Source organism: Oncorhynchus tshawytscha, linkage group LG29, assembly GCF_018296145.1.
Source record: "Oncorhynchus tshawytscha isolate Ot180627B linkage group LG29, Otsh_v2.0, whole genome shotgun sequence".
NCBI lineage: Eukaryota > Metazoa > Chordata > Actinopteri > Salmoniformes > Salmonidae > Oncorhynchus > Oncorhynchus tshawytscha.
In genome coordinates this window covers 371,550-515,728 of record NC_056457.1, presented here as the reverse complement: position 1 = coordinate 515,728, position 144,179 = coordinate 371,550, and positions in this window count along the sequence as shown.

Genomic DNA, 144,179 nt, shown 5'->3' with positions numbered 1-144,179 from the left:
TTAGCCTGACACGCTGTAGGCCACCAAACAGGACTGCACAGCAACAGATGACTCACCATGCAATACCCCTGGGCATCTGAAATACATGCAAAGTCATTCTAATTAAATCAAGTTCATAATCTTCTCAAGCTTTTTGTCCTCTGTTCTAATAAGACCATATCACATATTCATATTAGTACTCAGGCTGGGTACAATGCATTGTCGACTGGATTAACAAATAGAGTTTGTGTTTAGGTGGATATGATACTGCACATAATGAATAAAACATCCTCTCCTTATTAAAAATAATTTGCTTGAAATGTGCCAGAGGCCTGGCTGCCTGGCCGCCTGGCCAGTAACCCAGCAGGGTTTAAGGCGAGGGTCACCAACATTAATACCAATTGCAGTCAGAAAACACACTTTGTGTTCTGATTCCAGAATGCTCCAGAGTGCTCCAGTCATGCTCTGGAATGCTTACTGAATAAATTAACAGAAGAAGGGTTTTTGATGGGGTCTAGAGGGTAAAGAGTAGATGGTGGTGCGTTGAGCTTGTCCTTACCTGAACACATCTCCCAGGCCCTTCAGCAGCAACCCTTTCTTGGCTTTGTTTTCCCCTTTGTCTTTTCCTCCTTTTCTTTCTCCCTCTCAGGTTTCCTCTTGTCCCTCACGCTTTTCTCCCTTTTTTTAATCTTCTTTGGTGGCGGTGCCGTTACTATTCACCTGCCTCTTCCTGCTCTTTACTGCTTTACCGGGTGGTAGGGACCTGTGGTGGAAAATACTTTAGTAAAAATACTTTTAAGTACTGCTTAAGTAGTTTTTAGGGTATCTGTACTTTACTATTGACATTTTTGACAACGTTTACTTTTATTCCACTACATTCCGAATGAAAATAATGTACTTTTACTCCTTTCATTTTCCCTGACACCCAAAAGTACTCGTTATATTTTGAATGCTTAGCAGGACAGGAAAATTGTCTATTTCATGCACTTATCAAGAGAACATCCCTGGTCATCCCTACTGCCTCTGATATGGCGGACTCACTAAACACAAATGCTTCATTTGTGAATTTTGTCTGAGTGTTGAACTGTGACCCTGGCTATATGGAAATTGCTTAATGTAAGACATGTTTTATTATTTATACTTTTACTTTTAATACTTAAGTACATTTAAAACCAAATACTTTTAGACTTTCACTTTTGCTTGAGTAATTTTCTTTTATTCAAGTATGAAAATTGGGTACTTTTTCCACAACTGGCAGGGAAGTTCAGTAGGGGTGGATATACAGTGCCTTGGAAAAGTATTCATCCCCTTGGTGTTTTTCCTATTTTGTTGCATTACAACCTGTGATTTAAATGGATTTTTATTTGGATTTCATGTAATGGAAATACACAAAATAGTCAAAATTGGTGAAGTGAAATGAAACAAATAACATGTTTCAAAAAATTAAAAACAAAATGTACATGGAAAAGTGGTGCATGCATACGGTATGTATTCACCCCCTTTGCTATGAAGCCCCTAAATAAGATCTGGTGCAACCAATTACCTTCAGAAGTGACATAATAAATTAAATAAAGTCCAACATGTGTGCAATCTAAGTGTCACATGATCTGTCAGATGATCTCAGTACATGTACATCTGTTCTGAAAGGCCCCAAGAGTCTGCAAGACCACTAAGCAAGGGGTACCACCAAGCAAGCGGCACCATGAAGACCAAGGATATCTCCAAACAGGTCAGGGACACACTTGTGAAGAAGTAAAGATCAGGATTGGGTTTTAAGAAAATATCATAAAATTTGAACATCCCATGGAGCACCATTAAATCCATTATTTAAAAAAAATGAAGGAATATGGCACCACAACAAACCTGCCAAGAGAGGGCCACCCACCAAAACTCACAAGGAATGAGATTGGAGTATCTGTCCATAGGACCACTTTAAGCCGTACACTCCACAGAGCTGGGCTTTATGGAAGAGTGGCTAGAAAATTGCTTCAATAAAAAAATAAGCAAACACATTTGGTGTTCGCCAAAAGGCATTTGGGAGACTCCCCAAACACATGGAAGAAGGTACTCTGGTCAGATGAGACAAAAATGTAGCTTTTTGGCCGTCAAGGAAAACGCTATGTCTGTCGCAAACCCAACATCTCGCATCACCCCGAGGCCACCATCCCCCCAGTGAAGCATGGTGGTGGCAGCATCATGTTGTTGGGATGTTTTTCATCTGCAGGGACTGGGAAACTGGTTAGAATTGAAGGAATGATGGATGGCGCTAAATACAGGGAAATTCTTGAGGGAAACCTTTAACAGTCTTCCCGAGATTTGAGACTGGGACGGAGGTTCACCTTCCAGCAGGACAATGACCCTAAGAACTTCTAAAGCAACACTCGAGTGGTTTAAGGGGAAACATTTAAATGTGTTGGAATGGCCTAGTCAAAGCCCAGACCTCAATCCAATTGAGAATCTGTGGTATGATTTAAAGATTGATGTACACCAGCGGAACCCATCCAACTTGCAGGAGCTGGTGCAGTTTGCTTTGAAGAATGGGCAAAACTCCTTGTGGCTAGATGTGCCAAGCTTATAGAGACATACCCCAAGAGATTTGCAGCTGTAATTGCTGCAAAAAGTATCCGTTTTTAGTGTTATTTCTTGTTTGTTTCACAACAACAAATATTTTGCATCTTCAGTGGTAGGCATGTTGTGTAAATCAAATTATACAAACCCCCCAAAAATCTATTTTAATTCCAGGTTGTAATGCAGCAAAATAGAAAAAATGCCAAGTGGGTGAATAGTTTCGCAAGCCACTGTAGAGTCCCAGCCAGGCTGCGACCTCCCTTCTGTGTCCTCCTCCACTGAGAAATGGAAAGAGGGAGAGGGAGGGAGGAAGATAGAAACGTATTAGTCTGGCCCTAATATATCAAGTGATAATTATACATGCATAATATAAAAAACAAAAACAACAAACATCTGACTGTCTGGAATTCCCATCATCGAAGAAGACATCCATAAATTAACATTTAAATTTAATTTTCTACACTCAAGGTTTCCACTACACTGTGGCATATCTTTAATTAATCTGTCACTAATTGTACATTTAAATAATATCTGAGAAGGCTTGGGATATTAATTGCAAATAGCCTGGGTTCGCCTCCAATAATTTGCATGCCTACAGTGGTGGATCTGTCACAATGAGGCGTGAGGTAGATATCCCTAGGATTAGGTCTTATTAAAAGAAAGAAAAGTTCTTATCGGGAAAAGAAAAAGGTGGAGTCCATTTGTAGCATAGCTAGAAGCGATGAGACTGACTGTGCAGCAGTGAAAGAGGGAAATGTTCTGGGGAGCGTCCTAAATGGCACCTTATTCCCCATGTTGTGTACTATGTTTGACCAGGGCCCATAGTGTTCGGGTCAAAAGTTGTGCACTATATAGGGAATAGGGTGCCATTTGATATGCAGACTTGGTTCAAATACAAAGGATGGTGTGCCCGGATTTGTTTTCTCCTCTTCCATCGAGTTATCAGCAGTTCCTTTCTGCATCCATCTCAAAGGAAATTACTGACATGGTGTATGACTAGAATAGCAAGCTGAATCTAGTAGCTTAAGCCGTATTCAATAATGCAATGTTTTTCCCCAGTTTGGATATGATAAGACTAACAGGATCTGGACCGATATCGCTTCTATCACTCATGAGCTGTATCTTGTCAATTTAAATGGCTGGGATTAACAGTGCTAATTTCAGAGGTTCTTAATGATGCTGTCTCTGATAACACACTAAAGATTGTAATCCTACTGGCCCTCCTGGGGGACGGTATGCTGGTTATGTGCATGTGAGTGCATACGTGTGCACATACGTGTGTGTGTCAATGCAGGTGTGTGTGTGTTAGGCAAGTTCTTGGTTTGTTATGATCAAGCAGCCCTGTTTACATAGGACAGAAAAACAGATAAATCAGGTTTAAAGTCGAGTGAACACTTCATTTGACAAGATTCATTCATTAGCCACACAAAAACCGACAGGAAAGAATCGAGGGAAAACAGCAATAACAACAATCTATGGTGTTTCAATTAAACATCCTCTGACAATAAGAGTTTAGGTACTTCCCAAGCTGCAAAATATTTGAATAGGGGTAGTTAAATTTAGTTACGCCCGCTCGCTGCACACCTCAAATGTTTTGACACCGAAATCAAACTGTACCATTAAATCTCTCCATTTCAACAGTGAAAAGGGACATTAATCTCTCTGTGTGTATGAGTGAGTTCTGACTGATATGCAAAATTGCTATGCTCATTTCAACAGATTATAAAAATAGGGGGATTTTAACTCAGAATCCTGGTTTAGAAACATTAAACACAGTGCGATAGCTCGTAAGGATATCTTGTAGGGACACATTTTCCCAAGCCGATACCGCCTTCTCATTTTATGTCAAGTATTGGTTGTAGAGAAAACTAACGGCTTATCTGTCAAATTTGACTATTAACCCCTGTGATGAGTTCTGGGGTGTCTGGTTCCTTTTATCTAAATTGAAAAACAGAATTATTTTTATATCGTGGCATAGTCAGAGAATGCATTTTACCTCGGCAGTTGCAAGGAAGGAGGAAATCATGGAGTTTTTCCCATTTTTCTTCTTGGGCAAGATAAGACGTCATTTACTGGTTTGCGGACAGAGCTTATGAGAACAAAGCGATTCAGGCAAATAATTCCCCTCTTTTTCAAATTTCCCCGGGTTGCATTAATGGAATCCTTTAATGGAGAATAAAACATGTATCTTGTGATTACTATAGTGGTGTGGCAGAGTTATTACCTGCCCTGAAAAGTACCACGTCCGTGCCTCTACCTCCAGTTTCACGAAACACCTGCTACTGCTGTGGTCAGTCAAAGATAAGGGGGGACTGGGTAATAGTAAGGAGATTGTAAGGTATTTCTGGTCTCATTTCTAAAATCAAATCAAATTGTATTGATCCATACAAATATTTAGCAGATGTAATTGTAACGAAAAGCTTGTGTTCCTAGCTCCATCAGTGCAGTAATATCTGTAATATCCAACAACAATACACACAAAATTAAAACGTAAAATAATGGAATTAACAAATGTATAAATATTAGGACGAGCAATTATGTATATGATGGAATGTATAGACATTATGGACAGTATATGGATAGAATATCTGAATAATATGTAGAATAGAAGAGTATACTGTATGTACAGCAATAGTTAAATATAATAGGGTCTTGACTACAATACAGTATATGCATATGAAGTGGGTAAAACTATATGTAAACATTATTAAAGTGAGCAGTGTTCCATTATTACAGTGAGCAGTTTCCATGTTTATGTACATAGGCAACAGCCTCTAAGGTGCAGGGTTGAGTAACCAAGTGGTAGCCAGCTAGTGACAGTAACTAAAGTTCAGGGCAGGGTACTGTGCGGGGGCCGGCTAGTGGTGACTATTAACAGTCTGAGATAGAAGCTGTTTTTCAGTCTCTCAGTCCCAGCTTATATGCCCCTGTACTGGTCTTGCCTTCTGGATGGTAATGGGGTGAACATGCTGTGGCTTAGGTGGCTGAGGTCCTTGATGATCTTTCTTGGCCTTCCTGTGACACGGGGTGCAATAAATGTCCTGGAGGGCAGGCAGTGTGCCTCCGGTGATGCGTTGGGCAGACTGGACCACCCTCTGGAGAGCCCTGCGGTTGTGAATGGTGCAGTTGCCGTGCCATGTGGTGATACAGCCCGACAGAATGTTCTCAATGGTGTATCTGTAAAATGTTGTGAGGGTCTTTTCTTCAGCCTCCTGAGGTTGAAGTGGCACTGATGTGCCTTCTTCACCACACTGTCTGTGTGGATCTGAACACTGCCCTCTGCAACTGGGTCCTGGACTTCCTGACGGGCATTTCAGATTGTCAGTGATGTGTTACCCGAGGAACTTGAAGCTTTTAACATTCTCTACAGCATCCCAATCAATGTGCCTTGCACCACTCTTCCAGGGCCCTCATCTCCTCCCTGTAGGCTGTCAAGTCGTTGTTGGGAGTCGAGCCTACCCCTGTTGTGTCATCTGCAAACGTCATAATTGGGTTAGAGACGTACGTGGCCACACAGTCATCGCTGAACATGGAGTGCAGAAGGGGGCGAGCACACACCCTTGTGGGGTACCTGTGTTGATGATCAGTGTAGTGCAAAAGGGGGCGAGCACACACCCTTGTGGGGTACCTGTTTTGAGGATCAGCATAATGCAGGTGTTATTCCCTACCTTCACCACCTGGGGCAGCCCGTCAGGAAGTCCAGGACCCAGTTGCACGGGGCAGGGGTCAGACCCCCGGCCCCGAGCTTACTGATGAGCTTGGCGGGTACTAGGGTGTTAAAGGCTGAGCTGTAGTCAATAAACAGCATTCTTACATAGCTATTCCTCTTTTCCAGATGGGATAGGGCAGTGTGCAGTTCGATGGCAATTGAATCATCCGGGGATCTATTGGGGCGGTATGCAAATATCAGTGGGTCTAGGGTGTCAGGTAAGTTGGAGGTGATATGATCCTTAACTAGCCTCTCAAAACACTTTATGATGCCAGAAGTGATTGTTATGGGGCAATGGTAATATAGTTCAGTTAACTTCGCTTTCTTGGGTACAGTAACAATGGTGGACATCTTGAAGCAAGTGGGGACAGCAGACTGGTATAGGGAGGGATAAAATATGTTCATAAACACTCCAACCAGTCTGCACATGCTCTGAGGACACAGCTAGGGATGCAGTCTGGACTAGCAGCCTTGCGAGGGTGAGCATGTTTAAAAGTCTAACACAGTCGTTGGGGGTGGAGCTGGCCCGATTCGGATGGCACTGTGTTTTCCTCTAATCGGGCGAAGAAGGTTTTTAGCTTGTCATGTAGCAAGAAGTCAGTGTCTGTGGCATGACTGGTTCTCCCTTTATAGTCCATGATTATCTGGAGTCCCTGACACATACGTCTTGTTTCCGAGTCATTGAATTGTGACTACACTTTGACTCTGTACTGACTGACATTGTGCCTGTTTGATTGCCTTACGGAGGGCATAACTGGACTGTTTGTACTCAACCATATTCCATATTCCCAGCCACACTGCCATGGTTAAATGAGATGGTTTGTGCTTTCAGTTTTGCGCGAATGCTGCCATCTAGCCACAATTTTGGTTTGGATAGATTTTAATAGTCACAGTGGGAACAATATCCCCTATACACTTCCTGATGAACTCAGTCACCGTGTCAGTGTATATGTCAATATATTATCAGTGTAACATTTTCCTTTTCCTTTTCCTTCCTCCTCTGGCGCCTCTGGGCTGAGGGGCTCTGGCGCCTCTGGGCTGAGGGGCTCTGGCGCCTCTGGGCTGACTGGCGGCACTGGCGACCCCTGGCTGACTGGCGGCCCCTGGCTGATTGGCGGAACTGGCGGCCCCTGGCTGACTGGCGGCACTGGCGGCCCCTGGCTGACTGGCGGCACTGGCTGACGGACGGCACTGGCGGCCCCTGGCTGACTGGCGGCACTGTTGGTCCCTGGCTGACTGGCGACACTGGCGGCCCCTTGCTGACTGGCGGCACTGGCGGCCCCTGGCAGACTGGCGGCACTGGCGGCTCCTGGCAGACTGGCGGCACTGGCGGCTCCTGGCAGACTGGCGGCGCTGGGCAGACTGGCGGCACTGGCGGCGCTGGGCAGACGGGCGGCTCAGGCGGCGCTGGGCAGACTGGTGGCTCAGGCGGCGCTGGGCAGACGGGTGGCTCAGTTGGCGCTGGGCAGACGGGAAGCTCTGGCAACGCTGGAGAGGAAGGCTCTGGCAGGGCTGGACTAAGGAGCTCTGGCGCCTCTGGAATGAGGGGCTCTTGCGACCTCTGGACTGAGGGGCGGGAGCTCTGGTAGCGCCGAACAGGCGGCAGACTCGCTGGAGAGGAGGAAGGCTCCGGCAGCGCTGGACAGGAGGGAGCACCTGTAGGGGTGAGACAGCCTGGTGCGGGGGGCTGCCACCGGAGGGCTGGTGCGTGGAGGTGGTACCGGGTAGACCGGACCGTGCAGGCGCACTGGAGCTCTTGAGCACCGAGCCTGCCCAACCTTACCTGGTTGAATGCTCCCGGTCGCCCTGCCAGTGCGGCGAGGTGGAATAGCCCGCACTGGGCTATGCAGGCGAACCGGGGACACCGTGCGCAAGGCTGGTGCCATGTAAGCCGGCCCAAGGAGATGCACTGGGGACCAGATGCGTAGAGCCGGCTTCATGGCACTTGGCTCAATGCCCAGTCTAGCCCGGCCGATACGCGGAGCTAGTATGTACCGCACTGGGGACATCGTGCGCTCCACAGCATAACACGGTGCCTGCCCGGTCTCTCTCGGCCCCCGGTAAGCACAGGAAGTTGGCGCAGGTCTCCTACCTGGCTTCGCCACACTTCCTGTGTGCCCCCCCAATACATTTTTGGGGCTGCCTCTCGGGATTCCTTGCCAGCCGTGTTCCCTCATATCGCCGGCTCCTCTCTCCGGCTGCCTCTGTTCTCCTAGCTGCCTCCACCTGTTCCCATGGAAGGCGATCCTTTCCCGCCAGGATCTCCTCCCAGGTGTAGCAACCCTTGCCGTTCAATACATTGTCCCATGTCCATTCCTCTTTGCGCCGCTGTTGCTGTTGCCCGTTACCACGCCGCTTGGTCCTGTTGTGGTGGGTGATTCTGTAAGGGTTTTCCTGTGGTGAAGGAGAAGCGGACCATAATGCAGCGTGGTGGTCATTCATGTTCCTTAATAAAGGAACTAGACATTAAATAACTAACAAAACAATAAAAGTGCGAAAACCTAAACAGTCCTATCTGGTGCAAACACAGAGACAGGAACAATCACCCACAAACACACAGTGAAACCCAGGCTACCTAAGTATGATTCTCAATCAGAGACAACTAATGACACCTGCCTCTGATTGAGAACCATACTAGGCCGAAACATAGAAATACCCAAAACCTAGAAAAACAAACATAGACTGCCCACCCAACTCACGCCCTGACCATACTAAATAAATACAAAACAAAGGAAATAAGGGTCAGAACGTGACAATCAGAGTCAAACCGGAACATATCGCAGTCTGTGTGATCAAAACAATCTTAAAGCATGGATTACTTACCACGGGTACTTCCTATTTGAGCTTCTGCCTATGGGAAGGGAGGAGCAGAATGTAGGGATGATCTGATTTGCCGAAAGGAGGGCAGGGGAGGGCCTTGTAGCCATCCCGGAAGGGAGAGTAGCAGTGGTCGAGAGTTTTGATGCGCGAGTAGTACAGGCAATATGTTGGTAAAACTTCAGTAGCGTTTTCCTCAGATTTGCTTTACTAAAGTCTCGAGCTACAATAAATGTGGGAGATGCTATGGTATCGGCTTGAGGGGGAGATATACACGGCTGTGACGATGACAGAAGAGAATTCTCTCGGTAGGAATTTGGTCGGCATTTTTTGTGAGGTATTCTATGTTGATTGAACAGATAGACGTGAGTTCCTGTACGTTACCACAATCACCCCTGAGTAGTTAATCATGAAACATACACCTCAGCCTTTATTTTTCCCACTGAGTCCTTTATTCCTGTCTGCGTGATGTACTGAAAACACAGCTGACTGTATGCATGGGGACAGTATATCTGGAGGGAGCCATGATTCCATGAAAAAGAGTATGTTACAGTCTCTTATGTCTCTCTGGAAGGAGATCCACGCCCTGAGCTCATCTACTTTTTTGTCCAGTGACTGAACATTAATGAGTAATATTCTAAGGGAGTGGTGGATGCTATGGACGCCTCCTGAGCTAGACTAAAAGTCCACACCGAATACCTCTTCTCCGGCGGCGGCGTCTTGGAGCAGCATCTGGGATAAGTGGAATATCCTTGGAGGGTACGAACAAAAAATCGAATTATAGAAAGTCGTATTTCTGTAATAATGCAAAAGACTTCGTCATGACTGTCCTGTGAGGAGCCCAATGGATCAACTTGGCAATGGATGACAGTAACCAGACCAGACTCAGAAGAGGGGAGAAGAAAGCTGATGATGGGTTGACAGTTCACAACCTTGTTAATAAATTAGAGGAGAGGAGATCTAGGTTCTCCCTCTCCAAAATCCACAAAGGAATCTGCTTTGTCTCCAGAGACTTTCCCTGCTGAAACTTTAACAATTTCGAAATTGAATACTGGAACAATATTTCTAGCATAAGAATGTGGAGAATGGTCAGAGGTGATCTAAACAATAACAATGTCATATGGGATGTCATTTCGTGATGTCATTAAAAGTGTCATAAAGGAAAAACTGTAACTTGAGAAGTATATACACTACATGTAAGAAGTCTCCATCCTTAACGCTGTTTATGAAATATTATGAAAGTATTTTGTTAAGATAGGAATGTGATTTTAGGAGCCATAAGAGAATATGTTTCCTATAAACTTTGCAATGCAAGAAGCCAGGCCCTGAGTGAGGTCAGAGAGCATGTCAGCCTAACGGAGTGGTCCCTTTTGACCAGAGTGCATAAAATGATTGGTAAGAAGAACACCATCCCAACCGTGAAGCACGGAGGTGGCAGCATCTGCTTTGCTGCAGGAGGGACTGGTGCACTTCACAAAATAGATGGCTTCATGAGGAGGGAAATTATGTGGATATATTGAAACATCTCAAGACATCAGTCAGGAAGTTAAAGCTTGGTCACAAATGGGTCTACCACATGGACATTGACCCCAAGCATACTTCCAAAGTTGTGGCAAAAAGGCTTAAATCTTCTTGTGGGCCGGTGGCAGTTTTCGGTATTTCAGATGACTGACGTGCCCAAAGTAAACTGCCTGTTACTCAGGCCCAGAAGCTAGGATATGCATAAAATGGTTGTATTGGATAGAGAACACTCTGAAGTTTCCAAACTGTTCAAATAATGCCTCTGAGTATTACAGAACTGATATAGCAGGCAAAAACCCGAGGAGAATCCATCCAGGATTTTTTATTTTGAGCTCACCACTCATTATAACGGCTGTCTATGGGAATATGAATGGAATACCTCCCAGATTGTAGTCTCTAGGGCTTCCAGTAGATGTCAACAGTCTTTAGAAAGAGTTTCAGGCTTGTTTTCTTTAATGAGCTGGAATTTGTAGTTTTTTTAAGTGGCTCCCATTTTGGCTATAGTTTTGTGGCATGCGTCGGTAAGGGCGCGCACTTCGTTCTTTATCTCCGGTAATGAACATACTATTCTCCGTCTTAAAACCTTTTGTGACTCATTTTTGGAAAAATAACGTTCCCGTAGTAAACAGGATATTTTGTCAGGACAAGATGCTAGAATATGCATATAATTGACAGCTTATGATAGAAAACACTCTAAAGTTTCGAAAACTGTAAAAATATTGTCTGTGAGTATAACAGAACTGATGTTGCAGGCGAAAGCCTAAGAAAAATCCGGAAGTGACTCATGTTTTGAAAGCGCTGCATTCCAATGCGTCCCTATTGAGCAGTGAATGGGCTATCAACCATATTACTCTTTCTCCGTATTCCCGAAGGTGTCTACAGCATTGTGGCGTAGTTTTACGCATTTATGTTGAAAAATACCTGTAAGCGGCAACATTGCGCAAGTGGTCAGCTGATGGCTCCCAGAGTGACTCTCGCATAAAATACAGAGGTAGCCATTATTCCAATCGGTCCAACTGAAAGACTAATTGTCCCGGCGGATAGATATTTGAAAAACACCTTGAGGTTTGATTATAAACAACGTTTGCCATGTTTCTGTCGATATTATGGAGATTATTTGGAATATTTTTTGGCGTTTTCGTGACTGCAATTTCCGGGCGATTTCTCAGCCAAACGTGAAGAACAAACCAAGCTATTTCGCCTACAAAGATAATCTTTTTGGAAAAAAAGGAACATTTGCTATCTAACTGGGAGTCTCGTGAGTGAAAACATCCGAAGCTCATCAAAGGTAAACAATTTAATTTGATTGCTTTTCTGATTTCCGTGACCAAGTTACCTGCTGCTAGCTGGACAGGGATGGGTAGTCGCTAGAGGTTAAATTTGATCATTTATTTACATAATAGGGTACCTGAGGATTGATTAGAAATGTTGTTTGACTTGTTTGGACGACATTTATTGGTAATCTTGGGGATTCATTTGTATGCATTTTGAACGAGGGAAACCGATGGATTACTGAATCAAGCTCGCCAACTAGAAGGACTTTATCGAACAAAAGGACCATTGTTATGTAGCTGGGACCCTTGGGATAGCAAAAAGAGGAAGATCTTCAAAGGTAAGTTATTTATTTTATCGCTATTTCTGACTTTCTGCTTGGTTGAAAAATGTTTGTAATGCTTTTGTATGCGGGGCACTGTCCTCAGATAATCGCATGGTATGCTTTAGCTGTTAAGCCTTTTATAAATCTGACAAATTGGCTGGATTAACAAGACGTTAAGCGTTTAAACGACGTAAGACACTTGTATTTCATGAATGTTTAATATTTCGATTTTGTGTTTTGAATTTGGCGCCCTCCGATTTCACCAGATGTGAGTGGCCATCACAAAGCCCTGACCTCAATCCTATAGAAAATTTGTGGGGAAAACTGAAAAAGCACGTGCGAGCAAGGAGGCCTACACACCTGACTCAGTTACACTAGCTCTGTCAGGAGGAATGGGCCAAAAGTCACCCAATTTATTGTGGGAAGCTTGTGGATGGATATTATATCGCTATTTCTGACTTTCGTGGCGCACCTGCATAGTTGAAATATGTTTTTCATGTTTTTTTATGCGGGGCGATGTCCTCAGATAATCACATGGTGTGCTTTCGCCATAAATCCTTTTCGAAATTTGACACAGCGGCTGGATTAACAAGAAGTTAAGCTTTATTTTGATGTATTACACTTGTGATATTATGAAAGTTAAATATTTATAATTCTGTAGTTTGAATTTTGTGCTCTGCAATTTCACCGGATGTTGGCCAGGTGGGACGTTATCATCCCACCTGCCCATTAGAAGTTAAAGGCAGTGCTATCAAATACAAATTGAGTGTATGTAAACTTCTGAATATGATGATTGAAATAAAAGCTGAAATAAATAATTCTCTCTACTATTATTCTGACATTTCACATTCTTAAAATAAAGTGGTTATCCTAACTGACCTAAAACAGGGAATTTTTACTAGGATTAAATGTCAGGGATTGTGAAACTGAGTTTAAATGTATTTGGCTAAGGTGTATGTAAACTTCCGACTTCAACTGTATGTATGTGTGTATGTATGTATGTATGTATGTATGTATATATGTATATATGTATGTATGTATGTACATTTACCCCAAAAACATATGGGGGATTGGATATCACGCAGACAATTACATTGATGGAAGCAACAATATGTCCGCAATATGGTCCACCACATAAATAAATAAAATAATTTAAAAAGCCAGGGGCTTTTGCATATAGAAGTAGGTAACGACTGTTCAGAATGATGATATGATTAGAGGGTATGATTAATACCTTGACTCTTTATAGAATTATAAACCCTAAACAACTTAATTGAGGGGTAAATCCATATTCAGGTTACTGACCAAATAATGGAAACATTTGAGTAAATTAGGCATATAAAGTCTATTGAAAGCAGGTGCTTCCACATAGGAATGGTTCCTGGGTTAATTTAGCAATTAACATCCCATTATACTTAGGGTCGTTTTGGACATTATTTTGGCTAACGTGGCTATGCCCCCATAGGATGAAAATGCCCCATCAAAGTGGTCACTGAATGGTTTGATGAGGATGAAAAATATATAAACCACATGCCATGGCTGTCTCAGTCACCAGATCTCAACCCAATTGAAAAATGATGGGAGATTCTGGAGCGGCTCCTGAGACAGCGTTCCCTTTATTTTTGTAGATCTACAGAATGTTATTCTATGGGTGGATCCTTCTTCTATATTCTAATAATTCTACTTGTCTCTAATTGTCTCGTGTGAACTATTGGAACTATTAACACTGAACATAAACTACAGAAACAAAATAGTTTGGGATTTATAAACTACAGAAATGAGTATTGCTTTATAAAACCAAGAGAGGAGCCTACTGCTTCTCCTGTTGAAGACCCCGATGAAGGAGCAAATGGCACCCTATTCCTTACGGGCCCAGGTCAAAAGTAGTGCACTATATAGGGAATAAGGTATTAATTCAGCCCCAGAAAATGTGGGCTGAAACTATATATTTGCTGATCTCTTATTGCTATAAATCATTTATGTTTTCCTAGTTTCCTAAGACAGAAATAAAATTACATTTTTGTAATATACTCCACTTCGTGTGTAATTCACTGTAAGCGAAGAGGGATGATCTAAAGTCATTGGGAATGTATTTGGAATAATTACGCCGTTGGATATCCAATGGAGTGTGTGGAACAGGATGAGGGCATCTATCCATCTTTGTAGGAGCAAGACAAAGAGAAAAAGGAGTAAACCCTTGTTCTCATTTTAGCCCTGTTTTGATTATTACACGTTTTTCAGACTGTGTAATGCGCATGAGATGTGTGCGTGTAAAGTGGCTACACTTTCAAACACAGCGAGTTTCTAAATCTCTATGTACTGTACTGAAGTGTGCACAGTGCTGTAGGTAGGAGTGAGCAGACACAGTTTACAGAGCAGAAAAGCCATTAGATGAACATAACATCACTGATCTAGAGCAGAACACAGAAAAGGTAGACTGCAAGCACACAGCAAATTATCTTCCTTAGATGGTCATGGTGTGGGAGTATGAGTAAGGATCGGGAGGAAAAGCAAAAGTCTTGTAGACTAAACACGAACAGCTGAACCCTCCATGGAATGGCCTCTCATGTCTAATCCGTTCATTTATTTTTAAGGATGTTTAAAGCCCTTCACAATGAGGCTTTTAAAGGACATAAAGGATACAAACTTCAAACGAGAAGATGAAGGGTGTGCAGATGACTAGATGGTAGATAATAATAGAATATGAGGGCAGGGTCCAACACCAAGCTATACCAACATACCACGCACGCACGCACGCACACGCACACACACGCACACACACACACACACACACACACAAAATACCCTGAAAAATAAAGAATGAAAAAGAGGTGAGTGTAATATGACATCACAGTCTACATAATTTAATCAGGTATGGCACAATACGCATGTCCCGTTCAATTCATGACATTGAAATATGCAACATAATGGATACCAATCATGCAAAGTAAATGCAATTAACATGCAAATTACAAATAAACCACCATTGCAGAAGACGGGCAGTCTGTTATAAGCAATTCTAAAAGGGGATTGTATGTTTGGCAAACTATTAAAACCTTTTGTTTGCTGTTCTTGTCAGGTATAACCACCACTTACAAGACATATGTTGACATTAGCACTAGGCTTTACTGATAAATATGCTCTCACCACATCTGATTTCCAGATAGATAGCAGACTGATTGTTGGACAGCATTTACCTCTGGAGTAAAGCTTCAGACAGCTGTAATTATTTCCCAATGGCTTCTGTGTGTTTGTCTAGGGTATGGAAGTGGAGTGAGACTGAGGGTATTGGTATTTCATTTTGTCAGGTGGCGTCAGTCAGGTCCCCATAGCTCTGACCTCACCAGATAGCCATGCTAAACAAGCAGACATTTAGATTTTCTGTCCAGATCCGTTCACTTATTCTTCATTGTAAAACCTTCCACAAGTCAGGATGTTTAGATCTCCTTCGTTCTAACCAATCGTGTTACGCAGAACCTTTTGAACAAGGAAAGTGTTAATAGATTGATCAAGTTGATAAACTGTTGATTGAATTACTCCGGCATTGGTTTTGATCACTGTTCACTGGATGCTGAGTACTCTCTGAGGACTTTGCATATGGGAATGAGGCCTACAGACCAGCATAGTCTGTTTAGACCCCTGAAGTCCAGAACACACATAACATGTGCTTCAATGTTCCATATGGCCTCATTCACTCTCAATCTCCCTCTTTTCCACCATTCCCCTCTCTCTCTCTCTCTCTCTCCACCTCTTTTCAACCCCCCTCTCTCTCCCTCTTTTCAACCCCCTCTCTCTCCCTCTTTTCCATTATCCCCCTCTCTCCCTCTTTTCCACCATCCCCTCTCTCTCCCTCCCTCCCTCTTTTCCAACATCCCTCTCTCTCCCCCTCCCTCTTTTCCAACATCCCCCCTCTCTCTCTCTATCCTATGGATGCATGTAGCTACCATATCGTCTCATTTCTGCCTTCTACCCCCCACGTTCACCCTCAGTCATCAACACCCCTGACTGGTTTAGTGGGCTCTAAATGGAGTGTGGCCTATTGTTGCTTAGCTCACACACCGGATCTGTGGATGGACAGACAAGAAACCAAACAGATTAGGGCTAAGAAAATAAATCCCCATCACCGAAAGAAAACCTTTTTCAAATCTATTACCTTCTCCCTCTTTTTGAATGAATGGAATGAATATACCCCTCTGAAAAGCATGTTTGTAAGTGAGAAAGGACAAGAGTGGTGGGTTGTGAAGTAATTACAGGTGATTTGAGTGGGGAGATTGGGATGAGAGGAAGTCTAACGGACTCCAGGCGATATACAAGGCAACACGCCAGCCCAGTAAAGTAATCCATATGTGTTGTCTGCTACTGTTATCATAATTTCACAAGCAGTGACATTTTCTGACACCAGTCTTATAACTTTCCGAAACTGTCAGGCTGCTAATCTCTCCTTGATCCTTCAGCCAAGCAAGCCTGCATCTGCTACATTTGTGATTAGTCGAGAACTGTGCCAAATGCTTCTAAATCAAAGTGACATCACAATCGGCTTCTTACAGAAGTAGAACGACTGTGGAGAACAGAATTATGTTGGTCAATGATGACTCACTTCTCAGCAGTCTAATGGGTATGTACCAAATTGAAACCTATTCCCTATTTAGTGCACTACTTAGATTTTCCACTTTTCCGATTGGCCCAGGTCCAAGTTAGTGCACTATATATAAGGAATAGGCAGCATCCTAGAACATGTTCTTTAGACTATCGGGTGAAATTTTACACGAACACAGGTGGCCTGGTGATTCAAACCACTAATGTCTGGCCTTACTGTGACAGAGATGTGCGTTTCCTGTCTCTCATCACTGCTTGGATACTTTGGTCCATTTGTGACAGGGCAGGGGTCAATGCTCCTCAGCCAGGCTGTACCGAGGTCAGCTGTTAGCTGGCAATATTGGATTTCCTAGGTGGAAAACTGAGGCCTGCACATACATTACAGGTCAAAGTTTGGACACACCTACTAATTCAAGGGTTTCTCTGTATTTTTTAAAACTATTTTTTACATTGTACAATAATAGTGAATACATCAAAAGTATGAAATTGCACATATGGAATCATGTAGTAACTAAAAAACAGTTAAGAAATCTTAATATATTTTATATTTGAGATTATTCTAAGTAGCCAAGCTTTGCCTTGATGACAGCTTTGCACAATCTTGACATTCTCTCAACCAGATTCACGAGGCAGTCACCTGGAATGCATTTCAATTAAAATGTGTGCCTTGTTAAAAGTTCATTTGTGGAGGAGGTATGATGGTATGGGGGTGATTCGCTGGTAATTTATTTAGAATTCAAGGCACTGTCACGGCCATCGAAAGAAGTGGACCAAAGTGCAGCGTGGTTAGCGTACATTTTCCTTTTATTTGTAAAATGTCACCAACAAAACAACAAATAAAGAAACAACCGTGAAGCTTACAGAGCTATAGTGCCAATAACAAAAGTCACTACCCACACTGAAAGGAGGGAAAAAGGGCGACCTAAGTATGATTCCCAATCCGAGATTCCCAAAACGATAGACAGCTGTCCCTGATTGAGAACCATACCCGGCCAAAACATAGAAATAAAGAAACTTAGAAAACAAAACATAGAATGCCCACCCCACATCATACCCTGACCTAACCAAATAGAGAAATAAAACGTCTCTCTAAGGTCAGGGCGTGACAGGCACACATAACCATCATGGCTACCACAGCATTCTGCAGCATTATGCTATCCCATCTGGTGAAACTATGATTTGTTTTTCAACAGGACACCTCCGGGCTTTGTAAGGGTTATTTGACCAAGGATTTAGATGGAGTGCTGCATCAGATGATCTGGCCTCCACAATTACCCGACCTCAAATGAAGTAAGATGTTTTGGGATGAGTTGGACTGCAGCGTGAAGGAAAAGCAGCCAACAAGTGCTCAGCACATGTGGGAACTCCTTCAAGAGTGTTGGAAAAGCATTTCTCATGAAGGTGGTTGAGAGAATGCCAAGAGTTTGCAAAGCTGTCATCAAATCAAAGGCTGGCTACTTTGAAGAATCTCAAATATAAAACATATTTTGTTGAACAGTTTTTTGGTTATTACATTATTCCATATGTGTTATTTCATAGTGTTGATGTCTTCACTATTATTCTACAATGTAGAAACTAGCAAAAATAAAGAAAAATCCTTGAATGAGAAGGTGTGTCCAAACTTTTGACTGGTATTGTGGCTCTCCATCCTGACCCTTTCACAGCTAAAATAGTTTCCTGTTCCCAGAAGGCCCCAGAGGACCACACTACCAACAACTCAGATACATGGGATGTATCCAAAATGGCACCATACAGTGCCTTGCGAAAGTATTCGGCCCCCTTGAACTTTCCAACCTTTTGCCACATTTCAGGCTTCAAACATAAAGATATAAAACTGTATTTTTTTTGTGAAGAATCAACAACAAGTGGGACACAATCATGAAGTGGAACGACATTTATTGGATATTTCAAACTTTTTTAACAAATCAAAAACTGAAAAATTAGGCGTGCAAAATTATTATTATGATTGTGTCCCACTTGTTGTTGATTCTTCACAAAAAACTACAGTTTTATATCTTTATGTTTGAAGCCTGAAATGTGGCAAAAGGTCGCAAAGTTCAAGGGGGCCGAATACTTTCGCAAGGCACTGTATTTCTCCTACAGTGCACTACTTTTGACCAGGGCTCATGGGTTATCCAGAAGACCATGCTCCCAACAACTCAGATACATGGGATGTGTCCCAAATGGCACCATATTTCCCATACTGTGCACTACTTTTGACCAGGGACCATAGGTTCTCCAGAGGACATTGATACTAACCACTTAGATACATGGGATGCGTCCAAAATGGCACCATACTTCTCATATAGTGCACTACTTTTGACCAGGGCCCATGGGTTCTCCAGAGGGACACGCTACTAACTACTTAGATATGCAATCTCACCAGTAAGTGGATCCATATTACTATCTTAAGGCTGAGGGACACAGTAAAACAGATCTTTACAGTGTTTTTCAAATGTCGTCAAGGCCAGGCACCCTTGTAGAATACCACCGCGAAAAGGACAGCCATTTAACTGGGTTGTTGCTCAGGAAAGCACATCTCTGCAGGGATACAAATGAGTCACCTTTTGGTGAAATTCACCGTTTTGAATCCAAAGTAGGTGACCTACGTCATTTGTGTAGATTCGATGAGAAAAGTTTTGGGGGGAGCTTTGGATCAGACTGGTTGTAAGTGGTTGTAAGTGATTGAGTGATGCAAGTTTTGAACAATACTGGCTATATCCAAGAAGTTTGCGAGGGAGGGGGGGGCTTTGGATCAGACTGTAAGCGAATGAGTGATGCACGTTTGGAACAATACTGACTGTATCCAAGGCTCAGCCAATCATAACAGTAGAATGCAGCACGCGACTGAAGAGAGAAGAGACAACCAATTTGCTAGTTACAGCATCAGCGCGTGCTCTGGAAAGACAACAGAGAGTAGAAAGGCAGTTTTCCATTTACAGCAGCGCGTCCCCTGAACGATAATGAAGAGGTAAGTGAGAAGCCTGACCACGGAGACGGGGGTGAGAAGGTGATGAAAAGTAACGTTATCTTGCTAGCTGGATCAACTTCTCTGTTAGCTAAGTTAGCCAGAGAAACTTGTAGAAGTGAAAGGAACACAGCACACTTTCCCTCTTTCTCACTTTTTCAATGTAGTGGATAAAAATGGGTATGCCAGGTGTACTCTGCCTGAAAGAGATCATATATGCCAACAAAGCGTCTCATACTCTGCTGCTGGCACATTGTAGAACAGATGTCCACAGGCAGAAAATGCACAATGTAATAACCTGTAGTGTAGACCAAAGATATTGCTTTTGTTGTGTTGAACTTGACATTAACACTTGTGTGTGAGTGAGGAGGGATTATTACATGTTTTACCTGGTGAACGTTATTTCAGCACACAAAATCAATGTCTACTATAATGGCCACTATAAATAGAGCAAAAATAGAATGCCTGATTGTTTCATTCTATTTCTACTTTAGAAGTGTTTTTCCCAAGTGCAATATTTAGATGTGTGTGTGGTCACAAGCATTCAATTATAAAGGCTGTCATGCCTAACTGCAACTCAAGTATTGTTTTTTCTCAATACTTGAGTGTCATTTTCACTAAAGTCTAGGCACCAAATAACATTGGATTGCTTTCTTTACATTTTTTAGCTGTGAGTTAGGTTCACATTAACCACTTTTTATTTTACACACATAGACTGAGCATGTAGATCATATGATTTGTTGTTTAATTAGTTCAAATCTGCATTTCCCCCAGCAGGGAATTTTTGCATGTGTCGGTGCAACAAAAAAAAGTTTTTTTATATGGCAATGAAGAATATTTGCTTTTGTTATCGGGCTACCTGGGTGCAAGTGGAAATCATCTACAGTATATTAATGTCTCAAAAGGAGAAATGTGTCCACAAACATGAATCATGTTTGTGGACTACAGGAAGAGGAGGACCGAGCACACCACCATTCTCATAAACGGGGCTTTAGTGGAGCAGGTTAAGAGCTTCAAGTTCCTTGGCATCCACACTACTAACAAACTAACATGTTCCAAGCACACCAAAACAGTTGTGAAGAGGGCATGACAAAACCTATTCCCCCTCAGGAGACTGAAAAAATTTGGCATGGGTCCTCAGTTCCTCAAAATGTTCTACAGCTGCACCGTCGAGAGCATCCTGATGGGTTACACCACTGCCTGGTATGGAAACTTGTGGCCTCCGACCACAAGGCACTACAGAGGGTAGTGCGTACGGCCCAGTACATCACTGGGGCCAAGCTTCCAGCCATTCAGGATCTCTATACCTGGTGGTGTCAGAGGAAGGACCTAAAAATTGTCAGACTCCCGCCACCCTAGTCATAGACTGTTCTCTCTGCTACCACATGGTAAGCAGTACCGGAGCACCAAGTTGAGGTCCAAGAGGCTTCTAAACAGCTTCTACCCCCAAGCCATAAGACTCCTGAACATCTAATCAAATGGCTACCTAGACTATTTTCATTGCCCCCCGCAACCTTTACGCTGCTGCTACTCTCTGTTATTGTCTATGCATAGTCACTTTAATAAGTCTACCTAGATGTACATATTACCTCAATCACCTCGACTAACCGGTGTCCCCGTACATTGACACTGTACCGGTACCCCCTGTGTATAGCCTCGCTACTGTTATTTTACTGCTGCTCTTTAATTATTTGTTACTTACATTTTTTAGGGTATTTTTCTTAAAACTGCATTGTTGGTTAAGGGCTTGTATGTAAACATTTCACTGTACGGTGTACACCTGTTGTATTCGGTGCATGTGACAAATACAATTTGATTTGATTTGTTAGATGAAGGACATTAAAAAGATGAATACCATGAAATTCCAGACTCTGGTAGGGACATGGAATCATTTTATTATGCTGGGGGATGTGCCTTAATCAACATACTCCAAATGCCATGTTAATGCAAGGATTATGAAGTTTATGCATAAATCCTGACCAACAGAACACACACCAAAGACAAGTGGGTGCATGTCTGTGGAATAAACCCACGGGTATAACAGTTCAACATATACTTTGATATGTGTCGGACGGATATAACAGTTCAAGGAAACACAAATGGCAACCACTGCTCTCTTTCTCAGATTTTTTCTCTTTCTTTCTCACGCGCCCTTTTCCTCTCTCGCTCATCTGCATGTGCAGCCAGATCCGTATTCCCGAAAAATGCACCTCCGCCATTATCTATGGTCCGGGGAGGTGTGTCTTTCTTTACATCTGAATCTCTTAGAACTTCTCCAGGAAGGCTTTGACAGACAGCTCTCAATATGCCAAGTCTATGTGATTCCTATCACACACCCAACCCAAGCTGCCATGCCCTCTTCCCCTCATTCCCCTTTCTTTTGGGAAGGAATATTCCCCATTGCAAACACAGGTTTGATCCTCAAAGCACTTTCAGAGGAGAAACAGGGGAAGGCATAAAGATGCGAAACACACACATAAAAACAGCCACAACGCCCCTGAATTTTTTGTGACTAAGACGAATGTGCTATATATTCTTACAATAATAATATGAAACCAAAGGCAACCAGGAGGACACTTAATTGGAGAAGAGTGATGTTGACGTTGAGATTGGTGTTTTGCAGGTACTATTTAATAAGGCTGCCAGTTGAGGACTTGTGAGGCATCTGTTTTTCAAAATGTACACTCTAGTTTACTTGTCCTCTTGCTCAGTTGTGCACCGGGGCACAAATCACTCTTTCTATTCTGGTTAGGGCCAATTTGATCTGTTCTGTGAAGGGAGTAGTACACAGCGTTGTACGAAATCTTCAGTTTCTTGGCTATTTCTCGCATGGAACGGCCTTCATTTCTCCGAACAAGAATAGACTGATGAGTTTCAGAAGAAAGTAATTTGTGTCTGGCCAGTTTTATTGCTTCTTTAATCAGAACAAAGGTTTTCAGCTGTGAACGTAATTGCATAAGGAGTAATGATTGCTGATAATGGGCCTGTACGCCTATGTAGATATTCCATTAGAAATCTGCTGTAGTGTGTCCCTCTAAAAAGTCCAGCTACAATAGTCATTTACTACATTAACAATGTCTACACTGTATTTCTGATCAATTTGATGTTATTTTAATGTACAAAAAATGTAGATGTTCTTTCAAAAATAAGGACATTTCTAAGTGACGCCAAACGTGGGAACGGTAGTGTATATACAGTATTCCTAAACCTCTTGCTCTGTGCTAGACTTTATGTACAATTCTTATAATACTATTTTAAACTGCAGTATTTAACATAGGCAACACTATTGGATACGCTGCTCATTTAAATTCAGGTGGTGGAATTTACAGCCTTAGGATGCGACTTTGATTGTTGTTGCCCTTTGGTTGCCCTTTGGGTTCTCTACCCCCCTCTATATTTCTAACTTTCACGTTCTTTAGTTTCTGCATGGCTCAGCAGAGAATGCAGTGTCCCTGGAGTCAGAACAAAAATGTTTTAGGTAAAACATTTCTTTCTCATGACCACATTAAAGACTTTTGGAAACACTCGTCTTTCTTTCAATTCTGTAAATATAATTTGGGGGAAGAAACATCTACACTGGCCTATTCTATTCAAACTACCTGAATGATGCATTGTGGGTAATCGGTAGGGTATACCCCACACTCTGTAAGCTGGGTCATGTTGAGTAAGTACAAAATGGGAGAAATATCAAATTTTGGAGGTACTCACTGAACTTGACCCATAACACATTGCATTGCATTCATAATGGAAGACCATATTGCATCTTTATATACCAAATGCACCCTGTACAAAGCATTGGTAACCTACATAACACGTCCCTTTCATTGAACATTGCTGAGGTTTGTAATACAAGACGAGAAAACAAATTAGTAGGAGATCAAAGGCTATGAGGGGCTTCACTTACTGGTCAAGAGCAGCCCGGTCCACTGGGAAGCACGGTGCCATCATCTATCTGGTAATGGAAGGATTCAGATGCCTTCTGCATTATAGATGAGCTACAGTACAGCAAGTATGCATCCCAAATGGCACCCTATATATAGAATAGGGTGCCATTTGGGACACATTCTTGCTGTACTGTACTTGCTGTACAATTTAACTTCTTTAGATAAGCAGCCCTAATGTTGGAAAGAAACATCATTGATTTGAAATCCAGAGTCAAATATATTTATTGTCCAAGCTATATTTATTGTCCAAGCTTTTACATACAGGAGTTATTTAAAAGACCAAAGAGTTTGGTCTGCTTCTTGTTTTTTATTTTTGGCCATGGGAAAAAATCTTGTGATACTGGTATCGTCACAGCCCTACTATATAGGGAATAGGTTGCCATTTGGAATGCAGCCCCATTACATCAAGGTGGGATGGTTTGAGGGGCCTGGAGAGGAATCAAAGTACAGACCTAGCTTCTCCTATCCTGTTTCTGCACGTCATATATTATGAAGGATAAAGAACAGAATACCTGCTAAAGTCGCCCCCTCCCACCTTCACCCTTTTGTTGTGTATTATAGATTCAGAATATAATACATTGGGCTTACATTGAAGAGGGGAGCTAATGGAAAAAAGGCCCTTACGTAACAGCACACAAACTGTTCCTTCCTGCATAGCAATGACTGATTTACCAATGAGATTCAGCATGGGAACGTTGATGTGAGTTGCCTGTGGGAAGGAAGTGGCTTGACTAACAAAATAACCATGGCTCTGTAGACAAGAGGAGAGTAGTCCTGATCAATAGGGCCTTGAGAGAGCTATCAATCAGTCTGAATCAGCCTGGCCCGGTAAATTATGGTTTTATTAGTATTGAGCTGACTGTCCGTCCATCCGCTATAGATTGGGATGGGACACATGCATTTAAATGCGTTCCCCAAAGAAAAGAGAGGGGGCGGGGGAGGGGGAGAGAGATTTTCCTCTGACCTTTCCCTGAATGCTGTAATATAATGTTAATGATGGAGTGTTTGAGGCCCCATTAGATCATGACATGATGGGGGATCAAGACGTCACACCTCGCGTGCGCTCTCCTCGTCTCCTTCTCAAAACCCATTGGAGGAGTCACAGGGGAGGGACCTCTGGCTTTCTTATCCAATGGGTTTTGAGAAAGAGACGAGGAGAGAGCACGCGAGGAGTATGCATTTGAGATTTTCTCATGGTAGATCAGAATGATTCATGACAGAGGATTAGAGAGGAAACTGAGTAAAAGTGGAAAAGTAAATAGTGGAACTACAGAACCACAACTCTCCACTCCACTGCAGGGCCACAAAACCGCAGCTGGTTTCAGCAGACTAACTCACTTAGGAGGAAGCAAAGGGTACTGAATTCGTACAATTCAGAGCATATTTTTTCAGTCAGGTGGTTGTGTGCAACGGTGGATTGCAAGGGTAGAGTGTTATATTAGCTCTTAATTCAGCTCATTTCAGTTACTCTGTTCAGTGTGAACTCAAAATGGGTTATTCTATTAATTATTACTCATGATCACTCTGAACACGGACACACACATCAACATGTATTTTAGTTTGTAGATATGTATACTTTCAATCCCCCTGACCACAGTATATTTTCCTTACACTATTTCCCTTACACAGCTATTTCCCTTGCCCAGCTATAGTCACATACGGGTCTGACCGACGACACACCAACAGACTCCCTGCACCTTACCACACATTCACTCACTCACACACATGCTCACACAAAGGCTCAAACACACACACAAACACACTCCCACACACACACCACACACAAACATCGCACCAGACACATTCGGCTGCTACTGGACTCCTATTTATTATTACATTCCTATTGTTGTTGCATTGTTGAGAGGTGAACCGGCAAGTAAGCATTTTGTTGCACTTTGTATTCCACGGACATCATGTGTATATGGCAAATAAACAAACTTGAACTTCATACAATCAAATGTGTCTTGCACTGGGCTAGTACAGACAGGGGAATGAGAGATGAGGGGAAGTTAATGAGAAGAGCTATCCACTGGAGAGGTCTGAAAGATTGTTTGGTCGGTGAGTCAGTTGATCGGTCCAACCGTGGAAAGGATGTGGAATGTATTTACTAACAGCACTATGGGTAAAATTGTCTGGATTACGGTCATATAAATAGACTGAAGGGGGGACTGTAAGGCCCAGAAAGCAAACACACTGCCTGGTCATTAAGGTGCAACTTTTCTTGTGTGTGTACGGCATATGTGTGCGTCATCCGGTGGAAATTTGAGGAACTCCTGATGAGACTTTCTGAAGGTGAATCAGTAGGCCTTCATTCACTCAGCAGAATAATCCAGTCTGAAAATAATTAGACTAAGAGAGATTAAGAAATAATGAGAGCTGCTGTTAATAGCACTGAAAAGCACTCTCACTCAAATCTCTCACACACACAGTATGTAAACACACATATGCATAGATGCACATATAAGTGTGTATGTAAGCGCAAGTTTATGCACACACACACACAAACACAAACACACACTAACTAATGAACCATGCACTTAAGAACTATTTCTCTAACCAGATACTCTGGAGGCTGTTGAATTCTTTGTCATTCTTTGTCTCCTCCATCTAAGATCTGTCCATATGTTCACCATTTATTCTGAGAAGTCAACCCTTTTCTCAGCCTGTGACAGTGTTTTTATTAGCCTCCCCAGCCCCCAGTTCAGCAGATAAAAAAAACAATAAAAGAAATCCTTTGTTTTACAATTTGAACCTCATTCAGCCCAAATCACCCTGGACCAGCCTTTATTAGAACTCAGACACTGAACGTGGCTCTGATTGTAATTGTGTTGACCCCTTAATTCGTGCCCATCACCAATCCCTCCCTTCACTCTGTTCTTATCAAACCTGGCTAGATAAAGTCCTCAGCTTCAACTTCATTAAACCCAACTTCATTAAACCTCTCATTTATATTGAACTGACAGACCATGTCAAGTCTGTCCCCCGGCTGCCCCAGCCATCACTGTAGACCCAGCACAGCTGTATTACCATAGCAGACTACAAAACCGACACAACAGCACCAGTCTGGTCCTACAGACAACATGGATCTTTCCTCCTCCACAATCCTCTCAAGTTTGTTTCACTATTTGTTTTCCTGAGGAACTTGCCTCTCTTTCTTACTCCTCTCCTTCTCGTCTCTCCTGTCCTCTACTGTCCGTGTTATTTGTTTAGCTCTGGTTTCAATTGCTATTGGCTGGCGGCCAGGTCTGAGTTTTTGAGACGTCAGTCTCTCTCCAGGTCTGGGTTCAAGCGCTCTCTCTTTCTAGCTGGGAGGAATATTCTGTAACGTATCTGATGGAGGGGTAACTCCTCCTATATTTCCGTGGCGTAAAGAAGTAATGTGTGTGTGTGTGTGTGTGTGTGTATGTGCGCGTGAAACTGGGCCATGCCCCTCTATTTGGACAATAGTCTGTTCTCTAACCAGTGGCACTTCTCTTGCAGGTGACTGCCAAACAATGCTGTTTGATCCTTTCTCTTTCTCTCATCTGGGAGTGGGAAATGTTCTGTTATTCTCTGGATGCCATAATGCTCTTTCATCAGAGCCTGTACACTGTTAGCCTGTACACTGTTACTGTGTCCCAAAAAGCACCCTATTCCCTAGATAGTGCACTACTTTTGACCAAAGCCCTATGGGTCCATACAAAAATGTACTGTATGTAAAAGGGACACATTTGGAACACAAGCTGTTGATAAAGACAGAACGTTTGTACCATTGATGACATTTCCTCATTAGGTCCAAGGTAAATCCCTATAATGCCATTTCTTCACTGCCACACAGTGATGGTGTTGTGTTAAAAGTGACACATGCATCAAGTAGCCAGTTCATCCAATAGTGTTGCAATACATTGACCACTGAGAACACATCACCTGGTCATTTACTGAGGCTTATTGTATGAGGCAGTGTTTTTTTTCTGACTGGGAGCATTAGCCTTGTCTGTTGACTGAATTATGAAATCACTTTTGGTATTGGTGTTGCTACGTGCTACTCGCTTCTATTAAAATACAAGTCAGTCAAAGATTGTGTTTGAATTGGTCAGTATTGACAGACTGAGACATGTTTTGCCATCACTAGCACTGTGCATGGATTTGAAATCACTGGCCACTTTAATGATGGAACACTGCTCACTTTAATAATGTTTACATATTTTGCATTACTCATCTCATACTGTATGTATATAATGTATTCTATTCTATACAAATGTATTTTAGTCTATGCCCTCTGACATTGCTCGTCTAAATATGTATATGTTCTTAATTCCATTCCTTTACCTTAGATTTGTGTGTATTGTGAAATTGTTAGATATTACTGCACAGATGGAGCTAGAAATACAAGCATTTCACTACACTCGCAATAACATCTGCTAAACATGTGTATGTGACCAATAAAGTTTGATTTGATTTGTTTGAGACTTGAGACTTGGTTTGCATCAAGGGTTTGACTCTGTACTCATGTAAATGTATGTCCTACCATGACATTTCCCTCTCTGCTCTTTCCCCTCCACTGACAGTCCTTTGTCCCCTCTCTCTGTCCCCTCAGGAGGCTTATGGAAACCCCCCAGTGCAGGAGCAGCCATTGACAAACCCTCTGAACAACCACAAGCGTTGCATCTCCCGCTCAATTTATGGGACCATTGAGGGCCTGGACAACCAGCCCTTCACGCTGCCACGAAACGCCATGATGGGTGAGTCAGCTCAACTGATGAAGGCTTTGACCAAAACATTTTGGTTTAAATTCAATTGTAAAATATAGTTTTTTGAAGAATACTGCCATTGCCCTGTACCAAAAGTTGCTGAAAATCTTCTTGTCTTCAGTTTGACCCATTGTGCTTGATTTGAAAGTGAGGTAGTGAGAGGCATTTATTCTTCTCAGAGTCAGTTGACCTAACACCTCTTCCAACTTCCTCACCTGTCCTTCATCCCCTCCCCCTGTCTTGGATCCATAATCAGGGGGGATAATGTCATCCCCAAATCATACCTCCTTCACTCTCTCCCTGCATGACTTCACTTTGGTCAATTCCAATTCCATTCCAAGTTCCAGTTTCGCCCATTGGAATTGGAATCGGCAATTCAAACCTTAGTCAGTTACTTTCTGTCAGAAACAGTTGGAGGAGCCTGAGACCCCCACCCCAACCCATCATACTCCCCACGATACCCCCCTCTCTCTCTCGTTCTCCTCTTTCCTTTCCTTTGCACAGAGCAGAATTACACTGGCTTGTGAAAGTCCTCACCCCCCCTTGGCATTTGTCCTATTTTGTTGCCTTACAACCTGGAATTAAAATTGATTCGATTTTTTTTTTAAATAGACTTTTTTTAATCATTTGATTTAAACAACATGCCTACCACTTTGAAGATGCAAAATATTTTTATTGTGAAACAACAAATAACACTAAAACACGGAAAACTTGAGCGTGCATAAATATTCACCCCCGCAAAGACAATACTTTGTAGAGACACCTTTTGCAGCAATTACAGCTGCAAGTCTCTAGGGGTATGTCTCTATAAGCTTGGCACATCTAGCCACTGAGAACTTTGCCCATTCTTCAAGGCAAAACTGTTCCAGCTCCTTCAAGTTGGATGGGTTCCGCTGGTGTACAGCGATCTTAAGTCATACCACATATTCTCAATTGGATTGAGGTCTGGGCTTTGACTAGGCCATTCCAAGACATTTAAAGGTTTCTCCTTAAACCACTCGAGTGTTGCTTTAGCAGTATGCTTAGGGTCATTGTCCTGCTGGAAGGTGAACCTCCATCCCAGTAACAAATCTCTGGAAGACTGAAACAGGTTTCCCTCAAGAATTTCCCTGTATTTAGAGCCATCCATCATTCCTTCAATTCGGACCAGTTTCCCAGCCCCTGCCAATAAAAAACTTCCCCACAGCATGATGCTGACACCACCATGCTTCACTATGGGCATGGTATTCTCGGGGTGATGAGAGATGTTGGGTTTGTGCCAGACATAGCGTTATTCTTGGTGGCCAAAAGCTCAATTTTGGTCTCATCTAACCACAGTAGCTTCTTCCATATGTTTGAGTCTCCGACGATGCCTTTTGGCTAACAACAAACATGTTTACTTATTTTCTTATTAAAGCAATGGCTTTTTTTCTAGCCACTATTCCGTAAAGCCCAGCTCTGTGGACTGTATGTCTTAAAGTGGTCCTACAGATACTCCAATCTTCACTGTGGAGCTTTGCAGCTCATTCAGGGTTAGCTACGGTCTCTTTGTTGACTCTCTGATTAATGGCCTCCTTGTCTGGTCTGTGAATGTTGGTGGGTGGCCCTCTCTTGGCAGGTTTGTTGGGGTGCCATATTCTTAAAAAAATATTGAATAATAATAATATTGTTTTTAATGGTGCTCCATGGGATGTTCAGAGTTTTGGATATATTGTTTTATAACCCAACCCTGATCTGTACTTCTCCACAACTTTGTCCCTGACCTGTTTGGAGAGGTCCTTGGTCTTCATAGCGCCCTTGCTTAGTGGTCTTGCAGACTCTGAGGCCTTTCAGAACAGGTGTATACAGTGGGGAGAACAAGTATTTGATACACTGCCGAATTTGCAGGTTTTCCTACTTACAAAGCATGTAGAGGTCTGTAATTTTTATCATAGGTACACTTAAACTGTAAGAGATGGAATCTATAACAAAAATCCAGAAAATCACATTGTATGATTTTTAAGTAATTAATTTGCATTTTATTGCATGATATACGAATTTGAAACATCAGAAAAGCAGAACTTAATATTTGGTGCAGAAACCTTTGTTTGCAATTACAGAGATCATACGTTTCCTTTAGTTCTTGACCAGGTTTGCACACACTGCAGCAGGGATTTTGGCCCACTCCTCCATACAGACCTTCTCCAGATCCTTCAGGTTTTGGGGCTGTTGCTGGGCAATACGGACTTTCAGCTCCCTCCAAAGATTTTCTATTGGGTTCAGGTCTGGAGACTGGCTAGGCCACTCCAGGACCTTGAGTTGCTTCTTACGGAGCCAGTCCTTAGTTGCCCTGGGTGTGTGTTTCGGGTCATTGTCATGCTGGAAGACCCAGCCACGACCCATCTTCAATGCTCTTACTGAGGGAAGGAGGTTGTTGGCCAAGATCTTGCGATACATGGCCCCATCCATCCTCCCCTCAATACGGTGCAGTGGTCCTGTCTCCTTTGCAGAAAAGCATCCCCAAAGAACGATGTTTCCACCTCCATGCTTCACGGTTGGGATGCTGTTCTTGGGGTTGTACTCATCCTTCTCTTCCTCCAAACACGGCGAGTGGAGTTTAGACCAAAAAGCTCTATTTTTGTCTCATCAGACCACATGACCTTCTCCCATTCCTCCTCTGGATCATCCAGATGGTCATTGGCAAACTTCAGATGGGCCTGGACATGCGTTGGCTTGAGCAGGGGGACCTTGCGTGCACTGCAGGATTTTAATCCATGACGGCATAGTGTGTTACTAATGGTTTTCTTTGAGACTGTGGTCCCAGCTCTCTTCAGGTCATCGACCAGGTCCTGCCGTGTAGTTCTGGGCTGATCCCTCACCTTCCTCATGATCATTGATGCCCCACGAGGTGAGATCTTGCATGGAGCCCCAGACCGAGGGTGATTGACTGTCATCTTGAACTTCTTCCCTTTTCTAATAATTGCGCCAACAGTTGTTGCCTTCTCACCAAGCTGCTTGCCTCTTGTCCTGTAGCCCATCCCATTCTTGTGCAGGTCTGCAATTTAACCCTGATGTCCTTACACAGCTATCTGGGTTTGGCCTTTGTGGAGAGGTTGGAGTCTTTTTGATTGAGTGTGTGGACAGGTGTCTTTTATACAGGTTTTATACGAGTTCAAACAGGTGCAGTTAACTTTTTATGGCTGCAGGGGCAGTATTGAGTAGCTTGGATGAAAAGGTGTCCATTGTAAACAGCCAGCTCCTCAGTCTCAGTTGCTAACATATGCATAGTATTATTAGTATTGGATAGAAAACACTCTAACGTTTCCAAAACTGTCAAAATATTGTCTGTGAGTATAACAGAACTGATATTGCAGGCGAAACCCTGAGGAAAATCAAAGCAGGAAGTGGCTTCTATTTTGAAAACTGCATGTTCCATAGCCTCCCTTTGCTCCATTTAAAGGGATATGAACCAGCTTCCTTTTCCTATCGCTTCCTCAATGTGTCAACAGTCTTCAGACATAGTTTCAGGCTTTTATTTTGAAAAATGAGCCAGAACGATAACATCGCGTCAAGTGGTCACATGAGTTTTGCTCACGCAACAGAGTTTGGATAGGTATTGCTTTGCCCTCTCCTACGGTGATAGACATTTGCGGTTGATATACTATCTATTGTATATTTTAAAAACAACCTGAGGATTGATTATAAAAAATGGTTGACATGTTTCTGTGGACATTATGGAAACTGTTTGGAATTTGTCTGCGTTATCATGACCGCTCTTTCCTGTGGATTTCTGAACATAACACGACAAACAAACAGGTATTTTGGATCTAAAAATAATCTTTATGGAACAAAAGGAACATTTGTTGTGTAACTGGGAGTCTCGTGAGTGAAAACATCCGAAGATCATCAAAGGTATACGATTAATTTGATTGCTTTTCTGATTTTTGTGACTGAGCTACCTGATGCTAAGTGTACTTAATGTACAGATAATGAGTGGAGAACAGAAGGGATTCTTGAAGAAAAACTAACAGGTCTGTGAGAGCTGGAATTCTTACTGGTTGGTAGGTGATCAAATACTTATGTCATGCAATAAAATGCAAATTAATTACTTAAAAATCATACAATATGATTTTCTGGATATTTGTTTTAGATTCCATCTCTCACAGTTGAAGTGTAACTATGATAACAATTACAGACCTCTACATGCATTGTAAGTAGCAAAACTTGCAAAATCGTCAGTGTGTCAAATACTTGTTCTCCCCACTGTATATACTGAGATCATGTGACAGATCATGTGACACTTAGAATGCAGACAGGTGGACTTTAATGAACTAATTATGTGACTTCTGAAGGTAATTGGTTGCACCAGAACTTATTTTGGGACTTCATAGCAAAGGGGTGAATACATATGCACGCAGAACTTTTCAGTTATTTATTTTTTTAGACGTTTTTTTATTTGATTTCACTTAACCAATTTGGACTATTTTGTGTATGTCCATTACATGTAATCCAAATAAAAATCTATTTAACTTCTCTGGGATATGTGGGACGGTAGCGTCCCACCACGCCAAGATCCAGTGAAATTGCAGGGAAATCTCATAATTAAAAATCCTCAATATTATATTATATTTGATATTATATTTATATTTATATTATATTGTTACACAGTATTACACACCATTTTAAATATCATCTTCTTGTTAATCCAGCCACAGTGTCTGATTTCAAAAAGGCTTTACGGTGAAAGCACAACCTTCGATTATGTTAGGTCAGGGCCTAGCCACAGAAAAACATACAGCCATCTTCCAAAGAAGGAGAGGTGTCACAAAAGACAGAAATAGCGTTAAAATTAATCAATAACCTTTGATGATCTTCACCGGATGGCACCCCAAAACTCCATGTTAGACAATAAATGTGTCTTTTGTTCTATAAAGTTCATCTTTATGTCCAATAACCTCATTTGAAATTGGTGCGTTATGTTCAGAAATGCATTCTCTCAAACAAACATCCGGTGAAAGTGCAGGGAGCCACATCAAATTACAGAAATACTCATCATAAACATTGATGAAAGATACAAGTGTTAACTTCTTGGTGACTGGGGGGCAGTATTGAGTAGCTTGGATGAATAAGGTGCCCAGAGTAAACTGCCTGCTACTCAGCCTTAAAAGCTAGAATATGCATGTAATTAGTATATTTGGATAGAAAACACACTGAAGTTTCTAAAACTGTTTGAATGATGTCTGTGAGTATAACAGAACTCATATGGCAGGCGAAAACCTGAGAAAAATCCAACCAGGAAGTTGGAAATCTGAGGCTTGTAGGTTTTCAACTCATAGCCTATCGAAGATACAGTGAGATATTGGTCAGGTTGCACTTCCCAAGGCTTACACTAGATGTCAACAGTCTTTGGAACCTTGTTTAATGCTTCTACTGTAAAGTGGGGCCGAATGAGAGGGGATTGAGCCAGGTGTATGGCAGACTGCCACGAGCTCGTGATGCACGGTCATGTGAAAGTTAGCTTGCATTCCATTGCTTTTCTACAGACAAAGGAATTCTCCGGTTGGAACATTATTGAAGATTTATGATAAAAACATCCTAACGATTGATTCTATACTTCGTTTGACATGTTTCTATGACCTGTAATATAACTTTTTGGACTTTTCGGCCGACCTTTCGGCTGGACTTGCAAGCGAGTTTGGATTTGTTTACCAAAAAAAAGGAGATATTTGAACATAAATTATTAACTTTTATCGAACAAATCAAACAATTATTGTGGAACTGGGATTCCTGGGAGTGCATTCTGATGAAGATCATCAAAGGTAAGTGAATATTTACAATGCTATTTCTGAGTTTTGTGACACCTCTCCTTGGTTGGAAAATGGCTGTATGTTTTTCTGTGTCTAGGTGCACATAATTGCTTTTACCGTAAAAAATTTTTGAAATCTGACACAGCGGTTGCATTAAGAAGTTTATCTTTAATTGTGTGTTTAACCTCTCTGGCATATTCGGGACGGTAAGCGTCCCACCCCGCCAACAGCCAGTGAAAGTGCAGGGCACCAAATTCAAAACAACCAAAATCTCATAATTAAAATCCCAGATATCCCTTAGATCCCATATCTCCATGTTGTCTAGCACTAGCAGGGCTTAGATCCCATATCTCCACATTGTGTAGCAGTAGCAGGGCTTAGATCCCATATCTCCATGTTGTCTAACAGTAGCTGTAATGTGTTCCCATATCTCCATGCTATCTAGTTGTAGCAGTGCTGAGCCACTACCAATGATCTCCTTCTCACTGGAGATCACAGAAGGTGTCAAAGTGATCTGATGGCTAATTAAACCTCCACATCCTCTCTCCTCTTCCATCTCTCATTCCTCCCTCTCTTCCTCTCCCCCACTTGTTTCTCCCCCCTGCCTATGCTCATTTCGGTTGCCACAGATGCCTTATGATCAGACAGGCACTCACAGCACTTTCAGTATGCCATTGTGATCACAAACAACTCTAAAAACATCCACCGTAACTAAAACTTCAAGGGGTGGCTTTGCCTCCTGCGAATGTGAGTGAGAGTGTGAGTCAGTCAAATGAGGGAATTAGAAAAGTTAAAGATGGGGTGATTTGTGGCTTGACAAACCTTCAGATCTCAATCTTGACTTATTTCTCAGGGAGATGTGCAAGATACTTATTTATTTATTTTCTTTCTTTGTTTGTTTCCAGACAGTGTTTCTATTGTAGTGTTCTTAATCGACTGTTCTTAGTCCGTGAATTACTGCTGCAGTCATTGCAGAAAACACCTTCAGAATAAAGATACTTAATGACGCAGATGAATGTGAAGCACCTCTTACTGCAGTCAGACATACCTGTTGCTAATGTACTTTGCTTGTATTTTACTCCTTTGCTTGGATTCAAACTTAGATCGATAACAAACAGTGTCTGAAACTATGTATAGACAGACACATGGTTATGTTCATTAGGAACCAAAAGGAAGAAAACTGACTGAAACTGGGAGGGACTAACTGGACTTGTCCAAAATCAAACATACGTTGTATACTGTTTTAAAATGTTTTCCTTTGTGTGCCCTAATGAACAGGACCCAGGAATTCCTGACATCAACTGTTGAGGACATTTTTAAGAGCAACTTAACTTCCTGATTTGGCCTTGTTTTAACGCTTGATCATTATGAAATGCTAGCGTCAATGACTGTAGCCAAACAGGAGTTGTCTTGGGGGTGTGGTTTGATATGGGTGTTTCTTGGGTGTGTATTTGCTATTCAATCATAACAAACAAGGGCAGTAGTGAGTGCAGTGAGGTAAACTATGGAGTGAACTTTGCTATGGAGTGAACAAAGTTTTGAAGTTGAGGACTTCTCCCCTCCTGACTGAATCCCCATCTGTCCCCATCAGCTAATTCAGGTCTATGTGTACGCATAATCTGGTGCTGACCTTGTGTCTAGCCAGGCTGACAGCAGCTAGCAAGCATAATTTGGGTATAGTTGCAGCTGGATAGCCTATGTAGCTGATATTTCTCTGTAAAACCAGTTATGGCAAGATAGCAAGATGGGAAGAGCCAGTGTCTGGAATGTGTTTCATAAGACACTTGTTCTTCAACACCTTACTATGAAAGTAGCCTGCAACTTAGTTTAAAAGTTTCATCATGTAATGTAAAGACATGTTGCCATGGAAATGAGAGAAAAAAATTGAATCGAATGCCTGGTCTTGAGTCAGCTGTCCTAGTTTTGTCTCGTCAATCCTTAAAATAGACAAATAGAAAATCAATTGCTGAATTTATGTAGATAATCAAACAAAGTGTTTTGATAACTTTCAAGTGTAACATTTCCTTGTAGAATAAACCACACTTCACCTAATAATGTCGAAGTCGTGTTCTGTTAATTAGGGCTGCAATCCCATTAACGGGATTGATATGACAAAAGCCAGTAAAAGTGCAGAGTGCCAAATTCAAAACAACAAAATCTCATAATTAAAATTCCTCAAACATAGATGTATCTTATACTGTTGTGAAGATAATCTTGTTGTTAATTCCACCACAGTGTCTGATTTCAAATATGCTTTACAGTGAAAGCACCACAAACGATTATGTTAGGTCACCACCAACTCACAGAAAAACAGCGATTTTTCCAGCCAAAGAGTGGAGTCACAAAATGCACAAATATAGATAAAATTAATCACTAACCTTTGATGATCTTCATCAGATGATACTCATAGGACACAATACATGTGATATTGCAGAGGGCCACATCATTTTACAGAAATACCCATTATAAATGTTGATGAAAATACAATTGTTAAACATGGAAATATAGATATACCTCCGCTTAATGCAACCGCTGTGTCAGATTTCCCAAAAACTTTACGGAAAAAGTAAACCATGCAATAATCTGAGAACGGTGCTCAGAAAAAAATGTATCCGCCATGTTGAAGTCAACAGAAATCAGAAATAACGTTATAAATATTCCCTTACCTTTGATGATTGTCATCAGAATACACTCCCAGGAATCCTAGTTCCACAATAAATGTTTGATTTTTCAATAATGTCCATTATTTACTTCCAAGTAGCTACTTTTTTTTAGGGCGTTTAGTACACAAATCCAAACGCTCGTGCAGGTCCAGCCGAATGTCAGACGAAAACTTCAAAATGTCAAAAAAGTTAAACCTGTTGGGGCTAGGGGGCAGCATTTTCACTTTTGGATGAAAGGCGTGCCCAGAGTAAACTGCCTCCCTCCTACTCTTTTCCAGATGGGAATATATGCATATTATTATTACTGGTGGATAGAAAACACTCTGAAGTTTCTAAAACTGTTTTAATTATATCTGTTAGTATAACAGAACTCATATGGCAGACAAAAACCTGAGAAGAAATCCAAACAGGAAGTGAGAACTCAATTTTGAAAACAGTGCCATTTGATGTCCATCTTAGATATGGATGAGCATGCACTTCCTAGGGCTAGATTCTGGTTGTATGACTCTACTATAAAGGAGGGGCTCATAATATCTCTTTGAGTGTGTGGTCTGGCAGAAAGCCTCGGTCTCATTGCGTGCGGTCACGAGAGAGTGTTCTTGCGTTCCGATGCGTTTCTTCAGACAATGAAATTCTCCGGTTGGAACCTTATTGCTCATTAATGTTTAAAACATCCTACATATAGATTGCATACATCATTTGACTTTTTTCTACGACCTGTAACGGAACTTTTTGAGTTTTTGTCTGGAGGAATTGCTCGTGCTTTTTGAGGATTGAATGCTGGGCTGAACAGGCTAAAAACAAGTGGCTAAATGATGGGCTTTTTGGAACTTTATGGAACAAATCAGTCATTTATTGTCCAACTGGGATTCCTGGAACTGCCTTCTGATGAAGATATTCAAAGGTAAGTGAATATTTATTGTGTTTTTTGTAGCTTCTGTTGACGCCAAAATGGCGGCTATTTCTTTCTCCGTAAATTTTTTTTTAAAATCTGACACAGCGGTTGCATAGAGGATACGTTTATCTTTAATTCTGTGAATAACACTTGCATCTTTTATCAATGTTTATTGTGAGTATTTCTGCAAAATCATAAGATGTTTTGGAATCAAAACATTACTGCACGTAACACGCCAATGTAAACTGAGATTTTATATATATATATATATGCACGTTATCGAACAAAACACACAATACATGTATAACATGATGTCCTATGAGTGTCATTTGATGGAGATAATCAAAGGTTAGTGATTCATTTTATCTATATTTATGCTTTTGTGACTGTAAAAAAATTGCTGTGTGTTTTTGAATTTGGTGGTCATCTAACACAAATATATGTTCTGTAAAACATTTTTCGGACACGATGGGTAGATTAACTGTTTAAAACTTGTGTGAAAGTTAAATATTTCTAAAGAATATATTTTTAGCTGAATGGGATCCGGAACTCCTTGTACCCCTAGCCACACCAGGTTTTAAAGGTCTTAGAAAAATTTCAAACTAAGTATGGAATCAATCTTTAGGATTATTGCGCATGACCAAGACCTGGCTCTCTGCCAGACCACTAACTCAAAGAGCACTCATCCGGCCCCACAACACAGTAGAAGCCTCATTCAAGTTTCTAAAGACATTTTGACATCTAGTGGTAGCTTTAGGAAGTGCAACATTAACCCAATGAAAATCAAACAACCTCAGCAAATTATTTCTAGGTTTTTGCCTGCCATATGAGTTCCTGTTTATTATTTCTCAGGTTTTTGCCTGCCATATGATCATTCAAACAGTTTCAGAAACTTCAGAGTGTTTTCTATCCAATACTAATAATAATATGCATATATTAGCAACTGGGACTGAGGAGCAGGCCGTTTCCTCTGGGCACCTCTGGGCACCTTTCATCCAAGCTAACCAATACTGCCCCTGCAGCCATAAGAAGTTAATTTAACAATGTGCAAATATTGTACCTTCCTGCATTATGTCGAATATAGGATAGGAGTTCACTGACATGTTTGAAAAATACACAGCCCCCCCCCCCGTATTGATAGTACCATTTGATTCAATGATACAAGGTATTTTTAAAAAAGGTATAAGTTTAATGCTGAGTGCAAGGTCTGTCCCAATTCAGATATCATTATCTGTCTTTCATTCAGAGGACTTTATTTCAAGAGTCTTTTCTGTCCTCCATCTGTAGAAAAATTAGGAAGAGTTGATGAGTGACACTGTCAGGTTCGTCGTAACGATGAGACCAAGGCGCAGCGTGATTTGAATACATTCTTCTTTTTTTAACAAAGAACACTAAACAATGTTGACCTAAATGACTAATGATGATACATACAATCCACCTGTGTGTAATCAAGTCTCTGTATAAATGCACCTGCACTGTGATAGTCTCAGAGGTTCGTTAAAAGCGCAGAGAGCATCATGAAGAACAAGGAACACACCAGGCAGGTCCGAGATACTATTGTGAAGAAGTTTAAAGCCGGATTTGGATACAAAAAGATTTCCCAAGCTTTAAACATCCCAAGGAGCACTGTGCAAGCGATAAAATTGAAATGGAAGGAGTATCAGACCACTGCAAATCTACCGAGACCTGGCCGTCCCTCTAAACTTTCAGCTGATACAAGGAGAAGACTGATCAGAGATGCAGCCAAGAGGCCCATGATCACTCTGGATGAACTGCAGAGATCTACAGCTGAGGTGGGAGACTCTGTCCATAGGACAACAATCAGTCGTATATTGCACAAATCTGGCCTTTATGGAAGAGTGGCAAGAAGAAAGCCATTTCTTAAAGATATCCATAAAAAGTGTTGTTTAAAGTTTGCCACAAGCCACCTGGGAGACACACCAAACATGTGGAAGAAGGTGCTCTGGTCAGATGAAACCAAAATTGAACTTTTTGGCAACAATGCAAAACGTTATGTTTGGCGTAAAAGCAACACAGCTCATCACCCTGAACACACCATCCCCACTGTCAAACATGGTGGTGGCAGCATCATGGTTTGGGCCTGCTTTTCTTCAGCAGGGACAGGGAAGATGGTTAAAATTGATGGGAAGATGGATGGAGCCAAATACAGGACCATTCTGGAAGAAAACCTGATGGAGTCTGCAAAAGACCTGAGACTGGGACGGAGATTTGTCTTCCAACAAGACAATGATCCAAAACATAAAGCAAAATCTACAATGGAATGGTTCAAAAATAAACATATCCAGGTGTTAGAATGGCCAAGTCAAAGTCCAGACCTGAATCCAATCGAGAATCTGTGGAAAGAACTGAAAACTGCTGTTCACAAATGCTCTCCATCCAACCTCACTGAGCTCGAGCTGTTTTGCAAGGAGGAATGGGAAAAATGTCAGTCTCTCGATGTGCAAAACTAATAGAGACATACCCCAAGCGACTTACAGCTGTAATCGCAGCAAAAGGTGGCGCTACAAAGTATTAACTGAAGGGGGCTGAATAATTTTGCACGCCCAATTTTTCAGTTTTTGATTTGTTAAAAAAGTTTGAAATATCCAATAAATGTCGTTCCACTTCATGATTGTGTCCCACTTGTTGTTGATTCTTCACAAAAAATACAGTTTTATATCTTTATGTTTGAAGCCTGAAATGTGGCAAAAGGTCGCAAAGTTCAAGGGGGCCGAATACTTTTGCAAGGCACTGTACATAGCCCTTCGTACATCAGCTGATATCTCAAAGTGCTGGCCAGAAACCCAGCCTAAAACCCCAAACAGCAAGCAATGCAGGTGTAGAAGCACGGTGGCAAGGAAAAAATCCCATGAAAGGCCAAAACCTAGGAAGAAACCTAGAGAAGAACCAGGCTATGTGGAGTGGCCAGTCCTCTTCTGGCTGTCCCGGGTGGAGATTATAACAGAACATGGCCAAGATGTTCAAACGTTCATAAATGACCAGCATGGTCAAATAATAATAATCACAGGCAGAACAGTTGAAACTGGAGCAGCAGCACGGCCAGGTGGACTGGGGACAGCAAGGAGTCATCATGCCCGGTAGTCCTGAGGCATGGTCCTAGGGCTCAGGTGAGAGAGAGAGAGAGAAAGAAAGAGAGAATTAGAGAGAGCATACTTAAATTCACACAGGACACCAGATAGGACAGGAGAAGTACTCCAGATATTTACCTTTATTTTACTAGGCAAGTCAGTTAAGAACAAATTCTTATTTTCAATGACAGCCTAGGAACAGTGGGTTAACTGCCTGTTCAGGGGCAGAACGACAGATTTTGTATCTTGTCAGCTCAGGGATTTGAACTTGCAACCTTCCGGTTACTAGTCCAATGCTCTAACCACTAGGCTACCCTGCCGCGTCAATATAACAAACTGACCCTAGCCCCCCGACACACAAACTACTGCAGCATAAATACTGGAGGCTGAGACAGGAGGGGTCAGGAGACACTGTGGGCCCATCCGATGACACCCCCGGACATGGCCAAACAGGAAGGATATAACCCCACCCACTTTGCCAAAGCACAGCCGCCACACCACTAAAGGGATATCTTCAACCACCAACTTACCATCATGAGACAAGGCCGAGTATAGCCCACAAAGATCTCCGCCACGGCACAACCCAAGGGAGGGCGCCAACCCATTACGCTTTAACTTGAAATGAAAACGACTTTCTGACAAAATTAGAAACTTGTAATAATTGAAAATGTAGCTAACTGGACTATCTTACCCCTTATAAATAGTGGATGCTTCTCCCTCTCTGTCACAGATGCCATGATTGCCCCTTAGTTTGAAGATGTAATCCGGAGACAGGTGTATTATACAACAGCCTTCTGTGTGGTTCTCTTTTCAACTCTCCTTGCATATTTGCAATCAATTACCAGAGTTTTTCGCCATCTCCTTGGATATCATACTCTAATTCCACTGTGCATTACATTGATTTCAAATCTCGGTCCTCCAGAAAGTGGAGAGCAACACTTTTGCAGTTCTGCTATGTGATATCGTTAAAAAAAGCAGTGTTACAAAGAATCAGCTCATGTTATAGACAGAAGCATGCTGTGCTACATGGCAGACCAATCCGAGCTCATGTCTTGGCATGTCCAGCCCTTCAATATCTCAGCCAATCATGGCTAGCAGGAAGGTTCCTCACTTTTTCCGTGGCTAAACCAACTAGGCTAGTAATTTAACAATTTTATTCACATTTACAGATGGCATACAAGTTTGTTATTAAGGCACAAGAAAGTGCACATGTTCCAGAAGGCATTTCTGCACAAAAACGCATTTTGATAAAAAATAAAGTTTACTTTCTATTTGCTCTCCTGTGAAGTAGTGATGCGCGACATATGCCTAGGTTCCTGAAATCATTCACAATGTGCATGCGTTGCACCCTATGCAGACTGTGAGTCCATTTTTGCATGGCCATGGGTGGATTTTTCACATTTTAGACCACACACACACTGTTCCATCCCTTTTCTTTAGTGCAGGGAGGGTATACAGTTAACGGGAACAGGTCCATAAATGGAAACAACCATTTTCAATAAACAAATCAAATGATTACTGACAAACCTCACCCATTCCAGGACCTAAAGTACCTCAGAGGAGAATCTTGTAACTGAATCAGCCCTCTAAGTTAGTGCCTACTTAAGCTGTTACTGCACTACTGCTTTTCTCTGTGTATCTTTTATTCTCCCTATGCTGCAATAGATAGTGCCAGACTGAGGTAAATGGAATACAATTGTTCTTCTGGGGATTTAAGAGCTGACTTTGGTTCCAATTTACTACAGACAGCAGCAAATCAATAGAGCAAATTGGAGCTCATGTAACAGCTCATGTGTTTTGGTCAGCCATCATGGGTAAATACTCCACCTGTGTTTGAACTGTCTTCTCATCCAAACATTCATTTGAATGTGGTTTGTCCCTCAGACACACCAACATCATCCAGGTACTGGTTTACCTCTTTAGGGCCAAGCAGCACACTTCTGAGGTTAAATAAATATCCATACACGTTTCCTCAACAAAGAAGTTATCAATATAGTCTGAGCTAGAAGCCCCCCCACAAACTTACCATGCCTGCTACATGATTAAAATGTAAATAATCAAGTGCAAATGTTGGTTCAGAAAATGGAAGGTGAGAGGGGGAGGGATAGAGTAGAGCTAGGCAGCAGTAACTCCAGGGCTGTCTGCTTCACTAAATCATTGGTGCTGTGACATTGTCAGCTACCTTCACACATCCACACATTCTCTGTCCTACTTACAGTCTTAGGTTTCAGCCCAAATGGCACCATATCCTTATATAGTGCACTACATTTGACCAGGGCTCTGTTCAAAAGTAGTACACTATATACAGTAGGGAAGAAGGTGTAATTTGGGACACAGATTTACAGTAGCATGGCTACAAGACACAGAACAAAATAACAGGTGGGGTGACATAGAGCTGTTGCCTGCCTGAGAAAAATAAATCTTCCCCTCCCATCTGCCCTTGAGGGTGAAAGGTGGAGTGTTCCAATAGATGCTTCAAGACTGGTGAGATGGAAAGAAGAAAATAAAAAAGGAAAGTGAAAGGACAGAATAGAACACTGCAAGTCTGCTTCTTGCCCCTTGCCTTGCATTACCATAATGAAGGTGGAGTATTGCAAAAGATGCTCTTACACTGGTGAGATAGAAAGCAATAAGAGGAAAGTAAAGGAACAGAAAACTAGAGAGTCAGTCAGCTTCTTTCCTCTTGCATGACATTATAATAATAAAGGGGCCTGGTTGAATCTGAGGTCATTAGCCTCCTTTCTATGTGTTCTGATCTCCTAATTGAAAAATCCAGCTAGGAGCAGGAAGTCACACTACTGTGGAGAAAAGAAATGAGGTAGTGGAGTGAGGTGTGTGTGCACATGTGTGTGTCTGTGTGTGTGTGCGTTTGTGTGTGCCATCAGCATCCCCCCATGTTCATCACTACAAGATCTCATGGTTTTACCAATTTCACTTCAGATTCCAAAGGTTATCCACATTTGTCCAAATGTTGAAGTTTCCCCATATGTCCAATTTCAAAGTTTGGGATGTGGTTACGGTTACAGAAGCGGCTCAACAGAAGCGGCTCGGTGGTAAGGTTTAGGCATTCATTCTGAATAGTTAAATGAAGGGTTAAGGTTTGGGATAGGGTTAATACAAACCCAAAACAAGCGCCTAGCACTCAACACACGACCCTCGGAACCGGAGCTCACAGCTTACACTCATACGCTGTCCCCATCCATAACGCCCTAGCAAATCGCAAGCCTACTTGATGGTAATGGCGCTTACCGTTGCCCCTAGAGGCTGGTGAGCACTATTTTGCCTTGGATTTTGAGAGACCTGGCTGGTTTAACAAGGCATTAAGTTAGAACAGAAGGACCCAGAGGATATGAGATCACAGTCTTGATGATGTCACACCCACAGAATTAGAATGAACCTTTTCATGTGTGAGTTTCAAATATATCTAACCATCGCCCCTGCGTGAGTTTTCTCATGCGCATTATGTCAGAATGCTCTCACTGTTCCAAAATGTGATTTGTTACGCAACAGGACAGTTACCCGCACTGCCCTCAAACCAAGGCACGCTTCCTGCTAATTTATCTAAAGGCTATGTTTCAACTTGTCAATTTCAAAGTTTTATTTTCTAACAACAGTTTGAATTGAGGTGTGTTCCATCTCCTCGTTAATTCAAATTTCACTGTTGTGAACAATTTAAGTTGTTCACTGAGCGGAGAAGCTTTTCTCTTCAAAGAGAGCCCAAGCACTTCCCTAGCTTTTTCCCCAGATCAAGTATGACGACATTGCACATCCCTAGTCAGAAAAGGCCTTGCACAAATGTTTTCACCCAGGCACATTTTCTGGCTGGCGCCCGCATTGCCTTCATGGTTCTTTTCTTTGGACATGTGTGCATTCCTATCAAAGTAAGTGGCTTATTTTCTGTATATCGTGTTGTCGTTTCTGCTGTAGCACACCATATGTATTTATGGATCATAATGTATTTACTGTTTTATTCACGTTTTCGGGTACTGGTGACAAATCATGCATTCCGATTCTTGCATAGATTGTAATGGACACGTGTTTACATTTTTATGATTTTATTTTGTACTGATGATGTATGATGAGCTAATGCTAAGCTATTTGCCGGCTATGTGTGGCACCATGTTTGTTGACATCATACAATGCATTCTGTCAGACCAAAGATGTTATAACAAAGGATAGTTCACTCGACTGACTTACGGTGCTTTCAAGATAACTGTGAAATCAGAAAAATACGAGGTAAAATCATGACGTTAATGATCTTCAGGTCGGAAAGTCAGAGTTCAAGAAAGAGGCCCGAGTTCCCGGGTTGGAATTCTGAGTTGGATGCCTGATCCAAACAATTTTTCCCAGTCGAAGCTCGTTTTTTCCCCCCGAGTTCCCAATTGTCTTGAATGCACTGAAGTCGGACATTTCCCAGTTCCCAGTTATTTTGAATTCGGCATCAGATTGTAACTTTGGTACCTCAGGGTTGCCAGGTCAGACCCCTCTTTCTAGGGCTTTTATTATTTTTTTGCCTCCATTTTTGATAAATCCCCCATCATAGTAATATTTCCTGCATCATATCCCCCCACGATACCTTCCCAATTTCTACACCCATGGACTTGAAAACCCCCCACAAATTAAATGAACCCCCCACAAACCTCCCTAAAATGGTTTCATCCATGTTTAGCTTTCACACCACGGTTAGGCTAGGCAGTAGGCTTGTATTTATTGTGATGATCTGTGAGGCAAAAACATTTTATTTGCTTTGTAATTTGTCCAAAGCGGTAAACGACTTGTCAAGTCATGTGCTCCAGTTCTTGTATACACTGTAACAAGAACATCAACAATTTGTAATATGCTGAAAAGTGGCTAAACTAGGTTCATATTTTTCAAGCAATGAGCGCAGCCATCTTTTACTTTGTTTATTTGCTTCTTATAGTGAATGGCATTCTGGGATTAGTGAGTTTTTGCCAAACATAAACAAACATGGCTGCCATGATAAAGAAGTCAGCTACTACAGTGACCGAAATGACTGTGACACTCAACAAAGAGCTACAGTTAGTTTTAGAGTGCTTGGCAAGGAATAAGTTAGCCCTAAATATTTCTATAACTAAAAGCATTGTATTTGGAACAAAACACTCACTGAACCCTAAACCTCAGCTAAATATTGTAATAAATAATGTGGAAATTGAGCTGTGTTGAGATGATCTGTGAGGTGAAAATATTAGTTTGTAAACTGTCATGGTCAAAACATATTGATGCAGTAGTATCTAAGATGGGAGAAGTATGTCTATAAGAAAGTGATGCTCTGCCTTCTAAACAACACTATCAACAGGGCAGGTCCTATAGGATCTAGTTTTGTCGCACCTTGACTACTGTTCAGTAATTTGGTCAGGTGCCACAAAAATGGACTAAGGAAAATTGCAATTAGTTCAGAACAGGGCAGCACGGCTGGCCCTTGGATTTACAGAGATAGTTCATGTTAATAATATGCATGTCAATCTCTCCTGGCTGAAATTGGAGGAGAGATTGACTACATCACTACTTTTATTTATGAGAGATATTGACATGTTGAATGCACCGAGCTGTCTGTCTAAACTACTGGCACACAGCTCGGTCACCCATGCATACCCCACAAGACATGCCATAAGAGGTCTCGTCACAGTCCCCAGGTCCAGAACAGACTATGGGAGGCACACAGTACTACATAGAGCCATGACTACATGGTACTCTCTTCCACATCAAGTAACTGACGCAAGCAGTAAAATTTGATTTTAAAAAACAGATTAAAAGAACACCTTATGGAACAGCGGGGACTGTGAAGCAACAGAAATATGTGGTAGTGGTAGAGTAGGGGCCTGAGGACAAACAATGTGTTGTGAAATCTGTGAATGTATTGTAATGTTTTTAAAGATGTCTAAACTGCCTTAACGTTGAAAGAGTAGCTGCTGCTTTGGCAGCAGCTAATGGGGATCCATAATATATACAAATACAAAAAAGGATATTGTGGGAGCTGGGTGTTTGAGCAGAGGGGCGTAGGTGAAACGGCCCTTGAGTATACGGAAGGCCTCATTGGCTGCTGGACTCCACACCTACCTACGAGACCACCCTTGAGGAGAGAGGAGAGAGGAGCGACGATGGAGTGGAAGTTCCTAATGAAATGGAGGTAGAAGTTGGCATCTACCTTGTAGACGTTTATCTTCAGTCCTCGCAGGCCGATTTGGTAGGACTTCTCAGCTTTGACAAACAGGTGGATAGCCAGGAGGCGTTCCAGGACTACTCGGACGTGAGCGATGTGATACTCCAAGGTAGCCGTGTAGACCAGGTTGTCATCGATATACACGGTCACCTGGTGTCCGAGCATGTCCCGGAACACCTCGTTGACAAATGCCTGCTTCACTAACGGAGCATTGGCTAAGCCAAATGGCATCACCAAGTACTTGTAGACTCATACTTGTAGACAAGACCAGACTCTTGTAGTGACCTCTCTCCTCAATCGTGCTAAAAGCTGTCTTCCATTCATCCCTTTCCTCCTCTTCTCTCTCCCAGACGGCTGTGGCCCATTCTAACGCCCGACCAGTCAGCAGAGAAATAACCGTGGCAATCTTGGAACTCTCTGTGGTCGAAGATCCCATCTGGTGAAAAAAGTAGAGGGAGCGCTGTAGTAGGAAGCCACGTCATTTAGATGGGGTGCTGTCATATACATCTGGGAAGGACAAATGGGCGTCGCTGACCTGGGAAGGTTGCTGAATGGGCTGGTGTTCTGGCTTGCCTGGTGGTAGAGTATCCTCCTCCAGTTGAAAGCAACACCTCTTCAGTGTGTTCAAGACATTGAACACTGCGAAGAACCTCTTCCATAGCCAACCCCAGTTGTGCCAGCTGGTCGTTGTGTTGACAACGAAGATCTGGGAGATGTTCTGATTTCCTGCTGCTTCCATTTTGCGAGGCAATATTCTGTAATGCAGACGCTGGGAGTCGAGAAGCAGGTGCAGGTGGTAAGTTTAATATAACAAGAAACGATACAATGTAGGAGTAGCGTCTAGACATGAACAACAGAAAACAACACTGCCTGGGGAAAGAACCTAAGGGAGTGCCAGATAAAGGGGAGGTAATGAGTGAGGTAATGGAGTCCAGGTGTGCCTAATTATGAAGCGCAGATGTGCGTAATGATGAATGCCAGGTGCGCGTGATGATGGTTCCCAGGACCAGTGGTTAGCAAACTGGCGACGGCGAAAGCAGGAAAGTAGGAGCGGGAGTAGATGTGACATTTCTTTTCTAAACAACATTACATTAGTCTCTTGTGCTCACCAGAGATGTGGTACATTGTAAACAAATCTAGCTGTTAGGTCGCTAATTTATGTTTTCTTTTTGTAAGCGCAGTGTGATGCTTGGATGATGACATTTATCTTAAGTTCACATTTATCTTTTACAATAATGAGGAATATATTTTATGAAAACATTTATTTTCCATCAGTACAAAAAAATATTTACGTAGATGCTTTTCATACAACAATGCTGTTTAGAAGTGTTTGTTGCGCCATACGTTCTGTTGCTACTTTTCCAATCACATATTTCAGATTGTATGTTGCAGGGACCACTCAACAATGATCACAAATACGTGATTGTACGCGTCAAAGCGTTAACATTCAATTTCTATGGTCAACCACCAGAAGTCCTGTGGAGGTCCTGTGGTATCGTGTCACCAGTCCTCTAGTCCTGCAGACCCGGTTGAGTAATGGAGTCTGACAGAGAGCATCTTCCCAGGGCTCCTCACACGCACACACACACACACACACACACACACACACACACACACACACACACACACACACACACACACACACACACACACACAAACACACACGGCATCTTCCCAGGGCTAAGCCCCATTTGACTCACACTGCGCTGGGGCTTTTTATACCTGTCCTGTCATCCCCTTCATCCCCTCTGTGCAAATTCATCAAGCCAGAAAATGATATAGGATGACCTTCCTTCTGTGATTAATAGAGCCATGCTATTAAATACAGTACAGTACCCGAGAGGAGGAAAAGTGACTCATCTGTGTCCCAAATGGCACTCTATTCCTTATTTAGTGTACTAATTTTGACCTCAGCCCTATGGGCCCTGGTCGAAAGTAGTGCACTCCATAGGGAATAGGGTGCGATCTGATACACAACCTATGATTCAAACAGTACATAGTATAGTTGCATTTATAGTAGCTACATATAGTCACTTACTTCAGCTGTTTCTCCATGAGCTACAGCTCTAAGGATCACAGGTTCAATCCCAGTGCTAGGCACTAGTTTTTATTTTTTATGTTTTAAACCTATCCCAAACCTTAACCCTTACGTTACCCATTTGGAATGAATGCGTAAATTTAACCATCGAGTTGAGTTTTGAGTTTAACTTTCCGTTTAACAAGTGCAGTTGCGACATAGCAAGCCTACTTTCACTTCACCTACAGAAGAATAACAAATAATTAAAGAGCAGCAGTAAATAACAATAGTGGGGGGCGTACAGGGCGTACTGGTACAGAGTCAATGTATCAAGGTGTGGGGGGCACCGGTGTCGAGGTAATTATGTACATGTAGGTAGAGTTGCATATACAGTAGTTGCATTTAGTCACTCAGTCCATTTGTTCCTCCAAGTAATTACATTACAATGTGAATATACTTTATTTGATGAGTTGCGTGTGTCTACCCACGATTATCAGTACAGTGGATGGTGATGTAATAATGTTAATGTCTTGGGGCGTGTCAGCAAGAAGATGGATGCGTGATGAGAGATAATAGAAATAATGGAGGGACCATCGTCTGAGGTGAGAGTGTGAATCTACTGTATCACCAAGTGTGTCCCAAATTACACCCTATTCCCTTCAAAGTGCACTACCCATAGGGCCCTGGTCAAAATTAGTGCACTATAGTTTAGTTCATTAGGATCCCCCTTAGCTACTGGGGTCCACATTAAACGTACAAATACATGTACCGAACAGTAAAATATGAGTTATTTATAGGAAAGACACCAAGAGACAACAAAAATACCACACTTCATATATACATATTCCTATTCCTATATACAGTACAGTTCAAGTATCTGTTTTTGTATCTGCTTTTTAAAGCTAAACTTGCTTTTTACCTGAGTAACCTCTGGTGGTAGTGCATTCCACACATTCCAGAAATAGGTTTATCTGAAACCATTCTTGTGATTATTGTGTTTTTACTATACATTGTAAATAATATTTGTTGGCCTATGTAGCCAAATTGTATCTATGATCGTATGGAATCCATTCATTCTTTTTTATACAGTATGTTCTATTTATATCTGTAAATCGGCCAATGAAATCAAGCCTCAGCCAGCCATGATTACAAACACCTGTGTGTGTCCTTTCAAACTCTATATAAACTAGTGACATGCAGTGTTTGTCATTATACCCTGATGAAGACAGCTTGGCTGTCGAAACGATGGTATTCAATTATTGCACCTGACTTCCTAGAGTGTGTTGGCACTCCTTTTCTTGTTCAAGTGTTCTACTCCGCTAGCCAGCACCATGCCTATTAAAGTGTGTGCTTCTTCCGCCTTCAGATAGAGCATTCCATGATGACATGGGTCTATACATAACAATCTGTTTTATTAAATCGTATTTTGGTTTGGGTACCATATAGAAACCTAGAAAGTAACATCAGTTGTATAACTATAAAGTGAATAGGGTGCCATTTGGGACTCATTAGGGTGCTAGGTCCCTGACCTGGCTAGCAGATGAGTCCTAGCTGTGAGACAGACATGTTTTATCTAAGTCATTATTATTTTTCTCTTTTCTTGAGCTTCACTTGATGGTGTGATGAGTGTAGGAATGTGACACACACCTATACACATGGCGACGTACTGGAACACTCTCTCACACACACACACACACACACACACACACACACACACACACACACACACACACACACACACACACACACACACACACACACACACACACACACACACACACACACACACATACACACAGCGCTTATGTCCCCTGCCCTGGGTTATTCTGAATTATTAATATCTGAGAAGCTTAGTATGCACGCCGCACACATTATCACACACTGCCTCCAAAATCCCACATTCAGGCTAAATTATAGTATTTGGTAAAACAATTATTTCTGTCTACTGTGACCAACCTGTACTACTGAGAAAGTTGTGAGTATATTTAAATTATGTAAAAGTTCCACCTTTCCCTGTTTGGATGTACTGTTCACTGTACCTTGTTAGGACTCTCCATGGGTGTGGATGGTGTTAGCCAGAGCCATATCTTTAGAGAGTTAGGCCAAATTTTAGAATGGACACAATTGTTATGTTTTTGAGCATTCCATTCATATCAAGGCACAAGGAGAGACCCAGATGCAGACACAGGAGGCAGATGGTTGGAGTCTTACGAAGTTTATTAATCCAAAAAGTGTTAGGCAAGAGAATGGTCGTGTGCAGGCAAAAGGTCAAAACCAGTTCAGAGTCCAATAGGTACCGAAGGGCAGGCGGATTCAAGGTCAGGGCAGGCAGCATGATCAGGCAGGCAGGAAAGTAGTCCAGAGTCAGGCAGTGGTCAAAACCGGGAAGATTAGCAAAAGAGAATAGAAAAGGAGTACGGGGGAAAACACGCTGGTTAACTTGACTAAACATACAAGATGAACTGGCACAGTGAGACAGGAAACAGTGATAAATACACTCGGGAAAATAAGTGACACCTGGAGGGGGTGGAAACAATCACAGGGACAGGTGAAACAGATCTGGAAGTGACCATTCATTTTGCGAATTTAGAATTTTGTACATAGCATTGTTTTAAAATTCAGAAAATATTTGTCAATATTGCTAACATGGCTGCCATGGAATGTAATTGTCATGTAAATGCTTCATAATGCAGAAACCTCCAAATGTATTTGTCACATGCGCTGAAAACAACAGTGAAATGCTTACTTACAAGCCCTTAACCAACAATGCATTTTTAAGAAAAAAAGTGTCAAGAAAGTATTTACTAAAATAAACTGAAGTAAAAAATAAATTAATAAAATAAAAAATAAACTAGAACGGTTTCATCCAAACGTGAAAATGCTGCCCCCTAGCCCAAAAAGGTTCGAGACACATTAGCGCTGTAAGGTACTGGGTGTCTTGAGTGGGAAGTCAGGCGCAGGAAAACAGAGAGTTCAATATAATGCTCCTTTAATGCACACACGGTGAACCACGGCCACCCCACTAAACACTGGGTGCTCAAAACAAAATGCCCCAGACACGGGGAACAAAAAAGTCCAGGCCTATACACGAACATAAACCAACACGTTCAACATGTAACAAACACCAGGGTTACAATAATCAATCCCGCACAAAGAAACGGGCGGGCCGGCTGACTAATAAAGCCCAACTAATTACAACAAACTAAAACAGGTGATACCAATAAACACATAAGGAGGGGGAGGAAAGAAGTCCGTGGCAGCTAGTAGGCCGGTGACGACGACCGCAGAGCGCCACCCGAACGGGAAGGGGAGCCACCTTTGGTCGGACTCGTGACAAGTGCCTTGGGACCCAAAAGCATAATTAGTACTCTAACTCCCTCTTGCGCTGGTCTGGAGCAATGAAGCAGTGACGCAGGGTACCGTACTAAACCACAAATTACCTCTAAATCCCACAGCATAATCTCAAAACTTTTAGTTGAGCAACCACTGTATAGGGTTGAATACATTTACCATCAAAAGGTTGCAATAGTAAACTCAGGCAAAAAGAAAATAATTAGGTGTTTGGCCACAATTCCAGTTTTCATTCAGTTCCTCAAGCTAGAAACATCAAAGCAATGTTGTAATTACAGACCCACCAGTGTTTTCAAATCTGCGCTCCTGCGTATCATCACCTGTCGCGCACACAGGCAGACGCACAGGCAGACTGACAGCTAGGAGCCAACATTATTAACTATTATGACATGCATTTGTCAGCTAAATTACACGTTTATTCTGTATCACTCAACTCTCATGTATGAGTCTTGTTTGTATTGAGAGGGATAGCTAGATATGTAGTGTTGATTTGTTGTTGTAGTCATGGATGGATCAGAGGGACAGATAGAACATGCACAAGAAAATGTATCAGTAGGCCTACACGCCATAATTACCTGGAGAAATCTGCCCGGCAGTCCTGTTAACGGGACGATATGACAACAGCCAGTGAAAGTGCAGAGTGCCAAATTCAAAACAACAAAAATCCCATAATTATAATAATGACATACCGTTTTTATAGGTAATCTTGATGTTAATCCCACCACAGTGTCCGATTTCAAATAGGCTTTTACAGCGAAAGCACCACAAACGATTATGTTAGGTCACCATCAAGCCACAGAAAAACACAGCTTTTTTTCCGGCCAAAGAGTGGAGTCACAAAAAGTGCAAATAGTGATAAATTTAATCACTAACCTTTGAGGATCTTCATCAGATGACACTCATAGGACTTCATGTCTGAGTTTACATTGGCACATTACGTTCCCTAGTTCCAAAAACATCCAGTGATTTTGCATAGCCACGTCGATTCAACAGAAATACTCATTATTAATATCGATGAATATACAATTCTTAGACATGGAAATATAGATATACCTCTCCTTAATGCAACCGCTATGTCAGATTTCCAAAAAACTTTACGGAAAAAGCAAACCATGCAATAATCTGAGACGGTGCTCAGAAAAATAATACAATTATCCACCATGTTGGAGTCAACAGAAAACAGAAATCACTTCATAAATATTCCCTTACCTTTTATGATCTTCATCAGAATGCACTCCCAGGTTCCACAATAAATGCTTGATTTGTTCGATAATGTCCATTATTTATGTCCAAGTAGCTACTTTGCTAGGGTTTAGGTATACAAATCCAAACGCTCGTGCAGGTCCCGCATAACTTCAGCCAAAAACTTCAAAAAGTTATATTACAGGTCTTAGAAACATTTCAAACTAAGTATAGAATCAAATTTTAGGATGTTTTTATCATAAATCTTCAATAAAGATTTAGAGAATTCCTTTGTGTATAGAGAAGCCATGGAACGCAGGTTGATATCATGTGAAATGCGTGTGACCAGGAAATGGCTCTCTGCCAGTAACCTGACTCATTCAGCTCTTATTCAGCCCCACAACAGAGTAGAAGCCTCATTCAAGTTTCTAAAGACGGTTGACATCTAGTGGAAGCCATAGGAAGTTCAACTTCATCCATATCCCACTGTCAATTCAATAGGGGCTGGGTTGAAAATCAACCAACCTCAGATTTCTCACTTCCTGTTTGGATTTCTTCTCAGGATTTTGCCTGCCATATGAGTTCTGCTATACTCACAGACATCATTCAAACAGTTTTAGAAACTTTAGAGTGTTTTCTATCCAATACTAATAATAATATGTATATATTAGCAACTGGGACTGAGGAGCAGGCTGTTTACACTGGGCACCTCTGGGCACCTTTCATACAAGCTACTGAAATACTGCCCCTGCAACCATAAGAAGTTAACACATCTGCTGTACTTATAATTCATAAAACCTTCATTTGTATCACTTTGAAGTGATCCCAATGGCAAATTCATCTTTCATCTGTACGTTTCGAGATATATTAAACCAGAAAAAAATTGACATTTTATTTGGAACTTACTAAGACTGGCTTTAACATGTTCTTAACCAGGTGCTTACTGTATATTCAGAAACAACATTGATTTAAAATAAATAAATGTAAACACCTTAATAATGATGTCAGGAAAGGTTACATGCTTTTACCTTATGAAGAAATACATACCAAATGTTCACATTTAAACTAAGACATGACTGTGCAAGCCACTGCGATACATGTGCCATAGCTTTAGTTAGCTTGTACAGTTGCCAGTCAATGAGACTTTCTAATTGATTCTAATTCATCAATTTTAATTAACTGAAGGAGTAATTCAACTTTGCTGGTTTAAAAAGTACAATTCTATGATTTGTATTATCAAATGGTTTTTGCAAATATAAAAATGCAGCTCCTTACCACTCCCCCTTTGTCAAGTTTCAATGTAACCTTCTTCTTGTTCTTAAAAAAAAAAGAAAAAAAGTATATTACTTTAAAACATAAATACCGCTGCCATGGATATGAGAGAGACTGCCTACCCAATTTTAATAGCCTGACCTCTCTGATACAGAAATATTTTGGTTTACATGATAAGATTTTTTTGGTGCTCCATTTCCCTGCATCTGTGTCAATTCCAAGCTGTGCCCATCTCTTAGTGTAAAATTGTCGGCTAACTATATTATTATATGTGTGAAATAAGTTTTGATATAGTTTAGGTTTAGGTTCGATGGGCTATCAGCTGTACAGGCTGACTGGCGGTGATGAGGGCAGGGGAAAATGCCATGTCCTCTTAGAACTGCTTATAACACATCATGTTTGTGTTATTAAGATTCTAAGAACAACAGTGTGTTATATACATGACTTTAAAAATGGCAGAGTAATTACCATTTTTTTTTCTTTTTTTCATCTACATGGCGCTCTCAGATTTTTTATGTTAAACATTAACCTTGCCTGCTTGGTCAGTTTTTACAATTAAAACGCTTGTACTAACAGTATTTTAGTCAATACCAAACACATCAGACATGGGCAGAAACTGACAGAAAACAGAGTGGCAGGGATCAAACGACAACATCAACCTCATCCATCCAATCAAGCCAAACGCTCCAATCAACTTAAGGTGATTACCTTGTATATACCAGTCTGTATATTGGTGTGTATTGGCCCCAATATCGTTAGCTGGTATTGATCTGTTAATGATCCCCAGCCCAATAAATAGGGCCAGTGTATCAGATAAGTCTTTTGATGGGGTGATGCTCTGAAACAAGAGGATGAGGACCTCAGACTCAGTGATCTGGGGCTAAAAGTGAGCACTCCTCCTCTTCTCTGCTCTCAGATGGATGTGTCCAGGTGGCCTCTTAGCTCTCAGAGCGTCACTTTCTCCTTCTCAGCACTCTGCTCTGGCTCTGACCATGGGCCGTGTCTCTGGAAATGGCTCCATATCTCTCTCTGGGTGTGTGCACATGCTTGTGTGCGTGTCCCATCTCAAAAACGTAAGTATCACCTGTTTCCCACCGGCAAGGCCAACGGTCACGTTGCCAGCCAGACTATATCACATAACTACTAGCTCAATACAACCACAACGCATCCATGGCAAATGGATTTCAATGTATTACTACTGAGGACTTCAAGTTCACAGCCGTATCCTGCTGTGTTACCTGAAACATGCACTGTTGTTGAGTTCTCAGAAGCCCTTGCTCCCTCTTAGGTTATTTATCTGATGTCCTTAGAGGTGGTGTGTAGCAGCAGAACACAACATGGAGTCTAGCACCACGGTGTCCACAACACACAGCCTGGGTACCATGTGCTACTGCTTACTGCTCTGCCCCATGCATCTAGGTTCTGTTTGCTATTGTACTGTATGGTGGAATTGGGGGTAGTAGTCCTAGGCCCTGATGGTGCCACTGCTCACCACATGCACCTAGGCAGTGTTTGTTATTGTATGGGGGCAGTGGAAGGGTATGGCCTTGGCCTGATTACTGCTCCCTGTCTGACAAAGTTTACAGTACCGTAGTTGAGGGATCGGATCACACTGCCAGCAAAATCTGAAGGAAACGACTTTGTGAGTGTGTCATGTTGGGCCATTACACAAAATGGGCAGTTTCTAATTCAAACAAGCCCTTGTTACTAATAAAAATAACCACAGTCTGGGAAACATTAACCAAAATATATTTATTTTATTCCCAAGTGATCTTGATTAAATGTCTCTAGGATATGAGTGTGACTGACTGGACTTTTCCAGTCAGGTCATTTTTAGGCAGCTTGATTTGTGATATTATAAACAATTGTCCTCTTCCTGAACTCCTTAAACAAAAGCATTCTCTTTGGCTAGCAAGCGGAGGTTGTTTGTTGTGTGGGTCTCATGCACCTTGTTTTGGCCTGGATCGAGATATGGAGTCTGGAGTTTCTTGTCCAACTTCAATATTTTATGCATCAGTGGATCAGTAAGTATCATATAATTGCGGTAAGGAAGGAACCCTGGCAATTAATAACAGGATAACCAAAATCCCATTCTAGTAACAATGTCTTATCCAAGTAGGTTAAAAGGCAAACTTGAACTTTTTCAAATATCTCTAACGGTCCCCCCAATGTGAGTTTTCTTATGCGTGTGATGTCAGAATGTGATTGTTACACAACAAGACAGTTAATCCACTCTGCCCTCAAACCAAAGCCTGCCAATTATCTATAGGGCTTTCCCCAGTCTCTCTTTCCTCGCTCTCCTGGTTTTGACCATTGCCTGTCCTGACTCTGAGCCCGCCTACCTGATCACTCTGCTTGCCCTGACCCTGAGCCTGCCTGCCGTCCTGTGCCTTTTCCCCTACTCTGGATTACCGACCTCTGCCTGACCTGACCCTGAGCCTGCCCTGACCCTGAGTCTTCCTGCCGTCCTAGAACTTTGCCAATACTCTAGATTATTGACCCTGCCTGCCTTGACCTGTCATTTACCTGCCTCTGTTGCTGTAATAAACATTGTTACTTCAACGCAGTCTGCATTTGGGTCTTACCTGAAACGTGATACTGGCCTCATCATGACCATTGCATTGGCCTGTGTATTTATTTGGCCTGTTTAGCATAGCTCTGCCCTCTTCAGTTATCATGTTAATTCATTGTTATATTATTTTATTTCCATATACTGATATTGTATTGTAATTACTAATAATTCCTCTTTATTCTGTATTTCAGAAACTACACACACAGTATTGAACATAACTTGCCAACATCATAACTGGAACTGAACATCTTTTGTGCTGAAGATTGAGGACAGCGTTGTATGCTAGCAACATACTGTTTGAAGAGGGAGTAGGGAGGATGAGGGAGTGGATACCATGATGAGAGAGTGGGGAGGTGGGTGAGATATTGTCAATATAATTGCATAATGGAACTGTATTTGATTTGTATGCCATTGAGGACAACAGTGTCGATGAGATGGAAAAATATATTCTTATACCACCTGGTTGTTCTCCGAGTAACTCCAAGGCATAGTGATAGGTCTCCTCGACTATGTCTCCCACCGGCTCCTCTGTCAGAAACAGCTTGAACCACTCTGTCTCAGAGTGAGATGGCAAGGGGCTTTGCACTCCAGACTGGAACTCATCAAAGCCAACAGCAGGGCCAAGAGGGCAGAAATGGCTGGAGGCCTTCCAGCTACCGCAGATCTATGTACTTCACCCACTGTTGGTCTGCCTCCATTGCCACCAGCATCTTCAGAGGGACCTGGGACTTCATTGGTGGGCAATGGGTCCTCAGATTCAGGGTTCTCAATGGCCACAAGGTTGGGGAACAGCTCATCAACTGTCACTGTCAGAATCTTATTTCTCACTGTCATACTCAGAATTGTCAGAATTTACAAAAATCTTCAGAATTTCCATATTTGTGAGTTGTCTCCTTTTGAAATACATTGCTAATGCTACAGCTTATCCCACTAGCAACACACATCAACAAAAAGAATGAATGGCTCCAAGTGAGTGTCAGGGGTGATGTGATTGACTGCCGGTCTGGTGATACTGATGATTTGTCTCCACATACGGTTTGTTTACATAGCAGGTTAGGGTAGTTAACATGGCAGGTTAGGAGAACTAATACAGCAAGTTAGGTGTATTAACAATGGAGGTTAAGATAATTAGTTTTAGGTTAGGAAAATAGTTATGGGTTAGGCTTAAATCAAATCAAATCAAATCAAATCAAATCAAATTTTATTTGTCACATACACATGGTTAGCAGATGTTAATGCGAGTGTAGCGAAATGCTTGTGCTTCTAGTTCCGACAATGCAGTAATAACGAGCAAGTAATCTAACTAACAATTCCAAAAAAACTACTGTCATACACAGTGTAAGGGGATAAAGAATATGTACATAAGGATATATGAATGAGTGATGGTACAGAGCAGCATAGGCAAGATACAGTAGATGATATCGAGTACAGTATATACATATGAGATAAGTATGTAAACCAAGTGGCATAGTTAAAGTGGCTAGTGATACATGTATTACATAAGGATGCAGTCGATGATATAGAGTACAGTATCAACGTATGCATATGAGATGAACAATGTAGGGTAAGTAACATTATATAAGGTAGCATTGTTTAAAGTGGCTAGTGATATATTTACATCATTTCCCATCGATTCCCATGATTAAAGTGGCTGGAGTAGAGTCAGTGTCATTGACAGTGTGTTGGCAGTAGCCACTCAATGTTAGTGGTGGCTGTTTAACAGTCTGATGGCCTTGAGATAGTAGCTGTTTTTCAGTCTCTCGGTCCCAGCTTTGATGCACCTGTACTGACCTCGCCTTCTGGATGGCAGCGGGGTGAACAGGCAGTGGCTCGGTGGTTGATGTCCTTGATGATCTTTATGGCCTTCCTGTAGCATCGGGTGGTGTAGGTGTCCTGGAGGGCAGGTAGTTTGCCCCCGGTGATGCGTTGTGCAGACCTCACTACCCTCTGGAGAGCCTTACGGTTGAGGGCGGTGCAGTTGCCATACCAGGCGGTGATACAGCCCGCCAGGATGCTCTCGATTGTGCATCTGTAGAAGTTTGTGAGTGCTTTTGGTGACAAGCCGAATTTCTTCAGCCTCCTGAGGTTGAAGAGGCGCTGCTGCGCCTTCCTCACGATGCTGTCTGTGTGAGTGGACCAATTCAGTTTGTCTGTGATGTGTATGCCGAGGAACTTAAAACTTGCTACCCTCTCCACTACTGTTCCATCGATGTGGATGGGGGTGTTCCCTCTGCTGTTTCCTGAAGTCCACAATCATCTCCTTAGTTTTGTTGACGTTGAGTGTGAGGTTATTTTCCTGACACCACACTCCGAGGGCCCTCACCTCCTCCCTGTAGGCCGTCTCGTCGTTGTTGGTAATCAAGCCTACCACTGTTGTGTCGTCCGCAAACTTGATGATTGAGTTGGAGGCGTGCATGGCCACGCAGTCGTGGGTGAACAGGGAGTACAGGAGAGGGCTCAGAACGCACCCTTGTGGGGCCCCAGTGTTGAGGATCAGCGGGGAGGAGATGTTGTTGCCTACCCTCACCACCTGGGGGCGGCCCGTCAGGAAGTCCAGTACCCAGTTGCACAGGGCGGGGTCGAGACCCAGGGTCTCGAGCTTGATGACGAGCTTGGAGGGTACTATGGTGTTGAATGCCGAGCTGTAGTCGATGAACAGCATTCTCACATAGGTATTCCTCTTGTCCAGATGGGTTAGGGCAGTGTGCAGTGTGGTTGAGATTGCATCGTCTGTGGACCTATTTGGGCGGTAAGCAAATTGGAGTGGGTCAAGGGTGTCAGGTAGGGTGGAGGTGATATGGTCCTTGACTAGTCTCTCAAAGCACTTCATGATGACGGATGTGAGTGCTACGGGCGGTAGTCGTTTAGCTCAGTTACCTTAGCTTTCTTGGGAACAGGAACAATGGTGGCCCTCTTGAAGCATGTGGGAACAGCAGACTGGTATAGGGATTGATTGAATATGTCCGTAAACACACCGGCCAGCTGGTCTGCGCATGCTCTGAGGGCGCGGCTGGGGATGCCGTCTGGGCCTGCAGCCTTGCGAGGGTTAACACGTTTAAATGTCTTACTCACTTCGGCTGCAGTGAAGGAGAGACTGCATGTTTCCGTTGCAGGCCGTGTCAGTGGCACTGTATTGTCCTCAAAGCGGGCAAAAAGTTATTTAGTCTGCCTGGGAGCAAGACATCCTGGTCCGTGACTGGGCTGGGTTTCTTCCTGTAGTCCGTGATTGACTGTAGACCCTGCCACATACCTCTTGTGTCTGAGCCGTTGAATTGAGATTCTACTTTGTCTCTGTACTGGCGCTTAGCTTGTTTGATAGCCTTGCGGAGGGAATAGCTGCACTGTTTGTATTCAGCCATGTTACCAGACACCTTGCCCTGATTAAAAGCAGTGGTTCGTGCCTTCAGTTTCACACGAATGCTGCCATCAATCCACGGTTTCTGGTTAGGGAATGTTTTAATCGTTGCTATGGGAACGACATCTTCAACGCACGTTCTAATGAACTCGCACACCGTATCAGCGTATTCGTCAATGTTGTTGTCTGACGCAATACGAAACATCTCCCAGTCCACGTGATGGAAGCAGTCTTGGAGTGTGGAGTCAGCTTGGTCGGACCAGCGTTGGACAGACCTCAGCGTGGGAGCTTCTTGTTTTAGTTTCTGTCTGTAGGCAGGGATCAACAAAATGGAGTCGTGGTCAGCTTTTCCGAAAGGGGGCGGGGCAGGGCCTTATATGCGTCGCGGAAGTTAGAGTAACAATGATCCAGGGTCTTTCCACCCCTGGTTGCGCAATCGATATGCTGATAAAATTTAGGGAGTCTTGTTTTCAGATTAGCCTTGTTAAAATCCCCAGCTACAATGAATGCAGCCTCCGGATAAATCGTTTCCAGTTTGCAGAGAGTTAAATAAAGTTTGTTCAGAGCCATCGATGTGTCTGCTTGGGGGGATATATACAGCTGTGATTATAATCGAAGAGAATTCTCTTGGTAGATAATGCGGTCTACATTTGATTGTGAGGAATTCTAAATCAGGTGAACAGAAGGATTTGAGTTCCTGTATGTTTCTTTCATCACACCATGTCACGTTGGCCATAAGACATACGCCCCGCCCCTCTTCTTACCAGAAAGATGTTTGTTTCTGTCGGCGCGATGCGTGGAGAAACCCGCTGGCTGCACCGCTCGGATTGCGTCTCTCCAGTTAGCCATGTTTCCGTGAAGCAGAGAACGTTACAGTCTCTGATGTCCTCTGGAATGCTACCCTTGCTCGGATTTCATCAACCTTGTTGTCAAGAGACTGGACATTGGCAAGAAGAATGCTAGGGAGTGGTGCACGATGTGCCCGTCTCCGGAGTCTGACCAGAAGACCGCTTCGTTTCCCTCTTTTTCTGAGTCGTTTTTTTTTTTTTGGTCGCTGCATGTGATCCACTCGGTTACACTGGTTGTAAGGCAGAACACAGGATCGCGTCGCGAAAAACATATTCTTGGTCGTACTGATGGTGAGTTGACGCTGATCTTATATTCAGTAGTTCTTGTCGGCTGTATGTAAAGAAACCTAAGATGACCTGGGGTACTAGTGTAAGAAATAACACGTAAAAAAACAAAAAACTGCATAGTTTCCTAGGAACGCGGCGAGGCGGCCATCTCTGTCGGCGCCGGAAGTGTAGCTTAGCTACAATGCTACAGTAGAAATGTAAACAAACCATCTGTAGTGAAAAATCATCAGTATCATAACACCTGCATGGTTGATAAATCACTATCGGAAAATGATTTGTGTGGTAATCATGTCTTTATGTACTGTTTTATTCACACTTTCAAGTACTAGTGACAATACTTGAAAATGTTCTTGCATAGAATGAACACATATAATGTGTGTAAAATACTTTTTTGAAGTAGGTATTGATTATGATGAATTAATGCTATGCTATTTGCCGGCTATGTGTGTAGCAATGTTTGTTGACATCATTCAATGCATTCTGGATGTCACGTAAAGACGTAACAGACCAAAGACGTAATAGCAAAACACGGTGAAGGGATGAACCACTCGTCTTTCGAGTAAACCTCTGGAAGTGAATGATGAGAAGTGAATGATGGAGACGACACACCGCATTCACCTTCAACACGCATACTGCAAACAGACCAAGCAAATCTTGTCACCTCTTCGTATCTTTGGTTTACGCAGAAAAACAAACATGGCGGCACCCACAAGCTCTACCCACCCTCGGATTACTTTTCACTTTTTTAAACTGTTTTACTCAATTATTTTGATCACTGGTGAGTTTACCAGTGATGCGGTTAATTGTAAATGGTAATTGTTATCAGGAAATTCATATGACTCTATCAGCTGAGAGTTGGCTAAAAATGATTTCTTGTGTTACAGTGGGTCCTCCTTTAAAAGTTGCGAGCTTACACCGCGGGACTTAGATGTACCCAGCGTTACGGATTCATTGCTCCAGACCACCGCAAGGGGGAGTTGGAGCACTCATAATGCCTTTTGGTACCAAGGTTTTTATATGACCAATCATACCGAGTGAATCCAATGACAAATTTGACGTGAGACATCCGTCGCTGGTGACTTTCTTCAGCAAAGATGGCTTTACGGTGGAAGCAAATGTAAGTCATTCTAAAGTCATAACGAGTCAAGCAAAAAAAATCTACAATTGAGAGAAATATGTTAGTTAATGTAGAGACAAACGATTGTGCATATTTTCTTGTCATGAAGTTCATTTACGAAAATGGCTATTTAGCATTTTTTTCAGTCATATCCAATAGCAGGTGTATCAAACTCCATTATTTGAATGATGCTGTGTCTGCATGTATTTATTACAATTATACATTTCAACAGTGTTTATCACTCCTGCTCCTGGGACATCAGGAGCAGCAGTAACTATGCAATAGACTAGAAACATGATTTAAGTAAAGGCTGATTTGTAATTCATATATACAGAACAAAAACAGTACACTACACTTCCTATGCGTATCTAACTCCCTTCATCTGCATGAACCCGAGGAGGTTCTCCCAGACATGTGGATGATTGAAAACAGAGCAGCAAAGTTGGTTTGTCACCAAAGCGGTTTAGAGCATATTACTATTTGCTTGTGATTAGCCAGACCTTCATACAAACGTGCTATGCTGAATTCTTGACGCACAACCGAAGGTGCTGCCATATCCTGCCAGCATGCCCACAAGCATGTCACTCAGGCGGAGAAGGACACGTGGCAGAGGGCGAGGAACAAGATGGGAGTAACAATCCAGGCTATTTATTCTGAGACCAGCATAATAATGTAATGAAGCAAGCAGGGAGCAGTTTTTGAACCCTCAACATTCTAGCCCAAAGTCCAGCACGCTATTGAGTGTGCCCAAATGTGTTAATTGGGGTTGGGGCCAATTGTGACTAGAAACACTTTATTAATTGGAAATCTTTAACAAGTGGAAATGGGAAAAGTATTATTATTACTTTTTCACAAGAGTAGCAGGCTGTGAATTCTGCTAACAATGTTTCTAGGCTGGGCTATTAGCTAAACAACTATTCCACCTTTACTAAAGAATTGTCTAATAGCTGAGCTAGGTGTGAATCCCCCCTCCCCAACTTGAACCAAATCATTTGTATCTACCTTTTCACATCTACCTAAACAGTTAATGTTCTGAAAAAAAAATATATATACACTACTGTTCAAAAGTTTGGGGTCACTTAGAAATGTCCTTGTTTTTGAAAGAAAAGCACATTTTGTTTTCCATTAAAATTAACATCAAATTGATCAGAAATACAGTGTAGACATTGTTAATGTTGTAAATAACTATTGTAGCTGGAAACGGCAGAGTTTATACGGAATATCTACATAGCCATACAGAGGTCCATTATCAGCAACCATCACTCCTTTGTTCCAATGGCACGTTTGTCACAAATATTACCGAAGGTGACTCCCCTTCTAGTTCGGGTGGCGCTCGGTGGTCGTCGTCGCCGGTCTACTAGCTGCCACCGATCCTTTGTTCTGTGTTCGTTTGGTTTTGTCTAATTGGTTTCACGTGTTTCTTGTTTGGTTGTTGGGGTGGGGTTATTTAACTTCGTTCAGCCCGCTTCTGTTTGTGCGGGCTTGTTCGTGTGAAAAAATAAAGGACAGCGAGAAACCCGAATGCAAACACTAACCACTCTAACACATACAGATGTGTTAGAGTGGTTAGTGTTTGCATTCGGGTTTCTCGCTGTCCTTTATTTTTTCACATTATTATTTCTATTTTGTTCCTGTGATTTATTCTGGACATTAAAGCGTGTTTTTCCCGCATCCTTTTGCTCTCTGCTCCTGACTCCACACCTATTCACTCATTGAGCGTTACAGAAGCCCGCACCTTATGATGGAGTCAGCAGGAGCAGCGACCACCCCTCTTCCCACGATGGAGGAGAGAGTCCTTCACCACACGTCCATCCTCCATCGCATCGGATCAGCGATGGATCAAATGATGGAGAGGATGGATCGTTGGGAGAGGAGTGGTCTCCCTACTACCCCACCTACCCTCCCACCAGCAACTCTACCATCTCCCCCAGCGGGATCTGGTTCCAGCGCTCTGCGCATTACGCCTCCGAGGGAGTACGATGGAGCAGCGGCGGGGTGCCAGGGATTCCTGCTTCAACTAGACCACTACCTGGCCACCGTTCGGCCGGCTCCCTCGGACGAGGAGAGCGTGAGTGTCCTCGTCACTTGCCTTACGGGTAGAGCCCTAGAGTGGGCCAATGGTGTTTGGAACGGGCCCGACTCAGCGAGGGGCAACTACCCGGAGTTCACCCTCCGTTTCCGGGCTGTGTTCGATCACCCTCCGGAGGGCCGAGCGGCGGGTGAGAGGTTGTTCCATCTCAGGCAGGGGACGAGGAGCGCGCAGGACTTCGCGCTGGATTTCCGGACCTTGGCCGCTGGAGCAGGGTGGAACGACAGGGCCCTGATAGACCATTACAGGTGTAGCCTGAGAGAGGACGTCCGCAGGGAGCTGGCTTGTCGGGACACTACGCTTAGCCTGGATGAACTGATAGACCTGTCGATCCGGTTAGACCATCTGCTAGCTGCTCGCGGACGTTCTGAAAGGGTCCTGTTAGTTCCACCTCCTGACCCTCCCGCTCCTATCCCGATGGAGCTAGGAGGGGCCGCGTATAGGGAGATCGGAGGAGGAGGCTCCTCCTGTACCAGTTGTGGCCGGAGAGGGCACACTTCAGGTCGGTGCTGGAGGAGTTCATCTGGGAGTCGAGAAGGCAGGCAGAACACTCCTGGGTCACCCCAGGTGAGTAAGCACCACACTCTCCCAGAGTTTCCTGTTGGTCACATGTTTTTATTAATTTGTTTCCTTAAATTTTTTCCCTCTCTCCAGCATAAGACGCTAGTGGATTCAGGCGCAGCTGGGAACTTTATAGATCGCGAACTCGCTCAGAGGTTAAGGATTCCGTTAGTAAAAGTAGACCCCCCTTTTCCCGTGCACTCTTTAGATAGTTGACCATTAGGGTCTGGGCTGGTCAGGGAAGTCACAATTCCTTTGGAGATGATTATGCAGGGGAATCATTAGGAGCGAATTAGTCTGTTCCTTATCGATTCACCTGCGTTTCCGGTGGTGCTGGGGATTCCCTGGCTAGCTATTCACAATCCGACGATTTCGTGGAAACAGGGAACTCTCCAGGGGTGGTCTGATGAGTGTTCAGGCAGGTGTGTAGGGGTTTCCATCGGTGCGACAACGGTGGAGAGTCCAGACCAGGTTTCCACCGTGCGCATTCCCGCTGAGTATGCCGATTTGGCTATCGCTTTCAGTAAAAAGAAAGCGACCCAATTACTACCACATCAACAGGGGGATTGCGTGATAAACCTCCAGGTAAACGCTACACTCCCCAGGAGACATGTGTATCCTTTATCCCAGGAGGAGACGTTGGCTATGGAAACATATGTCACCGAAGCTCTGGGACAGGGGTACATTCGGCCCTCCATGTCACCCGTCTCCTCGAGTTTCTTTTTTGTGAAGAAAAAGGATGGTGGTTTGCGTCCGTCTATTGATTATCGAGGTCTAAATTCCTTCACGGTGGGTTTTAGTTACCCACTACCTCTCATTGCTACGGCAGTGGAATCATTTCACGGAGCGCAGTTCTTCAAGAAACTGGATCTCAGGAGTGCGTATAATCTGGTGCGTATTCGGGAGGGAGATGAGTGGAAAACTGCATTTAGCACTACATCTGGCCATTATGAGTACCTCGTCATGCCATACGGGTTAAAGAATGCTCCAGCTATCTTTCAAGCCTTCGTGGATGAGATTCTCAGAGACCTGCATGGACAGGGTGTGGTAGTGTATATTGACGATATTTCGATCTACTCCGCTACACGCACTGCGCATGTGTCTCTGGTGCACAAGGTTCTTGGATGACTGCTGGAGCATGACCTGTACGTGAAGGCGGAGAAATTTGAGTTTTCCAAACGAGCCGTTTCCTTCCTGGGTTATCGCATTTCCAGCTCGGGGGTGGTAATGGAGGGTGACCGCGTCAAGGCCGTGCGTAATTGGCCGACTCCGACCACGGTAAAGGAGGTGCAGCGGTTCTTAGGGTTTGCCAGTTACTACCGGAGGTTTATCCGGGGTTTTGGTCAGGTAGCAGCTCCTATTACCTCACTGCTGAAGGGGGGACCGGTGCGTTTGCAGTGGTCAGCAGAGGCGGACGGAGCTTTCCGTAGGTTGAAGGCGCTGTTCACTGAGGCGCCGGTGTTGGCGCACCCGGACCCTTCTTTGGCGTTCATAGTAGAGGTGGACGCATCCGAGGCTGGGGTTGGAGCGGTGCTCTCACAGCGCTCGGGTGCGCCACCAAAGCTCCGCCCCTGTGCCTTTTTTTCGAGGGAAGCTCGGGCCAGCGGAGCGGAATTATGATGTGGGGGACAGGGAGTTGTTGGCTATGGTTAAGGCCCTGAAGGTGTGGAGACACTGGCTTGTTGAGGGGGCTAAGCACCCTTTCCTTATCTGGACTGACCACCGTAACCTGGAGTATATCCGATCAGCTAGGAGACTGAATCCTCGTCAGGCAAGGTGGGCCATGTATTTCACCAGATTTCGTTTTACTATCTCGTATCGACAACGTTCCCTCAACACTAAGGCCGTGGCGCTGTCCCGACTCTATGACACTGAGGACCGGTCCATCGATCCTACTCCCATCATTCCGGCGGCTAAGCTGGTGGCACCAGTAGTATGGGAGGTGGACGCGGACATCGAGCGGGCGCTAAGGGAGGAACCTGCGCCTTCACAATGTCCGGAGGGTCGTAGGTACGTGTCGCTCGCTGTTCGTGATCATTTGATTCGATGGGCTCATAGTCTACCCTCGTCGGGTCACCCAGGTATTTCTAGGACAGTGCGAGGTCTTAGGAGGAAGTACTGGTGGCCCATCTTGGTGAGGGATGTGCGATTCTATGTCTCCTCCTGTTCGGTGTGCGCCCAGAGTAAGGCTCCTAGGCACCTGCCACGAGGGAAATTACAACCCCTCCCCGTTCCACAATGGCCGTGGACCCATCTATCGGTGGATTTTCTTACTGACCTTCCCCCCTCTCAGGGGAACACAACGATCCTGGTCGTGGATCGGTTCTCTAAGCCCTGCCGTCTTATCCCATTGCCCGGTCTCCCTACGGCCCTGCAGACTGCGGAAGCCCTTTTCACCCATGTCTTCCGGCACTACGGGGTGCCCGAGGATATAGTTTCTGATCGGGGTCCCCAGTTTACCTCCCGTGTGTGGAGGGCATTTATGGAACGTCTGGGGGTCTCGGTCAGCCTGACCTCAGGGTATCACCCGGAGAGTAATGGGCAGGTAGAGAGAGTGAACCAGGGGGTGGGTAGGTTTCTGCGGTCGTATTGCCAGGACCGGCCAGGGGAGTGGGCGAGATACATCCCCTGGGCAGAAATGGCCCAGAACTCACTAAGCCACTCCTCTACCAACATGTCACCATTTGAGTGTGTGTTGGGGTACCAGCCGGTCCTGGCACCATGGCATCAGAGCCAGACTGAGGCTCCTGCGGTGGAGGAGTGGGTGCAGCGCTCTAAAGTGACCTGAGGGCCGTCCAGGAGTCATTACGCCAAGCGAGTGGACGGCCCCCGTGTTTGCACCAGGGGACAGGGTCTGGCTCTCGACCCGAAACCTGCCCCTCCGCTTGCCCTGCCGGAAGCTGGGTCCGCAGTGTGTAGGGCCATTTAAAGTCCTGAGGAGAATAAACAAGGTTTGTTATCGATTATTACTTCCTTCGTATTATCGCATTAACCCCTCGTTTCATGTGTCTCTTCTCAGGCCGGTGGTAGCTGGTCCCATGCAGGAAGGTGAGGTTCCGGAGGTCCCTCCTCCCCCTCTGGACATCGAGGGGTCCCCGGCGTACACGATACGAGCTATTCTGGACTCGAGACGCCGGGTGAGGGGCTTGCAGTACCTCGTTGACTGGGAGGGGTACGGTCCGGAGGAGAGGTGCTGGGTCCCGGTGGGGGATATTCTGGATCCATCTATGTTGAGAGAGTTCCATCGCCTCCATCCAGATCACCCGGCACCTCGGCCCCCGGGTCGTCCCCGAGGCCGGCGTCGGCGCGCTGCGGGAGCTGCTCGTCAGGGGTGTGTACTGTCACGAATATTACCGAAGGTGACTCCCCTTCTAGTTCGGGTGGCGCTCGGCGGTCGTCGTCGCCGGTCTACTAGCTGCCACCGATCCTTTGTTCTGTGTTCATTTGGTTTTGTCTAATTGGTTTCACCTGTTTCTTGTTTGGTTGTTGGGGTGGGGTTATTTAACTTCGTTCAGCCCACTTCTGTTTGTGCGGGCTTGTTCGTCTGTATGTGTTAGAGTGGTTAGTGTTTGCATTCGGGTTTCTCGCTGTCCTTTATTTTTTCACATTATTATTTCTATTTTGTTGCTGTGATTTATTCTGGACATTAAAGCGTGTTTTTTCCGCATCCTTTTGCTCTCTGTGCCTGACTCCACACCTGTTCACTCATTGAGCAACGTTGTGTTAGCTAATCCAAGTGTATCATTTTAAAAGGCTAATTGATCATTAGAAAACCCTTTTGCAATTATGCTAGCAGAGCTGAAAACTGTTGTTCTAATTAAGGAACTAATAAAACTGTAACGGTCGTCGTATGAAGGAGAAGGTTAGGACCAAAGCGCAGCGTGGTAAGTGTTCATCTTATTTAATGAAAACTGAACACTGAAAAGCAAAACAACAAAGAAACAACCGGAACGGTTCTGTCTGGTGTAAACACACAAAGACTGAAAACCACCACCCACAAAACACAATCGAAAACAGGCTACATAAATATGGTTCTCAATCAGGGACAACGATTGACAGCTGCCTCTGATTGAGAACCATACCAGGCCAAACACAGCAATAGAAAATAATAGAAAAACTAACATAGACAACCCACAGAACTCATGCCCTGACCATACTAAAACAAAAGACAAAATAAAGGAACTAAGGTCAGAACGTGACAAAAACGGGCCTTCTTTAGTCTAGTTGAGTATCTGGAGCATCAGCATTTGTGGGTTCGATTACAGGCTCAAAATGGCCAGAAACAAATAACTTTCTTCTGAAACTCGTCAGTCTACTCTTGTTATGAGAAATGAAGGCTTTTCCAGGTGAGAAATTGCCAAGAAACTGAAGATCTCGTACAACACTGTGTACTATTCCCTTGAGAAAACCACTCAACTGGCTCTAACCAGAATAGAAAGAGGAGTGGGAGGCCCAGGTGCACAACTGAGCAAGAGGACAAGTACATTAGAGTCCTCAACTGGCAGCTTCATTCAATAGTACCTGCAAAACACCAGTCTCAGTGAAGAGGCGACTCTGTGATGCTAGCCTTCTAGGCAGAGTTACTCTGTCCAGTGTCTGTGTTCTTTTGCCCATCTTAATTTTTTATTAGTCTGTCTGAGATATGGCTTTTTCTTTGCAACTCTCTCTAGAAGGTAGTGTCATGGCTCCTGATTGATGCAAGTGGCACAGCAGTCTAAGGCACTGCATCTCAGTGCAAGAGGCATTACTACAGTCCCTGGTTTGAATACAGGCTGTATCACATCCGACCGTGATTGGGAATGCCATAGGGCAGCGCGGGTTTGGCCGGGGTAGACCGTGATTATGAAAAATAATTTGTTCTTACTTGCCTAGTTAAATAAAGGTTAACATTTAAAAAACAACTGGTGGCAACCTCAGCACAATCAATAGGAGGTGAACAGTGGCTGGTGCTGAAAATATAGCTAACTTGTTTGTCACGCCCTGACCTTAGTTATCTTTGTTTTCTTTATTATTTTGGTTAGGTCATTGTGTGACGAGGGTGGTTTGTTAATTTTTTGTATTATCTAGTGGTTTTTGTATGTCTAGGGTTTTTTGTAAGTCTAGGTGTTTATGTCTATGGTTGTCTAGATTGGTTCTCAATCAGAGGCAGCTGTTTGTCTCTGATTGGGGACCATATTTAGGTAGCCATATGCCTTGGTTATTTTGTGGGTTCTTATACTATGTTTAGTTGCCTGTTCTGCACTAGACAAACAGCTTCATGGTTCGTTTTGTATCGTTTTGTTCAGTGTTCTCTCTTTCATTTAAGAGTTATGTACGCTTACTACGCTGCGCCTTGGTTTCCTCCATATGACGACCGTGACATTGTTGTGCAAATGTTGCACATCAACAGATGGGAAAAAACCTACACCAGTCGAGCAATTAATTTCAACAATAATCTTCATTTTAATTTGACTTTCCAAACAACAAAAGGGCTTAACTGGAGTCTATTTCTTCGGAGCCTAGACCTGAATAAAATAACTTAAGTGGCTGAGGTAGGCTGAGGCTTAACAGCCTAATAGAAGTAGGACTTTTTGTATTAGGCCTACTTAGAATTGCAACTGGTCAAAAACGTAGCATCCTACATGAAACAATCATTTAAAGAAAATAAGTCTGCACATTCAAACTAAAATAATTTAAATAATAATGAAAAGTGCACATTTGTAAATCCCAAACTCTAAAAGTAATTGGAAAGGTAGATACAACTTATTTGTGACATTGTGGTTCCAATAAAGAATGTAAACAAGATGCTGTGTTTTCATTTACAGTAGTGATGGACAACTAGAGGCATTTTGAAAACAGGTTTTCAACCACTTGTTTTTCACAAGTGTACTGTAGTACTGTAGCAGGTGGAGCCCATAATGAAACGGTTTCCTATTAAAAGGACAAAATACTTTTTATAGCCCGGCTACTTCATATGGTGCTACGGTACCGGTTCCAGGGTTAGGACTGTAACCACCAGAGGACTTGAAAATGAGCCAGAGCTGAAAGGATCACCAAAACTAAAGGTATTTTGGTTTCAGTGCATTTTATATATAGAAATGAAGGTATAATGTGGGATAAAATCGATAATTGTGTACAAAAACATGAATGTGTTTTTGCAGAGCTTACAACCATGCTGTAAACCATCTGTGGAGAATAGTAGACAAAGGGCTAGACAATGGGCCGCACCGAAAAAACGCATATTTGCCAAGAAAGCAGTTAGTTTTGCTAGATTCTTAAAATGTGTACACATCATTTGTGTGTTGGAGTCACTTTTAATTTTTAGTGGATCGACCACTTCTATCATAGGCCATTGTAATCAATGGGGGCTCAGGGCGGTACCATTCTGCTCATCTGATGAAGGTGCTCATGGATGAGATTCCAAATGTGAAGACCAAGATCGAATCATTGAAGGCAGACCATCAGAAAGAGAAACATTCTCAGAGGGAAGAGATAAGGGCGACTGCTGATGCATTGGTCCTGAGCCAGGCAGTATTGGGGAAGAGTCACTCTTCATTTTTGGAGAGTCAGGCGGCATTGGCAGAGATTCAGGTGGAGAATGACGTGTTGAAAAGGGGTGAGGAACGAGATGGAGTCACGATCCATGCCAGGCACAACTGTGAGCTATGGAACCACCTCCAACAGGTAGTCAACATACGTGGCGGGTTCGTCAGACCGTCATTTCACCCTGACATTAGCATTCCTCTTCTGACAACAGAACTTGACCAACTGCTCATCAGGCACAGCCAGGCCCGCCCGGACCGTTATGCTGTCCTGCTATTCCAAGGATGTATAACCGACGAGATACCACGAGTGGGCACAGTTGTACAGCGCCGTATTTTCCATTCCATCCTAATGGAAACCCTGAAGGTTTCATTTTTAAAATATTTTTCTCTGAATATAAACACCATAATATTAATCAAATGTATTAAGACAATTTTTTAAAAATCAATCCCATGTACTATGTTATTACAAAAAAGTTTACAAATTCTCTAGTAATGCCAATTTTAAAGACTATCAAATGCTTCTCAAAGATGCCCTCTCGTGGTCAAAATAGCACTAACTTGCATTAATGTAAAAAATGGCTGACAATAAAATAACTTGCCATAGAATGCTGCAGCAGCCCGCAAGGTGTGATGCAGTATGACACAACTTTGAAAGGTGGAACAACTGTAGCTCAATTTTTACTAAGTTAGCGCTAGGACTAATGTAGCCTAAATTTTCTGAATGAGAATTTCTGGATGAGAATTGTGTTATGCTTCTGTGAATGTCTCTACATTGCATCCAAAAATAAACTGCATAAAAATTATTTTAGATTTTTTAATGGAAATTCCAAATCCAAAAACAGGGAACATTCAATTCATGTGGTCTGTGTTTAGGCCACCCGTCTCTATCCGAGACGGCAAAAACTGGCAGAATTGATCATCGTCATTGTAGTTAATTACCATGTTTCAGCACTGAACCAGGCTCAATATTTGCCTAATGAAAACTACAACTCCCTTCAGCCCAGCATCCAACATAGCTCTTGACTTAATTTATCTTGTGAATCATCTGAATTCTCTCTAGAGAAACGTCAAATTGAGCTCAGAAAACATAACTAAATGGAATTCAAGTAATTGAACAGATGTTGGTAAATTAGATGTTTAATAATCCCCCTCCAAAAAACTAAATGTTGGTTCATCACTCAGTACCAGTTGTTATTGCTCATTCTAGAATGGGTTGGTCAAAACAAGTATTGTGATTGGTTGAGACGCATTCTAAGCCAAACTAAAAAAAGTCTTTAGCACGGGTATGATGCCAAAACACTTGTTTACTGAAATATCACTACGCTTTTCTTGATACCCGGGCAAAAGAAAGACATAACGCTAATCGAACAAAATATGTTATTTACCCTTGCTTCTATTCTAACATTTGTGGCTCAAATCGGTCTTATGTAGCAAAATTTGAAATTGTGTTTTTACATTGGATATAAGTAGTGACTTGGAGCTACAAAAGGGTGTTTTATACACCACAGTTGAGGAACAATGGGAAAGTAATTTTGCTTTGAAAGTTGCTAAGTTGTAAACTCCCTTTTGAGAAAATGAATATTTTGCTACTACTATTGGAGAGCCCTTATTTGTCGACACCCATTCAGCATTGTTCACACCCACTTAAGCTTTAGCCCCAACCATCTATTTAAGGTTTGATCTGAATGTATTAACAGTAGTCAAGCACCCAAGCTAACTTGCTAGCTACTTCCAGACATCTAAGTGAGAGAGAGAACAGCTCAATGAACATTACTCACCCTAGCAGAGCTGGTTAGGCTGTTTTCATGTTATCCAGAGCATTGTTGACAGTAACTGCGCTGCAGGCAACCATTTAATTACTTTTTTTGTTGACGTTTACTGACATCGGCCATATTCAACGAGTGATGAGCGCTTGTAAATTCATCAGATATTCTGCGCTCTCTGGCACACTCCGATGAGAGTGCTCTGAAATCAAAGTAGATGGACAGACTGAAATTACTAATGCACCCAAAATGTTTACTTGCATAGTGGAGTATTTTGTTTAGACATGTAGCTAGCTAGCTAGCTAGGTAAATAATGAAGCATAATCTCAACTCATGATGTTACTTCCCTGCATGAAACTGCATCAGCATAATTTTCATAGATATATGCAAAGAAATGCAGTTAGTTTCCTGTCTCGCCAGCTTAAGTTTGAAGTGATTGAGTGTTAGCTGTGTTGCTGGCTAGCTAACGAGGGGGGAAGAGCCTGCATAGCAATCATATTTGTTTGCTATAACGACCTGCAAATCAAATGGTACTCGCAGGAATGCAGCACAGCCATGCAAAAAAAGCCCTCTTGTGTACAATTGCTTTATTATAAATGAGCAAGACAAGACATCACAGACTGGCAGTTAAGTGCATTTCCCTGTTAATTATTCTAACCTTTTCAAGGGCCATTCGGTGGGTTTGAGTTGTCCTGGCATCCTGTCTACCACTCGGCAGGTGTTTAGCGAGAGGAAGCAGAATGCCACTAAATACTCCTCATATGGAGAACTCATTACTCGTGTCAAGAGGTGCTGGATGGAATTGTTTCATGTGGAGAAGGTGGGAAGCATGGCCGTGCATCCAATTCAAACCGTGTTCTTTTTTAGCCGAGCTCTCCCGTTGTGAAAACCATGTAGCGTATATAGTAATACATTATAACATGGTTGTTTTGCTTTATTGGTTGATAGTATTGATAAAAAGTAACAACAGAGGGTGTTTGTGAATGTATGAGTGTGTGTATGTTTCTGCGTGTTACTGTGCACGTGTGTGTGTGTGTATGTAGGCCTGTGTGTGTGTCTCTGAGTACAGCTGTGCGTCTCTGTGTGTGTGCCCGCTTGTTCCTGTGTGTGGTGTGTCTCTGCATGTGTGTGTGTGTGTGTATGATGCATGTGTGTGCACGTGTGGAAACGTAAGATACGGTTATTAAATTAAGGTCTTTCGATCTCTTTCCATGTGTCTGTTCTTGTTAATAAGAGTGGAGCTTTGACGGGATGATGCAAGGCGCTGGTAACAAACTCCTCCATGACACACATCAACACCATCATCCCAGACACCTAGACACCCAATCCAATTCATATACTGCCCCAACAGATCCAAATCAAATTTTATTTGTAATACACAACAGGTATAGAACTTACCGTGGATTGCTTACTTACAAGTCCTTAACAAACAATGCAGTTCAAGAAATAGAGTTATACATTTACTACATTTACTAAATAAATGAAAGAAAAAAAAGAAAACATCTATGAAAAAGTAACACAAAAAAAATGCAGTAATAACGAGCAAGTAATCTAACTAACAATTCCAAAAAAACTACATAACATAAGGATATAAGTGATGGTACAGAGCAAGCAAGATACTCGAGTACAGTATATACATATGAGATAAGTAGTGGCATAGTTAAAGTGGCTAGTGATACATGTATTACATAAGGATGCAGTCGATGATATAGAGTACAGTATCAACGTATGCATAGAGATGAACAATGTAGGGGGTAACATTATATAAGGTAGCATTGTTTAAAGTGGCTAGCGATACATTTACATAATTTCCCATCAATTCCCATGATTAAAGTGGCTGGAGTAGAGTCAGTGTCATTGACAGTGTGTTGGCAGTAGCCACTCAATGTTAGTGGTGGCTGTTTAACAGTCTGATGGCCTTGAGATAGAAGCTGTTTTTCAGTCTCTCGGTCCCAGCTTTGATGCACCTGTACTGACCTCGCCTTCTGGATGGCAGCGGGGTAACAAGGCTCTATATATAGGGGTAGAAGCCGTTAAGGAGCCTTTTGGTACTGGACCTTGGGCTCTGCTACCAATTGCCATGCGTTAGCAGAGAGAACAGTATATGACTTGGGTGACTGGAATCTTTGAATTTTATTTGGGCCTTCCTCTGATACTACCTAGTATATAGGTCCTGGATGTCAGGAAGCTTGGCCCCAGTGATGTAGTGGGCCGTACGCACTACCCCCTGTAGAGCCTTATGGTCAGATGCCGAGCAGTTGCCATACCAGGCGGTGATGTAACCGGTCAGGATGTTCTCGATGGTGCAACTGTAGACATTTTTGAGGATCTAGGGACCCATGTCAAAACTTTTCAGTCTCCTGTGGGACTGTTGTGCCCTCTTCACAACTGCCTTGGTGTGTTTGGAAAATTATAGTTTGTTGGTGACGTGGACACCAAGGAATTTGAAACTCTTGACCCGCTCCACTTCAGTCCCGTCAATGTTAATGAGGACCTTCAGCATGCTGACCCTCAACATTGACCCCTCATGGGTGTGTGCTTAGTCCCCTCCTGTACTCCCTGTTCACTCACTAGTGCTTGGCCAAGCATGACTCCAACACCTACAACAAGTTTGCTGACGACACAACGTTGGTAGGCCTAATCACCGTTGGCGATGAGACAGCCTACAGGGAGGAGGTCATAGACTTGGCAATGTAGTGCCATGACAACAACCTCTCCCTCAACGTCAGTTAGACCAAGGAGCTAATGGTAGACCACAGGAAAAAGATGGGAGAACACTCCCCTATCCACATCGACACGGCTGTATTGGAGAGTGTCAAGAGGTTCAAGTTCCATGGCGTCCACATCACTAAGGACTTAAAATGGTCCACACAACAGAGTTGTGAAAAGCGCATGACAGTGCGTCTTGCCCCTCAGGAGGCTAAAAATATTGGCATGATCATCAAAAAGTTCCACAACTGCACCATCGAGAGCATCTTGGCTGGCTGCATCACCACTTGGTAGGGCAAATGCAACACCCTCGACCGCAAAGTGCTGCAGAGGATGGTTGCGGACAGCCCAGTACATCACTTGGGCTGAGCTCCCTGCCGTCCAGGGGCCATCTATATCAGACAGTGTCAGAGGAAGGTCAGAAAAATTGCCAAAGACTCCAGCTACAGTCTGCTGTCGTCAGACAAATGGTACCGGGGCATCGGCTCTCTGACCAACAGGCTTTGAGACAGCTTCTTCCCCCAAGCCATAAGACTGCGAAATATACTGAAAAATATAAAAGCAACATTAAAAGTGTTGGTCCCATGTTTCATGAGCTGAAAGAAAAGATCCCAGAAATGTTCCATATACACAAAAAGCATATTTCTATCATATTTTGTTCACAAATTTGTTTACATCCCTGTTAGTGAGCATTTCTACTTTGCTGAGAAAATCCATCCACCTGACAGGTGTAGCATATCAAGAATCTGATTAAACAGCATGATCATTACACAGTTGCACCTTTTGCTGGGGACATTAAAAGGCCACTGTAAAATGTGTCACGCAACTCAATGCCACAGATGTCTCAAGTTTTGAGGGAGCACGCAATTGACATGCTGACTGGAGGAATGTCCACCAGAATTGTTACCAGATAATTTAATGTTAACTTCTCTACTGTAAGCTGCCTCCAACGTCATTTTAGAGAGTTTGGCAAACCGCAGACCACGTGTTACCACCCCAGCGCAGGACCTCCACAACTGGGTTCTTCACCTGTGGGATTTTCTGAGACCAGCCACCCACACAGCTGATAAACTGTGGGTTTGCACAACTGAAGAATTTCTGCACAATCTGTAAGAAACCGTCTCAGGGAAGTTCATCTGCATGATCATCGTCCTCAGCAGGGTCTTGACCTGACTGCATTTTGGCTAGTAACCAGTGGGCAAATGGTCACCTTCGATGGCCACTGGCACTCTGGGGAAGTGTGCTCTCTTCACAGAAGTATCCCGGTTTCAACTGTACCAGGCAAATGGCAGGCAGCATGTATGATGTCATGTGGGTGAGCGGTTTTACTGATGTCAACGTTGTGAACAGAGTGCCCCATGGTGGTGGTGGGGTTATGGTATGGTCAGGCATAATATACGGACAATGAACACAATTGCTTTTTATCGATGGCAATTTGAATGCACAGAGATACCGTGACGACATCCTGAGGCCAATTGTGACATTCATCCGTCGCTATCACTTCATGTTTCAGCATGATAATGCATGGCCCCTAGTCACAAGGATTTGTACACAATTCCTGCATAATCACCAGACTTGTCACCCAATGAACATGTTTGGGATGGTCTGGATCGACGTGTAAGACAGTGTGTTCCCGCGAATATCCAGAAACATTGCACAGCCCCTGAAGAGGAGTGGGACAACATTCCAAAGTCCACAATCAACAGCCTGATCAACTGTATGCGAAGGAGAAGTGTTGCGCTGCATGAGGCAAATGGTGGTCACACCAGATACTGACTGGTTTTCTGTTCCATGACGCTACCTTTTTTTAAAGGTATCTGTGACCAACAGATCCATAGATGTTTTTGGGGGGGGTGCAACTCAATATAAGGAATGTGTTCCTAATGTTTGGTATACACAACATGTCAAAGACAGGTTTTCAAAGTAGCAAAAAAATGAAATAGCAATTACAATTCCTTAACCATTGTGTTGTCTTAAAATGACCCACCACTGTTAAACCACAGAGAAAACCCTCTAAATGATATTTTTTCAACATGAAATTATATGACTTTTCCTAGAGTGACCCCAACATTAGAAAAAGTGAAACATCGCCTTTGTTCATATTATCATGAAAGCTGGGTAGAAAGATTGTTTTAGAGTCATTTCTGACCCGGCAATTATAAAATAATTTACACACCACAAAAACCATAACGACACACACAAACAATGAGAAATTGAGATTAAGTGTGATACTGATTGAACTCAGACATCAGCTCCCTGAAGAGGAAGATCACCATGGTTGGCACAGTTAGAAAGAACAAGCCTGAGCTCCCCCCTGCACTCCTCGTAACAAGGGAGAGAGAGGCCTCCTCATCAAAGTTTGCCTTCACCCCCACCACCACTCTAGTTTCTTACCACCCAAAGAGGAACAAGAATGTGGTCCTCCTGAGCAGACTGCACAAAATGGCTGAGATCAGTGATCGTGAGGACAGCCATCATCCGGGACTACAACCACAACACAGGAGGCATGGAAAACCTGGACAAGGTGATTGGAACTTACAGCTGCGGGAGGATGACTGCCCACTGGCCCCTGGTCATCTTCCATAACATTATTGATGTGCCCTTATACAATGCCTTCGTGATATGTAACAAGATCAACCTTACCTAGATGCCTGATAAGTGGAACAAGAGGAGAGTGTTCCTGGAGCAGCTAGTAAAGGCACTTGTAACCCCACACGTAACCCCACACATTCAAAGATGGGAGCGCCTCCCCCACACAGAAGCCTCTGCAGCGCTTGTGGAATCTTGTTCTGTTCCACCCGAGGCTGCAGCTGGGGCAGGCAAGAGGAGGAGATGCCAATTCTGCCCCCCAAAGAAGGACTGTAAATCAAATACTATATGCTGAACATGTGAGAAATATATCTGCAAAGTCCATGCACACACACTTGCATACTGTCCTACATGTGCTAATTAGAGTTGATTGATTTATGTTCTTCATGTTTTTGTTTTGTATCTATTATCTTATTTTATTTTTATTTATTGTTGTTGTTTATACACCTTGTGGGTGGGGGCAATGGTTAAAAAAATGGGAGAAGACTAATATTTTGTAGTTGAAATCCTCATTGTATAGTATATAAGAATATATCACTCTGTTGCCAAAATTGTTCAAGACTGTTAATGTTTCCCTTCAATATAATACGTTCAAAACAACTTTGTGCAAATTTCTGCTATTTTCTTAGGCTATACAAGTGCTATCTATTGCTAAACATGTATGTTTACACCTATTCAGTACCTTTAGCAATAATAAAAATAAACCTCTACAATGATGTGTCATACTAAAAACGAGTGGCATCCACAGATTAAATGCAGTCTTTCTGCATTGTGAAGCGGGAAACCTGAGATATTCACAAAGTTTGTAATGAATGACAGGTTGTTTCTTCATGCAAAATAGATTTTGGGTTTCAAATTCAATTTTAAGCTGCTTTATTTTAGGGGTTTAGTGAATTCGGGTCATTTTTTATCCTTAGGACAAGGGGTGTTAAGAATACACAATGGCTAAATGTTTTTTTTTTATGTTGATTGGAGTGTCACGTACTGTATGTCCTTATATTAGTTATTTTCAAGAATAAAGCCAAATAATAAATAAAACACAAAATACTAAGACCAGGGCGTGACCGGGGGCCGGGGGTCCGCACCCTGGGGGGTCCGGGGTCCGGGTGGGCGACTGTCCACGGTGGCGGCTCCGGCGCGGGACGTGGACCCCACTCCAACAAAGTATTAGTCCGATTACATTGCGTCCTTAAATTGGCGACCCTGACTCCTGACTCTGCCACACTCTCCCTGTGCCTCCGCCCCAATATATTTTTGGGGCTGACTCTCGGGCTTCCATCCACGCCGCCGTGCTCGTCTCTCCAACTCCATTCTCCTATAACCTTCCTTGCACTGCTCCAGCGAATCCCAGGCGGGCTCCGGCACTTTCCCTGGGTCGACCGCCCACCTGTCTACCTCCTCCCAAGTCGTATATTCCATACTTCGCTGCTCCTGCTGCCGCTGCCTGTCACCACGCCGCTTGGTCCTGTTGTGGTGGGTGATTCTGTTAAGGTTTTCTCCCGTCGAAGGTGAGGCAGACCAAAATGCAGTGTGGTTATTTCGATACATGTTTAATAAAAGATAAACACGAACAAAAGAAAACAATAAACGAACCGTGAAAACCTAAACAGCCTATCTGGTGCAAACTAACACAGAGACAGGAACAATCACCCACGAAACACTCAAAGAATATGGCTGCCTAAATATGGTTCCCAATCAGAGACAACGATAAACACCTGCCTTTGATTGAGAGCCACTCCAGGCAACCATAGACTTTTCTAGACAACCCCACTAACCATAATCCCATTACCTACAAAAAAAACCTAGACAAAACACACCACATAAATAACCCATGTTACACCCTGGCCTGACCAAAATAATAAAGAAAACACAAAATACTAAGACCAGGGCGTGACAAGCAAGTATTATTTTATTTTTTATTGCCCATTTTTTCATAATCACAAGGTTATATATCAATGCTTTGACTGGCAGAAATAAAACTACCCAGAAAATATGACACTATTTTATTTTGAATACCACATACAACTCAAAATCTGTTGAGGTTTTTTACAAAAACTTCCTGCCTTTTTTAAAAAAAATTGCAAAAATCTATGAAAATATCTTTCACTTCATCCTTTGAGATTTGTTTTGTCTCTCTGAGTCAACAAAACAAAATGATTGTATTTTATTATAAAATACTGGTGTTTTACTGTATGAAAATATTTTATTTTACCCTGATACACTACGGCCCACAACAATTGATTAAATGTGATTCAGAAATAATGATCCTATTCACTATTATTAGTAGCAGCATAGTTGTTTTCTTTTAACTATTTTTAAGTTAAAAAACAGTGTAAAAAACAGGATAAGATGTGTAAAATGTGCAGGCTAGGTAAACGCTTCCATACTAGAGAGAGAGAGAAATGACCCATACGCCACACACATAAAGAACATGGGTTTTACTATGCAACACAGTTTAACTGACAAGTAGATTCAGTTCAATTTAATCATGTAGGATTAAATCATTATTGAACTTTTCAAACAAAGCATTAATTAAACATTGTGCAAAAAACTGTAGTTCTGCTTAAAACAAGTGTTGCTTTAGCAGTATGCTTAGGGTCACTGTCCTGCTGGAAGATGAACCTCCGTACCAGTCTCAAATCTTTGGAAGACTGAAACAGGTTTCCCTCAAGAATTTCCCTGTATTTAGCACCATTCATCCTTCAATTCTGACCAGTTTCCCAGTCCCTGCCGATGAAAAACATTGGCAGGGACTGTGTTGATGGGGAGGTGTTGGGTGATGGGGAGGTGTTGGGTTTGTGCCAGAAAAAAAAAAAAAGCTCAATTTTAGTCTCATCTGACCAGAGTACCTTCTTTCATATGTTAGGGGAGTCTCCCATGTGTCTTTTGGCGAACAGCAAACACATTTACTTATTTTTTTTCTTTAAGCAATGGCTTTTTTTCTGGCCACTCTTCCGTAAAGCCCAGCTCTGTGGAGTGCACGGCTTAAAGTGGTCCTATGGACAGATACTCTAATCTCTGATGTGGTGCTTTGCAGCTCTTTGGAGTCTTTGTTGCCTCTCTGATTAATGCCCTCCTTACCTGGTCCGTGAGTTTTGATGGTTGGCCCTCTCTTGGCAGGTTTGTTGTGGTGCCATATTCTTTCCATTTTTTTAATAATGGATTCAATTGTGCTCCATGGAATGTTCAACGTTTTGGATATGTTTTTATAACCCAAACCTGATCTGTACTTCTCCACAACTTTGTTCCTGACCTGTTTGGAGAGCTCCTTGGTTTTCATGGTGCCGCTTGCTTGGTGGTGCCCCTTGCTTAGTGGTGTTGCAGACTCTGGGGCCTTTCAGAACAGGTGTAAAGATACGGAGATCCTGTGACAGACCATGTGACATTAGATTGCACACAGGTGGACTTTATTTAATTAATTATGTGGCTTCTCAAGGTAATTGTTTGTACCAGATCTTATTTAGGGGCTTCAATAGCAAAGGTGGTGAATACACATGCACGCACCACTTTTCCGTTTTTTATTTTTTATTTTATTTTTTGAATCAAGTAATTTTTTTCATTTCACTTCAGCAATTTGAACTATTTGGTGTACTTCCATTACATGAAATCCAAATAAAAATCCATTTAAATTACAAGTTGTAAATCAACAAAATAGGAAAAACGCCAAAAGGGGTGAATACTTTTGCAAGGCACTGTAACTGGTATGTCACTTGGAATTTTTACTAATAAAGCTCTGTAAACTTTTCCCAGTCAGATTTGCAGAGTTTTGAATTCCGTTTTTTTGTATTAAACGGCTCTGGTTCGGAGATTACTGCTTGGACATCCGACTTGAAGAAGTATGTGATGTCCTTAACTTGGGGCCACACAAATGAATTATGTATTTCATCTGCTTGTTGCATGCTGATTTCCATCTCCTCTCTCACAACCTTCAGAACTTGGCTGACAAATGGCTGGTAATCATAATTGACTATTATGAACTTTCCTTTTAAGTCCACTGGTGGTTTTATCATCGTGGACAGGCTATCTTCTGTTTCTGTTTCTGCTTCTGCATTTTGTTTCTGAAACGTCCACCTCTGTTGGAGCATTAAGGGATTGCTGTGTTCTGGAGTCAAGAACCCAGATGGTGGCTCCAGCTCTGGAGGTGCAGATTCATGTTGTACTCGTACAAGTTGTACAAGGGGCTGCTCAAAAGAGTTTCCTTCAGTGGATACTGCAGTTAAGTTCATCACATAATTTGTTTGATTTTTTCACTGCGTCTCCTCTTATATAATCTCAACGTTTCCTTATTTTTTTCAGCATTAGATTGTGTCATTGTATGGATTGGTGGATGATCAGGATTGCATCCTTCTTTCTTCTCCGAAAATGTAATAGTTATGACACTGGCATGCAATAGGATTCACATCCATTAAATGTTGTTTGTAGTCTATTAACAGTAGGCTATACAATGATAACACTTAATCAAAGTATAAATGTTAAATCAACTCCCTCACCCTTTCTCTCTCAAATATGTTTTGTTACTTTTTCATTGCTAATGCTAATGTTAATAATAATTGTGTGTGTGTGTGTAATATTATATTAACTAATATAATCCATCAGTTATACCTTAACTGCAGTGCAATAAAACATTAACTTAAGTGTAATAATGCAACTTAAAGTTAACCTCTAGCGTCGAGCAATCCCGTATCCGGGAGCGTAATCATAGCCTCAAGCTCATTACCATAATGCAACGTTTCCTATTCATGAAAATCGCAAATGTAATGAAATAAATATATTGAAACACAAGCTTAGCCTTTTGTTAACAACACTGTCATCTCAGATTTTCAAAATATGCTTTAACCAAAGCTACACAAGCATTTGTGTATGAGTACTGATAGCCTAGCATAGCATTAAGCCTAGCATTCAGCAGGCAACATTTTCACAAAAACAAGATAAGCAATTCAAATAAAATAATTTACCTTTGAAGAACTTCGGATGTTTTCAATGACGAGACTCTCAGTTAGATAGCAAATGTTCATTTTTTCCAAAAATATTATTTGTGTAAGAGAAATAGCTCCGTTTTGTTCATCACGTTTGGCTAAGAAAAAAAAACAAAAATGCAGTCACTTTCAACGCCAATTTTTTTTCTCCAAATTAGCTCCACAATATCGACAGAAACGTGGCAAACGTTGTTTAGAATCAATCCTCAAGGTGTTTTTCACAATTCTATTCGATGAAAAATCATTTCTGGCAGTCGGTTTGTCATCAGAGGCAAATGGAAAAATACTGCAGCTGGAGATTACGCAATAATTGCGACGGAGGATACCAAGCGACCACCTGGTAAATGTAGTCTCTTATGGTCAATCTTCCAATGATATGCCTACAAATACATCACAATGCTGCAGACACCTTGGGGAAAACGTGGAAAAGGTAAGCAGACTCCTAGCTCCTCCACAGCCATATAAGGAGTATTGCCATGAGGCGGTTTCCAAAAATGCGGCACTTCCTGATTGTATTTTTATCTGGGTTTTTTCTGTAACATCAGTTCTGTGGCACTCACAGACAATATCTTTGCAGTTTTGGAAACTTCAGAGTGTTTTATTTCCAAAGCTGTCAATTATATGCATAGTCGAGCATCTTTTCGTGACAAAATATCTTGTTTAAAACGGGAACGTTTTTCATCCAAAAATTAAAAGAGCGCCCCCAATATCGAAGAAGTTAAGTGTAATCCACCCAGCTTTATATCCTAATATATCCAATTCTGTTGCTGAAAACAATACCTTTAGCTTTTCTTCTGGCTAGTCTTTCCTCCCTAGCAACTGGATCTGCGTTAATCTTTTGTCTGTGGTGTGCAGCCCTCTCCTTATTTGACAACGGCATCTACAGTATAAAGATAATGTGCCTTGAAATATCATCAATGCCATAAAATAGTATACAATTATAATATTCAGGATTCATAGGAATTGAATGATTAAATATTGTAAACTAGTAAAAACGTGATAAAAAAGCTACTGTCATTCAGCATAACGGGTGACATTGTGGTATAACATGAAATGTTGCTGTGCTGAAGGACAAAAGCAAAAGCGTGATACTGAAGCATGGATTTCATTCATAAACATTTTAACAGTCAGTTCCTTGTACACCAATATAAAGTAATGAGCTTTACCTATAAATATTATCCTTGCTTTTCTTATTTAATATAGCTTTTTATAAAATAATAACATTAAAAGTATGTTTTCTGTGTTGTACTGAAGGACATACATTTTTGTTACAAAGGTTACTAGTGGCTGAAAAGGTGAAATCATCAAATGTTTCTGAGAGATTTACTCACCTGATCACATTGATAGAGGGTCTTCAATGGGTTTTCTTTGTGATGTCACACACAGTCACATGAGTATATGCTTTAACCTTTCATGCGTGAGTTGTCGGACCAAAGATGCTATAACAAAATGAGGTGAGTAAGGGTTCACTCATTTTGAGAACTTCAGGAAGTGAATGGTGGGATGTGAACGATGGTAGACGACACACCCCTTCAACATGCATACTATAAACAGACCAAACTCATCTTGTCTTCTCTTATTATCTTTGGATTCTATGAGGAAAAAAAGCACAGCTGTGCACTGAAACTAATCCTCGGATTACTTTAGATTTCTAGAAAGTGTTTTCCTCACTTATTTTGACTCCCTCACTCATGATGGGATTAGTTATACATAATAATTGCTATTAGCTAATTCATATTGTAGTTTATGTCAGCCGAGAGTTTGGAACATATGACTGCTTGTGTTGCGTCAATCTTTCCTCAGTTAGTGCTTGAACAAATGTAACATTTTTCTGGTTAGGATGATTGTGTTATGCTATTGATACTTCTGTGAATATCTGAACATTTCATCCAAAAAATAAACTGCTCACATTCTGGACGTAACTTTGTAAGGACTGTGTTTGTGTAAATAGTTTCTGAAAAGTGTGGCCATGATGATTGTTAAGTCATTCGAAACTGGCCTTTCTAAATAAGCGTTCTAAATGAGCGTTCTAATCACACGGGTTTTATCGTACGCTTCAGGGACCACTGTTTAACCCTTTACATGTGAAAGGGTTAAAATAGCTTTTTACTTTTATTATACTAAATTACATTGATGAAGCGCAAAAGTTTGGTCAAAAGTTATTAAAGTTTTAAAATATTTTTTAGATACAGTATGTTGCCCATTATTCTATATATTGTTGCAAATTCTAACACCATTATGCCATGCCACAATTTTAAAAAAACTTTTCATTAGACAGTTACACTGAAGGACATTTTGACACTTTAGAGCTCAATAACTCCCTTAATTTAATAGTTTGCAACACAGATACTTCTGGGTCAAAAGGGGGTAAGAGTTGAGTGATTTAATATTATGTTTATACATATTTATCTTTTTATGTTAAATGAATGGATTTCGGACACCAAATTTACACGTCTTGTCTTTGATCCATTACACACTATTTACACAATCACACACACACTTGTACACTCCTCACATGCTGCTGTTACTCTGTTCTTTATTTTACTCCTATTATTATCTATCCTGATGCCTAGTCACTTTACCCTACCTTCATGTATATATCTATCTCAAATACCTCATAATCCTGTACTTTGATCTGGTAATGGTAGTCCCTGAATATAAACTCAGCAAAAAAAGAAACGTCCTCTCACTGTCAACTGTGTTTATTTTCAGCAAACTTAACATGTGTAAATATTTGTAAGAACATAACAAGATTCTAAAACTGAGAAATAAACTAAACAAGTTCCACAGACATGTGACTAACAGAAACTGAATAATGTGTCCCTAAACAAAGGGGGGGGTAAAAATCCAAAGGAACAGTCTGGTGTGGCCACCAGCTGCATTAAGTACTGCAGTGCATTTCCTCCGAATGGACTGCACCAGATTTGCCAGTTCTTGCTGTGAGATGTTACCCCACACTTCCAAGTTTCCGGACATTTCTGGGGGGAATCGCCCTAGCCCTCACCCTCCAATCCAACAGGTCCCAGACGTGCTCAATGGGATTGAGATCCGGGCTCTTCGCTGGCCATGGCAGAACACTGACATTCAAGGCTTGCAGGAAATCACACACAGAATGAGCAGCATTGCTGGTGGCATTGTCATCAGCTGTCAGAGAAGCTTACCGATTCCTGCGGGAAGGGTACCACATAAAGGAGGAGGATGTCTTCCCTATATTGCACACTGTTGAGATAGCCTGCAATGACAACAAGCTCAGTCCAATGATGCTGTGACAAACCATCCCCGACCATGATGGACCCTCCACCTCCAAATCAATCCCGCTTCAGAGTACAGGCCTTGGTGTAACGCTCATTCCTTCGACGATAAACGAGAATCCGACCATCCCCACTTGTGAGACAAAACCGTGACTTGTCAGTGAAGAGCAGTTTTTGCCAGTCCTGTCTGGTCCAGCAACGGTGGGTTTGTGCCCAAACATTGTTGCCAGGGGGTGTCTGGTGAGGACCTGACTTACAACAGGCCTAGAAGCCCTCAATCCAGCCTCACTCAGCCTATTGCGGACAGTCTGAGCACTGACTGAGGAATTGTGCATTCCTGGTGTAATTTGGGCATTTTCTGTTGCCATCCTGTACCTGTCCCACAGGTGTGATGTTTGGATGCATCAATCCTGTGCAGGTGTTGTTACATGTGGTCTGCCACTGCGAGGATGATCAGCTGTCCGCCCTGTCTCCCTGTAGCGCAGTCTTAGGCATCTCACAGCACGGACATTGCAATTTATTGCCCTGGCCACATCTGCAGTCCTCATGCCTTGCAGCATGCCTAAAGCATGTTCACACAGCTGAGCAGGGACCCTGGGCATCTTTCTTTTGGTGTTTTTCAGATGATGCGATGTGTGCAGATTGGGTCATCAGCGAGGGTCCCTCACGGTCCACATCCAATGTGGCGGTAGAGTGTTGGTCTGTGATCCATTCCAAACCATCAATGCAAAAATCATTAATCAAAATTGTGTCAATATTGCAAGAAAATATATAAATATACATTTAAGGTGCCCCAAAGCTTTTTACTATCATTCTTAATAGAATTTATGTTTGTTTCATAGTTTAGTTAATTTTTTGTTTAATTTAGTTTCGTCACATGATTTCTCAATTTGCAGTACATTTACCAATCGGTTGGGCTGCCAGACTCATTTGCCACTTCTTTTGCCTCATCACTCTCAACCATAACATTTTTCAATTCCTCATCAAACGAAGGGTATTTAACAGTTTTAACAGTAGTTTTCTTACTGGGTGCATGCTGGCCCTAGGACCATGCCTCAGGACAACCTGACATGATGACTCCTTGCTGTCCCCAGTCCACCTGGCCGTGCTGCTGCTCCAGTTTCAACTGTTCTGCCTGTGATTATTATTATTTGACCATGCTGGTCATTTATGAACATTTGAACATCTTGGCCATGTTCTGTTATTATAGCCAGAAGAGGACTGGCCACCCCACATAGCCTGGTTCCTCTCTAGGTTTCTTCCTAGGTTTTGGCCTTTCTAGGGAGTTTTTCCTAGCCACCGTGCTTCTACACCTGCATTGCTTGCTGTTTGGGGTTTTAGGCTGGGTTTCTGTACAGCACTTTGAGATATCAGCTGATGTACGAAGGGCAAAATATATAAATACATTTGATTTGATTTGATTTATTAGTAACATTTTATAAATGTGTCAAGCACAGCGTCTGGTTGCTCCTCATTACACACTACAGACCAGCAAATATTATTTACATTATCAACATATGTTTGTAGACAAGAAGCATGTACAGGCAGGGAACGTTTAATGAAACATGGACAGGAACAGAATATGGACAGCGTCTGGACAGGGGAAAACAATAATGCTGACAAGGGGAACAAACTGAGGAGCAGATAGATATACAAGGGTAATCAAAAAGTAAAATATTCCAGGTGAGAACAATGAGCAATGATGATTGTAATGATGGTAACAGGTGTGCGTAATGAAGGGCAGCCTGGTGCCCTCGAGGGCCAGAGACGGGAAGCGGGAACAGGTGTTACAGTACGTCACCCGCCACCCGCCGTCCATAAGGTGTGGGAGGCTGACCATCCGTGACAACATAAGAATCCGTGCAAAACTTATTGTATTACCTCTTATACACAAAGCCTTCGGAACTTTGGTTTTCCTAGATATGGCTACAATATTGTGATCACTACATCCTATGGAATTTGATATTGCTTTAAAGCAAATTTCTGCAGCATTAGTAAAGATGTGATCCATACATGTTGATGGTTTCATTCCTGTGCCATTTGTAACTACCCTGGTATGTTGACTGACAACCTGAAGCAGGTTGCTGGCACTGGTTACAGTTTGAAGTTTCTCTTGAGTGGGCAGCTTGATGAAAGCCAGTCAATATTTAAATCACCCAGAAAATATACTTATCTGTTGATATCACATACATAATTAAGCATTTCACACATTATCCAGATACTGACTGTTAGCACTTGTTGGTCTATAGCTGCTTCCCACAAGAATGGGCTTTAGGTGAGGCAGATGAACCTGTAGCCATACTACTTCATCAGTATTTTACATGAGATCCTCTCTAAGCTTTACAGGAATTTGGTTCTGAATATACATTTGAAGTCTGAAGTTTACATACATCTTAGCCAAAAACATTTAAACTTAGTTTTTCACAATTCATGACATTTAATCCTAGTAAAAATTCCTGGTCAGTTAGGATCACCACTTTATTGTAAGAATGTGAAATGTCAGAATAATAGTAGAGAGAATTATTTATTTCAGCTTCTCTTTCTTTCATCACATTCCCAGTGGGTCAGAACTTTACATACACTCCATTAGTATGTGTTAGCATTGCCTTTAAATTGTTTAACGTGGGTCAAATGTTTCGGGTAGCCTTCCACAAGCTTCCCACAATAAGTTGGGTGAATTCTGACCCATTTCACCTGACACAGCTGGTGTAACTGAGTTAGGTTTGTAGACCTTGCTCGCACATGCTTTTTCAGTTCTGCCCACACATTTTCTATAGGGTTGAGGTCAGGGCTTTGTAATGGCCACTCCAATACCTTGACTTTGTTGTCCATAAGCCATGTTGCCACAACTTTGGAAGTAAGCTTATGGTCATTGTCCATTTGGAAGACCCATTTGTGACCAAACTTTAACTTGCTGACTGATATCCACATAATTTTCCTCCCTCATGATGTCATCTATTTTGTGAAGTGCAGCAGTCCCTCCTGCAGCAAAGCACCCTCACAACATGATACTGCCACCCCCGTGCTTCACGGTTGGGATGTTGTTCTTTGGCTTGCAAGCCTCCCCTTTTTCATCCAAACATAACAATGGTCATTATGGCCAAACAGTTCTATTTTTGTTTCATCAGACCAGAGGACATTTCTCCCAGAATTACAATATTTTTCCCCATGTGCAGTTGCAAACCGTAGTCTGGATTTTTTATGGCTGTTTTGGAGCAGTGGCTTCGTCCTTGCTGAGCGGCCTTTCCGGTTATTTTGATATAGGACTCGTTTTACTGTACCTGTTTCCTCCAGCATCTTCACAAGGCCCATTGCTGTTGTTCTGGGATTGATTTGCACTTTTCGCACCAAAGTACGTTCATCTCTAGGAGACAGAATGCGTCTCCTTCCTGAGCGGTATGACTGCTGCGTCATTCCATGGTGTTTATACTTGCATGCTATTGTTTGTACAGATGGATGTGGTACGTTCAAGCTTTCGGAAATTGCTCCCAAGGATGAGCCAGACTGCTGGAGGTCTACAATTGTTTTCTGAGGTCTTGGCTGATTTCTTTAGATTTCCAATGATGTCAAGCAAAGAGGCACTGAGTTTGAAGGTAGGCCTTGAAATACATCCACATGTACACCACCAATTGACTGAAATGATGTCAATTAGCCTTCTGATAGAAGCTTCTAAAGCCATGACATAATTTTTTTGCATTTTCCAAGCTGTTTAAAGGCACAGTCAACTTATTGTATGTAAACTTCTGACCCACTGGAATTGTGATACAGTGAATTACAAGTGAAATAATCTGTCTGTAAACAATTGTTGGAAAAATGACTTGTATCATGCACAAAGTAGATTTCCTAACCTACTTGCCAAAACTATAGTTTGTTATCAAAGAATTTGTGGAGTGGTTGAAAAACTAGTTTTAATGACTCCAACCTAAGTGTATGTAAACTTCCAACATCAACTGTAGATCTTAACACCTCCCCCACTGATATTTCTGTTTTTTTCGGTAGATGTTATAGCCATGTATTGCTATCACTGTACCATCAAAGGTATTGTGTAAGTGAGTTTCAGAGATATGAATATCATCTGTTACAAGCTATTTTCTTCATGAACCTTGTTTCTTAGGCTACATATGTTAATATGGACCATTTTTTGTACGTTTCTGGGTTGCTTGAATGTTTTAATGCTTCACTGAGAAGCTTATCAGAAGTAGTCTTGCTTATGTTATTTATATTAGAGCTGATAGTGCGGTGGACTTTCTACTAGGGCACAGGGCCTCAGTGCTAACAGTGTAATTCTGTTCATAGGCACATGATTACTGCATACAACAGCTGTAGGACCAACAGAGGTATTCAGGGCAGTTAGGGGGACATAAATTAAGTTACTTACATTGTCTCTGCCAATGCCCATGGGATAATGTACATTTGAGGCATCATTAGGACAACTCAACGTCACAATGATAGGCTTTAACTGAGCTGAAATGATTGGCCGTTTTTTTTTATCTTTCAGTGCTAGAATCAGTTCTTTAAAATCCATTTTCAGAAGTTACGAGCTAGCCCTCCTGATGTCGTTTGACCCCACATGGACTATGACAGCGTCAGGTCCAGGCATCTGTCGTAGAATTGTAGGAAGCAGCCTTGTAATGTCCTGTACTTGTGCTCCTGGGTAGCACAGAGTTTCTGCACCTGTTGCTCACCATCGAGCTGCCGATGATGACAGCTGATGAAACAGCCGAGGAAGTCTGGATGTTATTTTACCTCAAGTGGTTTAGATGACCCATCGGGGTGGTGTGGCCCGATGGACCCGAGCCGGCTGTAATATTTATCATGGATGATGAATGGGCTGGTCTCTCAGGCAGCCTCACGGTCTGATGAGGGTGGGAGCTTGAGGATCTGAACCCGAGGTAGAAGCCAGAGGTAGAACCAGAGAGAGAGACAGAACAGAGGCTGAAGGTGCAGGTACCTCTGGCCCTCAAATCCTCAAAAGTTCTACAGCTGCACCATTGAGAGCATCTTGACTGGCTGCATCACTGCTTGGTATGGCAACAACACTACCTTTGATCGCATAGCGCTACAGAGGGTGGTGCAGACAGCCCAGTACATAACTAGGGCCAAGCTCCCTGTCATCTAGGACCTATATATCAGGCATTGTTAAAGGCTCCAGCGACCCAAGCCATAGACTGTTCACTCTGCTTCCGCATGGCAAGCGGTACCGGTGCATCAAGTCTAACACCAACAGAATCCTAAAACAGCTTCCATTCCCAAGCAATAAGACCGCTAAATAGCTAACAAAATGGCTGCACGGTCTATCTGAGACCCTAGAATTTTTATATTTTTTATTTTTGCACACACACAGGACTCCACAAACTCACACACACTGACACTCCAACACACACACGCACAAAAACCCATTTAATTTGCTCACAAAGACATAACATGCACACACATTTATACCTACTCACACACACACACACACACACACACACACACACACACACACACACACACACACACACACACCACACACACAAACAATCAACATAAATGCTGCCTCTACTCTGTTTATTATATCCTGATGCATACCCCTTACCCCTATACATATCTACCTCTATCACTCCAGTATCCCTGCACATTGTAAATAGGGTATTGGAACTGACCCTGTATATAGATGATTTACTTCTCGTGTTATTCTTATTTTTTATTTACTTAGTACTACATTGATATTGATTACTGCATTGTTGGGTTTAGAGCTTGCAAGAAAGGCACTTCACTGTACTTGTGCACATGACATTAAAACATGAGACGTTAAACTTAATAAATACAATTTATTTGAGAGAAGTAAGGAGTGGCATGGGGTTTACAGTGCATATTCTGATAGAGTAGGGTACAGAAACTGGAAGGCTGGCATCCTGCAGTGGTTGTCATAGCCTGGGTGCCCACCCTACTTTCACTAGGCCCTGAGAAAAGACACACACACACCTACCCTGACATACACTCATCCCTTTCCTGTGGCGGGTGGCGGCCCCTCCTAACCAACAGACAAGGCAATACACATGAGTTTTGATCAAAACAGCTAAACATGTTAAAACTACTTTGACTTTTCAGTGTAGTATGAATGATGTGATTTAAAGAGGCTTGAAAAAAGAGGCAATTGAAATTACCAATGTACACATCAGTGAGTTAGGAATTATAAATCAATATTCTGTCAAATTCTTCAGAACTCACTTTTAGCCAAATGAGAATCAGTCAAAATAATTTAAACCATCAGTTGGAGTTGTAAATCATTTTCATGAAATCCATTTGTCATTTGTTGAGGTACAATAAAATATATTTCAGATTATTGTTGGGAGTGGGGCAGGGTAAATATGTTTTCCTCTGCATGTAATTACCTGCAATTGCTCTTATCCTGCAACATTTGCAAAATGACTCTATGATAATGGAAACAAATGTATTCTCAGCATCATTAGGAATTTGTTTTCACCTTTCAAATGCTTTATTATAATGGTAAGCATTTGTGTAGTTCTAGGTTTGTTCACTTCTTTATATATGTTTCTCTATATACAGTAGGTTTGAGTCTGAATGAAATGGCTTCCTATTTCCTAGTCATAGTGAATAACTTTGGGCCATAGTCTCATAAGGTAAAAAGTAACACAGTACGAAATAGGTGAATTGTGATGGCTCTTCTCTAGTGAATGGATAACCTCCTGTTCTGTGAGTGTTAGCTAGGCTGCAGATTGCACAGCAGACCCTGACTCTGAGATGTAACTGATAAATGGCCTCTTGCCTCACCTCCTGCAGCAGAGAGAGCCTCAGCTTGGCCTGGTCGATTACAGATGAGTGTGGCTCTTTTCGTCTGTCTATCGTTGCCTCTGTGTGAGTGTCGTCCCTTGACTCTCTCTGTCCTTGGACTAAAGAAGGGGACTGGATGATAATAACACCCTAGAGGAATGTTGTTTTTTGTCTAGAACAATGGCTTTCCTCACATGAGCTAGAATACTGAAAAGAGAGAGGATCTCACGGATGTGCAAAATGTCTGGTTACATGGCATCTTCCTATAATATTTCTTGATATGAACTAAATCCCTTGATCAATGTTGGTGCAAAATTAGTTCCTTTCTCTGAAAGGAAACAGTGCATGACTAATGTTTTCCCTACTCTTTACTTCACTCTGGTCACACACAGGTAACTACCAGCTGTCTCCGACAGTGAACATGCCCCAGGATGACACTGTCATGATCGAAGATGATAGGACACCTGTGCTCCCTGCCCACCTGTCTGACCAATCATCCTCCAGCTCCCACGATGACATGGGATTCACGGCAGAGAACCCAGTGATTTTGGCCCAGGACAGGCCAAACCAAAACGAGTGGTAAGAGAGAGATTTTACACCACTGCAAGGCTTCATTTTCTTTGTGTTTGTAGCACCCACTGACTGGTTGAATTATTGAAACTATGATATACTTTAAATATGACCTTTGTGACTAGATTCCATGTCTTATGGAACATTTGGAGAGTCAGGGCATGAGAAAATTATATCTGACAATATTATTTTAGAGTAGTATGTGTGCGATGTTGAGTGTGTGCATTCATGTGTGTATACAGTATGTGCCTGTGTGTGTGCATGTGTGTGTGTGTTTGATAATGGATGTGAACTAGAAAGGATATGGAAGATGGTTGAGTTAAAAAGCTCTCTGGGGTCCCTGCCAGTCCTCTTCCTTCCCTAGGGTGTTTCACACTTCTTCCTCGTTTGGCCTTCTAGTAGAGCTGGAACATCTAGTGTTAAATATGGAAACATGGGCTCACCAGCCCAATGACATGGGCCATGCGTCCTCTGAGACCATACACTCACTCACTGTATGTCAAATAAGAGTGCCAATACAATGGTGCTATACCAAGTGATTATGCAGTTCTTGAGGAAAATGGCACTCCACTTTGTATGTTTTATTCTGTTTTCTCCATCTGCAAGTGTTTCTGGCTCACTGTAGATACTGTAGGTATTCATAAGGCTTCTGTATAGAATCCGGCATCTCACATATAAAAGCATGGATGGCAACTCCAATGCACTTCTATATAAACTCACTCACTGAGTCAGTGTATAGTTCAATGTTGTTACCTGAGGCTGACCGGGACATATCCCAGTCCGCGTGATCAAAACAATCTTAAAGCGTGGATTCCGATTGGTCAGACCAGCATTGAATGGTTCTAATCACTGATACATCCTGTTTGAGTTTCTGCCTATAAGACAGTAGGAGCAAGATGGCATCGTGGTCGGATTTGCCAAATGACGGGCGGGGGAGGGCTTTGTATGCATCGCAGAAGTTAGAGTAGCAGTGATTGAGTGTATTACACCCGTGTGTAGTGCAATCAATATGCTGATAGAATTTAGGTAGCCTTGTACTCAAATTTGCTTTGTTAAAATCCCAAGCTACATTAAATGCAGCCTCAGGATATATGGTTTCCAGTTTACACAGAGTCTGCCCCTTCTGCTGCGCCGTTGTTTTGGGTTGGTTCCTGGGTTTAAGGCCTTCTGGGATTAGGGCCATTGTCCTGGGTGGTGGTCCAAACAGAGGATCCACTTCGGGAAAGTGGTATTCCTTGTCGTAATGTTGGTAAATTTACGCCGCTCTTATATCCAATATTTCTTCCCGGCTGTATGTAATAAGACTTAACATTTCCTGCGGTAACAATGTTAGGAATAAAACATAAAAAAAATAAAAAATACTGCATAGTTTCCTAAGGAATCGAAGAGAGGCGACCATCTCTGTCGTCTCCATCTTGCAGTGAAGGCGCCACTCTCCCACTTTCACGCAAACAAACACACACATACTGGTATTCTGAATTATTCAGCTTTCTCACACTTGATCTCTCTCTCTCTATCTCTCTCAAAACACACACACACAGGTATTCTGAATTATTTATATCTCAGAAGCCCAGTATGCACACCAAACACTCTCTACTCAAATACACACACACACACCCTCAGACTGACTGAAGACTCTCTGACACAGACAAGCACACACACTATACCATGGCAATAGCCGTGCTGAGACTGTAGTATCTGGGTCAGCCAGGACTCCAGTGTACTGGAATGGTTACTTTTTAATTAAGCTATACGCCACAACTAGCTAGGCCCTGTAATCATTGAATATGCAATGTGTTGAGCTGTGAAAGTCTTACTCTCCGCCTGTATTTGATGTTTCTGTATTAGTTGTCCCAACTAGCTATCTTAAGAGAAGTGCATTAACTGTAAGTAGCTCTAGATAAGAGTGTCTACTAAATCATAAAATATAAATGTAAACAATCTGGGTGGATTGAGCCCATTATTACAGCTTCACAATTTTCCACTCAAAAGAAGGAATATAAATTGTACCACCCAAAAGACTCACAGAAAACATTCATTGAAAATACTACACAAGACCATACAGGACAAACACAGTCATAACCCATAACCTCCGTCCCTTACCCATCCCCTCCCTCCTCAATCACAATATCAAATCAAAAGCCAGACAGGGTACCATCTGGTAAAATATTTACAATATTAGCCTACATAATACTTCCTGAGTCTCTCCAAATGATTATTCAAATAAATCTGCTACGATACTCTAATATAACTTTGCTAACAGGACTGGAATGTGATGGTGGTAAGCACACAAAGGTACAGGAATGTAAGCCTGAATAAACTATATAAACTATAGGAACATCATTTATGCATCATGAGTTCAACATGATGCAGACATTTGGTAACCGTTGTGATCTCCTACACATAAACTATGATAAACTGTACAGGATAGCAGTAAGAGGCACCTGCAATTACTTGTGGTAATACCTCTTCAAATGAACTACAAGTTTACGCATATACCCACCTTCTTTACATTCTACTCAGTAAACAGACGTCAAAGCAGGTGGATGATTGCCATTTGCTTTCCAGATTAGCCACTCTGCCACTAGAAGCAAAGTGAATTGTTTTAGGCCACCTACATTTTACATTTTTGTCATTTAGCAGACTCTGTTATCCAGATTGCTTTATAGGAGCAGTTATGATTAAGTGCCTTGCTCAAGAGCACATCAACAGAATTTGTTACCTAGTTGGCTCTGGGATTTGATCGAGCTACCTTTCGGTTACTGGCCCAACGCTCTTAGCCTCTAGGCTACCTGCCGCCCCAGAGGCTTAGCTTGCCTCCGAAATGGCACACTATGTCCTATATAGTGCACTACTTAGTAGTGTACTATAAAGAGAATAGGATGCCATTTTGGATGTAGAGGGCAGACACAATGTAATGGGAGTGTAAGGGTGCATGTTGGGGTGGGCCCATACTGCCATTTTAGTCATTTACAATTATGGCCCTCTGGATCGACTGGGGCCAGGGACCTTGTTACCCACTTGGCCAAACACCATGAAAAGACCAACTGAAATGCTCACAGAGTTTGTAAATGAGAAGGCTAGATAAAACATTTAACTTACAGTACTTTGAGCATTTTGACATTTTTTGTTCATGTGTAGCCTTTTAGATGCAGCCACTCAGGACTCATCTCTCAGCATGTCCAACTCTCCATTATTTCAGCCAATAATGGCTAGCTAGGAAGCATCCTGAATTTCTCCCTATATAGCTCAGTGTTTTCGCCTTGGCTAAACTAGGCTGATAATTAAACACTTTTATTCATATTTACAGATCACATACAAGTTTGTAATTAAGGCACATGAAAGTATACATGTTCAAGAAGGTATTTCTGCAACAACCGAAAAGAAAAGCAAACCAAGCAGTTATTACGGCCCTGTTGTGTAGTAGGAACTAGTGTTAAAAGCCCCCGATCCTTTGTGCTGTCACATTTATGGATGTCCCCTTTCATGACGCACTGATTCATAGAATGATTGTGCATTTCCATTGAAAATATTGATTGATAAATGGCCACTCTACTCTGACTCAGAAATGTGTGCTTTTGCTGTTGCAATAATGGCTAGCCATTATGACACGACTGAGGGGAAACCTCTATGGCCAGAGAACCATTAGAAATATGAATTAGCATGGTCATTTCATTCCAAATAGGGAGACACTGCACATTACAAGAGTTGCCCTTATTCTACCTTGTGGTCCTAACAACACCCAATACCTGTAACGTCCATTATAAAATGTAATATCTCTCCTTTTATTGTCAGCGCTTTCCATCCTCCAAACAACATCAATATTTCTGCTTCAATTGCTTCAATCTTAACATGAGTCACAAACCTCCCCTTTTGTGTGAGGGAACACAGTTTGTCCCAGCATCTGTGAAACAGTAAGGGATAATGTCTCTCTCTGAGGTGGAGTAGTAGAGAAGAGCTCTGAGGATGGAGAGTCCAAGTCTACTCTGAGTTGGCACTGAGGTCCAGTAACTGCTGTATGGGTTGGTTTCTGTGCATGCCTGTGTGTTTAGTAGGCACTGAGATTGAGTAGCAGTATGGGCCAGGGGCCACAGGCAGCAAAACACTGATTGTGGCCTTTGTTACAACAGTAAACTATCAATTACTACTTAGCCTACACAGCCAAGGCAGCTCTCTGCTAGATATCACTATAGCAAGGCAGAGACCACCTGACTACACTATCATTCACATGGCTGGACTGTAGCGAGACACATTGTGTTTGTGTGAATAGTGTTAGTATTATTATTATTAGTAGTAGTAGTAGTATTCCCAAAATGCATCACCTGGTTTGATATCCCGTATTCCCAAACTGAGTTTACGCCAAATAAAAATGTCATTCACATTTCTTATTATTTTTTAAATGATCAAGTCTTCACATTTTCAGTCCATTTATATTTATATTTTCCAACGGGGCTATACGTTTGAGTAGCTTCGTTTCACTGCCAAAAATAAAATGAAACCATCTAAAATAACATCACAATGTCAAATGCAGGTAGCCTACTCAAACAATTAACATTCTATCACATGAACCTCTACTCTCTCGTGGAATTTCCACTAAGGGTCCGTATGTAGCCAAACATAGCTGCTGATAAATGGTTAAAAAAAACAACAACAACTAAGGCCTGCGTCCGTAGAGACACATACCAGCTCTACTGGTAGTACTGCTACTACTACTGCTACTACCAGCAGTACTACACCTGCACCTATCGACGATACATGTTGTTCTGCTTCCACGAGCACATCTAACGCTAGCATCAGTAATTCTACATTTGTTGTTTGCCCAGCTAGCATTGACACTGAGAGTTGTGAATCTGATGCAGCCGAAGAGCTACTGCCCCCTTACCTGGGAAAGCACCAAACAACAGACAGGGACTTTGGACCATTGAAAGACACAAATACGATGAGAACTACATTGATTTGAGGTTCACTTATATTGGGAGTAGTGCCTTGCCTCAGCCACAATGTGTTATATGTGCAAAGTACTATCTCACAACTCGATGAAACCATCACTCTTGTGCAGACATTTAGAAACAAAACATGCCAATTTGAAAAATAAGCCACGAGTTATTTGAGCAAGAATTATGACAACTTTCGAGTAATAGGACATGTTTAAAAGCAACATACCATTAATAAGAAGGGCTAGAAGAGTCTTATATGGTGAGCTACCGAGTGGCTAGGACAGGAAGCCCCATACTATTGTGGAGGACTTATTTATTCCTGCTGCCGCGGATATGGCTGGGACGATGATGGGTGAAAAGGCCAAAACAACTATGCAGACAATAAGTTCATCAAACAACACTGTTTCACGATGCATCAGTGACATGGCAGAAGATGTTTTGAAACAATTACTGCTTCGCATACAGGCCAGTGAATTCTATGCATTACAGCTGGATGAGTCAACAGATGTGGGGGGCCTAGCACAGCTCCTGGTATATGTCCGTTACATTTATAGAGGGTCAATTAAGGAAGACATCCTTTTCTGCAAACCACTGGAAACCAGGACAACAGCAGAGGATATTTTACGCATACCATCACACAAGTGTGATCGTTCTGCAGTGGTCCCTGAAGCGTACGATTAGAACGCTTATTTAGAACGGACAGTTTCGAATGACGCAACAATCAGCATTTGAGCTGGTTTCAGCACTAGTTTCAGCACGACGCCATGCTTTTTTCCTCACAGAAACCAAAGATAAGAGAAGACAAGATGAGTTTGGTCTGTTTATAGTATGGATGTTGAAGGGGTATGTCATCTACCATCGTTCACATCCCACCATTCACTTCCTGAAGTTCTCAAAAATTAGTGAACCCTTACTCCCCTCATTTTGTTATAGCATCTTTGGTCCGACAGATGATTTCGTGAAACCCAGAATGCATTGTATGGTAACAAACATGGCTCCACAGAGCTGGCACAACCTTCAAAAAGTATCTTACACACATAATATGTGCCAATTACAGTATTTGCAAGAATCAGAATGTATGATCTATCACTGGAACTTGAAAACATGTGAATAAAACAGTAAAAATATCAATAATTGACACACAAAACATTTCCTGATAGGGATTTATTGATACAAATTGCGCGTCCCGACGTAACCTCTCACTCCCACTCTGAGCCATTCAGTGTTGTTGTTTATGTATGTAGCTAGTGAGCTAAGCTGTAGCATTAGCAATGTGTTTCAAAAGGAGACAATTCACAAATGCGGAAATTCTGGATCAACCACAATTAGCGAAATTAACATCTTCCTGGTGACAGTCCTTCTCATGGGGATAGTAAAGAAGAACTCCCTAAGAGATGCTATACAGATGCTATGTTTGCAACTACCTTCTTTGCCACCCTCTTTTCCCAAGACTGCTTCCTAGTTCTTCTGCGACGACTGCATGCATTTCGACAACAATGCTACTGCCATCCTAAATGACCCGTTATACAAAATAAATGTTCTTAACAGCCTGACATTAACATTTGGTTGAGTCTCTGTGCCATACAAGGACCTATGCATTGATGAGTATGAGGGGCTTAGGGTGTCAGGGTCCGTGGTGATGACCATACTGGCTCCTCATCTCAGCAAGGGACACACTTTGTATGTGGACAATTGTTTCAGCAATCCCACACTCTTCCAGCATCTGCTCTCCAACAGCACAGGGGCCTGTGGAACAGTCAGGTCAAACAGGAAGGGGATGCCGGCATTTGGATGCAGGAAAATTCAGAGAGGGTAGGCGGAGTTCAAGGAGAATGTTCAACAGCTGGCAGTAAAGTGGCATGACAAACGAGACATCCATGTCCTCTCCACTGTCCATACAGCAACAATGTTGGCCACAGCGAAGGTGGACCACCTGACGGGAGAGAGAAACATCAAACCAGACTGCATGCTTGACTATAACCTCAAAATGGGGGCAGTGGATAAGGCGGACATGATAAACAACTTTGTGGAATGCACTCAGAAAAAGATATTTTTCCATCTGATCAACGCAGCCCTCAATGGCTACATAGTTCACCGCCAACTAACAGGGGTGATGATTTCTGAAAAAGGGATTTTTTGTAATTGAACGTACAGTTCACATAGAGAAACTACTAACGTAATAAGGCAATTATTTTGACAGAAACGCAGCCTGGAATTGAACTACGGTGTCTGTAGTGATGCCTCTTGTAACGGTTTTCTTGAGGTGAAGGAGAGGCGGACCAAAATGCAGCGTGGTTTCTATTCATGTTTTTTAATAAGACAACTAAACATGAACATAATACAAAACAACAAACGTGGAAAACCAAAACAGCCCTATCTGGTGCAAACACAGAGACAGGAACAATCACCCACAAACACACAGTGAAACCCAGGCTACCTAAGTATGATTCTCAATCAGAGACAACTAATGACACCTGCCTCTGATTGAGAACCATACTAGGCCGAAACATAGAAATACCCAAATCATAGAAAAACAAACATAGACTGCCCACCCCAACTCACGCCCTGACCACACTAAATAATGACAAAACAAAGGAAATAAAGGTCAGAACATGACACCTCTAGTCCTGATATGCTGTAACTTAGACAGCTGCGCCACTTGGGAGTCATAAGGCCAGGGTAGCTTCAACATACAACACATGCTAATACTTCTCTGACGCAATTAGCATTGTTTTACAGAGCTAATAGAATAATGTAGCTAGCTACATAAGCATGATTGAATGTAAGACCATAATGGTTATGAAATGAGTAACGTTACCTCACGTGTCTGCGGTTATAAGGAATATACACAAATAAATGATGCTCCATACATACTGTGAGCTGCAATAGAAACAGTATAACATGACATACATCAAGTTTTTGTCCGATGTAACGCTGACCAGAATGAGTGTTTGGATATGTATATCATCGCAGAGTAAATTGCAGCATCCACTGAGAGGCTCTTGCTGCCAATGGAATACCTGACAGCTTGAAAGACGTTTTTGACACTACAGTAAAAAGCGTTAACTTTATTAAAGCAAGGCCTCTGAACTCTGATATATTTTCTGCACTATGCAATGATATGAGCAGCGACCATGTAGCGCTTTTACAACATACAGAAGTGCGCTGGTTATCAAGGGGCAAAGAATTGACACGTTGTTTTGAATTGAGAGACGAGCTTAAGTTTTCTTTATTGACCATCATTTTCATTTGTCTGACCGCTTGCATGATGACGAGTTTCTCACACGATTGGCCTGCTGTGTGATGTCTTTTTTTCACCTGAATGATCTGAGTCTAGGATTACAGGGACTCTACGCAACTATATTCAATGTGTGGGACAGAATTGAGGTGATAATTAAGAATTTGGAGCTCTTCTCTGTCTGCATTAACAAAGACAACACACAGGTCTTTGCATCATTGTATGATTTTTTGTGTTTAAATGAACTCAAGCTTATGGACAATGTCAAATGTACTATAGCGAAGCACCTGCGTGAGTTGGGTGCGCAATTATGCAGGTACTTTCCCGAAATGGATGAAACAAAAAACTGGATTTGTTATCCCTTTCATGCCCTGCCTCCATTCTACTTAAGACATCTGAACAAGAGCGCCTCATCGAAATTGCAATAAGCGGTTTTGTGAAAATTTAATTTAATCAGGAGCCACTGCCAGATTTCTGGATTGGGCTCAGTTCAGAGTATCCTGCCTTGGCAAATCATGCTGTTAAGACACTGATGCCCTTTGCAACCACGTACCTATGTGAGAGTGGATTCTCGGCTACCTAAATACAGGCACAGACTGTGTGTGGAAAATGATTTAAGACTGAGAATCTCTCCAATTTACAACCCAACGTTGCAGTTATGTGCATCCTTTCAACACACGAAACACACTAAACAGAAAATAACTACCCACACCACACAGGAGGGAAAAGGCTACCTAAGTATGGTTCTCAATCAGAGACAACAATAGAAAGCTGACTCTGATTGAGAACCACACGGCCAAACAACACAGAAATCCAAAACATAGAATGCCCACCCTAGTCACACCCTGGCCTAACCAAAATAGAGAATAAAAGCCTCTCTATGGCCAGGGCGTGACACCATCCTTGTGCTTGATGAATTAATTAAAGTCACTAATTAGTAATGAACTCCCCTCACCTGGTTTTCTATGATTTAATTGTAAAGGGGAAGAAAAAAAAACAGACACTAAGTGGTTTGAATTTGACACCCCTGCCTTACACTATTAAAATAGTACAAGCATTAATCCCGACAAGTTTTCTTCCCCTCCCTCACCTCGCTAGCATTCATTTGAATATCCACATTTTCTGTATCATTTATCTTCCAAAGCCAGCTCCCCTTACGGCGTCAGCATACTTTGGTTAGACTGGCGAGAAAATGGGATTTGCTTTACCTAGCAATACATATAATAGTAAAATACGGAGATGGATGTAGGGCCATACGGCCGAGAGAGAGATGGTGGAGTGTTTCAATAGAGTTCTTTCCTGTCCAAACTGCTGCAGAAGACCCTTTATTTACCACCGCCAGCTGTCCTGCCAGGTACCATATCGCCAAGTCAAATGTTTTCCTGGGAGATGCAGCTTTCCCCTACATGAGAACCTCATGCGCCCTTATCCAGGTATGCTTATAATATGTTGCAATGTTGCAATCAATTTCCCTTGTTACTGCATACATGTATTTTCCTCTATATGAGAAATTCCCTTTCATCAAGGCTTTCGGAATATTGATAATGGAAAATGTATTTTTTTAGTTGTTGACCAAATAGGCTATATTTTTTTATCTGACATACATAACCAAAAGGATGTGGACTCCTGCTCATCAGACATCTCATTACAAAATCATCTGGGTTAATATGGTGTTGATTTGTTGTTGGGCGATTAGGCCTGGCTCGCAGTCGACGTTCCAATTTATCCCAAAGGTGTTCGATGGGGTTGAAACCAGGGACCTCACATTCTGCACGGGGGCATTGTCATGCTGAAACAGGAAAGGGCCTCCCCCAAACTGTTGCCACAATGTTGGAAGCACAGAATCGTCTAGAATATCATTGAATGCTGCAGCGGTAAGATTTCCCTTCACTGGAACTAAGGGGCCTAGCCCGAACCATGAAAACAGCCCGAGACCATTATTACTCCTCCACCAAACTTTACAGTTGTCACTATGCATTCGGGCAGGGAGCATTTTCCTGGCATCTGCCAAACCCACATTTGTATGTTGGACTGCCAGATGGTGAAGCGCTATTCATCACTCCAGAGAACATGTTTCCACTGCTCTTATTCACAGGTGTCCATCTCAATTAACCTGGGCGTACCGACAACTACCGCCACTCTCATTGTCGGAGAGTCATAGAGAATGCTTTCGGCATCATGGCTGCAAGGGTGAGGATTATTGGTCAGCCAATCGAGTTCACCACTGAAAAGGCTAAGGACATGTGTGGCCCTCCACAACTATCTGTCCTCCATGGATGAGGCTCATGTGCCGGATGCCTCGCGCTTTTGCTGACACGCCCCTCCCTTCTAGCAACTACCAACCTGGAGAGTGGAGTGTTGCCCCCTGGTACAACCATCTCCAAGAGCCAGGGAGACTCATGTCAGTGTGACATGGCTTGCAAATGATCCAAGAAACAAGCTCAAGGACTTGTTCCCCCCCTCCCCCCGGACATGTGCCTTGGCAGGAAGACATGGTTAGGAGAGGACAACTCAATCCAAGGCCAGCCAATCATGCAGAACAGGTCTTTGTTTGGACTGCTCACACACACACACCCCTTGATGGATGCACACAGACTCATACAGTTCTTTGTTGTGTGCACTGTGGACCAAACTACTTTGTACTAAAATGTGGAGTTTTAATCTTGTTAATAAATTGAAACTTCATTCTATGATTACTAAAGTCTGTGGCACACAGCTATTCTCAATGTTGTCAGAACTTGATGTTCAAATAGAATGCATTGAAACACTTTTTGTTTCTCAGCAGAAAAATAAACCTTTTCTTTCATCTTGGCTCTGAAAGTAAACCACAATTCAATAGAAAACTGTCTGCTAAGAACAGACATAACACGTGTCAATGAAATATAATTTCATTTAATGTCAGAAAATGTAATCAAAACCGTAATTGAAAACACATTTTTAAAAGGGAACAAGTCTTCATTTTAACTGTGAATATTCAGTCTACAATATTTTAGAATTAATAATATACAAGTTTAGAATATTACACTTCTTCAGTTTTCCAACTTTGCAGTTATTGCACTGGTGTTCCAGATATAAAGATGTCTCTTGGTGGTAGAAGTTCTAGGCCTATACACAGGACAGAGGCAGCAGCCTGGTCGGGGTCGAACTGAAACCGAACCGACCTCAAAAAGCACTATTGGCTCAGCACTACTAGCCAGCCAAGTAGGTTGCGCTAGCTATTGTTAGCGAACATGGCTACTCTATTCCTAAACTACAATAGAAAATGCAACAACATACCTCATCCTCTGGTGAAGACGACATGTTGCTTTCCATTTTCCCGTGCTTCATGTGCCAAACAAGCCAGTGAAGCCGCGGCAAAATGTATCGAGGAGCCTTTCCACCGCCATCTCCACTGCAGCCCTTGATTCTTTTCTATGGCTTGACGAACATGGCAAGTACATTATCCCACTTTTTCGAACAAGTGATTGGGTCGGAACACAGCGTCTCCTCAATCTCCCTCCATGAGTTGGGCTTTACATGTTGGTCTTTATATAATGCATCGCTAGAATCGGCCAAGTGATGCTCGAAGTTGTTGTTGTTGTCGTTTGCCACGTTTAATTCACACTGAGTTTTGGGCTGAATCGAGAAGATGAAGAAACTTGCGTCACCACTACAGTTGACAATCACAGACAAACGGCTGTAGACTTCGGCTACCAAACTTCGGCTTGCCTCTAGAAATTTTGTGTGAGCACGAACAGCCCCAAAAAACTTTTTCTGAAGACCAAGATGGGAAGCATGTGGACGCCTTTAGAAGGCTTTGTGTCTGTGTGTGAGAAACAGTGTCATGAGAGTAGAGAATGGAAGGGTGTTTGGGATGGATGTAGATCTGAATGGCTTCTCTCTCTCTGTGTTTACATTGCTTGCTTTGATCTGATGCATGCCCACGATCTTTGAAGGGGTAATCACCTCCCCCTTACAACAGCCAGGAGACTCAGAGAGAGAGAGCGCAGGGCCCCATCCCTACTGAGACCAGCGAAGAGATAAAAAAAGAGAGACAGGAATGAGAGAGAGAGAAAAAAAGAGAGGGTGTAATGATTGGGAGGGAGAGAGAAGCTGAAAGAGACAGAGATTGATTCAATGTTTTTGCTTTGACAATGTCACTTTCCATGCCTTTTCAATTCAATTGATAGACAATGAGCAGGAGAGAAAGGCGGTGAATGCGCAGATCTAGACAGAGGGTTCAACCAAGGAGAGAGAGAGAGAAGTAAAGTGAGTGTTCTCACAGATGGGTAGAGTTAGAGTCAGTTCCTCTGCTCACACCGCTGCTCAGCTCAGATTACTATAGTGGTGAGGTTGTTTTCATGGTATGGATGCAGTGGTGGATTTAATTGACTGGGTGCAGAAGAATAGTCAGCTCTGATTAACTCCTTGGTATGTCCTCAGGTGAAATGAAGAGATTGAGAGAAAGAAAGTGATAGGAAGCTAGAGAGACAGAGAAAGAGAAGGGGGAGGGAGAAGTAGGACGGAACAAGATTGAGAGAAAGAAAGAGAGTAAGATTGATATAGAGAGAGGAGGAAAGAGAGAGGGCAGTAGACTGTTCCCTGCCTGCCTCTGTGAGATGGCATAGGTAGAGACATAATTCCTGGGACAGCTCTGACAGTCTGTCAAGTGGCGGAGCAGGGGACGGACTAGAAGAAGTTTAATAACAAAGACACACACACACACACACACAAATCTACCCACGTGTATTGGTAGGTACACATACCACATATTAATATACAAAGTGGAAATTCATGGATGGAAAGAAAGCAGAACCACAGAATACATAATACAATAAACTAACCCAAAGCCTGAGAGTTCCTTCCTTTTGTTGAGGGGATTTCATACCAGTACCAGTGATGCAGCCTAAGTATCTTGTGTTCTCTAAGTATGCAGCATTATTGACCATACAGCTATTAGCATAAGTAGCCTACATCAGTGTAAACATCCTTCCCCCTTCTGTGTGTGTGTGTGTTGTGTGTCTGACTGTCTGAATTAGTCTATCGCTTCCTTAAATTCTAATACTCCCCTCTTGATTTATGAATATTAATGTTAACCAGGACTCAGTGGTGTGCCGTACGTTGTGTCGTACATGCTGCTGATTCCCCCGCTGTGTGTGTGCGCGTGTGCGTGTGCGTGTGTGTGTGTGTGTGCGTGGTGCAGTGCCTTGCAAAAGTATTCATTCCCCTTGGCATTTTTCCTATTTTGTTGCATTACAACCTGTAATTTAACTTGATTTTTATTTTGGATTTCATGTAATAGACATACACGAAATAGTCCACGTTGGTGAAGTGAAATTTTTAAAATAACATGTTTCAAAAAAAATTCTACAAAATTGAAAAGTGGTGTGTGCACATGTATTCACCCCCTTTGCTATGAACCCCCTAAATAAGATCTGCTGCAACCAATTACCTGCAGAAGTCACATAATTAGTTAAATAAAGTCCACCTGTGTGTAATCTGAGTGTCACATAATCTCAGTATATATACACCTGTACTGAAAGGCCCCAGAGTCTCCTTCACCACTAAGCAAGGGACACCGCCAAGCAAGCGGCACCATGAAAGCCAAGAAGCTCTCCAAACAGGTTAGGGACAAAGTTGTGGAGAAGTACAGATCAGGGTCGGGATATATAACAATTTCCAAAACTTTGAACATCCCCACAGAGCACCAGTAAATCCATTATTAAAAATAGAAAGAATATTGCACCACAAAAAACCTGCCAAGAGAGGGCCACCCTCCAAAGCTCACAGACCAGGCAAGGAGGGCATTAATCAGAGAGGCAACAAAGACACCAAAGAAAACCCTGATGAGACAAAAATGGTGCTTTTTGGCCATCACAGAAAATGCTATGTGTGGTGCAAACCCAACACCTCTCATCACCCCGAGAACAACATCCCCACAGTGAAGCATGGTGGAGGCAGCATCATGCTGAGGGGATGTTTTTCATTGGCAGAGACTGGAAAGCGGGTCAGATATGAATCCATGATGGATAGCGCTAAATACAGGGAAATTCTTGAGGGAAACCTGTTTCAGTCTTCCAGAAATTTGAGACTGGAACAGAGGTTCACCTTCCAGCAGGACAATGACCATAAGCATACTGCTAAAGCAACTCTCGAGTAGTTTAACTTCTTATGGTCTGGTGGGATGGTAGCGTCCCACCTGGCCAACATCAGGTAAAATTGCAGAGAGCGAAATTCAAACTACAGTATTATAAATATTTAACTTTCATAAAGTCACAAGTGTAATACATCAAAATAAAGCTTAACTTCTTGGTGACAGAGGTCAGTATTTTCACGTCCGGACGAAATGCATGCCCAAATTCAACTACCTACTACTCATCCCCAGAAGATAAGATATGGATAGAAAACACTCTGAAGCTTCTAAAACTGTTTGAATCATGTCTGTGAGTATAACAGAACTTATGTAGCAGGCGAAACCCAGAGGACAAACCATTCAGACTTTTTATTTTTAGGTCACTCTTTAGGTCACTCTTTTCAATGGGTGTTCATTAGGAATCCAGATTTCTAAGGGACCTTCTTGCCCCCTACCCAAGAGAGGTTAAGGGAAACATTTAAATGTCTTAGAATGGCCTAATCAAAGCCCAGACCTCAATCCAATTGAGAATCTGTAGTTTGACTTAAAGATTGCTGTACACCAGCAGAACTCCAACTTGAAGGAGCTGGAGCAGTTTTGCCTTGACTGCTCTTAAACGCTAGTAAAACCAAATGCATGCCTTTCAACCGTTCGCTGCCTGCACCCGCACGCCCGACTAGCATCACCACCCTGGATGGTTCCGACCTAGAATATGTGGACATCTATAGGTACCTAGGTGTCTGGCTAGACTGTAAACTCTCCTTCCAGACTCATATCAAACATCTCCAATCTAAAATCAAATCTAGAGTCGGCTTTCTATTCCGCAACAAAGCCTCCTTCACTCACGCCGCCAAACTTACCCTAGTAAAACTGACTACCTACCAATCCTCGACTTCGGCGATGTCATCTACAAAATAGCTTCCAATACTCTACTCAGCAAATTGGATGCAGTTTATCACAGTGCCATCCGTTTTGTTACTAAAGCACATAATACCACCCACCACTGCGACCTGTATGCTGTAGTCGGCTGGTACTCACTACATATTCGTCGCCAGACCCACTGGCTCCAGGTCATCTACAAGTCCATGCTAGGTAAAGCTCCGCCTTATCTCAGTTCACTGGCCACGATGGCAACACCCACCCGTAGCACGCGCTCCAGCAGGTGTATCTCACTGATCATCCCTAAAGCCAACACCTCATTTGGCCGCCTTTCCTTCCAGTTCTCTGCTGCTACTGGAATGAACTGCAAAAATCGCTGAAGTTGGAGACTTATCTCCCTCACCAACTTTAAACATCTGCTATCTGAGCAGCTAACCGATCGCTGCAGCTGTACATAGTCCATCGGTAAATAGCCCACCCAATTTACCTACCTCATCCCCATACTGTTTTTATTTATTTACTTTTCTGCTCTTTTGCACACCAGTATCTCTACCTGCACATGACCATCTGATCATTTATCACTCCAGTGTTAATCTGCTAAATTGTAATTATTTGCTTACCTCCTCATGCCTTTTGCACACAGTGTATATAGACTCTTTTTTTCCTTTTTTTTTCTACTGTGTTATTGACTTGCGTTGTTTGCTCCATGTGTAACTCTGTGTTGTCTGTTCACACTGCTATGCTTTATCTTGGCCAGGTCGCAGTTGGAAATGAGAACTTGTTCTCAACTAGCCTACCTGGTTAAATAAAGGTGAAATAAAATAAAACAAATAAAAATAGAGACATTCCCCAAGGGACTTGCAGCTGTAATTGCTGCAAAAGGTGGCTCTACAAATTATTGACTTTGGGGGGGTGAATAGTTATGCACGCTAAAGTTTTTTGGTCTTATTTCTTTTTCATTTCACAATAACAAATATTTTGCATCTTCAAAGTGGTAGGCATGTTGTGTAAATCAAATGATACAAACCCCCTGAAAAACCAATTATAATTCCAGGTTATAAGGCAACAAAATAGGAAAAATGCCAAGGGGTGTGAGTACTTTCACAAGCCACTGTAAATCTCTGCAGGCACTATGCCAACACCCCTTTTTCTCCTCACGCATGCACACACACCTCACACACATCAACCCTCTCCTATCTCACCCCCACTGTTCACCTAAAGTCACTCCACCCAAGCTCAATCAAAGCACACAAACACAAAACGGAGAGAAAGAGAGAGCGAGATTAACACTAGAGTCTTCAGACAAAGGCGTCTTAATTGCTCCCACTCTGCTCCTCCCTGGCTTCATTATGGGCAGAAGAGATTGCTGCAAATCAGAGATTGCTGCAAATCACAGGTGCTCCAGCTACCGGCTCCTCTGAGATTGTTGTTGCTGAAATATTATGTGTGCCACTAACGAGAATGAACGCACATGCAGAGAAAGAGAGGGAGGGTAGCTAAAAAGACAGACAAAGATACATGGATAAAGCTATAAAGAAGAAGACAAAGACGGAGAGAGAAATAAGTGTGGAGCATAGTGGAGAAAAGTCAAATTACAGCTTTAAGGACACTTCCTCTCGCCAATACGTCAACATAAATCACGTGTGTGTCAGCTCCCATAGAGCCTTGTCTTATCTGGTCTATGGTGAGCATCATTACATGACTCAGAGCCAGGCAATATGAATTGAATCTTTAAGATATCCAAGCACCGTTTTAACAATAACAATTTGTTGAGATAATTAAAACTTTCTGGAACAATCTAAAGTCAGCAAACATACAAATTAGTATCAAATCACAAACTTGACAGAGTTTCTTGTTCTGACTCTTATTTCTTTGAAGCAAACACTGCAAAACACTATGAGAATATAGTCGCTATTGCATCCAGTTAATAGGTGGAGTCCAGTGGCCCTAGAGGTCGGCCCTAGAGGGCTTGTGGCGTGCAGTGTAGACTGAGGTATTGGCCAGATCTACACAACGTGTGTGTGTGTGTGTACTTGGGTGCATGCGCACGTGCACGCGTTTGTGTGTGATGTGTTTGAAAGCAACTTGGTGCTGTCTGACATGAGCACTCATGCAGTGAACTGTGTCTTTGGGCCCCTGAGATGGTGAGGGCCTACTAGGTTCCAGGAAGCCCCTCTCAACACCACACGTCACACTGGGTATCACTCGTCACCTCTCCCCACTTTTGACATACACAGAATCCAGATGTCCAAACTTGGGCTCTGCATCATCTAGCACAGGAGAGACACGATCACATGGTTCTTCAGAGGAATGGACAGATTTGAGGTGAGGAAAAGAGACAGTGGGAGGGAGAGAGCATGGAGGGAGTGAGGGAGGGAGAGCAGAGAGAGAGGGAGAGAAAGAGGGTGAGACGGACACACTGACAGGCAGAGGCAGAGAGAACTAGCAGAGAGAGGGAGCGAGAGAAGGGAAAGAAACAAAAGAATAGAACTGTAGCCACAGCGCTAAATCGTGAGCATGGAGATGCTTTTAACAAGCGAACAACGTGCAATTTGACACATGTACAATGCAAGTTAAGGACTTGGGTTTGCCTCTGAGCAATCCTCTGCTCTAGTTCATTTTGGATGCGGAGGCTTTGAATGGCGAGGCGAGCTAGCTGCTCAGAATGGGAGTTACGACGTTAGAATGGGAAAAGGACTGAAGGTACTCTATTATACAAATGGAAAGGGCAGAATACCGGATTTAGGACACCGACATAATGTGTGTCCCAAATGGCACCCTATTCCCTATACCACGTGTCAAACTCATTCCACGGAGGGCCGAGTGTCTGAGGGTTTTCGCTCCTCCTGTCACGGTCTTCCTCCTCTTCTTCCGAAGAGGAGAGGCGAAAAGGAGAGTCGGACCAAAATGCGGCGTTGTAAGTGTCCATGGTAAATCTTTAATAAAGAAAGTACTGACACTGCATACAAAACAATAAACAAATGACGACCGTGAAGCTACAAAATAGACCTGTGCTGACACAGGCCACTAACATAGACAATCACCCACAAACAAACAGTGCAACCCAGGCTACCTAAGTATGATTCTCAATCAGAGACAACTAATGACACCTGCCTCTGATTGAAAACCATACTAGGCCGAAACATAGAAATGCCCCAAAACATAGAAAAACAAACATAGACTGCCCACCCAACTCACGCCCTGACCATAATAAATAATGACAAAACAAAGGAAATAAAGGTCAGAACGTGACAGTACCCCCCCCAAAGGTGCGGACTCCGGCCGCAAAACCTTGACCTATAGGGGAGGGTCTGGGTGGGCGTCTGTCCGCGGTGGCGGCTCTGGCGCGGGACGCGGACCCCACCTCACCATTGTCTTAGTCCGCCTTATTGTCCGCCTCCGTGGCTTTCTCACCATGGCCACCCTTCTCAATGACCCCACTGGACAGAGGTGGGGCAGCTCGGGACAGAGGTGGGGCAGGTGCTCGGGACAGAGGGGCAGCTGCTCGGGACAGAGGGGCAGCTGCTCGGGACAGAGGGGCAGCTGCTCGGGACAGAGGGACAGCTGCTCGGGACAGAGGGACAGCTCTGGGCAGAGGGGCTCCGGCAGCGGCGCCGGACAGGCGGGAGGCTCCGGCAGCGGCGCCAGACAGGCGGGAGGCTCCGACAGCGGCGCCGGACAGGCGGGACCACCTGCAGGGAGGAGACAGAGAGACAGCCTGGTGCGTGGGGCTGCCACAGGAACCACCAGGCTGGGGAGACCTTCAGGAGGCTTGGTGTTAGGAGGCACCTGAAGGACCGGACTGTGGGGGAGCACTGGAGCTCTGATGCGCACCCTTGGCACCACTTCCCCAGGCTGGACAACTACTCTAGCCCGGACCCTCCAGAGTGCAGGCACAGGTTGAACAGGGCTGTGGGTAAGCACGGGAGATCTAGTGCTTACTACACGCACCTCTCCCTTAGGCTCCACTCCCACATTTGCCCGGCACGAGCGGAGCGCAGGCAGAGGACGCACTGCACCATCCCAGTGCCCCAGAGACACAGTACGCAGAGCCGGCGCAGGATAACCTGGACCAAATCTGCGTACCCGCGACCAGACCCGCTGAGCAGGCACCATACGCACTGGCTCAATGCCCACACTCGCATGGCACTTTCGGGGGGCTGCCCTATAGCGCACCGGGCTATGGGCACGCACTGGCGACACCGTGCGCTTAACCGCATAACACGGTGCCTGACCAGTAATGCGCTGCTTATCATAAGCACGAGGAGTGAGCTCAGGTCTGCTACCTGGCTTAGTACCACACCTCGTCTGCCTCCCCCTAAAAATTTTTTGGGGCTGCCTCTCGTACCTGTCGCACTGCCGTGCTGGCTTCGCCAACCTCATCCTCCTGTAACCCTCCTTGCACTGCTCCATTGAATCCCAGGCGGGCTCCGGCACTCTCCCTGGGTCGACCGCCCACCTGTCTATCTCCTCCCAAGTTGTGTAGTCCTGTGATGCTGGCCGCTGTTGTTGCTGCTGCTGTCGTCGCTGCTGTTTACCACGCCGCTTGGTCCGTGTTGGGTGGGTGATTCTGTCACGGTCTTCCTCCTCTTCTTCCGAAGAGGAGAGGCGAAAAGGAGAGTCGGACCAAAATGCGGCGTGGTAAGTGTCCATGGTAAATCTTTATTAAAGAAAGTACTGACACTGCATACAAAACAATAAACAAATGACGACGTGAAGCTACAAAATAGACCTGTGCTGACACAGGCCACTAACATAGACAATCACCCACAAACAAACAGTGCAACCCAGGCTACCTAAGTATGATTCTCAATCAGAGACAACTAATGACACCTGCCTCTGATTGAGAACCATACTAGGCCGAAACATAGAAATGCCCCAAAACATAGAAAAACAAACATAGACTGCCCACCCAACTCACGCCCTGACCATACTAAATAATGACAAAACAAAGGAAATAAAGGTCAGAACGTGACACCTCCCTTGAACTTGATTGAGGAATTAAGGTCACTGGTTAGTAAGGAACTCCCCTCATCTGGTTGTCTTGGTCTTAATTGAAAGGAGAAACAAAAACCAGCAGACAATAGGCCCTCCATTTTGACACCTGTTGTGGAAATTCAGTACTGAGAGAGATTTGGTCATTTCTTCAAACAATCTTTATTTAATATCGATTCATTATTGCAATAATAAGGCTGGTCGACCCTCCACTCTTGAGTGTTGGACCGAGTAACATAACCTTTACACAAATGCAGAGTACTTTATATAGCTGACACTAACAATGCTCAGTCATAGTTGGTTCAACCCCCTTCATGCAGACTAAGGAGCATGATAAGCCACTCTGTGTTCATCCTGTCATTATCTGCACGTAGGTTGTCGTCTTAACCCCACCCTGGCTTAGTTTCCCAGATGATTTGGAGACAATGAGGAATTGTTCTAAACTCCTCCTGTCTATCTCAGTTACACCCACCATATCTTGTCTATGTAATGCAGTCTAACTCATTTGTGAGCTCAAGCCATCTCCAGTGATGCCCAGATTAGGTGCCGGGAACATTAAAAACACAGACACTAACAGGACAGAAATGTCCTCTTATTTGTATTGCTAACTAATGATAATTGCTAACTATTAATATCAATCAAATGAGGTAAATGTGTAATTTTTCTGTCACACATCACCTCCCTATACAATGTTGTACTTTTGACCAAGAAAAGTGCACTTTTTGACTATGGGTGCCATTTGGAACGCAACCATAGACTTCTTCAGGGGGAATAACACTAGAGCTTTTTGTGTCACCGTTAACATACCTAGTAAAATCTCTATCTAGTTAGAGTTCCTCCCTCCAAGATTATCTTTCTCTCCTGTTTTGGTCAGATAATGACGAAGAGATGCATTTAATACAAAAATACATTTTACTCCAAGGGTGTATGAACACATTTTGTTCCTCCTACTTTGTTCTTCATTTCATCCCCCTGGGTAGTGACACATATGGCTTCCCATTTCTCAACAGAAGTTGCTCAATCGTACATGGCCCAAACCTCCATGGTCATATCACAGAATGACATATATAATTGGATTATAGGATCTCTAAATTCGTGCATTGAGTCTGCCAATACACTTTCCAGAGAAGTGCTATCACTTCACACTGCCATCAACATGCCATAGGAACATTCCTAGAACTTTAGCGAGCAGCACCAGAGTAAGATATGTGAATGCATAACCGTTTATCTATTAGTCAGCTCCAGTACAAGCTAAATCTGAACTGTAGAGGTACTTTACATTCTCTCAGGAACATAAAACAAGGTTAACACGCACTCACACATATGCACGCACGCACAACAATATATTCACACATTTACACGTGTTCATGAAAATAATAATGCCATGTTGCCAAGAGCAACATAATTCACACACACTTGACATAAATCTGCCGTCGGTTCATCATGGTAATCTAACGTGTTTGCCAGATATAAAATATGGGTCAAAATGAATGAGAAGCTTTTATGTTTTCCCCAGACAATGTAGCCATAATATAATAATTCCATCTTGTCTCCGTTAGTGTCTGTATAGCACCTTTCATAGTGCTATATACAAGAGATCAGGGTGTTACTTCTGACAAAATATTTAAGCGCCTTTGCATGGGGTATGGTAGTAGGTGCCAGGCACAAGGTTTGAGTGTGTCAAGAACTACAATGCAGCTGGGTTTTTCACACTCGATAGTTTCCCGTGTGTATCAAGAATGTCCACCACCCAAAGGACACCATGCCAACTTGACACAAATGTGGGAAGCATCGGAGTCAACATGGGCCAGAATCCCAGTGGAATGCTTTCGACACCTTTTTAGTGTCCATACCTTTCAGTGTACACTAATTGAGGCTGTTCTGAGAGCAGAAGTGGGTGCAACTCAATATTAGGAAGGTGTTCCTAATGTTTGTACATTCAGTGTATATGCGCGCACACACACACAAATACACTTACACAACATCCCTATACCTGCTGCTACCACACATGCTACCGTCCCATGTATTTATAGTGTATGTCTGCTATGTGCATGGTTTGAGGCCCATGCTATGTCTTTACATTGGCTGATTTGATGGTAGCTGCAGCGGTTGTTGTGCAGTATGGATGGCGTGTGGAGGGCAAGCTTGGCCAGAGCTCGGGGGCCATGTAAGCTGAAAGTCACACACTGTAATTGGTCAGCCTCCCAGCCTGCATCCAGCCTCCCTCTTGCCTTCTCCTGGTCAGGATTCTGCCTCCTATGGCCTGCTACATCCCCACAACATCCCCATGTTTAGTCACAGCTCTCTGGGAGCTGGGTAAACCAACAGAGCTCAGGGACTGGACCTCCTGCTTAATGAGTTGATATTGCTGCTATGTCTGTACCTACACATGCACGCACTCATGCACACACAACACACGCGTCCACACACACAACACAAGCATGCATGCACACAAACAGAAACATGCATGCACGCACATACATCAACACACACATGCACACACACACAGGAGGTGATGTTGCTACTGTGCTGTCTCCTTCCCTCACTCGTCATGGCCCATATTGTTGTTTGTCATCCCAGAGGCAGTAGTGTTGCTGGTTCAGTCTAGCTGTGTGTCACTGAAATTGGTTCACAGTGGGTATTTTACCATCTGACAGTCTTGTGTGACTGTAACTTATGGCAGGCTTTCTCTCTGGGTGTGTTAAATTGCCCCAGACAACAGACAGCGCTGGCTGTGCTGGAATGAATGAAATGTAAATCCATCATTAACACCGGTCCTTCCCTCTCTCTTAGCATCCCTTGGAACAGTTGACATTCCGGTAGGGTTTTTCTGTTCCTTGATGTAGAGAGGAGGGGAGAAAAGGTTAACAGTGATTAAAATTAATAATAAAATGTCCCCCCTCTCCTCCACCTCTTCCTTGGTTGGAGGTGGTCCCGTGAGGCAGTGTGAGGTGGTCTGTCAAGGAGCCTTTGATGGCAGTGTGTCGGTCTTGCGGTGACACACAGAGCCTGTGGTTTTTAAGTGGGGTTGGTCGGTCGCTAATCTCACAAATACACATCCCTGTTGTTTATCCCCAAACAAAATAAAAAATGCCACCGGGATCGACTGCCCTAGTGCACAGTGAAAGTACTTCATAAAGCAAGAGGGAGGGCTTTATTCTGTAGAGTGTTCTCTGAGAGCGTGAGAGAGGGAGAGAAAGTGGGAGATAGAGAGAGGTCTCCTCTACTCCAGAGTTGACAAGGCAGAGAAGTTACTGTAGTGTGTTGCTGTGATAATGGTGATGGTGTGCTCAGCATCATGTACTGTACTTCACTCTGTTTTCCCTGAGAAAGTAAAGTGGACCATTGCAATACTATCTCCTGGGTTGCAATACTATCTCCTGGGTATCACTCTCACTCCTCTCCATGTCTTTCTTTCTCTGTTCAGACTGTATTGTGAACCTGCTCTATGTCTCTCTCTCTCTGTCCCTTTATCTCGTCCTATGATGTGTTAAGTTTAGGACTTCCTTTGTCTCTCTACCTTTAGACAGAGTTCAAGGCTGGGGTCATAGGGTCAAAGGTCAACTGACTTGGTCACTGCAAATCTCTGTGATTAATATGGGGCGGCAGGTAGCCTAGTGGTTAGAGCTTTGGACTAGTAACCGAAAGGTTTCAAGATCAAATCCCCGAGCTGACAAGGTAAAAATCTCTCGTTCTGCCCCTGAACAAGGCACTGTTCCTAGGCCGTCATTGAAAATAAAAATTGGTTCTTAACTGACTTGCCTAGTTCAATAAAGGTAAAATTATCAGTGTCTTTTCTATCTCTGCTAAAATGTGACATTTTTTCTCTATGTAATTGCGGCTTTCTCCTTGGCATGCAAATACCGGTCTCTGATTCGCATATAACCCGCTGCCCTCTCCTGCTCTTCTCCTCTTTCCAATTAAGATCCAGACAGAGATATATGGCCTCTCAAAGGGAATACGTCACAGAGGGCTGGGCCCACCAATGCCCCAGACAGGGGGATATGGAGTGGTTGTGACCCCAGTAGAGCACCCCCTCGCTGGTCATCACACCCACATATCTCCCCCCTGTGAACTCTGTAGAGGTGAAAGTGTCCTTGATGGGAGTAGTTACTACAGAGCAGGCAGCTCTCTGTGTGTGTGTGTGTGTGTGTGTGTGTGTGTGTGTGTGTGTGTGTGTGTGTGTGTGTGTGTGTGTGTGTGTGTGTGTGTGTGTGTGTGTGTGTGTGTGTGTGTGTGTGTATGGTGGACACTAGCACCATTAAACATCTTTGTCTGCTGTTCAGATCATATCTCCCTCCACATTGTTCTAGATCCAAGTCTCTTTTATTTAGCAGTTAAACCAAATGGGTTTATATCGGTGTAATAGGTATACATTATAAAATGTTGATAAGCAAGCTTTACAGCATCATTTAATAACATATATTATTTGTGAACCTTTATAGAGCAGAGATATGGATTGTCATTGATGTACTGAAAGTGTTTTTGTCCTCTCGTCTCTTCCTCCATCTCTCCCCCAGTTCCCTCAGTCCTCACACAGAAGACCCAGAAGACTCCTTTCAGAGGGAGGGGTTCGGACACCAGAGCATGTCGGAGAAATGTACCAAACAATTGTGACAATGCCAATCAGCTGGAGATCATCAAGACCCGGAAGTCCAAGAGCATGGACCTAGGTAATAACTACTGTAGGCTATGCACTTTTTAAAACTGAGTTCTGAAGGTTTATGACATAGGCCAATCTTGGAATATAATGTCTCTTTACGGTCAACACTCCAACCCCCTGCCATGTCATCTATTCCTCCCACACATGTCCCTCATCCAGCAGCATACCACCCTGCATCCCACTGCTGGCTTGCTGCTGAAGCTAACCAGGGTTGGTCCTGGATGGGAGACTAGATGCTACTGGAAGTGGTGTTGGAGGGCCAGTAGCAGGTGCTTTTTCCTCTGTTCTAAAATAAATATCTCAGGGGCAGTGATTGTGGATATTACCCTTTGTACGGCGCAGTCTTTTGATTGGGACGTTAAAAGGGTGTCCTGACACTATGTTCACTAAAGATCTCATGGCACTTATCGCAAGAGTAGGAGTGTTAACCCTTGTGTCCTGGCTAAATTCCCAATCGTACAATCATACAACCAGCTTCCAATTGGCTAATTCATCCCTCTAACTATTCCCCGGGTCATTGCTGTAAATGAGAATGTGTTCTCAGTCAACTTACCTGCTAAAATAAATAAATACCCTGTAACCCTGTGCCCAGTGGCCCAGAGGGAAACATGGTTACATCCTCCTCTACAGTGACTTTAAGCAACCCTTTTTTCAGTCTTCCGGGCCAGATAGTAACAAAGCACCAAAACAACCTGTGGCGTTCTGCATTAGCATCGAATAGCCCCGCGATATGCAGCTCTTCAGGGAAGTCAGGAACCAATATACTCAGTCAGTTAGGAAAGCTAAGGCTAGCTTTTTCAAACAGAAATGTGCTTCCTGCAGCACTAATTCCAAACAGTTTTGCGACACTGTAAAGTCAGTGGAGAATAAGAGCACCTCCTCCCAGCTGCCCACTGCAGCTGAGAGGACAGGAAACACTCCCACCACCAATAAATCTATGATAATTGATCATTTCAAAAAGCATTTTTCCACGACTGGCCATGCTTTCCACCTGGCTACCCCTACCCCAGCAACACCTCAGCACCCCCTGCAGCAATTTTATTCCTATTTGGCAACAAAGCCTCCTTCACTCATGCCGCCAAACGAACCCTCGTAAAACTGACTATCCTACCTATACTTGACTTTGGCGATGTCATTTACAAAATAGCCCCCAACACTCTACTCAACAAACTGGATGTAGTCTACCACAGTGCCATCGATTTTATCATCAAAGCCCCATATACTACCCACCACTGCGACCTCTATGCTCTTGTTCGCTGGCCCTCACTACATATCCATCGCCAAACTCACTTGCTCCAGGTCATCTATAAGTCTTTGCTAGGTAAACCCCACCTTATCTCAGCTCACTGGTCACCATAGCAACACCCACCCGTAGCACGCGCTCCAGCAGGTATATTGCACTGGTCATCCCCAAGCCAACACCTACTTTGGCCTCTTCTTTTCCGGTTTTCTGCTGCTAATGACTTGAACGAATTGCAAAAATCACTGAAGCTGGAGTCTTATATCTCCCTCTCTAACTTTAACTTTAAGCATCAGCTGTCAGAGCAGCTCACCGATCACTGTACCTGTACACAGCCAATCTGTAAATAGCACACCTGACCTCGTCATCCCCATATTATTACTTACCCTCTTGCTCTTTTGCACCCCAGTATCTCTACTTGCACATCATCATCTGCACATATCACTCCAGTATTAATGCTAAATTGTAATTATTTTTGCCTCTATGGCCTATTTATTGCCTACCACCTTACTCTTCTACATTTGCACACACTGTACATAGATCTTTCTATTTTCATTTTATTTTGTGTTATTGACTGCACATTTGTTTGTGTAACTCTGTGTTGTTGTTTTTGTGCAGTGCTATGCTTCAAGGTGAAATTTAAAAAAATATATATACAAACATTTGTCCTGGAACATGACCAGTAGTGGCAAAGTGCAGTTTTAGGGTGTTCATTTGACGAAGAACATGGAGAAGAGAACACTAAGAGACACTCCCAAAGGACCACCAGGCTCTGTACCTCGCATCACTGAGTAATCATGACAGATAAGAGACATGTTTATGTATTTGTGTATCTAGAGCCTCGACCTGACGCCCTCAAACTCTGAAAGGATCAAAGTTCACTGCAAACTCAGACAGAATCTCACTAAGATGTCCCAGTATTTTTCTGTGAGCAAAATATGAATCGAAAGATGCAAGTGCCTCAAAGCATCACTATGAATATTAAGATGGACTTGTCAGTTATTCGGAACTCAGGAACCCATTAGTATAAGGGCACAGGGCGAGACCCAGATGCAGACACGGGAGGCAGATGGTTCAAGTCTCTGATATTTATTAGTATCCAAGGGGCAGGCAAGAGAATGGTCATGGACAGTCAAAAGATCATAACAAGGTCAGAGTCCAGGAGGTACAGAGTGGCAGGCAGGCTCAAGGTAAGGGCAGGCAGTATGGTCAGGCAGGCGGGTTCAGAGTCAAGTCAGGCAAGGGTCAAAACCGGAAGGAATGGCAAAAACAGAGAAAAGGAAAAAGCAGGAGCAGAGAGTAACACGCTGGTTGAATTGGCAAGACAAGACTAACTGGCACAGACAGACATAAAACACAGGTATGAATACCCAGGGGATAATGGGGACGATGGGTGACACCTGGAGGGGGTAGAGACAAGCACAAGGACAGGTGACACAGATCAGGGTGTGACAATTAGGCACATCAACGAGTCGTAACCGCGTGTCAGAAATGAGCGGAATATTCCCTTGCCGTAGCGATCTCAAGCACATCTCAAACCTGACAAATCACCCTCACGTAGCTCTGAAGAAAGCTATTTGAAACTCTCTTTCTTTTTACATACAGTATTTCTAAATCGGGTGTTTTTCTCCCCCCTTTGATGTTGTTTCATGCACTCCGTTCTGAATCAGATTGGCGTTCACCGCTACCGTTTCATGACCATAAAAACATGCTAAACACTGAGCTGCCTAGACACCTTGGTAAGGATGGATTCCATTTAGATGTAGAACAAGACTGAGAGGGGGAGAAAAGAAGGGTGTGAATACAACACATTTATCAGTGGCTGAGAGTAATATGCTAACACATTATACCCTGCATGGTGATTGAACATCTGTCTGATTGTTATTCCAATAGCTCTTCAATTGGCTGTCTTTCTCTTTCTCTTTTTGGCTGTCTGATAATATACATGCTGGCTGACTAGGCCAGCTTTTAAGAATGGCCACAGTAACGTAACGACTCATTTAAACTCTTTTCACACTAGTTGAGGGTTTACATATTTTTCGGGAGAGAAATTGAGAATGGCATGATGTTGAATAGAAGCTTGGCAGCAGTCTAAAACGTTGCCTCTATGCTTGTTCTGTAGTGAGTATGATGGAAGAATTATGCTCAACGTTAAGGGGTGGGTGGGGTTGGGAGGAGAGAGGCAAAGGTTCCATTTGAAATAGAGATGCCTAATGCCAGTTGGCCTCTCTGAATTCAATTAATCCATCAAGCCAGTGTGTTCTCAGGTCCCATTACAACGGGTCTATTACAATGTGTGTACTCACCAGGCACAGAATGTGTTGAGAGCTGAACAATGCAAACAGCACTATTACTAAAGTCTGTTGTCTCCCTGCAAAAGTACCTAATTGCACACTGCAGATTTTCTATGACTCAGCTACTTTGATGTAGTATAACAAGTATAGCTTGTCCATCACCACAACCACCACCACCACAACCAATGTCACGGCAGCTCAACCAAACCATGGCAATGCCTCTGATTGAGATATTTAGTCACAGTAATGATAATGGGGGAGTCCTTAGGTACATTATGACACCTGTAAAAAGTGCAGTGGGGTGATGGAGGGATAGAATAGGATGTCTTCTGGTCCTCGTAATGAACCTGGTTTGTGTCTCAAATGGCACCCTTTTCCCTATATTGTGTACTACTACTTTTAGAGGGCTTGGAACAAATGTAGTACACTGTAGTGGCAATATGGTGCCATATGAGATGCAGCCTAGAAGTTGGCAAAGACGAAGGAACCTGGTCGACCTAGGGCTGTATCACTTTCTCAAGGGATACCAGGACATGGTCTCACCACACCACCCTGGGACTATTTTTAGATGAATTGCCCTTTTAACGCTGTGCTTTAATAATACACATTAGTGAATTTGTCCCAAAAGTACAGAGCCAAAACAACAAAAAATGTGTCACTGTGCCAATACTTTTGCAGCTCACTGTATGTCAAAGCCAGAAAAGACGAATCTAGACTAATCTTATTCTGATATTATGGTTATCTACAACTGTATGTCTATACCATCTAGGTCAGCATCATATTTATATCCTCACTCATGATGTAACCTTAATTCAAGACACATTGTTCTAGAATAGGTTTATACTGAAATTATACTATATTTAACAGTCCATACTATATGTCTCAAGGCCATCATTAGGGGCATCCACTCGCTCACGCTGTAACTTTGTTTTGAAGAGTGAATGCCACCCAGGCATTCAGAGCTTGTTTTAATCCAAGGACACTTCTTGTCACTCACTTAAGTACTCAAAAAATAGTGCTGCTACTCAGGGTAAGAGCACTGTAGTCACTAGGACTCAAAAATAACCAGGCTGCATACACTCACACTTACTCATCCTTCATAATGAGAGGAAAGTGCCTGTCAGGAATAGTGGGGGGTAGGCCCTGAACAACATAAGGAGAGGGGAGCAGAAGGGAGGAAAGGGTGAGTGGGACCTTAAACAGTTTCCCAAGTGCCTCTCTCTTAGCAATGACTCTTCCAAGCTTACAGACAGAACACTGGGGGACTAAAAAGTGCTTAATTAATGCTACTGTATAGTATGTTTCAAATGAGTCAGGGGGGGGGACAACAGCGTAAGGTTTTACCAAGAAGGCCGTCTCTCTAGCCTGCGGCTAGATCCACACCATTATAAACCAATTGTAACCTCTGTAAGAAGCCTATTATAACGTATACGCAGGGAGTCAGGAAGCAGGTGCAGAGGGTGAGTTTAATAATATTAAATATGAAGATGATACAAAACAGGAGAAGCATACTGAATGAAACCAAAACTGCCCGATGACAGAGCCTACTGAGGGCTATATGAAGGGAGAGTAATCAGGGTGGTGATGAAGTCCAAATGAAATCAAATCCAATTTTATTAGTCACATGCGCCAAATAAAACAGTGAAATCCTTACTTACAAGCCCCTAACCAACAATGTAGTTTCAAAAATATGAATAAGAATAAGAAATAAAGGTAACAAGAAGTTAAAGAGCAACAGTAAAACAACAATTGTGAGACTATATACAGAAAGTACCGGTACAGAGTCAATGTGTTCGCGGATACCGGTGTCAAGGTAATTGAGCTCCAGTACCTGCTTGCCATGCGGTAGCAGAGAGAACAGTCTATGACTAGGGTGGCTGGAGTCTTTGACAATTTTAGGGCCTTCCTCTGTCACCGCCTGGTATAGAGGTACTTGATGGCAGGAAGCTTGGCCCCAGTATTGTACTGGGCCGTACCCACTACCCTCTGTAGTGCCTTGCGGTCGGAGGCCGAGCAGTTGCCATACCAGAAAGTGATGCAACCCATCAGGATACTATCAGTGGTGCAGCTGTAGAACCTTTTGAGGATCTGTGTACCCATGCCAAATCTTTTCAGTCTCCTGAGGGGGAATAGGCTTTGTCGTGCCCTCTTCACGACTGTCTTTGTGTGCTTGGACCATAATAGTTTGTTGGTGATGTGGACACCAAGGAACTTGAAGCTCCCAACCTGCTCCACTACAGCAATGTTGATGAGAATTGCTGCTCGGTCCTCCTTTTTCTGTTGTCCACGATCATCTCCTTTGTCTTGATCACATTGAGGGAGAGGTTCTTATCCTGCCACCACACTGCCAGGTCTCTGATCTCCTCCCTATAGGCTGTCCCATCATTGTCGGTGATCAGACCTACCACTGTTGTGTCTGCAAATGTAATGAGCGTGTTGGAGTCGTGCTTGGCCATGCAGTCATGTGTGAACAGGGAGTACAGGAGGGGACTGAGCACACACCCCTGAGGGGCCCCGTGTTGAGGATCAGCGTGGCAGATGTGTTGTTACCTACCCTTACCACCTGGGGGTGACCTGTCAGGAAGTCCAGGATCCAGTTGCAGAGGGAGGTTTTTAGTCCAAGGGTCCTTAGCTTAGTGATGTACTTTAAACGCACTATGGTGTTGAATGCTGAGCTGTAGTCAATGAATAGCATTCTCACATAGGTTTTCCTTTTGTCCAGGTGGGAAAGGACAGTATGGAGTGCAATAGAGAATGCTTCATCTGTGGATCTGTTTGGGCAGTATGCAATTTGAGTGGGTCTAGGGTTTCTGGCATAATGGTCTCTATTTGAGCCATAATGTTGTTGATGTGAGACATGTTATTTTGACCATCTTAATGTGAATGTCCGTGAGAGTAATTAACTGACTATTGGAAAGTAGATCATGCAGGACAATACTGAACAGAAGACTACTACAATAAACATACATTTTTACTGTAGCACATTCTCTTTGAGGAGTGTCAACATTGTCATTTAAAATAGGCAAATGGGTGGTGAGAGACCAGGCTGCTCCTTTCCTTGCAGGCAGCTCCTCCAATGATGATGGACTTGACAAAAATAGAGGTCAGCGTGGTTCTCCTTGGAGCGGTTGCCCTTAATGCTGATCTCCAGGCCTTCTGACCCGAGTCACTCAAGGGGATGTCAAAGGTCAGGAACTCGCTGATACCGTCTGGAGTTAGCACTAGGTTGTCTTCTTCTGTCTTATATATATATGATGTTAATTTGTTAAGATGTTACTATACATATGATGTTATATATATATGTGATGTTATATATATATATATATATATATAACATCACATATATATATATATATATATATATATATATATATTTATATATGTATGATGATGTTATATATATATCATCATATATGTCATATATATATATATGATGTTATATATATATATATATATATCATCATATATGTCATATCATCATATATGTCATATATATATATATATATGATGTCATATATATATATATATGATATATATATATATATATATATATATATATATATATATATATATATATATATATATATATATATATATATATAATATATATATATGATATATATGATGATATATATATATTTATATATAACATCATATATATATTTATATATATATGTTATATACATATATGATGTTATTGTCACACCCTGGTCAAAGTATTTTGTGTTTATCTTTATGTATTTGGTCAGGCCAGGGTGTGGCATGGGGTTTTTGTAATTGTGGTGTGTTTGTCTTGGGGTTTTGGTGGTGGTATTGGGATTGTAGCTTAGTGGGTTGTCTAGCAAGGTCTATGGCTGTCTGGAGTGGTTCTCAATCAGAGGCAGGTGCTTATCGTTGTCTCTGATTGGGAACCATATTTAGGCAGCCATATTCTTTGAGTTTGTCGTGGGTGATTGTCCTGAGTGTCTTAATGTCCTTGTTTGATGTTAGTTGACACAAGTATAGGCTGTTTTCGGTTTTAGTTTCGTTTATTGTTTGTAGTGTTCGTGTTTAGTCGTGTTTACGTTTGTTTAAATAAACATGGATCGCAATCGACACGCTGCAGTTTGGTCCGACTCTCCTTCACTATATGAAAACCGTTACAGAATCACCCACCACCAACGGACCAAGCGGCGTGTCAACAGGCAGGAGCAGCCGAAAGAGGAGAGGCAAAAAGGCAGCAACAGCGGCGCAATGAGGATTGGACATGGGACGATATATTGGATGGCAAGGGTTGTTACACATGGGAGGAGATCCTGGCGGGAGTGGATCGCCTTCCATGGGAACAGGTGGAGGCACTTAGGAGAGCAGAGGCAGCCGGAGAGAGGAGCTGGCGATACGAGGGAACACGGTTGGCAAGAAAGCCCAGGAGTCAGCCCCAAAAATGTATTGGGGGGCTTACAGGGAGTATGGCTATGCCAGGTAGGAGACCTGCGCAAACTCCCTGTGCTTACCGGGGGCTGGAGAGACCGGGCAGGCACCGTGTTATGCTGTGGAGCGCACGGTGTCTCCAGTGCGGGTGCACAGCCCGGTTCGGTATAGAGCCAGGTAAGGTTGGGCAGGCTCGGTGCTCAAGAGCTCCAGTGCGCCTGCACGGTCCGGTCTATCCAGTACCACCTCCACACCCCAGCCCTCCGGTAGCAGCTCCCCGCACCAGGCTTCCTGTGCGTGTCCTCGGTCCAGTACCACCAGTACCAGCACCACGCATCAGGCCTACAGTGCGCCTCGCCTCTCCAGCGCTGTCGGAGCCTTTCTCCTCTCCTGCGCTGCCGGAGTCTCCCGCCTATCTAGCGCTGTTAGAGCTTTCCTCATCTCCAGCGCTGCCGGAGTCTCCCGCCTGTTCAGCGCAGCCAGAGCCTTCCTCCGACACAGCGCTGCAGGAGTCTCCCGCCTGTTCAGCGCAGCCAGAGCTGCCAGTCTGCATGAAGCAGCCAGAGATGTCAGTCTGCATGGAGCAGTCAGAGCTGTCAGTCTGCATGGAGCAGCCAGAGCTGTCAGTCTACATGAAGCAGCCCGAGCTGCCAGTCTGCATGAAGCAGTCAGTCTACATGGAGCAGCCAGAGCTGTCAGTCCGCATGGAGCAGCCAGAGCTGTCAGTCTACATGAAGCAGCCCGAGCTGCCAGTCTGCATGAAGCAGCCAGTCTACATGGAGCAGCCAGAGCTGTCAGTCTGCATGAAGCAGCCAGAGCTGTCAGTCTGCATAGAGCAGCCAGTCTGCATGGAGCAGCCAGTCTGCATGGAGCTGCCAGTCTGCATGGAGCTGCCAGTCTGCATGGAGCTGCCAGTCTGCAAGGAGCTGCCAGTCTGCAAGGAGCTGTCAGTCTGCACGGAGCTGTCAGTCTGTAAGGAGCTGCCAGTCTGCAAGGAGCTGCCAGTCAGCACGGAGCCGCCAGAGCGGTCAGTCTACATGAAGCAGCCCGAGCTGCCAGTCAGCACGGAGCCGCCAGAGCGGTCAGTCTACATGAAGCAGCCCGAGCTGCCATTCTGCATGAAGCAGTCAGTCTACATGGAGCAGCCAGAGCTGTCAGTCCGCATGGAGCAGCCAGAGCTGTCAGTCTGCATAGAGCAGCCAGTCTGCATGGAGCTGCCAGTCTGCATGGAGCTGCCAGTCTGCATGGAGCTGCCAGTCTGCATGGAGCTGCCAGTCTGCAAGGAGCTGCCAGTCTGCAAGGAGCTGTCAGTCTGCACGGAGCTGTCAGTCTGTAAGGAGCTGCCAGTCTGCAAGGAGCTGCCAGTCAGCACGGAGCCGCCAGAGCGGTCAGTCTACATGAAGCAGCCCGAGCTGCCAGTCTGCATGAAGCAGTCAGTCTACATGGAGCAGCCAGAGCTGTCAGTCCGCATGGAGCAGCCAGAGCTGTCAGTCTGCATAGAACAGCCAGTCTGCATGGAGCTGCCAGTCTGCATGGAGCTGCCAGTCTGCAAGGAGCTGCCAGTCTGCAAGGAGCTGCCAGTCTGCAAGGAGCTGTCAGTCTGCCAGCTGTCAGTCATGGAGCTGCCAGTCTGCAAGGAGCTGCCAGTCAGCACGGAGCCGCCAGAGCGGTCAGTCTGTAAGAAGCCGCCAGAGCTGTCAGCCTATATGGAGCAGCTAGTGCCGCCAGTCTGCCCAGCGCCGCCAGTGCCCCCAGTCTGCCCAGCATCGCCAGTCGGCCCAGCACCGCCAGTCTGCCCAGCACCGCCAGTCTGCCCAGCGTCATCAGTCTGCCCAGCGCTCAGTCTGCCCAGCCGCCAGTCTGCCCAGCACCGCCAGTCTGCCCAGCGCCGCCAGTCTGCCCAGCATCGCCAGTCTGCCCAGCACCGCCAGTCTGCCCAGTGCCGCCAGTCTGCCCAGCGCCGCCAGTCTGCCCAGCGCCGCCAGATCTGCCAGTCAGCCAGACTCTTCCAGATCTGCCAGTCAGCCAGACTCTTCCAGATCTGCCAGTCAGCCAGACTCTTCCAGATCTGCCAGTCAACCAGACTCTTCCAGATCTGCCAGTCAACCTGACTCTTCCAGAGCAGTCAACCAGACTCTTCCAGATCTGCCCAGCAGACTCTTCCAGATCTGCCAGTCAGCCAGGATCTGCCAGTCAGCCAGGTCTGCTGAAACCAGCAGCCAGCCAGAGCTCTAGATCTATCTACCTGCCTGAGCTTCTCTCACTCTGCCTGAGCTTCCTCTTACTCCTGAGCTTCCTCTCACTCCAGAGCTTCCTCTCTGCTTCCTCTCACTCCTGAGCTTTCTCTCACTCCTGAGCTTTCTCTCACTCCTGAGCTTTCTCTCACTCCCGAGCTTCCCCTCAGTCAGCTGCCAGACTGTCCTTCCAGATCTGCCTCAGTCCAGTGGGGTTCAGGACTACTAGGCCTTCCAGATCTGCCAGCCACCATGGACAGACGCCCACCCGGACTCCCTTCCAGATCTGTCACGCCCTGGTCATTTTGTGTTTATCTTTATGTATTTGGTCAGGCCAGGGTGTGGCATGGGGTTTTTGTAATTGTGGTGTGTTGTCTTCCAGATCTGGCCTGGAGTGGTTCTCAATCAGACTCGTTGTTCCAGATCTCTTTGAGTTTGTCGTGGGTGATTGTCCTGAGTGTCTTAATGTCCTTGTTTGATGTTAGTTGACACAAGTATAGGCTGTTTTCGGTTTTAGCTTCGTTTATTGTTTGTAGTGTTCGTGTTTAGTCGTGTTTACGTTTGTTTAAATAAACATGGATCGCAATCACACGCTGCAGTTTGGTCCGACTCTCCTTCACTATATGAAAACCGTTACAGTTATATGATGTATCTCATCATATATATATAACATCATATATAACACCATATATATATATATAACATCATATATATATATATATCCATATTAATATGTATATATATATATATATATATATATATATATATATATATATGATGTCATATATATATGATGTTATATATATATATATGATGTTATATATATATATATATATCTGATATATATATATATTTCTCTCATCATATATAACATCATATATATATATGTAGATCAAATATATATATATATAACATCAAATATATAACATCAAATATATAACATCTCATTTATATATATATATATATATATATATGATGATATATCTATATATATATATTTATACATATATCTATATATATATATGATGATATGTATATATATATGATATATATATGATATATGTACATATATATATGATATATATATAGATATATAGATATATCATATATATAGATATGTATCATCATATATATATATAGATATACGATGTTATATATGATGAGAAATATATATATATATATATATATATATCTCATCATCATATCTATATATAACATCATATATAACATCATATATATATATATATATATATTTATATGATATATATATATATATATATATATATATATATATATATATATATGATGTTATATATATATGATGATATATATGATATGTATATATATGATATATATATATATATATAAATATATATGATGATATATATATATATATATATATAAATATATGATGATGATATATATCTGTATATATATATGTTGATATATATCTATATATATATGATATATATTATATATATGATATATATCATATATATAGATATGTATCATCATATATATATATATATATATGATATATATCATATATATATCATATATCTATATATATATCATCATCATATCTATATATATATGAGAGAGAGAGAGGAAAAAACACAACAACAATATCCAATTGGCTATACTAAAACTCTTTAACATCATCCTTAGCTCTGGCATCTTCCCCAATATTTGGAACCAATCCACAAAGGTCGAGACATGGGGGTCTGCTATACAAATTGATGGAAAGTGGCATTGGGGGAAAAACATACGACATTATAAAATCCATGTACACAAACTTGTGTGCAGTTAAAAATGTGCTGAAAACCCACACATTTCTTTCCACAAGGCTGTGGGGTGAGACATGGACGCAGCTAAAGCTTCACCCTCTTTAACATATATATCAACAAATTGGCTAATACACTAAAACAGTCTGCAGCACCCAGCCTCACCCTACTAGAATCTGAAGTCAAATGTCTACTGTTTGCTGATGGTCTGGTGCTTCTGTCACCAACCAAGGAGGGCCTCAAGCAGCACCTAGATCTTCTGCACAGATTCTGTCAGACCTGGGCCCTGACAGTAAATCTCCATAAGACAAAAATAATGGTGTTCCAAAAAAGGTCCAGTTGCTAGGACCACAAATACAAATTCCATCTAGATACCGTTATCCTAGACCACACAAAAAACTATACATACCTTGGTCTAAACATCAGCACTTAACCACAGGTAACTTCCACAAGGCTGTGTACGAGAATAAGGCAATAAGGGCATTTTATGCCATCAAAATGAACATAAATGTTACATATCAATTAGGATCTGGCAAAAAAATACTTGAAACAGTTATAGAACCCATTGCCCTTTATGGTTGTGAGGTCTGGGGTCCGCTCACCAAGCAAGAATTCACAAAATGGGACAAACACCATATTGAGACTTTGCATCTGCAAAAATATCCTACAATTCTACAACCACCTAAAAGGAAGCAATTCCCAAACCTTCCATAACAAAGGCATCACCTGGAGAAGAGTCCCCTAAGCAAGCTGGTCCTGAGAGAATATGAGAAGGGGGAGAGATCAGAAGGAAATGAGAAGGGGGAGAGATCAGATGAGTGTGTCGTGTTTTACTGTGGCTGTCATTATCACTTTGGCTCACTGTCTAGTAGATCGCCGCTAATTCGCTGCCGCAGCCATAAGCTCTCTGTGTGAGAAGCAGGACGAAAGCAACTTTGAAAACACCAGGTAGCAATTTTATACTCAAACATCAGTGTTTTCCCTCTGATGTCCCCACAATGCATCTTTAGAATATTATTTCTTGTCATCCGTTTGAGGCCCGACATATAAATGTTCTAGTGTTCCTTCATATGCTTTGTTAGAGTTTATTTGTAAAGAAAGAAGGGGTTAAAATGAACATTTAGTCTCAGTGTGTTCACACTGCTTGGGTGTGAAACCTGTTTAAAACCACTGGTGTCAGATCAATTTATTCTCCCTTCTCTTGGAATGTTTTATGGGTGGAGAATTTCAAAAGGACGAGCGAAAAAATCACAAAGGCTTTTGCTAACCTAGGTCATTAAAAATTGTATTTTATTCTTCCTTTCTTCCAAAAAAGACTAGTAAGGGGAAGGAGGGATGGGAGAGAAAACAACTGCAACAACAAAAAAGAGAGGTAACGATATTTCACTGCATGACTGAAGCTGGTTCATTGAGATGGACAGGGAGAGAGCTTGTCCTGAATATGAAAATTATTCCACAGCGTATCACAACCTCTCATGAATCCTAATCACTAGTGTGTGCAGATGCACCTGCAGCCACTATTATTGCTCCTCATTGCTGGTTGTATTGCTCTTTAGAACCAATAAAATACAGTTTTGGGAAGGATAAAACAAATAAGAACAGACTTCCTCTTCTGCAATGTAGGTACAATATTGCCATGCCGTGTGTGAAAATTATGAAAAAATATATATTTGAGAGGGATATGGAACAGTGTATGTGTGTCTATACAGAGTCATGGTGGATGTGTGTGTGTGACTTGCAGATATAGCCATGACCACTGTATTAAAGGGAACTAATGCAAACAGCAGGAGCAATCAACCCTGAGACCCCTGCACCAAAACACTTATAACACTGCTGATGAAAGGAATGCTCTGCGCACACATGTGAACGTACACACGCACGCACACACAAGCACACACCCTTCACAGCTGCTAAGTGAGAGCAGAGCAGGTTTTCAGCTGCTAGGGAGTTATTAGGATGCAGTACTCCGTTCAGGTGTCCGAGCCTTTTTTCAACACCTACATCGGCCTGAGGCCCTATTCCCCAGCCATTCCTTGTGTGTGTGTATGTGTACGTGTGTCTGTGCATGTACATGTGTGTGACCCCCTACTCCCATGCCACCCCCCAGCTGTACCCTGTCACTCACAGTACCTAACAGTCTACCCCCCCACCCCACCCCCATTTCAACACAGCCCTCTCATTACACACTTACAATGGAGGCCCATGCCAGGAAATCACCATTCCTATCCTATAGCCAGGTGATATGGAGTGGACACAGGTCAGGTAGAGAGAGGTATTCTTCCACACTACCAGCACAAGCAATTCTTTGTCCCTGACTAAATGCAGGTGGTAAAATAATAGTTAATGTTAGCATTTTCTCATAGTCCTTATTCAAGTTACACTGAATGCAGACAATCCTTTAGTTTGTTTCAAACAAACAGTAAACAATGAATTAGCTTTTAGTTTGGAGTTTTATATAATTCATTATCATGTGCGATTCTGAATCAGTTGTGCTCTGACAAGCCCGGAGTTTGACTTTAAAACACAACTCTTCGTGTTATGATTTATTATGTGTCCTTGTTGCCAATGTGACCATTGCAACAGCAAAAAAAAATACTATGCTTTCCAAAAACACTCACAGCTACTTGAATAAATTGTTACAGAGAAATACTACGTCTTTACTATTAATGAATATTTTTTATTAAAAAAATGCTAAATGAGTTATGTCCCTGGAGACGATTTTAGTTTATTAACTGTTGGGGCCATAATACAGTATATTAGATGCCACAAATTAAATCTGTCATATTTGGCAGGAGGACAAATTTTTGTGTCTTCGGAAAAATGACAATGCAACAATCGCCCTTGCATAATAAGTGAATGAGAGAGAGGCATGGTAACATTCTCATCAGATAGGAACAAGCGATGCCGACCAACTCTGAGGGTGTTTCTTACAATGCATTCTACTGTGCTCCGAGCACGCAAATTGGAGGGTCAGAGTATGAGTCCAAATCCAAGTATGCAAAACAGGGGGCACTTCTCGAAATCATACTCTGTTTGTACATATTTTGAAGCATGCATCGATGCAAGTTCCAACGGAAAGCATGCACAGAAATATGACACAACCACGTAAAGAATTACACAACATTTCTTGAAATCAATTACGGCCATTTTTCGAGCTGAAGCGAGAGAGAATACACTATTCACATCTCATATGTTGCCTGACTAAAATATTTTATCTTTATACGTTAATAAATATATGCTGTCTCAATTTTGGCATGTTTACCTGCCTACAATACCCACTGTAGTGTGCGTAGATTGCAAGCCCATAGTAAGTCAACAGGGCTGACTGGCTACTACTGTTAGCTAGCCAGATAGCGCCGAAGAATTCAGAAAATTCAGAAAATATTCATACCCCTTGACTTATTACACATTTTGTTGTGTTACAGCCTGAATTCAAAATGGATTAAATAGATTTGCTCAACCATCTACACGCAATGCCCAATAATGACAATGTGAAAACATGTTTAGAAATGTTGGCAAATTTATTGAGAAGGAAATACAAATATCTAATTTACATAAGTATTCACACTGCTGAGTCAATAAATCTTAGAATCACCTTTGGCAGTGATTAAAGCTTTGTGATTCTGGAGCTTTGCACACCTGGATAAAAAAATATTTGCACATTATTATAAAAACATTTCTTCCAGCTCTGTTAAGTTGGTGGTTGATCATTGCTAGACAGCCATTTCCAAGTCTTGGCATATATTTTCATGTCAATTTAAGTCTAAACTGTAAATAGGCAACTTAAAAGCATTCAATGTCGTCTTGGTAAGAAACTCCAGTGTATATTTGGCATTGTGTTTTAGGTTAGTGTCCTGCTGAAAGGTGAATTTGTCTCCCAGTGTCTATTGGAAAGCAGACTGAATCAGTTTGTCTGTGGTTAGCCCTATTTTGTTTATTTTTATCCTAAAATGCTGATGACAAGCATACCCATAATGTGATGCAGCCACCACCATGCTTTAAAATATGAAGTGGTGCTCAGTGATGTGTTTTGTTGGATTTTTCCCAAACATAACACAATATATTCAGGATATAAAGTTTATTTATTTGCCACATTTTTAGCAGTTTTACTTTAGTGCCTTATTGCAAACAGGATGCATGTTTTGGAATATCTTAATTCTGTGCAGACTTCCTTCTTTTCACGTTGTCACACAGGTTAGTATTGTTAGTATTGTGGAGTAACTACAATGTTGTTGATCCATCTTCAGTTTTCTCCTATAACAGCCATTAAACTCTGTAATTGGTGAGCGTTTTCCTTGCTTTCGTGCAACTGAGTTTGGAAGGACGCATGTATCTTTGTAGTGCCAGGGTGTACACCATCTAAAATGTAATGAATAACTTCACCATGCTCAAAGGGATATTCAATGCTGCTTTTTTATATTTAACCCATTTTCAAATTGGTGCCCTTCTTTGTGAGGCATTGGAAACCCTCCCTGGCAGAGCTGCAAAGAAAAAGCCATATCTCAGACTGGCCAATAAAAATGAAAGATTAAGATGGGTAAAAGAACACTGACACTGGACAGAGGAACTCAGCATAGAAGGCCAGCATCCTGGAGTCGGGTCTCAATACTCAGGTATTGTATGCAAAATGTATTCAGTAGATTCCTCTCCTTCTCAGCACTACTAGGCATGTAGCTACACTGGGTCCCTGTGCACCTGCCTAGTCATAGACACAGCCAATCCGTTACATAGGAACAACCTGCCTGGCTGCCATCCATTCCTCTCTAAGGATTCACCCAGCCAAAGCCATTATGTGCTGTGGGGCCTTTATTATTAATGATCAGTCTGTCTGGGTGGCATGCATTCATTAAGGCCCGTTGTCCTACAGGAGTGGGTGCATTACAGTGGCTTGCGAAAGTATTCACAACCCCTTGGCATTTATCCTATTTTGTTGCATTACAACCTGGAATTAAAATTAATATTTTGGGGGTTTGTATTATTTTATTCACACAACATGCCTACCACTTTGAAGAGGCAAAATATATTTTATTGTGAAACAAACAAGAAATAATACCAAAAAACAGAAAACTGCATAGCTATTCACCCCCACCAAAGTGCACTTTGTAAAGCCACCATCTGCAGCAATAACAGCTGAAAGTCTCTTGTGGTATGTCTATAAATCTTCTTCAGGCTAGGGTAAATCTTTCCCAATTACTGCCTGGCTGACGTGCCCAAAGTAAACTGCCTGTTGCTCAGGCCCTGAAGCCAGGATATGCATATAATTGGTACCGTTGGAAAGAAAACAATCAGAAGTTTGTAGAAATGTTAAAATAATGTAGGTGACAATAACAATGGAACGTATAGGGAAATAATTAAATCTAGCTCCCAGTGTGCATTTCCCATGGCTTCCACTGGGTGTCAGTAGTCTTTGTTCAAGGTTTCAGGCTTGTTTCTTCCAAAACAAGTAAGAAATATACGTTTTACTAGAGGGACACAGACTTGGAAATTTGTGTATGCGCCAGCGTCCCACCTCGACAACAGCCAGTGAAATTGCAGGGCGCCAAATTCAAAACAACAGAAATCACATAATTAAAATTCCTCAAACATACACGTATTATACACCATTTTAAAGATAAAATTCTTGTAAATCGAACAGCAGTGTCCGATTTCAAAAAGGGGTTACGGAGAAAGCACACCATGCAAATATGTTAGAACAGCGCCTAGTCACAGAAAACCATACAGCCATTTTACAGCCAAGGAGAGGGCTCACAAAAGTCAGAAAGAGCGATTAAATTAATCACAAACCTTTTGATGATCTTCATCAGATGGCACTCACAGGACTTTATGTTACACAATAAATGTGTGTTTTGTTCGATAAAGTTCATCTTTATGTCCAAAAACCTCAGTTGAAATTGGCGCGTTATGTACAGTAATCATTGTCTCAAACAAACATCCAGTGAAAATGCAGAGAGCCACATCAAATTACAGAAATACTCATCATAAAAATTGATGAAAGATACAAGTGTTTAACATATACATTTAAAGATAAACTTCTCCATAATGGAACTGTGTTGTCAGATTTCAAAAAAGCTTTATGGTGAAAGCACACCACACGATTATGTCGGTGCCTAGCCACAAAACCGTACAGCTATTTTCCAACCAAGGAGAGGTGTCACAAAAGTCAGAAATAGCGTTAAAAATAATCACTTACCTTTGATGATCTTCATCTCGTGGCACTCCCAGGTCTACATGTTAGACAATAAATGTTTGTTTTGTTCGATAATGTCCCTCTTTATGTCCAAAAACCTCCGTTTTGTTGGTGCGTTTAGTTCAGAAATCCAAAGGCGCTCTCAACATCAACACGAAAAGTCTAAAAAGTACAAAATAAGTTAGTAGAAACATGTCAAACGATGTTTAAAATCAATCCTCAGATTGTTTTTCTCATAAATAATAAATAATATTTCAACCGGACAAAAGCTTTGTCAAACGAAAAGGAGAAACAAGAAAGGCACGTTCACGATCTCACGCAGGACTCATGTCTGGAAATGTCCACTGTCCACTCATTGAAAGTGCTGTATCTCCCTCATTTTTCAGAGTAAAAGGCTGAAACAATGCCTAAAGACTGGCCACATGTAGAAGAAGCCACAGAGATTGTGAACTGGGTCCTAAGTCTTTGTATGGTGGATAGGCTTTCAATGGAAAAACAGCCTTTCAAAAAAATAGTAATTCCTAGCTGGATTTCTCTCTGGTTTTTGCCTTCTATATCAGTTCTGTTATACTCAGACATTATTTTAACAGTTTTGGAAACTTCAGAGTGTTTTCTAAATAAATCTACTAATTATATGCATATCCTAGCTTCTGGGCCTGAGTAACAGGTAGTTTCATTTGGGCAAGCTTTTCATCCAAAATTCCATATGCTTGGCATATGAACGAGTGGATTACTCAAATAGATGGTGCCAACTAAAAATATTTATTGGGATATAAATAAGGATTTTATCTAACAAAACGATATTACATGTTATAGCTGGGACCCTTTTGGATGAAAATCAGAGGAATATTTTCAAAAAGTAAGTGAATAGTTAACCGGTATCGCCGTCCTCAAACTATCGCATGGCATGCTTTCGCTGTAAAGCCTACTGTAAATCGGACAGTGCAGTTAGATTAACAAGAATGTAAGCTTTTAACCGATATAAAACACTTGTATGCACCTAAATGTTTAATATCCAGAATTTTTATGATTATCTATTTGAATTTCACGCCCTCCAGTTTCACCAGAAGTTGTCCTGCTAGCGGGACGCCTAGCATTAAGAAGGCTTGGCACATCAAGCCACTGGGATTTATCCCCATTCTTCAAGGCAAAACTTCTCCAGCTCCTTCAAGTTGGATGGGTTCTGCTGGTGTACAGCAATCTTTAAGTCATACCACTGATTCTCAATTGGATTGAGGTCTGGGCTATAACTAGGCCATTCCAAGATATTTAAGTGTTTCCCCTTAAACCACCCGAGTGTTGCTTTAGCAGTATGCCTAGGGTCATTGTCCTGCTGGAAGGTGAACCTCCGTCTCAGTCTTAAATCTCTGGAAGACTTAAAAAGGTTTCCCTGAAGAATTTCCCTGTATTTAGCGCCATCCTGTAATTCTGACCCGTTTCCCAGTCCCTGCCAATGAGAAACATCCCCACAGCATGATGGTATTTTCAGGGTGATGAGAGGTGTTAGGTTTGCGCCAGACATAGTGTTTTCCTTGATGGCCAAAAAGCAAGATTTTTGTCTCATCTGACCAGAGAACCTTCTTTCATATGTTTTGGGAGTCTCCCACATGCCTTTTGGTGAACATCAAACGTGTTGCTAAATAATTTTTTCTTTGAGCAATGGATTTTTTCTGGCCACTCTTCCGTAAAGCCAAGCTCTGTGGAGTGCACGGCTTAAAGTGGTCCTATGGACAGACACTCCAATCTCCACTGTGGAGCTTTGCAGCTCCTTCAGGGTTATCTTTGTTGCCTCTCTGATTAATGCCCTCCTTGCCTGGTCTGTGAGTGTTGGTGGGTGGCCCTCTCCTGGCAGGTTTGTTGGGGTGCCATATTCTTTCAATTTTATTAATAATGGATTTAATGGTGCTCTGTGGGATGTTCAAAGATTCAGCTATTTTTTTATAACCCAACCCTGATCTGTACTTCTCCACAACTTTGTCCCTGACCTATTTGGAGAGCTCCTTGGTCTTCATGGTGCCACTTGCTTGGTGGTGCCCCTTGCTTATTGGTGTTGCAGACTCTGGGGCCTTTCAGAACAGGTGTTTATATACAGAGATCATGTGACAGATCATGTGACACATAGATTGCACACAGATGGACTTGATTTAACAAATTACGTGACTTTAGAAGGTAATTGGTTGCAGCAGAAACAAAGGGGAGAGACACAGGATGGACCTGAGCGGGAACACAGAGCAAAGGACAGCAGAGCAGTCTACCATACCAGTCCCTTGAATCCAAAGTAGGGTTTTTTCTCTCTTCTACCTCGCTGCTTGTCACCTGTTAACATGTGAGGGTTGAAAGCAGCATTTGTGTGTGGGATGTGTGTGGGTTGTCTGTTTGTATGTATGTTCGTGTGTGTACATGCGCATCAGCGCATACAGGTCAAATCAAATGAAATGTATTTTTATCGCCCTTCTTACATCAGCTGATATCTCAAAGTGCTGTACAGAAACCCAGCCTAAAACCCCAAACAGCAAGCAATGCAGGTGTAGAAGCACGGTGGCTAGGAAAAACACCCTAAAAAAGCCAAAACCTAGGAAGAAACCTAGAGAGGAACCAGGCTGTGAGGGGTGGCCAGTCCTCTTCTGGCTGTGCCAGGTGGAGATTATAACAGAACATGGCCAAGATGTTCAAATGTTCATAAATGACCAGCATGGTCAAATAATAATACTCACAGTAGTTGTCGAGGGTGCAACAAGTCAACACCTCAGGAGTAAATGTCAGTTGGCTTTTCATAGCCGATTATTAAGAGTATGTCTACCACTCCTGCTGTCTCTAGAGAGTTGAAAACAGCAGGTCTGGGACAGGTAGCACGTCCGGTGGACAGGTCAGGGTTCCATAGCCGCAGGCAGAACAGTTGAAACTGGAGCAGCAGCACGACCAGGTGGACAAGGGACAGCAAGGAGTCATCATGCCAGGTAGTTCTCACAGGACACCGGATAAGACAGGAGAAGTACTCCAGATATAACAGACTGACCCTAGCCCACCGACACATAAACTACTGCAGCATAAATAATGGAGGCTGAGACAGGAGGGGTCAGGAGACACTGTGGCCCCATCCGATGATACCCCCGGAAAGGGCCAAACAGGCAGGATATAACCCCACCCACTTTGCCAAAGCACAGCCCCCATACCACTAGAGGGATATGTCCAACCACAAACTTACCATCCTGAGACAAGGCTGAGTATAGCCCACAAAGATCTGCCACGGCACATCACAAGGAGGCGCGCCAACCCAGACAGGAAGATCACGTCAGTGACTCAACCCACTCAAGTGATGCACCCCTTCTAGGGACGGCATGGAAGAGCACCAGTAAGCCAGTGACTCAGTCCCTGTTATAGGGTTAGAGGCAGAGAATCCCTGTGGAGAGAGGGGAACTGGCCAGGCAGAGACAACAAAGGCTCCAGAGCCTTTCCGTTCACCTTCACACTCCTGGGCCAGACTACACTCAATCATATGACCTACTGAAGAGATCAGTCTTCAGTAAACACTTAAAGGTTGAGTCCGAGTCTGCATCTCTCACATGGGTAGGCAGACCATTCCATAAAAATGGAGCTCTATTGGAGAAAGCCCTGCCTCCAGCTGTTTGCTTAGAAATTCTAGGGACAATTAGGAGGCCTGTGTCCTGTGACCGTAGCGTACGTGTAGGTATGTACGGCAGGACCAAATCGGAAAGACAGGTAGGAGCAAGCCATTGTAATGCTTTGTAGGTTAGCAGTAAAACCTTGAAATCAGCCCTTGCCTGAACAGGAAGCCTGTGTGGGGAGGCTAGCACTGGAGTAATATGATAAAAATGTTGGGTTCTAGTCAGGATTCTAGCAGCTGTATTTAGCACTAACTGAAGTTTATTTAGTGCTTTATCCGGGTAGCCGGAAAGTAGAGCATTGCAGTAGTCTAACCTAGAAGTAACAAAAGCATGGATACATTTTTCTGCATCATTTTTGGACAGAAAGTTTCAGATTTTTGCAATGTTACGTACATTGAAAAAAGATGTCCTTGAAACAGTCTTGATATGTTCATCAAAAGAGAGATCAGGGTCCAGAGTAACGCCGAGGTCCTTCACAGTTTAATTTGAGACGACTGTACAACCATCAAGATTAATTGTCAGATTCAACAGAAGATCTCTTTGTTTCTTGGGACCTAGAACAAGCATCTCTGTTTTGTCCGAGTTTAAAAGTAGAAAGTTGGCAGCCATCCACTTCCTTATATCTGAAACGCAGGCTTCTAGTGAGGGCAATTTTGGGGCTTTACCATGTTTCATTGAAATGTACAGCTGTGTGTCATCCGCATAGCAGTGAAAGTTAACATTATGTTTTCGAATGACATCCCCAAGAGGTAAAATATATAGTGAAAACAATAGTAGTACTAAAACGGAACCTTGAGGAACACTGAAATGTACAGTTGATTTGTCAGAGGACAAACCATTCACAGAGACAAACTTATATCTTTCCAACAGATAAGATCTCAACCAGGCCAGAACTTGTCCGTGTAGACCAATTTGCGTTTCCAATCTCTTCAAAAGATTGTGGTGATCAATTGTATCAAAAGCAGCACTAAGGTCTAGGAGCACAAGGACAGATGCAGAGCCTTGGTCTGACGCCATTAAAAGGTAATTTACCACCTTCACAAGTGCAGTCTCAGTGCTATGATGGGGTCTAAAACGAGACTGAAGCATTTCGTATACATTGTTTGTCTTCACAAAGGCAGTGAGTTGCTGCGCAACAACATTTTTGAGAGGAATGGAAGATTCGATATAGGCAGATAGTTTTTTCTACTTTCTAGGTCAAGGTTTGGCTTTTTCAAGAGAGGCATCCGGTGGATAGAGAGACGTTTATTATGTTCAACATAGGAGGGCAAGCACAGGATGCAGCTCTTCAGTAGTTTAGTTACAATAGGGTCAAGTATGCAGCTTGAAGGTTTAGAGGCCATAATTATTTTCATCATTGTGTCAAGCGATATAGTACTAAAACACTTGAGTGTCTCTCTTGATCCTAGGTCCTGGCAGAGTTGTGCAGACTCCGGACAACTGGAGGAATACGCAGATTTAAAGAGGAGTCTGTAATTTGCTTTCTAATGATCATGATATTTTCCTCACAGAAGTTCATGAATTTAATACTGCTGAAGTGTAAGCCATCCTCTCTTGAGGAATGCTGCTTTTTAGTTAACTTTGCAACAGTATCAAAAAGACATTTCGGCTTGTTCTTATTTTCCTCAATTAAGTTGGAAAAATAGGATGATCGAGCAGCAGTGAGGGAGGGCTCTTCGATACTGCACGGTACTGTCTTTCCAAGCTAGTCGGAAGACTTCCAGATTGGTGTGGCGCCATTTTCGTTCCAATTTTCTGGAAGCTTGCTTCAGAGCTCGGGTATTTTCTGTATACCAGGGAGCTAGTTTCTTATAACAAATGTTTTTAGTTTTTAGGGGTGCAACTGCATCTAGGGTATTGCGCAAGGTTAAATTGAGTTCCTCAGTTAGGTGGTTAACTGATTTTTGTCCTCTAATGTCCTTGGGTAGGCAGAGGGAGTCTGGAAGGGCATCAAGGAATCTTTGGGTTGTCTGAGAATTTATAGCACGACTTTTGATTCTCCTTGGTTGGGGTCTGAGCAGATTATTTGTTGCGATTGCAAACGTAATAAAATGGTGGTCCATTTTCCTGACCAGGATTATGAGGAAAAACATTAAGATCCACAACATTTATTCCATGGGACAAAACTAGGTCCAGAGTATGACTGACAGTGAGTAGGTCCAGAGACATGTTGGACAAAACCCACTGAGTCGATGATGGCTCCGAAAGCCTTTTGGAATGGGTCTGTGTGAATATTAATTTCACCAAAAATTTTAATATTATCTGCTATGACTACAAGGTCCGATAGGAATTCAGGGAACTCAGTGAGGAGGCCTGTAAACAGTATCTATAAAAAGTGATTGAGTAGGCTGCATAGATATCATGAATAGAAACTCAAAAGACGAAAACATTTTTTTTTTTTTGTAAATTGAAATTTGCTATCGTAAATGATAGCAACATCTCCGCCTTTGCGGGATGCACGGGGGAAATGGTCACTAGTGGTCACTAGGAGCCTGCTGCCTGGCCTGCACCCTATCTCATTGTGGCGCTAGAGGAGTTAGAGCCCTGTCTATGTTGGTAGATAAGATGACAGCACCCCTCCAGCTAGGTTGGAGTCCGTCACTCCTCAACAGGCCAGGCTTGGTCCTGTTTGTGGGTGAGTCCCAGAAAGAGGGCCAATTATCTACAAATTCTATCTTTTGGGAGGGGCAGAAAACAGTTTTCAACCAGCGATTGAGTTGTGAGACTCTGCTGTAGAGCTCATCACT